The 137,687-nt window shown below is 38.3% G+C and overlaps 4 protein-coding genes across 4 annotated transcripts; 2 read left to right on the top strand and 2 right to left on the bottom strand.

The window, feature by feature from the left end:
* Nucleotides 1-61,797: 61,797 nt before the first annotated feature.
* Nucleotides 61,798-69,907, top strand: LOC311078208 (uncharacterized protein). The gene is made up of 14 exons (XM_084106924.1): nucleotides 61,798-62,748; nucleotides 63,028-63,120; nucleotides 63,280-63,657; nucleotides 64,219-64,320; nucleotides 64,828-65,060; nucleotides 65,694-65,872; nucleotides 65,955-66,048; nucleotides 66,152-66,496; nucleotides 66,580-66,697; nucleotides 66,811-66,902; nucleotides 67,012-67,126; nucleotides 67,921-68,193; nucleotides 68,313-68,489; nucleotides 68,583-69,907. The coding sequence occupies exons 1-14, from the start codon at nucleotides 62,481-62,483 to the stop codon at nucleotides 68,777-68,779; spliced, it is 2,664 nt and encodes an 887-aa protein (XP_083963050.1). The 5' UTR covers nucleotides 61,798-62,480; the 3' UTR covers nucleotides 68,780-69,907.
* Nucleotides 69,908-74,472: 4,565 nt separating this feature from the next.
* Nucleotides 74,473-84,599, bottom strand: LOC311082230 (uncharacterized protein). The gene is made up of 7 exons (XM_084112963.1): nucleotides 84,558-84,599; nucleotides 82,739-82,797; nucleotides 82,154-82,303; nucleotides 79,935-80,106; nucleotides 77,429-77,496; nucleotides 76,439-76,482; nucleotides 74,473-74,679 (listed from the first exon to the last, which is right to left on the bottom strand). The coding sequence occupies exons 2-7, from the start codon at nucleotides 82,787-82,789 to the stop codon at nucleotides 74,607-74,609; spliced, it is 558 nt and encodes a 185-aa protein (XP_083969089.1). The 5' UTR covers nucleotides 82,790-82,797; nucleotides 84,558-84,599; the 3' UTR covers nucleotides 74,473-74,606.
* Nucleotides 84,600-94,537: 9,938 nt separating this feature from the next.
* LOC311080725 (uncharacterized protein) lies at nucleotides 94,538-116,851 on the bottom strand. Its single transcript, XM_084110837.1, has 4 exons — nucleotides 116,798-116,851; nucleotides 116,592-116,656; nucleotides 97,608-98,682; nucleotides 94,538-95,399 (listed from the first exon to the last, which is right to left on the bottom strand). The coding sequence occupies exons 3-4, from the start codon at nucleotides 98,675-98,677 to the stop codon at nucleotides 95,333-95,335; spliced, it is 1,137 nt and encodes a 378-aa protein (XP_083966963.1). The 5' UTR covers nucleotides 98,678-98,682; nucleotides 116,592-116,656; nucleotides 116,798-116,851; the 3' UTR covers nucleotides 94,538-95,332.
* An 8,508-nt stretch (nucleotides 116,852-125,359) lies between these two features.
* On the top strand, nucleotides 125,360-136,307 carry LOC311074366 (interferon-induced very large GTPase 1-like). The gene is made up of 5 exons (XM_084100918.1): nucleotides 125,360-125,444; nucleotides 126,242-126,344; nucleotides 126,465-127,094; nucleotides 127,567-127,631; nucleotides 130,608-136,307. Exons 2-5 carry the CDS (start codon nucleotides 126,296-126,298, stop codon nucleotides 135,375-135,377), a joined length of 5,514 nt encoding a protein of 1,837 aa, XP_083957044.1. The 5' UTR covers nucleotides 125,360-125,444; nucleotides 126,242-126,295; the 3' UTR covers nucleotides 135,378-136,307.
* The last annotated feature ends 1,380 nt before the right edge of the window (nucleotides 136,308-137,687 follow it).

Genomic DNA, 137,687 nt, shown 5'->3' with positions numbered 1-137,687 from the left:
GAATGACATGTTTAACCGGCAAGGTTTTAAAGCACATGCAAATGATGAACTTTTGTGAACTGCAGTGTCCCGTTCCTCTGCGTTAACATTTGATGTGAATATACGTCGTGCTGCAGTGTAGCCTTTAGATGAAGGCGCCACAACTGATAAAATGCGCAGTTGTTTGGTGTGATTTTACGATTCCAAATTTAGGGGGGCCAGAGGGGGGGCCAAGCTTGGTGACACGGGGGCACTGGCCCCCCCGGCCCCCCCGGCCCCCCCCTAGAACCGCCACTGAGTGTGGGAGGAGCTGATCTGCCCAAAATCAAAAATATATAAATTACTGAGTTTGTTTTTATAATAAACTTCTAAGCATTTATGCCTGTCTATCTATTCATTGTATCACTGAAACCGCATGACAATTCATTAATTATTTGTAATGCTAATCCTAACATTATTTTGCTTCTTCATTGAAATACAGGTATAAAGAAAATAATATAAATAATTTAAATTCTTCCAAATATAATGGTAAGAAAAACAGTTAAAAGCATAAAGACAGAAATAAACGTACATAGTAGCCAACAATTACTCTCAGTCTGTTAACGCCAATGAAATGAGCTTTAAGTGTCAATTTACAGGAGATCTGAAGACATCAGCATAATAAATTAGGTGAAAACAGGAACTATTGTCATGAAATAAAGAGTGTTTTCAGCAGATCTGTTAATATTGATGAGCGTCAGACTATCAACACTCATTCAACAAGCCATTCAGGATCATCAGCAGATCATCTCAATTTATTCTGAGTGTTTGCTGTTAGAAACACATTATTTGAGTCAGGATACATGATAAAAGCCTATAAAACTGAGTTTTATTTTTTGATAACTACATTCATTACAATAAAGTAATTAGATCATTAAAATGTGCAGAAGCTGAAAACGACCATAAAACGTACTTATACAACTTGTTTTGTTCAAGAAACAACAAATATAGATAAGAGGAATAGCTGGTACTTTATTCCATGTGAAACACAAAGCATATCTCCATTACAACAACTCTTCCTCTTCTTCTTCTTTCTTTTAATGGCGGTTGGCAAACAACTTTTAAGTGTGCATTACCGCCACCTTCTGATATGGAGTGTGGATCACAATAGCCTTTCCTGTCACTACCCTTTAATAAATAAATAAATAAATAAATACATACATACATACATACATACATAAACCAATAAATAACTTCATAAATATCTAATAATATTATTAATTTTCATACATTATCATTATTATTAAATATAACTTTCTAAGACAACTAAACTCATATCCTTCTACTAAGCCCTGTTTTATTCAAAAACACAAATATCGCTCTATACCCTACATGCCCTGAATACATTTGTAATATTTCCTTCATTTCAAATCTATTTTTTTCTTTTCTAAACCAGTCTTTCAGCCTCATCCTTTCCTCCTTATACCTATGACAATTAATAATTACATGTTCTACATTTTCGTTAATATTACAGACCTCACACATCCCAGTCTCATGTTTCCCTATTATTTTAAGCGTACTATTTAATCCAGTATGCCCAAATCTCATTCTTGAAATTATGTCCCCTTCCTTTTTATTCCTATTATTTTCTCTCATACTCCTACCCTCTTCTGGATACTGTAGTACATTCTCGCTTTTGTTTCTATATTCCACTCCTCTTGCCACTTCTTTCTCATTTCTGCTTTGATTATGCTTTTAACTTCCGCCTTACTATAACTTATTACCATATCTATCTCTGGTTTTTTTTGTAGCATTTTTGGCATATTTATCAGCCAATTCATTTCCTTCTACTCCTATATGGGCTGGAATCCAGATGAATTTTACTACTACTCAGGGTGGGAATTATACCGCGGCCACGCGGCCATGGCCGCCGTTGCCCTACACTTTGGCCTTCATGCCCCGTGAAAAAAAAATCATCGTACGGCCACAGTGGCCTGTGTGCCCTGGCCCTGTCCAAGTTCCACCCAAGTAGTCTCTGAACTTCAATTAGTTTGTGGATTCGCGCAGGTGCAGTGTCATAATCACATCGATGATCTCACGCATCAAAACAGCAGTGCAAGAAGCATGTAACGTCAGCACCAACAGAAGAACGACACTCTGTTGTCGACACTGGTGCATAGATATATACACTAGATTTCGCCTTGGCTACGGCATTCGTTCATGAACTGCCGTAGCCAAGGCGAAATCTATATGTCTATCTTCTCATCTATGCACCAGTCTGCGCACACGTCACACAGCAGGAAGCGCGGGCGCCCTCAGATCACTTGGACGTCGCTGTGTTATAAGAGGTAAAAACGATATAAATACTGTTCGTTTTCTCACACAAACCGCTCGTTTCGTGTCTTAGGCCATCAATGTGTACTTACGATGGGGAATTGTTTTAATTTGGACTCTGTGGATGGCTGCTCTTTGAGACCGTGACCATAGACCTGCATTATATGACTGACAGACAAGAACGGTTTGACCTAAAAATATCAAAATCTATTTGCTAGTAACTTAGATAAGTGCCCTTTTCAGAAAAGGGCCCTATGCAAGGTTCCAGAGGTAACGGCGTCGGCGCACTGAAGCGTTTTTTTTTTAATAGTTCAAAGTTACTATAAGATTTAATGTTATTACCTTGACAAACTATAACTTACATCATTAAAAAGATATAAGACTCACGTTTCAGTATTTGACCACTATTGTATTCTGAGAAATTTATATTGACAGTTATGTCTTAATTTGTGTCAGGAGTTATGAAATGCAAAAATGAGTCGATACCTTTAATATGAATTATGAGCGTCAGATGCTCCCATTCATAAAAAACTCCTGTGCTGTCGTCATGAAAGCGATTCACAAAACAACGTCCCTCACGGCTTTTAGCTCAAAAGTGTGCAGATTTGGAGAAATATTGATATATTCTCAGTTTACATCAGATTTCTATTGACAGGAATAATATTTTATTGAATTTATAGCCAAATGCGTCGATGTAATCATTATGAGCGCTGTATACTGATGTGCTGTTTCAATTCATACCAGCAGCCTGAGGGCGCTCTACTGAACATTATAGTCCATATTTGAAACGCATGAAGAAGAGCGTTCGACAATGCAGGAAATTATGAATTTTTTGGCATTTGTGTTGTTTCTGAATGCTTTTATTGGCATTTGTGTTGTTTCTGAATGCTTTTATTGGCATTTGTGGTGTTTCTGAATGCTTTTATTGGCATTTATGTTGTTTCTATTGTTGTGTGAGGGTGTATACCTTCTGGATGTAATGGCGCGCTCTCTCTCTCTCATTAAAAAATGTTTTTTTTTATTAAAAAAGTCATAATCCATGTCTTATTCCAAATTAGGATGTTATGGTATCAATCTGAATGGGAAAACCATCGAATTGTACGATGGCCTATGTGCCCTGTCATATGGCCTTGGTGCCCCTAAAAAAAAAAAAAAGGTGGAGGCCAAATGGCCTTGCCCCTAAAATTACATAATTCCCACCCTGGTAGTTACCATGGCTGCTAACTCTGTGTTATGGTTTATAAGGTTATGCAGTTGTCACCGCAACCGCAACCGTCGACTCTGTGTTTAACTCTCGTGCTCGAGTGCTTATTTAGTTGTGTCTGCCCTATTCAGTGCAGCCTTCGCATTCATTGCATTAAGATATGCAAATGTTGTTAGGGTAGGAGAAGATGTCTCATTGGTCTAGTTCCGCCCATAGATATCATATAATAAAGGCTAGATGTCTCGTCCGCGCTGTTAGCCAATGGAGTTCGACGTCCGTACACGACGGCTATCTTGCCACAGGGAGCTCGCTCACTCATAACACTGTTTTAATGGTGCATGTACTTTTAAATAACCATAACTTGCTTCATTTTCTACCGATTTTCAAACGGTTTGGTTTGTTATAAACGTCAAATATGTAGTTTTGACACTGCATACATATGAATAATTATGTTCAACATGTTCAAGCATTCAGAATTATAGCCACATTAATAACGTTTGTAAGAAACCAAACCGTTTGTAAATCCATCAAGATTTCAGCGAGATAAGAGGATTTGTGTTCGTGCTGATCACTCACCTTACTTCAGATACCACAGAGCTCGCCAGAAAGCTTCCCTGTGGCAAGATGGCCGCCGGTAATGGCGTTCGAGACTCCGCCTTAAGACATCTAGCCTTATATGGATATCTATGGTTCCGCCTATCAGATGCGAGTACGCTTAGTGACGCAGCTATTGGCTAGTACTGTCTTGCTTATGTGTGGGTGTGATTGACCCCGTTCAGTCTTAACGTCTTAATGTGGACTATGCTTTTACTATCATTAAAAAAATCCCTACCACATGCATCATCTTCTGCCTATTTTTCTGAACTGCTTCAACAGTGCTGCTCTGTCATCAACATGTTAAGCCCACCCTGGGGACTTATTTAGTTTTTTAAGGGGACAATCATTAATCCTAGTCAGGACATGCAGAGCAAATTAAAATTTTCTAGTGGTATGTCTAAATTAGTAGGCTTAGCTACTTTATAACATTTTCCAATATTTCCCAATTTTAAACATTTTGACAATACACTAGAATTTAGTGATGGGGACGAGACCGCCTATGCCGAGTCCAAGTCAAGACCGAGTCTTTGAAGGAACAAGCCCGAGACGGGTTTTGGGTGAACTATCCCCTTTAAAATGCTTTCCTAATGGATGTCCCAGCACTGTGTAGTAATGTTGTTGCGTGATCGAGATCGGCCCACGAGTAAACCGCTGTCTGGTATTGCTCCGAGCTGATAAACTGTTTTTTAACGTGGTTTCGTTTGCCGTGTGATGTTTCTCGTATGGGTGTGATTGACCCAGTTTAGGGCTTATCTTCACTGCTCTCACGGCGGGATTTAATACAGTTCCCATATACGTTATTGCTGACATAATGTTGAGATACCGCCTTGAAAGGGAACGTCTCCGGTTACTATCGTAACCTCGGTTCCCTTAGAGGCAGGAACGAGACATTACGTTAGCCGCCTTGCTCGCTGTTTGATCAGCTTTGCTAGCGTTCAGTCGTGATTCTGACGTGATTTTTGCGCCCATGCATTTTATACTGCCCGCTGACGTGTCAGTATTTGCATGCTTCGCGTCAATTGGCCAGCTGTCCCCAGCTGGCGTTAGCCCATAAGATTTCAGCGAAAGTGGAGAAGGGAGGAGTTCCCATATACGTCATAGCTGACGTAATGTCTCTTTCCCGTCTCTCAGGGAACCGAGGTTATGATAGTAACCGGAGACGTTTTGTCGACTGTGAGCCTAAGGTTTCAGCAGTTCTAACAGGCCTACTGCAACAGTTTCTCGAATCACCAGTACAGAGCCGATAACTGTTTCTTTCGGACACATTCGAAACGGAGAACTGATGAGCGGGAGATACTGCGCATGCGTGATAGCACCGTCTCTGAACCATAGACAGGGAGGTTGCCACTTGCTCTGAACCGAACTTTCTTTCGGCCAACTGCATGCTGTGCTGATACATGAGCACGGGTGAACCCAGGACTAAATGAGGGGCCGAATTCAGCAACATGTAGGCCTACGTTTATTTAATAACAAATAAAATAAAATTGATAAAGGCCAGTTTATCCAGTTTATTCTCCAAATACTGTTGTAACAACAATGCCTCTATTTTAGGGAATTTATTAGCTCAAATGAGAGGTCTTATTTATGAGATATGAATATGCATATGTCGTTTACACAAATTAAATTATGCCAAATAGGGAATAGGTCAAAACCTCAACTTATATCATCAATTACACGATTTCTCGTAGTAATTACTGATATAGGTAGGGAGAATTATATTTTAATTAGGGGAATTTAGATAGGAGTTTAAAGTTCATTTATTGTGCACACCATCCGTCCGGCAGATCGGAGGCACAATGTTTGAACAAAACCCTGTTGTCTTGAACACCGACAAATAACCCTTTCCTGTGGCCACAAAGAATTGATTATTTTCGTGTTTAGACAACTTAGATGTTTTAATAGTAAAATGTTGGTAGAGCTTGGTAGGCAATACACCTTCAGGGATTTCAAGAATGGCACAATATGAGACAGATTCACTTCACACAGATTATAGGTTTTAATCGAACAACTAAGATTACATGTATTATCTCAAATCACGCAGGAGTAAATATGCATAACAAACAAACAATATAGCGATCGCAAATAAAGAATAAAATCAAATAAACAAAACAAACTTATGAGAGAGATATAGAGAGGAGAGAAGGAGAAAAAGGGAAGAGAGAGGGTTTGAGGATAGGTTGCGTGTGTGTGTGTGTTAAAGGATTGAGGGTGCGTGTGGGCTTAGGAGCGCGTGTGTGTGTGTGTGTGTAAGTGTGTGTGTGTAGGTTTGAGAAACGTGTGTGTGTGTGTGTGTTCAGGAACACGTGTGGATGTGTGAGTGTAAGTGTGTGTGTGATAGTCAGGACAAGTAAGAAAGGCAAAACAGTTTAAAACCTTAGTGCTCAACAAGACCCCAACAATTTCTAGTAATTATTTGACCACTTAAAACAGCATTTCGTTGGATTACAAATTCAAGAAATACAGTACTTGCTCAGTGATGCCCTCTTGTGTATGCGTCGTGTAACAAAGGCGCCAGGAACACGTGGTCAGCAGCTTCGTCTTTGTTGCGGTGGTAACTCGGAGCGTTCGTTAAACTTAGCCAAAGATGATTTTAAGCTTAAGTTGGTTTCGTTGGTTGTAAGAAAATTATCAAACTGAGGTAGACTATCAAAAGAAAAACTTGAGACGAAAATAAAAGAAGTAACCGGAGGTTTCTTGGAATAAGGCAGGAAGAAGGTGGGTCTCTCTCTCGTGGCGGAACTGCAATGAAGAGAGGACTGGCGCCGTATTTTGAAGGAGCTAAAACCACGCCTTCTCCGTATCTACTCCAATCGCGGGCTAATGTATGTGGCGTCAAACAGTTCTTTGTTTAACTAGGTACACGCCCTCTGGAGCTGGTACGGGATTTCTAACTTTGGGTATAAAACATTTATAACCTGGTATACATGGAAGAATGCATAATTTTATACATTGAATTAAGAATTCAGCACCTTTGGTTTTTTCTGAACACAATGATACCACGAATCGTGGTTTTGGCAGTTAATAACACAAAGTTAGATGATTTTTCAATATAATGAGCATTTCACCTTTTGATTATACCATAAAACTTAGTTATAACGGTCTTCCATATAAGGACTATGACATATAACACAAATACATTTCAAGAATATATAGGAAAGAGTGATTTTTGATCATAATGTCCAGGGATGAGATTGTCTCAGTGTATGTGCGTGTTTGGGGATCGTCGAAAGTTCACGACGCGGGCTGAACTTTTGCTCTCCATGCCGGGGAGGGGTGATTGCTATGTGTGTGCGCTTGCTTGAATTGATGGGATTATCAGCCAGCGCGTCCGGTCGGACACTGTCCTGTTGTTCTGACGTGTAAATCAGTGTCTAAGAGACCCCTAGGGGATTTGCGAAATTGCAGACATCGCGGCGCCTTGCTGCTCATGACTCCCCGTAGGGCAGTAAAACAAAATGTTTTTTGTTGATTCAGGAATAAGAGTTCTGTGTTTTTAGGTGGCAACCGATGAGTTACTCCAATTGTCGGCGCCGTTTGGTCGGCACGTCCTGCACGGCGGCATTGTGAGAGAATAGAGGCGTTTGTAGATGATGATTTCAGTAAGTCAATTAGATCCCAGACTAAAAGGGGTTTGATCAGGGGTAACTTTAGTAATTTAATCATAGAGAGGGAGCTGGCAATCTGATCATTTTACTTTGCGTTACACTGTTTACGACAAAACATCAACATAATCACACAAAAATAAAAAATATCTTTATTTCAGCTGCTCTCTTTCTGTTGGTTGTGTAAAGTGTGTTGATTCTTAACCCCCCGGAGCCGTGTGGAGAACTTTTTTCATGGATAGATGCACTTTTATGGACTTCAAAACAGAAACTGCAATTCACTCCCATTATAAAGCTTGGAAGAGCAATGCAGATTTGAAAATCAAGCTTTTGTTGAATCATGGAAGCTACACCAGTTACTTTTGCCAAGAGATTTATTATTTAAACATGTGTCATGTCAGACAGAGAGAAACAGGCATTTAATAATAAGGCTACAGGTGAATAGGTCTTCATTCCAGATTTCTCTATTCCCCATTTCTCTATCTTCTCAACCCATCATGCCAGCTGTAAATGGTTCTGGGTTTCTCCTTCCTTACCCCTCATCTCAATGTTTCTCCTTCCTCTCACCCCCTCATGCCTTTATGTTTCTCTGAGGTGGTACAGTAAGATTGAGCTTATATACATCACAGAGAGACTTACAACTTCCTTGTAAGCTAGCAAAACATGTTGCTTTTGTTTAAAGATAGAATGTATACCTAATGCACATGGTACAATCCACAATCCACATTAAGAAACTATTTCTTCAGTCTATACATTAGTGGTGTATACATTTGTAGTATACAAATGGTACATTTGCATCAGTTTAAACATTCATTCTCCTTGCAAAGAGCATGCCAACTGTACGAATTTGAAGTATCGTCATTTTAACATCTCTGCTAAGTGAACATTGCATACCTCTAAGCAAAATATAACTCTACCAGCTCCCTGCTCAGCACACATTAGTGATGGGGACGAGACCGCCTATGCCGAGTCCGAGTCAAGGCCGAGTCTTTGAAGAGTCGAGACCGAGTCCGTTGGTTTTCAAATATAGTCGAGTCCGAGTCAAGACCGAGTCTTTGAGGAAGCAAGTCCGAGTCGAGACCGAGTCTTTAGGAGTCAAGACCAAGACCATAAAAACATGTCAGTTTTTATATTCATGATTTAATATCACCCCAGTTAATAATCAACAGTTAGGCCTACAGACTAAGCTAGATTAGGAATTGTTTAGAGGAGCAGTCTTAACGTCTTAATGGACTATGCTTTTACTATCATTAAAAAAATCCCTACCACATGCATCATCTTCTGCCTATTTTTCTGAACTGCTTCAACAGTGCTGCTCTGTCATCAACATGTTAAGCCCACCCTGGGGACTTATTTAGTTTTTTAAGGGGACAATCATTAATCATAGTTAGGACATGCAGAGCAAATTAAAATTTTCTAGTGGTATGTCTAAATTAGTAGGCTTAGCTACTTTATAACATTTTCCAATATTTCCCAATTTTAAACATTTTGACAATACAATAGAATTTAGTGATGGGGACGAGACCGCCTATGCAGAGTCTTTGAAGGAACAAGCCCGAGACGAGTCCGAGAAAGCAGAAATCGGACTCGAGTACTACATCACTAGCACACATGTACAAACATAGTCTGGCTTCACAAAAAACATTATGAAATTATAAAGAAAATGAATAAAGAAAAATAATACTAAAAAATAACATTAAACAGTAAAGTTTTAGTCTTCAAGGAAGGACATTGTGTAATATAACTGATTGTATTCGTCTGAAAGAAGAAGGTCATATACTCCTAGGATGACTTGAGGGTGAGTAAATCATGGGCTAATTTAAATTTTTGGGTGAACTATCCCCTTTAAAATGCTTTCCTAATGGATGTCCCAGCACTGTGTAGTAATGTTGTTGCGTGATCGAGATCGGCCCACGAGTAAACCGCTGTCTAGTATTGCTCCGAGCTGATAAACTGTTTTTTAACGTGGTTTCGTTTGCCGTGTGATGTTTCTCGTATGCGGCAGAAATGGCAGCTCTCTCGCACCGGCAGAAAAAAAAGTCGCAAAATGTGACCATTTACCTTCAGTTATGAGCGCCACCTGCTGCCAGAGAGCGGATTTGTGTTTTTTTTTTCATTGATCTGAACTGACAAATTAAATATCAATCAATGAGCAAAGTGTCCTGTGCTCACCACACACCGGCTATTGGTGGAGAGGAGAGATTTGGCTATAGGGAGATGTGTGTCTAACTTACACAGAAGAGACTTTGTTGCTCAGCAACTTAGTGTGATCTCAGACTGTGATGATGTGGTTTCTCCACTGCATGGATCTTCATGTGTATCTTCAGGTGAGTTTTAAAAGAGAAACTTGTTCCACACTGATCACACGTGTGCAGCTTTTCTCTGCTGTGGATCCTCTCATGTGTTTTCAGATGTGTTGATCGACTGAATCTCTTGTCACAGTGTGAACACTTGTAAGGTTTTTCTCCAGTGTGAATTCTCTGGTGCCGTTTTAAATTGTTTGCTGTAATAAAAGTCTTTTCACACTCAAAGCACATGTACTCTCTCACACCAGTATGAATTTTCTCATGTCTATGTAAAGTTAGAAGCTGTGAAAAACTCTTTCCACACACAGAACATGAATGTGGCTTCTCCTCCGTATGAACTGCCAGGTGTGTCTTCAGGTCTGATGCCCTGCGAAATGTTTTGCCGCATTGATCACATGTGAACGGCTTCTCTCCGGTGTGGATCATCATGTGTCTCTTAAGACAACGTTTGTCTGTGAAACTGTTTCCACATTGATGGCATACATGCGGCGTCTCTCCAGTGTGGATCCTCATGTGTAGTTTCAGGCCACCTTTAGAAGCAAAACTCTTTCCACACTGATCACACGTGAACGGCTTCTCTCCAGTGTGTATCCTCTCATGTGTTTTCAGATCTGCTGATCGACTGAATGTCTTGTCACAGTGTGAACACTTGTAAGGTTTTTCTCCAGTGTGAATTCTCTGGTGCCGTTTTAAACAGTTTGCTGTAATAAAAGTCTTTTCACACTCAAAGCACATGTACTCTCTCACACCTGTATGTATTTTCTCATGTCTTTGTAAAGCTTGCAGCAGTGAAAAACTCTTTCCACACACAGAACATGAATGTGGCTTCTCCTTCGTATGAACTGTCAGGTGTGCCTTCAGGGCTGATGCCCTACGAAATGATTTGCCGCATTGATCACATGTGAACGGCTTTTCTCCGGTGTGGATCATGATGTGTCTTTCAAGGTGTGATGATCGTGTGAAACACTTCTCACACTGATCACATGTGAACGGCTTCTCTCCAGTGTGAACTCTCATGTGAATCTCAAGACTACATTTGCTTGTGAAACTCTTCCCACACTGAGTGCAAGTGAAAGATTTCTTGGCTCTTCTTTTCTTTGATAATGTCTGTTTAGTCTTTGAGCGACTCAAAGGTTTTTCTCCAGGTTTGACATGATGTTCCTCCTCCACTTCATTCAGTTCTTCACTCTCCTCGCTCTCTTCCATCAGGTCTGACATGAAAGAAAAAATCATTAAATTAAATTTTCAGGACATTGAAATAATTCAAAGTGAGCCCTGATGTAATAATAGAAAGTAGACAACTGTTATAAAATATTTGTCTATATACTTGAAACTTCCAATGAATGAGGTAATTTATCTTCCAGTTATTATTTTTAAAACAATTGTAGGCACACATTTCTTTAGCAAGAACTATTAAATATAGCAATGACACAATTATCTAAAATGATATTAAAATTAGAATATACAATACTGCCATATGTTGACACCAAATTTGAGAATGATATTTATTTTACTAAAACGTTTTAAATATTAATGGCCGTTCACACTAGACTTTTCTTTCATAGACTTCCATTCATGCGCATGTGAAAGTGGGACGCCAGAAACACAAGCTCAAGTGAATAACCCTGTGAGAAATAACACAAACATTTAGCATTCAAGTGGAGTGGCTTGTTTATTATTATTTTTATTATTATTATTATTATTTGTTATATGTTGAAAGTGTAGAGTGGCTGCGGCTTTAACTAGTTTTAAATTAATATTTTTTATTAGCATTATCTGTGTCCTACATGTTTCACTCAAACCTGTTACTCCTGACATGATTTTCCTCCTTTTAAATCAGAGCATTTCTAAAAATTGTGACATCATCTGGGCTCTTTCTACTGCATGATGGGAAGACAAGAAAATAATCTCAATCCATTGTCTCAGTTTTTACACAAACTGTAGCATTGGCTGTATTCATCAACCCTGTTACCAAAGTTACTGTAGGACGAATCTCTATAACTATGAATAACTTGTATGATATTTGACAAATACAATGTTATCAGTAACTCTGTGTTTACTGATTATTCTTAAAAAAAATAATTTTGTAAACTATATATGAAAATGACTAAAATTCTGGTAACATTGTTGCATATTGGGAACCAGATATAAAATAAATGTCAAATAAAACAGTTAAAATAGTATTTAGCTTGATCTGATGTTGACAATCAATATAAAATGTCTCAAACCTCGCTTTACTGACCATTTGTTGAAAAAAACAAGAACATTCTGTACCATTTCATACACAGCAAAAACTCCAGTGTTAAATTAACACTCCTGGGAGTGTATATGAGTCCACACTCAAGAGTGTAAAGTGTTAAAATATGAGTGTTAAATTAACACTCAAGAGTGTTAAAGTTAATGAGCTAATTAAGTGATTAATTTAGTGATGCTTGAGCATTATTGAAGACACCTGATGTTAACAAGCAGAATCACTGAAGGAGACAATCTCAAATTGTAAGTTACCATTACGGTAATGGGTGTTTGCTTTAGTTGGGCTCTTGACCCTTATATATTTACTTTAAGTTTTGCTTGTCTGCTGTTATTGTTATTTATAACAGTCAGATGAACAAAGTAAAAATGTGATCTGATGGTGTTGGTTATGTTTAGACATAATCATGTTGTGATCCAAAAAACGAGACTTATTGAGATAGTTTGGTTCAACTTGTCAATTACAGCAGCTCTGTGATTCTGCAGCATATGATTTTCAGTATTTTTCATATAATCTAAAAATATTTCATTGTTCTGATCAAAAGACTTTCAAATGAATTTATTTAGAAACATAGACATCAATAATCATCCTGTGAATCTCAACAATGGTGACAATAATAAAGCATGTTGCAGTGGCTGCCACCAATCACAACTCATTAATGGCTCCCATCATGCATTGCGGTATGAATAAATTATGATCTGAATTGTCTATGTAATTTACTTTTCCTAATTGAATATTCGGCTCGTCACCATTGTTGAGATGCATAGACTGAATCTTGACGTCTGTGTGTGCCTAAAAGAAAGATTTTTTTTTTTCAAAACAACTTTTAAGGAGTCCTTTGTATTATATCTAAAATTCTGGATATTTATGCAGAATCACGGTTATGCTGTAATCAACAACATAAATCTAAGTCAGAAATAAGAGTTCAGTAATCAAGTTCAAATGATGATTGTCATAATATAACCAACATCATCAGATCACTTTTTCTCTTTGTTCATCTGGCAGTTATAACTCAGATACAGCAGCCAAACAAAATTTAAAGTAAACATATAATGGTCTAGAGCCCAACTAAAGCAACCACTGATCACCATAACGGTAGCTTACAATTTGAGATTTCCTCCTTCAGTGATTCTGCTTGTTAACATCAGGTGTCTTCAATAATGATCAATCCTCACTAAATTAATCACTTAATTATCTCATTAACTTTAACACTCTTGAGTGTTAATTTAACACTCATATTTTAACACTTTACACTCTGGAGTGTGGACTCATATACACTCCCAGGAGTGTTAATTTAACACTGGAGTTTTTGCTGTGTAGTTTAACTGTTTATCTAAAAGTGATAAAGAGCTTGAATGTTTCTAACATGAATGTTCTTCAGCATCATGAATGAATGAAGAATAAACACCAACCTCTTTGTTCTTCAGGATCTTCAGTGTGTTTCATTCTGCAGGGTTCTGGATCACTCATGTTCTCACTGTCCTCTTTAATAAACTCAGTCTTTGCAGATTTCAGCTCTTCCTGATGCTTGTCTTCACTTGTAGTTGATGATGGGAATATACCAGCATTTATTGGGGAATTGCAGTGGGAGGAGTTTCACTGACCACGTGACTACAGTGGGAGGAGCTTCACTGATGATGTGATTGCAGTGTGGGAGGAGCTGATCTGCCCAAAATCAAAAATATATAAATTACTGAGTTTGTTTTTATACTAAGCATTTATGCCTGTCTACTGTATCTATTCATCGTATCACTGAAACTGAATGCCAATTCATTAATTATTTGTAATGCTAATCCTAACATTATTCTGCTTCTTCATTAAAATGCAAGTATCTAGAAATAAAGAAAATAATATAAATAAATAATATAATATAAATTCTTCCAAATATAATGGTAAGAAAAACAGTTAAAAGCATAAAGACAGAAATAAACGTACTGTACATAGTACACAGCAAAATCCCCAGTGTTAAATTAACACTCCTCAGTGTTTATATGTGTCCACACTACAGGGTGTTAAAAATTAACACTGAAGCAGTGTTGAAGTTAATGAGATAATTAAGTTAACACTGAAGCAGTGTTGAAGTTAATGCAATAATTAAGTGATTAATTAAGTGATGATTGGCCATTAGTGGTGACACCTGGTGTTAATAAGCAGAATCACTGATGGAAAGAGAAAAAACAATAACAGAAAAAAGAGAAACACAAGAACTACAACTGACTTCGAGTCATTACACATTGTTGCACTTATTATTACCAGTTTGACTTTATTTCTGTCATACATCGACAAAAGTTCTTGAGAGTCAACAGAAGTTTAGACGGTAATGTTTTATGGGAATTTTCTTTTCAAGTTACCATTTTGGTGGTCAGTGTTTGCTTTAGTTGGGCTCTTGACCCTTTTCATTTTTTAATATTAGTTTTTCTCTGGTTGCTACAACTCTGTGTTTATAAAGCACATTTGTTACTGCAAGAGAAAACATGACCTGCTCACAATATGTTTTGATGATAAAAACATTATCATGTAGTGACCTGATTCACTGATGTGAGAGTCTAAATCTTTGACTATATGCTTGATGTCTTGTTTTAGTATTGGTGGTTGTAGCTCTGAGATTCTACAGTTTGAGATCCAACAGCAATATCAAAAATTTTGAAAATACTTTGAGCAAAGAAGTTATTGTGTTTAAACGCACAGACATCAAGAATCAGCATATGAGTCTCAACAATGGTGACAATAAACAAACTAGTGACGAACAGATCAACTCCGAACATCACAAAACAAGCTACTAAAATCAGAACAAAACAATAGCAAAATAAAAGCCAACAGAAAAAACAATGAAAATTACAGGACAATTCAGCTGCATAATTTATTCATGCTGCAATGCATGATGTCAGCCATTGATGAATTCTGATTGGTGGCTCCCATCATGCATTGCAACATTAAGCATTTGTTTGATTGTCACCATTGTTGAGATTCATATGTAGATTCTTGATGTCAGTGTGTGATTTTAATTGCTTCAGATCTTTAAAACATTGCTGGAAGTAACTACTGTAGTGAAAAATTAATAAAACAATTAGATTATCAGTTTATAATGCTGGGTAACATCATTGAATCAGGTCACTAGTAATTTCATCATTGAAACATAACCAGGGCGGAATTTCCAAAAGCATCTTAAGCCTAACTTGATTGCAGACCAACTGCAACAAATGGTCTATACGATCAAATTAGGCTTGCGATGTTTTCAGGAAACACAACACATATGCTCTATAAGCACAGAGTTGGAGCAGCCAGAGAAATACTAATGTTAAAAAGTAAAGGGTCAAGAGCCCAACTAAAGCAACCACTGGTCACCATAATGGTGACATGAAACGAAACATTCCATAAAACATTACCATCTAAACTTCTGTTAAATCTAAATAAGACCGTGTGTAGATGTATGACAGAAATAAAGTCAAACTGGTAAAATAATAAGTGCAATAATGGTTCAAAGTCAGTAGTTCTTGTGTTTCTCTTTTTTCTGTTCTTGTTTCTCTTTCCTTCAGTGAGTCTGCTTGTTATCATGAGGTGTCACCACTAATGGCCAATCATCACTTAATTAATCACTTAATTATTGCATTAACTTCAACACTGCTTCAGTGTTAACTTAATTAACTCATTAACTTCAACACTGCTTCAGTGTTAATTTTTAACACCCTGTAGTGTGGACACATATAAACACTGAGGAGTGTTAATTTAACACTGGGGATTTTGCTGTGTAGCCAACAAATACCCTCAGTCTGCTGACACCAATGAAATGAGCTTTAAGTGTCAATTCACAGGAGATCTGAAGACATCAGCATAATAAATGAGGTGAAAACAGGAACTATTGTCAATCATAAAATAAAGAGTGTTTTCAGCAGATCTGTTAATATTGATGAGCCTCAGACTATCAACACTCATTCAACAAGCCATTCAGGATCATCAGCAGATCATCTCACTTTATTCTGAGTGTTTGCTGTTGGAAACACATTATTTGAGTCAGGATACATGATAAAAGCCTTTAAAACTGCTCTATTTAAAGACTTGATAGAGTTTGATTTTATGAGAACTACATTCATTACAATAAAGTAATTAGATGAAAACAACCATAAAACGTATGTACAGTTATGTACTTATACAACTTATGTACTTATACAAGTAACCAAAAAATACAATTCTGTCAGTAATTACTCACCCTCGTGTTGTTCCAACCCAGTAAGACTTTCGTTCATCTTCAGAACACAAATTAAGATATTTTTGATTAAATCTGAGGCTCCTCCATAGGCGTGTATTGTAATTGAAACTTATCGGCCCAGAAAGTTAGTAAAGACAATGTTTAAAATAAATAAATTACTTTAAGGACTCAGTTTTATTGATCATTTAAATTTAATTTTTTTATAGAAAAGTTCTTTACAGTCTAAAAACATTTAAATATAAGATTAAATGGCTCTGAAGGAAAGAAATTTCAGATATGTTTTGAAGTAACACCACAGATATAATATTGCATAAAAGGTTTAACAATTAAAAGTTAATTGAGCAAAATAATGAAATTCATAACGAGTAGGATTACAAGAAGTATCTACTCTGATAAAAGAACATTAAGAGAAAAACTGCCTGAGGTGGGAGTAAGTCACACATGTTCAAGTCACAAGTAAGTCTCAAGTCCCATACCATCAAGTCTCAAGCAAGTCTAAGTCGCAGTACACACAACCAAGTCAAGTCAAGTCAAGTCAGTGGTTCACTTCAAGCAAGTCAAGTAGAGTCCTTCTAAGGGTCAAGTCAAGTCGAAGTCAAGTTACAATACCAAACAGAAAGAAAGTAGTTTATATTGGCCTCAAACTTATTTATTTTTCCCTCAAAAATGATTACCAAAATTTGGAATTATTATTATTATTATAATAACAATGATACAAATGTTTTAAAGATAAAACATTTGAAGGTATATTCACAAGTGTGATGCATTAATTATATTGGTTTCAAATGTCATATGTTTAACTTTGCTTATATATTTTTTTTATGGAATATCACTGGCAGACATTAACTTTCCCATTAAGAGCCAATATTTGACACCTTAAATTGATTTCCAGGGGCATTTTGTTTCTATGTTCTAACCATTTATTTTTCTAACCATGCATAAACTGCAATTACAACACCATAAACAATGTTATGAGATTAATGATTTATAATTAATTTAGAAAAAATTAGATGCTAAAAAATAATAAATTATATATTTTTAATTATGAAGTTAAAACTGCCAATAGGTGGCGCCAGATCACCGTCTTAATGTACGAGTCATAGAAGCATTCATTCAACTGATTTGTTCAAAACGGCAGATTCGTTCTGAAACTAAGCAACTAGGTCACTCAATCACAAACAAACGAATTTGTTCAGATACGCATAACTCTTTCTGTGGCTTGTTTGGAACTATTGTCATTGGAGAAATAGAGCAAAAACAGAGAACATTTGGAATATTAAGTCTAAAATGTCACATCACAATATTCACTCTTTGTTTACTGAACTGTTTTATAAAATCATTATCACATTTGTAATCGAAAATATTCTGGAAATATTTTTTTAATATCATATGTTATAATTATAAAAATAACTCATGCTAGGGCAATTTTTTATATTAATTCTGCTAGCATTTTGCCCCCCACCCCTCTGATAACAAATGACCCTGCTTTAAGAGAAACATAAAACACGACAAAATATTAACAGTTTTCTATGATGTTTTCGTCATTGGAAAGAACGACATATTTGGCTTTAAAGCATGATTTGAAATGTTATACAAAACATATGCCATCATTAATTATCATTTGAATATTGACAACATTAAGCTACATTTGAAAACATAATTGTGTATAAAGAGGCATGCTGTTTTGACCAATATTCTCTCTAGATTTAACGATAGTCAAATTAACTATAACAAACAGGTTAAACAAGCCATAGCTTACTTTTAGACATGGTGAATGAAGTTCGATTGTTTGAGGTTGTGATGGTCGTCCGATATCCCTTGCCAGTTATTATGCGTATACAGCAAATCTTCTTGTATGGATAGGGTCAATTTTAGTGTTTATATCCAAAAAGAAACGGGAGATGTTTTTGTATTTAGCGCGCTCACCGCGATGTATGTTTTTTCTGGGCTTGTGCAGCGTCACGCAATCGCGCAGAATCTGATGACTGGCGTCAATGGTTTCGTTGCTTTCATTTTGTTCATCAATTGATGTAGCGATGATTTATATAAAAATGTATATCAAGTCATTCTCGAGTCATACAGTTCAAGTCAAGTCTCGAGTCATTGGATCTCAAGTCAAAGTCAAGTTGAGTCATTTTCTTAATTTAGTCAAGCAAGTCCCAAGTCCTTAAATTTGCGACTCGAGTCTGACTCGAGTCAAGTCATGTGACTCGTCGAGTCCCCCATCTCTGAAAACTGCATTAAAAATATAAATAAACAACCTGTTTCTCACTCTCAACCCGAATTTGTAATGCAAAAACAAGCTCATAGACAAAGGAGAGTGAACCAGCTGCAGTGAAACATACTGAACTGAACTAAAAGTCAAGTCAAGTCATCTTTATTTATACAGTATAGCGCTTTTAACAATGTAGATTGTTTCAAAGCAGCTTTACAGAGATAAAGCAATCGGCCCCTGGAGGAACTGACACTTTAACCCTCTGGGGTCTAAGGTGTTTTTGGGGCCCTTGGGATGTTTTGACATGCCCTGACATTTGTGCTTTTTTCAGTTATTTATAAACATGTTAATGGCAAAGGTGTAAATTCACTCTATATAGCACAAACAGGGCTACCATAATATGTGAGCAACATGTGTGTAGATGTTTGTATTCTTAAGAGAATAATGTTTATGCGTGGTTATTGAAAAAAATAAAAATGAAAGTTGCTGAAATAAGACCACAAATCTCATACTAAATATGTGTCCACAAGACTTTTGACTAATGGATGTTGTCGCTTCGAGTTCTGGCTTCAAAATTATGTCTTATCGTATCCTATTATAGTCTTGCTTTATTGTTCACATAAAACAATACATTGATTTAAATTGTGTAAGACATGTTTTGCTTGGAAAGCCAATATGCGAGGGGGGCGTGAAGGAGGAGTAGTTTACACCAGAGAATACAATGTCCCACCCATTATGCGTAATGACTTGCATAATGAGCCATTCATTCAGGTGTGACACTGATTGAGCCACAAGAATGAATGCAAGGACAAAAGATATATTTAGAAGAAGACTTATATTGACCATTTAAGATTTTGCTTACATCTATCTTGTAAATATGTTTTGCTATTTTATTAAAAAGGTTACAATTACAACAAAAAAATACAATTTCAACAATATTTCAAGTGTACGCTTTCTTTGTAAAAAAATTATTATAGGCCTACATTTTATTAAAAATAGTATTATATATATATTATATACACATACACACACACACACACACATATATATATATATATATATATATATATATATATATATATATATATATATAAATAACATATGAGCAGAAATTGCTAAACAAAAGCTTATTTGATGTGGCAGTATATTCTACAGTAAAAACTGTACACAAATCTAGTCAACAAAATGTTTTCTTTCATATTTCGCCTGACTGTGACGTTGTTTTTATGAAATATTAGGGCATATAAATGTTAATTTGCAGTTTAATACGTTGCTTATACAAATAGCCTACATTTTATTTCAATATATTTCAGTCGATTTTTACTCATCTCAGTATAGCAATACAGTTTGCTAAAACATCATCATTCATTCACACACAGAAACGCGATTCAAATTTAAACTGTTTTTTTTTGCGAGCTGTGGTAAACAGCGCGCATCTCTGCTGTTCATTCATTCACACACAGAAACGCGATTCACTTGAGAATGAAAAAAACTTACTACAGTATTCCTCAGCTTGGATCCGTTGCTCCTCGAAATACCAGCACTTCTGAGGTAAATTTTCCATTATTATTATTAAGATAGTATTATTCCTCACAGCGCTGCGAGACGGTGTAAACAAGTACAATGATCTGATTAAACTTGTGTTTTCTCGAGCTGATATGGGGGTGTTCACAGTTTGCATCGATTGCCTCAGAATTTGTTATATCTATCTGAGTATTAAAGGGGGGGTGAAATGCTATTTCATTCATACTTAGTTTTTTACACTGTTAAAGAGTTGGATTCCCATGCTAAACATGGACAAAGTTTCAAAAGTTAAGTTGTACGTTTGATGGAGTATTTCTGTGCCAAAAATACTCCTTCCAGTTTGTCACAAGTTTCGGAAAGTTTTTTTCGAGTATGGGCATGCGTGACATCAGATGGGGCGGAATTTCCTTATACGGGTCCTATGTTGTGCTGAGAGAAGTGATGAGCACGAGCAGTTGATACTGAGCTTGCGCACACTACCGAACGTACAGGTACAGCGGTTCTCGAGTCACCAGTACAGAACCGAGAACTGTTTATTTCAGACGTGTTCGACATACTGAGAACCGATGAGCTGATCATGAGTGCAATTTTTTCAGATGGACGAAATATGTTTCTAAATTGTTGAACATCAATACGTGTAACACAATAAAACATGTTGGAAACATGTTTATCACATAATTACTGTCTTATCACTGTATTGTTTCAAAGTTTGTAAACACAATGAATGGATTGTAAAACTAAACATAAGTTTATCCCCTTAACGCCTGAATTTATATAGCTGTAGGCTATATAAAAAAAAAAAATTATGTGTGTTTTTGCCTTTAAGTAGATGGTAAATAATGGTAAACCCATCAACCGAGCACTTCACAAACGCGCGTTCAGAATGACAACACTGAAACAGATCTTGGCATAGATACGGCCTGGGGACTGGTTCGCCTCAGTGGATCTAAAAGACGCGTACTTTCATATTCAAATAGCGACACGCCACAGACGCTTCCTGAGATTTGCTTTCGAAGGCATGGCTTATCAGTATTCAGTGCTTTTGTTCGGCCTGCCCCTGGCCCCCCGCACCTTTTCAAATTGTGTGTGGACGCATCGCTTTCTCCCCTCAGATGGAGCGGAATGCGCATCTTGAATTATCTGGACGACTGGCTGATTTTAGCCCACTCAAAAGATGTGCTAACCAGTCACGTGGAATCACGGCTTCGCCATTTGTGTACACTGGGATTGCGTGTGAAATGCAGAAGAGCGTGTTTTTTGACTATAACATATCTGGGGGTATGTTTGGACTCGATGGCGATGCGAGCCCATCTCTCTCAAGAGCGCATAGAGGCAATTTCATCGAATTTCCATTTCAGACCGGGCAGGACTGTTTCACTGAGGGAATTTCAGAGGCTTCTGGGACTGATGGCGGCGGCTTCTTCAGTGTGCCATCTGGGTCTGCTGCATATGCGGCCGCTGCAGTTTTGGCTGAAAACTTCGGGCCACAAGCACATTACGGTCACTCACAGTTGCGTCAGCACTCTGAGACCCTGGAACAGCCCGGATATGTTCAGCCCAGGAGTTCCTTTGGGTATAGTGATGCAGCGCACCGTGGTCTCGACGGACACGTCAGCTTCAGGCTGGGGAGCAGTTTGCCTGGGCGCCTGTGGACGGAGTCACAGAGAAGGTGGCACATAAAGCGTTTGGAATAATGGAAGCGGTGTCCTTAGCCCTACAAGTCTTTCAGTCGAAATTGGAGCGGCAACATGTACTGATTTTGAACCGACAACACGTCTGTGGTCTTGTACATAAATCACCAGGGCGGAGTGCACTCCAGAGCTCTATTCTAACAGGCAGTGAGTCTCCTGTTGTGGGCGGACCGACATTTTCTTTCCATAAGAGTGGCGCACATCCCCGGTTTCCTGAACCGTGGAGCAGACATGCTTTCGAGGACCCAGGATCAGTTGAAATGATTTGGAATCGATTCAGGAGGGCGGAAGTGGATCTGTTTGCCACAAGCGAGAACACGAACTGTCAAACGTTCTTCTCGCTATCTAAATCCTCGCTGCCGGGAGATGCTCTGACATCGCGTTGACCGGAAGCCAGGCTTAACGCGTTCCCTCCGGTGAAGATTCTGCTTATGGTGTTGTGCAAAATCAGGGAGGAGAGAGCGTCAGTGATACTTGTGGCCCCGAACTGGCCGAATCAGCCCTGGTTCGCGGACCTGAGAGAGTCAGTGGTGGCTCCCCTATGGCAAATCCCCCTCAGGAAGGATCTGCTGTCTCAGGCGAACAGCACGATATGGCACCCCGAGCTGTGTAACCTTCATGTGTGGCCGTTGCGGGGACCCTAAATGAGCGGGACGCTCTGCACTCACGAATGCTGAGCACACTTACGGAGGCGCACGCGCCTTCTACCAGGCGCCTCTACGCTCTGAAGTGGGGAGTTTTCACGGAATGGTGCCAGGACATTGGTATTGACCCGGGGACCTGTTCCGTGTCGGATGTTTTGCGCTTTCCACAGCACAGAATGGATTTCGGGAGTTTGCCGTCCACGCTGAAGGTGTACGTGGCCGCTGTTGCTACTTTTTGATCCCCGGTTGATAGGCAATCGATCGGTAAGCACACTCTGGTAATCAGATTTCTCAGCCCTCTGTGCCGCCGTGGGATCTAGCTCTAGTTATGAGGGCTCTATGTCTACCACCGTTCAAGCCCCTAGCTTCGATTGCGGTTAAGGAGCTTTCCCTGCGGACAGCCTTGCTTTGTACTCTCGCCTCGGCGAAGCATACTGGAGACGTTACACGTGTTTTTGGTGAACGATGATTGCATCTGTTTCGGACCTGGCGACTGCAATGTCACTCTCCGGCCAAGACCAGGTTACGTTCCGAAGTCACTCAATACACAATTTAAAGCAACAGGTTGTTTCCCTGACTGGCTTATCTGCTAAAACATCAGCCTCGTGTGACGCTGATGCACAGAGTGCTGTTTGCCCTGTTAAGGCTTTGCGGATGTACAGTGAGGAAAATAAGTATTTGAACACCCTGCTATTTTGCAAGTTCTCCCACTTGGAAATCATGGAGGGGTCTGAAATTGTCATTGTAGGTGCATGTCCACTGTGAGAGACATAATCAAAAAAAAAAAAATCCAGAAATCACAATATATGATTTTTTTAACTATTTATTTGTATGATACAGCTGCAAATAAGTATTTGAACACCTGTCTATCAGCTAGAATTCTGACCCTCAAAGACCTGTTAGTCTGCCTTTAAAATGTCCACCTCCACTCCATTTATTATCCTAAATTAGATGCACCTGTTTGAGGTTGTTAGCTGCATAAAGACATCTGTCCACCCCATACAATCAGTAAGAATCCAACTACTAACATGGCCAAGACCAAAGAGCTGTCCAAAGACACTAGAGACAAAATTGTACACCTCCACAAGGCTGGAAAGGGCTACGGGGAAATTGCCAAGCAGCTTGGTGAAAAAAGGTCCACTGTTGGAGCAATCATTAGAAAATGGAAGAAGCTAAACATGACTGTCAATCTCCCTCGGACTGGGGCTCCATGCAAGATCTCACCTCGTGGGGTCTCAATGATCCTAAGAAAGGTGTTTTTCCTAAGAAAAACTGCATGGGGGTGGTAGCATCATGCTTTGGGGGTGTTTTTCTGCACATGGGACAGGGCGACTGCACTGTATTAAGGAGAGGATGACCGGGGCCATGTATTGCGAGATTTTGGGGAACAACCTCCTTCCCTCAGTTAGAGCACTGAAGATGGGTCGAGGCTGGGTCTTCCAACATGACAATGACCCGAAGCACACAGCCTGGATAACCAAGGAGTGGCTCTGTAAGAAGCATATCAAGGTTCTGGCGTGGCCTAGCCAGTCTCCAGACCTAAACCCAATAGAGAATCTTTGGAGGGAGCTCAAACTCCGTGTTTCTCAGCGACAGCCCAGAAACCTGACTGATCTAGAGAAGATCTGTGTGGAGGAGTGGGCCAAAATCCCTCCTGCAGTGTGTGCAAACCTGGTGAAAAACCACAGGAAACGTTTGACCTCTGTAATTGCAAACAAAGGCTACTGTACCAAATATTAACATTGATTTTCTCAGGTGTTCAAATACTTATTTGTAGCTGTATCATACAAATAAATAGTTAAAAAATCATACATTGTGATTTCTGGATTTTTTTTTTTTTTTTAGATTATGTCTCTCACAGTGGACATGCACCTACGATGACAATTTCAGACCCCTCCATGATTTCTAAGTGGGAGAACTTGCAAAATAGCAGGGTGTTCAAATACTTATTTTCCTCACTGTAAGTTATGTGGATCGCTCGGCCGCCTTTCGTCAGTCGGACCAGCTGTTCGTGTGCTTTGGTGGATGTAATAAGGAACGTGTTGTTTCAAAACAGAGACTTTCTCATAGGATTTTGGATTTGGCTTACGAATGCCAGGGGAAAAACTGTCCCCTCAACATCAGAGCTCATTCTATTAGGGCAATTGCTTCCTCATGGGCTTGGTCTAGAGGTATGTCTATCCAAGATTTATGTCTTGCTGCTGGTTGGTCTTTCCAGAACACATTCGCCAGGTTTTACAAGCTGGAAGTACCCTCTGTAGCATCACATGTACTTCCGGTGAGTTAAGTTTTATTCATGTATTGTGAACTGTCATATCCAGCTATACAGCAGTTACCATGGCTGCTAACTCTGTGTTATGGTTTATAAGGTTATGCAGTTGTCACCGCAACCGCAACCGTCGACTCTGTGTTTAACTCTCGTGCTCGAGTGCTTATTGTGTTGTGTCTGCCCTATTCAGTGCAGCCTTCGCATTCATTGCATAAAGATATGCAAATGTTGTTAGGGTAGGAGCAGATGTCTCATTGGTCTAGTTCCGCCCATAGATTTCATAATAATAAAGGCTAGATGTCTCGTCCGCGCTGTTGGCCAATGGAGGTCGACGTCCGCACACGGCGGCCATCTTGCCACAGGGAGCTCGCTCACTCATAACACTGTTTTAATGGTGCATGTACTTTTAAATAACCATAACTTGCTCCATTTTCTACCGATTTTCAAATGGTTTGGTTTATTATAAACGTCAGATATGTAGTTATGACACTGCATACATATGAATAATTATGTTCATCATTCAGAATTATAGCCACGTTAATAACATTTGTAAGAAACCAAACCGTTTGTAAATCTGTCAAGATTTCAGCGAGATAAGAGGATCTGTGTTCGTGCTGATCACTCACCTTACTTCAGATACCACAGAGCTCGCCAGAAAGCTTTCCTGTGGCAAGATGGCCGCCGGTGATGGCGTTCGAGACTCCGCCTTAAGACATCTAGCCTTATATGGATATCTATGGTTCCGGCTATCAGATGCGAGTCGTACAGAACCGAGAACTGTTTCTTTCGGACACGTTCGAAACGGAGAACTGATGAGCTGGAGATACTGCACATGCGTGATAGCACCGTGTCAGAACCATAGACGGGGAGGTTGACGCTTGCTCTGAACCGAACTTTCTTTCGGCCAACTGCATGCTGTGCTGATACATGAGCACGGGTCAACCAAGGACTAAATGAGGGGCCGAATTCGGCGAAATGTAGGCCTACGTTTATTTAATAACAAATAAAATAAAATTGATAAAGGCCAGTTTATCCAGTTTATTCGCCAAATACTGTTTACGACAAAACATCAACATAATCAAACAAAAATAAAAAAATATCTTTATTTCAGCTGCTCTCTTTCTGTTGGTTGTGTAAAGTGTGTTGTTTCTTAACCCCCCGGAGCCGTGAGGAGAACTTTTATCATGGATAGATGCACTTTTATGGACTTCAAAACAGAAACTGCAATTCACTCCCATTTTAAAGCTTGGAAGAGCAATGCAGATTTGAAAATCATGCTTCCCCCCAGTATTGTTAAATCACGGAAGCTACACCAGTTACTTTTGTTAAGAGATTTATTATTTAAACATGTGTCATGTCAGACAGAGAGAAACAGGCATTTAATAATAAGGCTACAGGTGAATAGGTCTTCATTCCAGATTTCTCTATTCCCCATTTCTCTATCTTCTCAACCCATCATGCCAGCTGTAAATGGTTCTGGGTTTCTCCTTCCTTACCCCTTATCTCAGTGTTTCTCCTTCCTCTCACCCCCTCATGCCTTTATGTTTCTCTGAGGTGGTACAGTAAGATTGAGCTTATATACATCACAGAGAGACTTACAACTTCCTTGTAAGGTAGCAAAACATGTTGTTTTTGTTTAAAGATAGAATGTATACCTAATGCACATGGTACAATCCACATTAAGAAACTATTTCTTCAGTCTATACATTAGTGGTGTATACATTTGTAGTATACAAATGGTACATTTGCATCAGTTTAAACAGTCATTCTCCTTGCAAAGAGCATGCCAACTGTACGAATTTGAAGTATCATCATTGTAACATCTCTGCTAAGTGAACATTGTATACCTCTAAGCAAAACATAACTCTACCAGCTCCCTGCTCAGCACACATTAGTGATGGGGACGAGACCGCCTATGCCGAGTCCGAGTCAAGACCGAGTCTTTGAAGAGTCGAGACCGAGTCCGTTGGTTTTCAAATATAGTCGAGTCCGAGTCAAGACTGAGTCTTTGAGGAAGCAAGTCCGAGTCGAGACAGAGTCCGAGTCGAGACCAAGACCATAAAAACATGTCAGTTTTCATATTCATGATTTAATATCACCCCAGTTAATAATCAACAGTTAGGCCTACAGACTAAGCTAGATTAGGAATTGTTTAGAGGAGCAGTCTTAACGTCTTAATATGGACTATGCTTTTACTATCATTAAAAAAATCCCTACCACATGCATCATCTTCTGCCTATTTTTCTGAACTGCTTCAACAGTGCTGCTCTGTCATCAACATGTTAAGCCCACACTGTAAAAAATTTCTAACCCTCCCAAATCAAAAATTTAAAGTGACCGATAACATCTAAATTTTTCAATTGGCCCAAGTGAAATTCTGTAAATTTCAATTGGCCCAAGTGAAAATCTGTAAATTTAATTTTATAATTTACAGAATTTCACTTGGGCCAATTGAAAAATTTAGATGTTATCGGTCACTTGAAATTTTTGATTTGGGAGGGTTAGAAATTTTTTACAGTGCACCCTGGGGACTTATTTAGTTTTTTAAGGGGACAATCATTAATCCTAGTCAGGACATGCAGAGCAAATTAAAATTTTCTAGTGGTATGTCTAAATTAGTAGGCTTAGCTACTTTATAACATTTTCCAATATTTCCCAATTTTAAACATTTTGATAATACACTAGAATTTAGTGATGGGGACGAGACCGCCTATGCAGAGTCTTTGAAGGAACAAGCCCGAGACGAGTCCGAGAAAGCAGAAATCGTACTCGAGTACTAAATCACTAGCACACATGTACAAACATAGTCTGGCTTCACAAAAAACATCATGAAATTATAAAGAAAATGAATAAAGAAAAATAATACTAAAAAATAACATTAAACAGCAAAGTTTTAGTCTTCAAGGAAGGACATTGTGTAATATAACTCTGATTGTATTCGTCTGAAAGAAGAAGGTCATATACTCCTAGGATGACTTGAGGGTGAGTAAATCATGGGCTAATTTAAATTTTTGGGTGAACTATCCCCTTTAAAATGCTTTCCTAATGGATGTCCCAGCACTGTGTAGTAATGTTGTTGCGTGATCGAGATCGGCCCACGAGTAAACCGCTGTCTAGTATTGCTCCGAGCTGATAAACTGTTTTTTAACGTGGTTTCGTTTGCCGTGTGATGTTTCTCGTATGCGGCAGAAATGGCAGCTCTCGCACCGGCAGGAAGAAAAGTCACAAAATGTGACCATTTACTCTCAGTCATGAGCGCCACCTGCTGCCAGAGAGCGGATTTGTGTTTTTTGTTGTTATTTATTTATTTATTTTTTTGCATTGATCTGAACTGACAAATTAAATATCAATCAATGAACAAAGTGTCCTGTGCTCACCACACACCGGCTATAGGTGGAGAGGAGAGATTTGGCTATAGGGAGATGTGTGGCTAAATTACACAGAAGAGACTTTGTTGCTCAGCAACTTACTGTGATCTCAGACTGTGATGATGTGGTTTCTCCACTGTATGGCTCTTCATGTGTATCTTCAGGTGAGTTTTAAAAGAGAAATCTGTTCCACACTGATCTCACGTGTGCAGCTTCTCTCTGCTGTGGATCATCTCATGTGTTTTCAGATGTGTTGATCGACTGAATCTCTTTTCGCAGTGTGAACACTTGTAAGGTTTTTCTCCAGTGTGAATTCTCTCATGTCTTTTCAGATCTGATGACAGACTGAATCTCTTGTCACAGTGTGAACACATGTAAGGTTTTTCTCCAGTGTGAGTTCTCTGGTGCAGTTTTAAATTGCTCGCTGTAGTAAAAGTCTTCTCACACTCAAAGCACATGTACTCTCTCACATCAGCATGAATTTTCTGATGTGCATGTAAATATTTCAGCAGTGAAAAACTCTTTCCACACACAGAACATGAATGTGGCTTCTCCTCCATATGAACTGTCAGGTGTCTCTTCAGGTTTGATGCCCTACAAAATGATTTGCCGCACTGATCACATGTGAACGACTTCTCTCCAGTGTGTATCATCATGTGACTCTTAAGACATCCTTTGTCTGTGAAACTGTTTCCACATTGATGGCATACATGCGGCTTCTCTCCAGTGTGGATCATCATGTGTAGTTTCAGGTCAGCTTTAAAAACAAAACTCGTTCCACACTGATCACACGTGTGCGGCTTCTCTCCAGTGTGGATCATCTCATGTGCTTTCAGACTTACAGACTGAGTGAATCTCTTGTCACAGTGTGAACACTTGTAAGGTTTTTCTCCAGTGTGGATCCTCTCATGTGTTTTCAGAGTTGCTGATAAACGGAATCTCTTGTCACAGTGTGAACATATGTAAGGTTTTTCTCCAGTGTGAATCCTCTGGTGCCGTTTTAAACATTGCGCTGTAGTAAAAATCTTCTCACACTCAAAGCACATGTACTCTCTCACACCAGTATGAGATTTCTGATGTACATGTAAACTTTGCTGCCATGAAAAACTCTTTCCACACACAGAACATGAATGTGGCTTCTCCTTCGTATGAACTGTCTGGTGTGTCTTCAGGTCTGATGCCGTACGAAATGATTTGCCGCATTGATCACATGTGAACGGCTTCTCTCCGGTGTGGATCATGATGTGTCTTTCAAGGTGTGATGATCGTGTGAAACACTTCTCACACTGATCACATGAGAACGGCTTCTCTCCTGTGTGGATCATCATGTGAATCTCAAGACTTCGTTTGCTTGTTAAACTCTTCCCACACTGAGTGCAAGTGAAAGATTTCTTGGCTCTTCTTTTCTTTAAAAATGTCTGTTTAGTCTTTGAGCGACTCAAAGGTTTTTCTCCAGGTTTGACATGATGTTCCTCCTCCACTTCACTCAGTTCTTCACTCTCCTTTCTCTCTTCCATCAGGTCTGACATGAAAGAAAAAAATCATTAAATTAAATTTTCACTACATTGAAATAATTCAAAGTGAGCCCTAATGTAATAGTAGAAAGAAACTGTTATAAAATATTATGATAATTTGATGCCTTTTTATAAATTGACTATATACTGTATCCTTGAAACTTTCCATGAATGAGGTAATTTATCTTCCAATTATTATTTTTAAAATTCTTTAGCAAAAACTATTAAATATAGCAATGACACAATTATCTAAAATTATATTAACATTAAAATATACAATACTGCCCTATGTTGACACCAAATTTGAGATTGATATTTATTCAAGTCAAGTCAAGTATATTTGTATAGCGCTTTTCACAATACAGATTGTATCAAAGCAGCTTCACAGTATTAAATTAAAATAATACAACAAGGTTTGTTTCTAGTGAAATTTTTTGATTGATAAAATAAAATTTAATATCCCCAAAATATCCCCATTTTACTAAAACGTTTGAATTATTATTGGCCGTGCACACTAGACTTTTCCTTCATAGACTTCCATTCATGCGCATGTGAAAGTGGGACACCAGAAACACAAGCTCAAGTGAATAACCCTGTGAGAAATAACACAAACATTTAGCATTCAAGTGGAGTGGATTGTTTATTTCATTTTTTTTTATTATTATTATTATTTGTTATATGTTGAGAGTGTAGAGTGGCTGTGGCTTTAACTAATTTTAAATTAATATGTTTTATTAGCATTATCTGTGTCCTACATGTTTCACTCAACCCTGTTACTCCTGACATGATTTTCCTCCTTTTACAGTTTTTCTCGATTGCTTAAACACATTTCTTGAAACTATGGCTCATATTCTCAAAACTGTAAACACAAATCCATAACGTCTCACCCAATTAGCCTTTCGCCGAGCCCCACCCCCTTAGTTACTGTTGCTATGTCCGACAAACAAATGGTCAAACACGAACAGCACGACAGATTGCCATGACGGGAAGAGGTATACCCGTGCGCGTTTTTTTGGAGCAATACCTCCGCGATATCCTCCAGATCGAGGTAAAAGGGGTTACAGTATGCAGTGGAGGGATATATTCAAAATACAAAAATACGCAATGAGGGAGACACGACTACTATCGAGGCTAATGCCTACCGGTCTCAAGTGAAATCTGAGAAACCCCATGACCTGTAGCAGCTACCTCAAATGCAACCAGCACAGCCTTGTGGACCAGTCATGCTCTTGCACTGCCGGGTAAGTTCTCTTTCATATGTTATGGTCTATTATTGTCTATTGCGAGTAGCTATTTTGTTAAAATACAAGGGTATGTTAGCTAACTTAGCTAAACCTACATGTGCGTCAAAGCCCTTTAAAGCTAACTAACATTTCTCTGTTGTTTTGAGAATAGCCATTTTGAGAATCTTAATGTTTTATTTCCATTGATGAACAGAATTCACAAATAGTAAATTACTTTGTCTTAAAAGGTGCATAACAGATAATATAATAAAATGAAATAGATCAAACAAAATATAGGCTAAGGCATAAAGATAACCATTTTATTTTATTATATTATCTGTTATGCACCTTTTAAGAAAAAGCGATTTCCTATTTGTGTTCAACAATGGATATAAAACATTCTGATTCTGAAAACAGCTAACGTTAATACTAATAACATAACTAATAACATTTATAACTAATGCTACTTCTGTAATTCTTCTTAAATTTCACGCTGTCAATGCAATGGCCGTGCAAAGGCCGTTTTTGGGGAGGGGCCGGTGAGAGGTCAATTCCCCAAACATCCTATTTTCAGATCAAAATGAAGCTCTACACTCAAAACCATTCACTCTTGCTGAAAAACCAAACTTTGGCCTCAACAAGAACACATAAGCCCTCAAAATCACACACACTACAACATAGTCTAACACACTGGTGCAATAAATTCAAAACAACATTTCCAAAACTAAGATGTGTGTGACCATCATATGACAGTAAAAGAGCACACACAAACCTTATTCTAATATGAAATTGTATTGGAATGGTAAAGAGTGTTGTTACGTGACAGGAGGGCCTCCACTCAAGGAGACAATATGATGAACACGTCTAAGAATGTTCCACATATGGTTGAAATACCATCATTGGCCTAGAAAGATAACATTATGGGAGTCAAGACTATAAAGGAGAAAGGATGCCCTCCCTTCACACTCTGTGTGACTGCACGACTTTTCTTGCTAGAAAATACACCTCATCAAAGACTATTGGAAATGTTTGTCTCTTATTTAGTGATTTTGTTTGCCACCACTCCTTCCTGAAAGTTCTCGAGGCGACGGTAAAGTGACTCAAATTTGGCCTTATCGTAGCCCAGCCTCCCTCATAGTCATACCATTGATAAAGACATGGGCAACTAGAGTGACTTGAATTTCATCTGAGACTGCTTGTCTTCTTGCCCTTGCCCTTCGTCCTCCTCCTCCTCCTTATCCCTCCTTGATCTCTTCCTTCATGTCTTTCTGGAACCATTGTTCCAAAACTCAATAAACTGATTTGGGCCCTTTTATCTATTGAATGAACTGATTGATGTGTGTTAAATTGTGACTCTTAGTGTTTCCACCTGGGTAATTAACCCTTCGCAGGGAGCTTGATTGACAGGCGATCTAACCAATCATAATCCGCCATCCGCCATTTTGACCGACAAAGCAGTCAGGAGAGATAGCAGATTAACATGGGAGGATTTGAACTTGAAAATCAGAGTGTACCGACGCCTTTCCGCAGTTTAAAACAACATTCCTTCATTATGTTCATTCATGTTTATTTGATGCTATAAATTAACTAGAAGGAAGAGATGATCGGTTCACGAGCAGCTTTAACTGATGCTCTACAGCGATCTGTCAGACACATTTAAGAGCCACAAAACTGTATGTATCGTTTAAATTTCTTTTAAAAAATGACCAAATTTGAAAGGTGAGACTTTGTTTAATATGTTTAATATCAAAAGTAACCGAAAAGTAACCTGGTCTGTCCTGCCTGTCAGCGTGTTGTCAGTCTCCTCTCTGCTCCGCGATGTATTTATCACTGCGTGAGAACATGGTGTGGCGTGAGAGCAGCGTAGCTTGTCGGGCATAGCGACAGTAACTAAGGGGGGCGGGTCTTTGCGAAGGGTCAATTGTGTGCTAACTGAGCTGAAGCTGTGCTGACTTGAGTGAACAATATTGAATGCTAGTGCTTTCTAAATGACAACATGGTGTAGGCAATGAGAAATGAAGGGATTTGTGTGTAGAGTTTTGCAGTGACAGTTCAACAAATCTGACTTATGTGTCAAAACAGGGAATAGTGTTTATAGTTTAGGGAAATGGGTGTGCTTTTTCATAAATGGCATTATGGTTTTGAAATTTTAGTTCAAAAGCCTGGTTATAGTGTTTAAGCAATCGAGAAAAACTGTAAATCAGAGCATTTCTAAAAATTGTGACATCATCTGGGCTCTTTCTACTGCATGATAAGACAAGAAAATAATCTCAATCCTTTGTCTCAGTTTTTACACAAACTGTAGCATCGACTGTATTCATCAACCCTGTTACTGTAGGAAGAATCTCTATAACTAAGATTCTCTATAACTCTTTATTACATGGCTTGGCTGAATTCCAATGTAGAATGCGGTCTGTTATTTCTTGATAACAGACCGCTGCGAAGTATAACAGACCGTTGCCATGAAAAACAGCGCGTTGCTATGGACGCGGAACAGACTTTTTTCTTTGGCGGAAGCAATACAATCGTTTTTAAATCAATAAACTCCTTTTTAAATCAATAATTTGTGTCAAATTATTTATTTATTTTGTAGGTAGCCATGTAATAAGTGCGATAATGTATAGAGAGGCGGTCGTTATAGCAAATAACAACCCCTTCAGGCTGATTCAAGACCCCTCCGCTTCGCGTCGGGGTCCTGTTCAGTCTGTCGGGGTTGTTATTCGCTATAACGACCACCTCTCTATACATTATCCCTTACATAACTTATATGATATTTGACAAATACAATGTTATCAGTAACTTGGTGTTTACTGATTATTCCTAAAGAAATAATTTTGTAAATTATGTTGAAAATTACTAAAATTCTGGTAACGCTGTTGCAAATTGGGAACCAGATATAAAATAAATGTCAAATAAAACAGTAAAAAATGTATTTAGCTTGATCAGATGTTGACAATCAATATAAAATGTCTCAAATCTCCCTTTACTGACCATCTGTTGAAAAAAACAAGAACATTCTGTACCATTTCATAGTTTAACTGTTTATCTAAAGTGATCTAAAGTGATCTAAAAGTGATAAAGAGCTTGAATGTTCTTCAGCATCATGAATGAATGAAGAATAAACACCAACCTCTTTGTTCTTCAGGGTCTTCAGTGTGTTTCATTCTGCAGGGTTCTGGATCACTCATGTTCTCACTGTCCTCTTTAATAAACTCAGTCTTTGCAGATTTCAGCTCTTCCTGATGCTTGTCTTCACTTGTAGACTGATAGGAATATTCCAGTATTTATTGGAGAATCACAGTGGGAGGAGCTTCACTGACCATGTGACTACTGTGGGAGGAGCTTTACTGATGATGTGATTGCAGTGTGGGAGGAGCTGATCTGCCCAAAATCAAAAAATATATAAATTACTGAGTTTGTATAATACATTTATAATAAATGACACTTCTAAGCATTTATGCCTGTCTATCTATTCATATCACTGAAACTGAATGCCAATTCATTCATTATTTTTATATTTTTATATGCTAATCCTAACATTGTTCTGCTTCTTCATTTAAAATACAGGTATCTAGAAATAAAGAAAATAATATAAATAATTTAAATTCTTCCAAATATAATGGTAAGCAAAACAGTTAAAGGCATAAAGAAATAAACGTACATTGTAGCCAATAAATCCCCTCAGTCTGCTGACACCAATGAAATGAGCATTAAGTGTCAATTTACAGGAGATCAGAAGACATCAGCATAATAAATGAGGTGAAAACAGGAACTGTTTTCAGCAGATCTGTAAATATTGATGAGCCTCAGACTATCAACACTCATTCAACAAGCCATTCAGGATCATCAGCAGATCATCTCACTTTATTCTGAGTGTTTGCTGTTAGAAACACATTATTTGACTCAGGATACATGATAAAAGCCTATAAAACTGCTCTATTTAAAGACTTGATAGAGTTTGATTTTATGAAAAATACTTTCATTACAATAAAGTAATTAGATCATTCAAATGTGCAGAACAACTTATGTATACAATATTATTTATGTATAGATTTAAAGGGTTAGTTCACCCAAAAATGTAAATTCTGTCAGTAACTACTCACCCTTGTGTTGTTCCAACCCAGTAAGACTTTCGTTCATCTTAAGAACACAAATTAAGATATTTTTTATTAAATCTGAGAGCTGTCTCACTCCTCCATAGGCTTCTATTGAAACTTACCGGCCCAGAAAGTTATTAAACACAATGTTTAAAATAAATAAATTACTTTAAGGACTCAGTTTCATTGATCATTTAAATTATTTTTTTTAAATAAATGTTTAATTGTTCAACATACAACAATTAAAACCAATTTACAGTCTAAAAACATTTAAATATAAGATTAAATGGCTCTGAAGGAAAGAAATTTCAGATACGTTTTGAAGTAACACCACAGATGTAATAATGCAAAATAATGAAATTCATCATGAGTAGGATTACAAGAAGTATCTACTCTGATAAAAGAACATTGAAAGAAAAACTGCATTAAAAATATAATTAAAAAAATAAAGTGAGATGATCTGCTGATGATCCTGAATGGCTTGTTGAATGTGTTGATAGTCTGAGGCTCATCAATATTAACAGATCTGCTGAAAACACTCTTTATTTTGTAAGTCTTGTAGGTTTCGGTGCTTTTGCGGTGCAAAAAAGAACAAAAAGACGTTGAAGGAGAACGAGCAGAATCTATTTATTTATCTGACTCCATTAAAATTATTGCTAATCTTTAACCTCTTACTTACTACTACTAAACTAAAGTTTCTAAAGAACTAAAACATAGAATTTAACCAGAATAATTGAAGTTATAATTACTTTAGCTTTTAACATTATAATTAATAAAAGGGAAGATTCTCAAAAGCCTTTAAAGCAAGCTAAGTTGTTTATTACGGCACGTTTAAATATACTGACAGTATGGGACAACATACTGTATAGAAAAACATTCATTTTCTTCTTATACCCTGAGCAAGGGATTGTTAAACATGATTGCAATATCAACACCAAAACCTAAAGACCATAAACCTGAAGGCAAATGGCTGGTGATCAAGAGAAGGAGAAGTACATTGAAATGTTCTCCTCAATGCATGTTTCAGCAGCAGCACCTAGACTGTACATTACGATACTTTAATATCTCTATTAAGTTCAACACAATTCTGTACAGTTTATAAGATGTCAGATGAGACCAAACATGTTAGGACACACTAGTAGATCAATAGTATGTAGTGGGAAGAAGCTTGTTTGTCCTGTGAAGCAAATGGCACAGATGTGTGTTAGAGGTGTACGAGACAGTCCTCAATCTGCATAATGACGATTCCCTCGCATCTGATTCACAGCATTAGCATACTGTGATGATGAAGGCCATTGTCCCACGTTTAATTCACATGCATACTTTTAAAGTGACAACTGCTGTACTAGGGCAATAAATAGGCTAGTTATACCCATATTTCTCGTCAATAGTTCCTGTTTTCACCTCATTTATTATGCTGATGTCTTCAGATCTCCTGTTAATTGACACTTAAAGCCCATGTTGCAGTTTTTTTTTTTTTTTTTCAAAAAACAGACTCAAACTGAGCTTGACGACGTAGATGTGACGTGAGCAACCCGTCTGTCTTCTAGTAGCTGTGCCAAGAGAAATATGAATCATTCCCTTCCGAAACTTGCAGAGACAGAGAGCATGAGTATGAGGTGTCCATGAGCTAGGAGCAGGAGCAACTTTTGCTAAGTATTCTGATTAATTACTTTGTCATTTTGCCTCCACGTCCCACCGATTGCGCGCGAGCTTCTCCTCCTGTCCATACGGTAATCTCTCTACTGTGCGACAGAGAGTCGCGTGGTTATGATGCAATCGTTAGCCTATTTTTACAAAAACTGCTTCTACGGGGCCATAACGTAAGATACAAGGCAATGGAGCCTTTTATACATTTCCGTGTTTCTTTAGAAATAAATAATAGACAAAATTAATGGACAAAATTTTAAACGCCTCAGATGTAAAGTCTGCTAGCCAATGGCGGCGCCCGGGGAAACTTCAAAATAATATGAAACCCTGCCCCCCTGGCAGGTAAGGGTCTAAATACTAGCTTTGCTATTGCCTGATACATGATGATAATAATCTGTACAGTATTGTGATCTGAGCATAGTGTTATACATATCGTCGGCTGACGTGAATACATCTATAAGCTAACACTGTTCTCTCGCCCTGTTCTCCTCACACCACAACTCACCGTTGTTCTAGTCAAGTCAAGTCAAGTCAAGTTTATTTATAGCGCTTTTCACAACACAGGTTGTATCAAAGCAGCTTCACAGTATTAAATTATATAATACATCAATGTTTGTTTCTAGTGGAAAACGTCCACGTTTGGTAATGCTGATCAATAGTATTGTTGATTGATTAATTAAATTAAATTAAATATCCCCATATATCCCCAACTGAGCAAGCCAAAGGCAACAGTGGCAAGGAACCAAAAAACTCCATCAGGTGACCTAATGGAGAAAAAAAAAAAACCTTGGGAGAAGAAAAAAGCAAAAAAACAGGGTTCTGTCTAACCCTGGCCTGTCCTGCTCACTTGGCTTATATCAGGCTCATAATTATATGATATCAAGTCAAGTCAAGTCAAGTATATTTGTATAGCGCTTTTCACAATACAGATTGTCTCAAAGCAGCTTCACAGTATTAAATTAAAATAATACAACAAAGTTTGTTTCTAGCTGAATTTATTGATTGATAAAATAAAATGAAATATCCCCAAAATATCCCCAACTGAGCAAGCCAAAGGCAACAGTGGCAAGGAACCGAAAAACTCCATCAAGTGACCTAATGGTGTCCTAAAACTCCATCAGGTGGCCTAATGGAGAAATAAAAACCTTGGGAGAACCCAGGCTCAGTCGGGGGCCAGTTCTCCTCTGGCATTTATGAACTAGAGGCCGGATTGTAGTTTGAACTGTAAGATTAAAAACATTATATGAATGCCTGGCCGAAAAGATGCGTCTTTAATCTAGTTTTAAACTGGGAGAGCGAGTCTGAGCAACGAACAGTATCAGGAAGGCTATTCCAGAGTTTTGGAGCTAAATGTGAAAATGATCTCCCTCCTTTGGTTGATCTGGATATCCTAGGTATGACCAAAAGCCTAGAATTTATTGATCTTAAAGAGCGCAATGGATTATAGGGCGATAGAAGATCCCTTAAATAGACTGGAGCTAAGCCGTTTAGGGCTTTATAAGTCAGTAGCAATACCTTGTAATTAATACGGAACTTTATAGGTAACCAATGCAGTGATGATAAAATCGGTGTTATATGATCATATTTTCTTGATCTAGTAAGAACTCTGGTGGCGGCATTTTGGACTAACTGTAGCTTGTTTATTGAGGATGCAGGACAACCGGCTAGTAATGCATTACAGTAATCTAGTCTCGAGGTCATGAATGCATGAACTAGCTTTTCTGCATCAGAAACTGATAGCATATTACGTAGCTTAGCAATGTTTCTAAGGTGGAAAAAAGCTGTTTTTGTAACATATGAAATATGATTTTCAAAAGACAGGTTACAGTCGAGTATAACACCTAGGTATTTTACTGTAGAGGATAAAGGATGTTAAAGTTTTATTGTAAGAGGTTTTGTGGGCGGTTTTTTGAACCGATAAGTATTACCTCTGTCTTGTCTGGATTTAATAAAAAGAAAATTATGCGTCATCCAATCTTTTATATCTTTAATACACTCTGTCAATTTGGATAATTTAGCGTTTTCATCCGGCCGTGATGAAATATAGATGAGTGTCATCAGCATAACAATGGAAACTAATTCCATGTTTCCCTATAATATTTCCAAGTGGCATCATATATATTGAGAATAATAGAGGGCCCTGCGGCACTCCATAGTTTACTGAAGTTATGATCGATTTTTCTCCATTCATTCGTTTGCGGAGGTGCTCAGCCCTGGCCGCTTTTAGGGCCTTTTTATAACGTGACATACTGTCTTTCCACGCGATTCTAAAGAACTCTAAATTAGTTTGTTTCCATTTACGCTCTAAATTACGGGTTTCTCTCTTTAGAACATGTGTAGTATTGTTGTACCATGGTGCTTTAATTTTCTCTCTGACCTTTTTTAATCTAATGGGTGCAACAATATCCAGTGTTCCAGAGAGAATGGTGCTCATAGTGCTAGTTAGTTCTTCTAATTCATCTGTTTGTTTGGGTTCAGGCAGCAGCTGAGACAGATTAGATAAGCAATTTGAGAAATTATCTATGGTGGATGGAAGGATTGTTCTGCCTGGTCGATAACGCGGCGCCGCATGACATATTACAGCAGTACGTAATATGCAAGTTACCATATAATGGTCAGTGACATCATCACTTTGTGGAATGATATCTATATCGGTTGGATCGGTTCCATATGATATAATTAAATCGAGTGTATGATTAAGACGATGAGTTGGTGACGTTTTGCTTGACCCCAAAGGAATTTAATAAATCTGTAAACGCAGCCCCTAACGCATCATTTGGATTATCTACGTGTATGTTAAAATCTCCAACAATTAATGCTTTATCGACATTGACCAATAGATCTGAGAGAAAATCTGCAAACTCTTTTAGAAAATCAGCATAAGGCCCAGGCTGTCTATATACGGTAGCCAAGGCTAAAGATAATAGGGATTTTTTTCTAACATCTAAGAGTGTAACATTTAGTACAAGTACTTCAAACGAAATAAACTTATAACCCGTTTTCTGAGTAACATTGAGAATATCTCTATAGATTGTTGCAACACCGCCGCCACGACCAATCAGACGGGGTTCATGCTTATAGGAGTATCCAGATGGAGTAGACTCATTTAGACCGAAATAATCATTTGGTTTAAGCCAGGTTTCAGTAAGGCAAAGTACATCGAAGCTATTATCTGTGACTATTTCATTTACAATAACTGCCTTAGGTGTGAGTGATCTAATGTTTAGAAGACCTAGCTTTAGGAATTGTTTTTGTTTACTAATAGCAACATTTTCTGTTTTAATAACAATTAGATTTTTCCTAGATCCTGCAGTAGATTTATTATTTGATCTCACTAAACAAGGAATAGACACAGTTTCTATGCAATGTTCTACACTAGTATTTATATCAGTTAAATTGGTGCAGCAGAGACTATGATTTGGACTTTTGGAAACTAATCATCTAACGGTATTTAACATTTTGGAGATGTTATCCGACAGAAGATCCACTCCGAATCTGTTTGGGTGTAAGCCATCAGCACGGTAAAGCTTAGGACTCTCCCAAAACAGATTCCAATTATTTACAAAGAGCAGTTTCTGCTCATTGCACCATGACATTAACCATTCATTTAGCGCGAATAGTCTACTAAACTTTTCATGTCCTAGTCGGTACGTGGGAAGCGGTCCTGACACAATAATCGTTGTTTCGGGCGATGTGCTGTGTACCGTATCGATCAGATTCCTGAAGTCTTTCTTCAGGACCTCCGTCTGGCGCAGCCTGATGTCGTTCACTCCCTCCTGCATGACCACAGTTCCGACGCGCTCGTTACTGTTCAGAATCTCGGGAACGCGAGCGGCGATTTCAGAAACACGAGCACCAGGAAAGCAGTGACTGTGCACCTTACTTTAACCTGACGTAGCGTGTACGTGTCGAACGATGGAATCGCCGATGATCATAACATCGCGTTCTGTTTCGCGAAGAGGGGAGAAGCGGTTTTGTGTGGATAACTCGAAAACCGGGAGGGTCGGAGAGAGTCTTGGTCTAGACCTTACTCGCGTCTTCCGCTGCGGAACCATCCAGGCTTCGTGGTGGTGTGTTGGAGCCGGAGTGAACGAGACCATGGCTGATCGCGACTCAGGAACTCCAGGAAACAAGAAACACGGACAACGAATCAGCACAAGACTACAAACACAAGGAGGCTAAATAGGGGAACAAACAAAGGAGGGTAACGAGACAGACAGGTGGGACATATTAACCAATAATCAGATAACAAGATGGGAGGGGCTAGACAATAGACACGAGCACATGGCCCAAAATAACAAAACACCCATGTGCAGCACAAGACAGGACAGGCATGTGACATTACCCCCTCCCTACGGAGCGGCTACCAGACGCTCCATAAGACCAGGGCGGGACGGGAGGGACAGACCAGGGCGGGATGGGAGAGACAGACCAGGGTGGGACGGGAGGGACAGACCAGGGCGGGACGGGAGGGACAGACCAGGGCGGGACAAAGGGAATGGACAGTTCAGAAGGCCAGGGAGACACACAACGTTCGGGAGTCCAGGGCAGAGCAGACAGTCCATCTGGCGGCCAGGGCGGAGACGACAGTCCATCGGGCGGCCAGAGCGGAGACGGCAGTCCATCTGGCGGCCAGGGCGGCGACGACAGTCCATCGGGCGACCAGGGCAGAGACGACAGTCCATTGGGCGCCCAGGGCGGAGACTCTCTCTCGGGCGGCCAGGGTGGAGACTCTCCCTCGGTTGGCCAGGGCGAAGACTCTCCCTCGGGCGGCCAGGGCGGAGACTCTCCCACGGGCGGCCAGGGCGGAGACTCTCCCTCGGGCGGCCAGGGCGGAGACGACCCCTCGGGCGGCCAAGGAACAGGCACCGGCTCAGGAACAGACACCACCGGCTCAGACACCACCGGCTCAGGAACAGATACCACCGGCTCAGGAACAGACACCACCGGTTCAGACACCACCGGCCCAGGAACAGACACCACCGGCTCAGACACTACCGGCTCGGGAACAGGCACCGGCTCAGGAACAGACACCACCGGCTCAGACACCACCGGCTCGGGAACAGATACCACCGGCTCAGGAACAGACACCACCGGTTCAGACACCACCGGCCCAGGAACAGACACCACCGGCTCAGACACTACCGGCTCGGGAACAGGCACCGGCTCAGGAACAGACACCACCGGCTCAGACACCACCGGCTCGGGAACAGATACCACCGGCTCAGGAACAGACACCACCGGTTCAGACACTGGAACTGGCACCACCGACTCAGGCACTGGAACTGGCACCACCGACTCAGGCACTGGAACTGGCACCACCGACTCAGGCACTGGAACTGGCACCACCGACTCAGGCACTGGAACTGGCACCACCGACTCAGGCACTGGAACTGGCACTACCGACTCAGGCACTGGAACTGGCACCACCGACTCAGGAACAGGAACAGACGCCACCGGCTCAGGCTCAGGAACAGACACCACCGGCTCAGGAACAGACACAGGCTCGACGGCGGCCATCTTGTCAGGGGACACATGCTCGGCAGGCGTGACGTGAACAGGCTCGGCGGCGGCCTTCTTGTCCAAAGACACAGGCTCGGCAGACGTGACGTGAACAGGCTTGGCGGTGGCCATCTTATCCGAAGACACAGGCTCGGCAGGCATGACGTGAACAGGCTCGGCGGCGGCCATCTTGTCTGAAGACACAGGCTCGGCAGGCATGACGTAAACAGGCTCGGACTGGGCAGGCATGACGTAAACAGGCTTTGTCTGGGCAGACGTGACGTGAACAGTCTCTGGCTGGGCAGACGCGACGTGAACAGTCTCTGGCTGGGCAGACGCGACGTGAACAGTCTCTGGCTGGGCAGACGCGACGTGAACAGTCTCTGGCTGGGCAGACGTGACGTGAACAGTCTCTGGCTGGGCAGACGTGACGTGAACAGTCTCGGGCTGGGCAGACGTGACGTGAACAGTCTCTGGCTGGGCAGACGTGACGTGAATAATCTCTGGCTGGGCAGACGTGACCTGAACAGGCTCTGGCTGGGCAGACGTGACGTGGACAGTCTCTGGATCGGCAGATGTGACGTGAACAGTTCTGGGAAACTCTAGGATCTTGTATAGTTTTTCGAAGTAATCCAACAGAGTCTCAGCTGCTCTGTCTATCTCAGACTGCACAGGGACCTCCGAGACTGGGACCACCGGAACTGGGACCACCGGAACTGGGACCACCGGTGCTGGGACCACCGGAACTGGCATGGAGGAAGTCTTCCATCTCCTCCTCCATTTCGGGACCACCGGAACTGGGACCACTGGACTCGGGACCACTGGAACTGGGACCACCAAACTCGGGACCACCGGAACTGGGACCACCGGAACAGGCACGGAGGAAGTCTTCCTACCTCTCCTCCGTTTCGGGACCAGCAACGAAGGCTTTCCCTTCCACTGACTGCCATCTGCTGTGATACTCTCCTCCTCCAAAGTCCTTTGAGCGCATCTGGAAAAGTACTCCAGAAAGGAAATAGAGGCTCCTTCTCCCTCTCCCTGAGGAAAAATTTCACTCCGCTGTATCCACATACTAGGCTGGTTCGTTCTGTCACGGAATGGTAAACTAAGGATGGCTGACGCGAAACAGTCGTTCCGAAGCTTTGCGAGATCCCGAAGCGCAGATGTGTCGAAACACTGATCCGAAGCGTGATTCGAAACACCCATGTCACGTGACTATGGCCAAACGAAGCCTCGAAGTGTTTCACTAAGTGTTTCATCAGGTGTGGTCTGCCGAATCAGCGTTTGATTGACACGGTCGGGGACAGACCACACAATCGCACATCTGTATAAAAGTGAAATCAACGCATAATGACCTCGTGGGTTTTTGTGAGAGGAGTTTGATTTTGAGATAGCGGATTTTTGATGATATAGTGACATAGTGCGATTTGGTTAGTTTTAGGCTATTTAGGCTTACATTTAAATTTACACAACACATTGACTGATAGGCTAGCTAGAGACAGACAGAGTATATATATAGTGACACATTAGATACATAGATATAAATATATATAGACAGCTAGATTAATAGATAGATACATATATAAATACATAGATTATATATAGATACATATATAGATAGATTATATCTAGATACATATCTAGGTACATATTTAGGTAGGCTACATATCTAGATATACATAGATAGATTATAGACCTAGATATACATAGATAGATTATAGACCTAGATACATAGATAGATTCATATCTATAGATACATAGATAGATAGATTTGGATAGATAGATAAAATGGAAGCTCCCCAGAAGAGATGCCATTCATATGTGGTGTGGGAGCATTTCCATTTAGAAACCCCAAATAAAGTGAGATGTGTGTATTGTGATCAGCATCTAGCCTACTGCAACAATACATCATCCATGATGCGCTATTTGAGGAGCACTCATCCTGCCATTTTGCGGGTGCAGAGGATGGCATTCCCCCTGTACCTATGCTTGCTACTGACACTGTTGGGCCATCTCAGCAAGGTATGCGTTTGAAATATAATTATAATTGAAATATAATTACAAACTTTTGGGACACTGTTTAGAAAGTCCATAGCCCTATGCCCTACAACCTAATGTCCCAATCACAACTGCCAATCATGTTAAAAATAGCTTCAATGTGAATATAATATAATATTGTGTGAATATACATTTTATAGGTCTACATATGAGTACCCAATATACTGCCAGTGACAACATCATTTTGGTTTTCCTATTTGTTGTAGTTCTACATTCCATTACATTTTCTCTGCACACTGAGCATAAACTTAAAGCATAAACTGACCCACTAACTTACTGGAAAGAGAGAGCAGTAATCTTTCCTCATTTGTATGTCCTTGCTAAAAAATATCTTTGTATGCCAGCAACAAGTGTCCCTTGTGAGAGGATTTTTTCAAAGGCTGGAGAAATTATCTGTAAAAAAAGAAGTAGGCTAAGTCCTTCCACAGCAGAGAAATTAATATTTTTGAATAAAAATCTCTAAAAAGGTGAGACATTGTGGCTTGATTTCTTTTATTAATATTCATTTTTCATGACCAAAATAACATTATTCACTGTGAGGAGCCTATAGGTTACAAGCTTCACATATTAGAAAATTATAATAATAAAAAAACAACACATTTTTTTAATGGCTCGTCAAGGTTGTTTCAGATCAACACCTGCAAGTGACCACTAGGTGTCACCGTTGAGACGGGTGTCGGATTGATTCGAAGCCTCGAAACAATATGGCACATTTGGTTCAACTGTTTCATTGCTTCACGAGGCCTCGATCTGGCCATCACTATGGTAAACGAGATTCGAGGATACAAATGCAGAGTTAGTTTATTAGTGACATGTAGGTACGGTACGGTACAAACACAAAAACTCAGGAACTCCAGGAAACAAGAAACACAGACAACGAACCAGCACAAGACTACAAACACAAGGAGGCTAAATAGGGGAACAAACAAAGGAGGGTAACGAGACAGACAGGTGGGACAAATTAACCAATAATCAGATAACAAGATGGGAGGGGCTAGACAATAGACACAACATGGCCCAAAATTACAAAACACCCATGTGCAGCACAAGACAGGACAGGCATGTGACAAGTAGACGCACGATAGGCGAAAAAAAAAAAATGTTTGTTTGTAAGTGAGTGTGGAGAAGACGCTTTCAGCCGTGATCCACGGACGTAACCTATAGGAGTATCCAGCGTTGGATCACTAATAGGCTTGAGACGCATCTGCTCAATAGTCCGCGTTGTAACTATGAGGTTTGAGCAGTAGTGCTTCTCAGTGAGGAAAACACACCAGTTACTTTTGCCAAGAGATTTATTATTTAAACATGTGTCATGTCAGACAGAGAGAAACAGGCATTTAATAATAAGGCTATATGTGAGGTGGTCTTCATTCCAGATTTCTCTATTCCCCATTTCTCTATCTTCTCAACCCATCATGCCAGCTGTAAATGGTTCTGGGTTACTCCTTCCTTACCCCTCATCTCAGTGTTTCTCCTTCCTCTCACCCCCTCATGCCTTTATGGTTCTCTGAGGTGGTACAGTAAGATAGCAAAACATGTTGCTTATGTTTAAAGATAGAATGAATACCTAATGCACATGGTACAATTCACTATCCACATTAAGAAACTATTTCTTCAGTGTATACATTAGTATACAAATGGTACATTTGCATCAGTTGAAACATTCATTCTCCTTGCAAAGAGCATGCCAACTGTACGAATTTGAAGTATCATCATTGTAACATCTCTGCTAAGTGAACATTGCATACCTCTAAGCAAAATATAACTCTACCAGCTCCCTGCTCAGCACACATGCACAAAATGAAATGAAATTATGAAATTATAAAGAAAAATAACATTAAACAGTAAAGTCTTAGTCTTCAAGCAAGGACATTTTTTAATATAACTCTGATTGTATTCGTCTGAAAGAAGAATGTCATATACTCCTAGGATGACTTGAGGGTGAGTAAATCATGGGCTAATTTAAATTTTTGGGTAACTATCCCCTTTAAAATGCTTTCTCAATGGATCTCCCAGCGCTGTGTAGTAATGTTGTTGTGTGATCGAGATCGGCCCACGAGTAAACCGCTGTCTAGTATTGCTCCGAGCTGATAAACTGTTTTTTAACGTGGTTTTGTTTGCCATGTGATGTTTCTCGTATCCGGCAGGAAGAAAAGTCGCAAAATGTGACCATTTACTCTCAGTCATGAGCTGCCAGAGAGTGAATTTGTGTTTTGTTTTGTTTTTTTGCATTATGAACTGACAAGTTAAATATCAATCAATGAATAAAGTGTCCTGTGCTCACCACACACTGGCTATAGGTGGAGAGGAGAGATTTGGCTATAGGGAGATGTGTGGCTAAATTACACAGAAGAGACTTTGTTGCTCAGCAACTTACTGTGATTTCAGACTGTGGTGATGTGGTTTCTCCACTGTATGGCTCTTCATGTGTATCTTCAGGTGAGTTTTAAAAGAGAAACTTGTTCCACACTGATCTCACGTGTGCAGCTTCTCTCTGCTGTGGATCCTCTCATGTGCTTTCAGAGTTGCTGACTGAGTGAATCTCTTGTCACAGTGTGAACACTTGAAAGGTTTTCCTCCAGTGTGGATCCTCTCATGTGATTTCAGATGTGATGAATCACTGAATCTCTTGTCACAGTGTGAACACTTGTAAGGTTTTTCTCCAGTGTGAATTCTCTGGTGCCGTTTTAAATTGTTTGCTGTCATAAAAGTCTTCTCACACTCAAAGCACATGTACTCTCTCACACCAGTATGAATTTTCTCATGTCTATGTAAATATAGCAGCAGTGAAAAACTCTTTCCACACACAGAACATGAATGTGGCTTCTCCTTCGTATGAACTGTCAGGTGTGTCTTCAGGGCTGATGCCCTACGAAATGTTTTGCTGCATTGATCACATGTGAACGGCTTCTCTCCGGTGTGGATCCTCATGTGAACATTAAAAGAACCTTTGTTTGTGAAACTGTTTCCACATTGATGGCATACATGCGGCTTCTCTCCAGTGTGAATCCTCATATGTAGTTTCAGGTCACGTTTAAAAACAAAACTCTTTCCACACTGATCACACGTGTGCGGCTTCTCTCCAGTGTGGATCATCTCATGTGCTTTCAGACTTACAGACTGAGTGAATCTCTTGTCACAGTGTGAACACTTGTAAGGTTTTTCTCCAGTGTGGATCCTCTCATGTGTTTTCAGATTTTCTGATCGACTGAATCTCTTGTCACAGTGTGAACACTTGAAAGGTTTTTCTCCAGTGTGGATCCTCTCATGTGATTTCAGATTTGATGACTGACTGAATCTCTTGTCACAGTGTGAACACTTGTAAGGTTTTTCTCCAGTGTGAAATCTCTGGTGCCGTTTTAATTTGTTTGCTGTCATAAAAGTCTTCTCACACTCAAAGCACATGTACTCTCTCACATCAGCATGAATTTTCTGATGTGCATGTAAATATTTCAGCAGTGAAAAACTCTTTCCACACACAGAACATGAATGTGGCTTCTCCTCCGTATGAACTGTCAGGTGTCTCTTCAGGACTGATGCCCTACGAAATGTTTTGCTGCATTGATCACATGTGAACGGCTTCTCTCCGGTGTGGATCATCATGTGTCTCTTAAGACAATGTTTGTTTGTGAAACTGTTTCCACATTGATGGCATACATGCGGCTTCTCTCCAGTGTGGATCCTCATGTGTAGTTTCAGGTCACCTTTAGAAGCAAAACTCTTTCCACACTGATCACACGTGTGCGGCTTCTCTCCAGTGTGAATCATCTCATGTGATTTCAGATGTGATGAATCACTGAATCTCTTGTCACAGTGTGAACACTTGTAAGGTTTTTCTCCAGTGTGAATCCTCTGGTGCAGTTTTAAACAGTTCGCTGTAGTAAAAGTCTTCTCACACTCAAAGCACATGTACTCTCTTACACCAGTGTGTATTTTCTCATGTCTATGTAAATATAGCAGCAGTGAAAAACTCTTTCCACACACAGAACATGAATGTGGCTTCTCCTTCATATGAACTGTATGGTGTGCCTTCAGGTCTGATGCACTAAGAAATGATTTGCCGCATTGATCACATGTGAACGGCTTCTCTCCGGTGTGGATCATCATGTGACGCTCAAGATTTTGTTTGGCTGTGAAACTCTTCTCACACTGATCACATGTGAACGGCTTTTCTCCAGTATGAACTCTAAAGTGACACTCAAGTCTATGTTTGCCTGTTAAACACTTCCCACACTGAGTGCAGGTGGAAGGTTTCTTGGCTCTTCTTTTCTTTAAAAATGTCTGTTTAGTCTTTGAGCGACTCAAAGGTTTTTCTCCAGGTTTGACATGATGTTCCTCCTCATTCAGTTCTTCACTCTCGTCGCTCTCTTCCATCAGGTCTGAAATGATTAGATTAAAATTTCAGTACATTAAAATAATACAAAGTGAACCCTGATGTAATAGTAGAAAGTAGACAACTGTTATAAAATATTATGATAATTTGATGCCTTTTCATAAACTGATTTCCCATATTTCTTTAACAAGAACTATTATATTTGATCAATGACTTATCAATTATCTAAATGATCAATCAGTTATCTAAAATGATATAAACATTAAAATATTAAAATACTATTTTGACACCAACATTGAGATTGATATTTATTTTACTAAAAACGTTTTAATTATTAATGGCCGTGCACACTAGACTTTTCCTTCACAGACTTCCATTCATGCGCATGTGAAATTGGGACACCAGAAACACAAGCTCAAGTGAATAACCCTGTGAGAAATAACACAAACGTTTAGCTATTCAAGTGGAGTGGATTTTATTATTATTTGTTATATGTTGAAAGTGTAGAGTGTCTGCGGCTTTAACTAGTTTTAAATTAATATTTGTTATTAGCATTATCTGTGTCCTACATGTTTCACTCAACCCTGTTACTCCTGACATGATTTTCCTCCTTTTAAATCAGAGCATTTCTAAAAATTGTGACATCATCTGGGCTCTTTCTACTGCATGATGGGAAGACAAGAAAATAATCTCAATCCATTGTCTCAGTTTTTACACAAACTGTAGCATTGACTGTATTCATTAACCCTGTTACCAAAGTTACTGTAGGAAGAATCTCTATAACTATGAATAACTTATATGATATTTGACAAATACAATGTTATCAGTAACTTGGTGTTTACTGATTATTCCTAAAAATATAATTGTGTAAAATATGTTGAAAATGACTAAAATTCTGGTAACGTAATTCTGGTAAAAAAAAAAACGCCTTTTACTGACCATTTGTTGAAAAAAAAAAACAAGAACATTTTGTACCATTTCATAGTTTAGGCCTAACTGTTTATCTAAAAGTGATGAAGTGCTTGAATATTTCTAGCATGAATTATTGATGAATAAACACCAACCTCTTTTTTCTTCAGGATCTTCAGTGTGTTTCATTCTGCAGGGTTCTGGATCACTCATGTTCTCACTGTCCTCTTTAATAAACTCAGGGAAATTCGAGCATTTATTGGAGAATTACAGTGGGAGGAGCTTCACTGACCACGTGACTACAGTGGGAGGAGCTTTACTGATGATGTGATTGCAGTGTGGGAGGAGCTGATCTGCCCAAAATCAAAAATATATAAATTACTGAGTTTGTTTTTTATAATAAATGACACCTCTAAGCATTTATGCCTGTCTATCTATTCATCGTATCACTGAAACTGAATGCCAATTCATTCATTATTTTTATATTTGTATATGCTAATCCTAACATTATTCTGCTTCTTCAATTAAAATACAGGTATCTAGAAATAAAGAAAAGAATATAAATAATTTAAATTCTTCCAAATATAATGGTAAGAAAAACAGTTAAAGGCATAAAGACAGAAATAAATATACATAATAGCCAAAATAATGAAATTCATCACGAGTAGGATTACAAGAAGTATCTACTCTGATGAAAGAACATTTAGAGAAAAACTGCATTAAAAATATAATTAAAACAACCTGTTTATCACTCTCAACCCGGCTTAATAAAGTGAGTTGACGAATAAAGTGAGATGATCTGCTGATGATCCTGAATGGCTTGTTGAATGTGTTGATAGTCTGAGGCTCATCAATATTAACAGATCTGCTGAAAACACTCTTTATTTTGTAAGTCTTGTAGGTTTCGGTGCTTTTGCGGTGCAAAAAAGAACAAAAAGACGTTGAAGGAGAACGAGCAGAATCTATTTATTTATCTGACTCCATTAAAATTATTGCTAATCTTTAACCTCTTACTTACTACTACTAAACTAAAGTTTCTAAAGAACTAAAACATAGGATTTAACCAGAATAATTGAAGTTATAATTACTTTAGCTTTTAACATTATAATTAATAAAAGGGAAGATTCTCAAAAGCCTTTAAAGCAAGCTAAGTTGTTTATTACGGCACGTTTAAATATACTGACAGTATGGGACAACATACTGTATAGAAAAACATTCATTTTCTTCTTATACCCTGAGCAAGGGATTGTTAAACATGATTGCAATATCAACACCAAAACCTAAAGACCATAAACCTGAAGGCAAATGGCTGGTGATCAAGAGAAGGAGAAGTACATTGAAATGTTCTCCTCAATGCATGTTTCAGCAGCAGCACCTAGACTGTACATTACGATACTTTAATATCTCTATTAAGTTCAACACAATTCTGTACAGTTTATAAGATGTCAGATGAGACCAAACATGTTAGGACACACTAGTAGATCAATAGTATGTAGTGGGAAGAAGCTTGTTTGTCCTGTGAAGCAAATGGCACAGATGTGTGTTAGAGGTGTACGAGACAGTCCTCAATCTGCATAATGACGATTCCCTCGCATCTGATTCTCAGCATTAGCATACTGTGATGATGAAGGCCATTGTCCCACGTTTAATTCACATGCATACTTTTAAAGTGACAACTGCTGTACTAGGGCAATAAATAGGCTAGTTATACCCATATTTCTCGTCAAAAGTTCCTGTTTTCACCTCATTTATTATGCTGATGTCTTCAGATCTCCTGTTAATTGACACTTAATGCTTGTTTCATTGGTGTCAACAGGCTGCCTTTATTTATTAAAGGGTTAGTTCACCCAAAAATGGAAATTATATCAGTAATTACTCACCTTAATGTTGTTCCAACCCCATAAGACTTTAGTTCATCCTCGGAGCACAAATTAAGATATTTTTTGATTAAATCTGAGACCTCACTCCTCCATTGGATTCTATTGTAATTGAAACTTGCCGGACCAGAGAGTTAGTAAAGACAATGTTTATAATAGTCCAAGTGACTACAGTGGCTCAACCATAAGTTTATCAAGCGACGAGAATAATTTTTGTGCGAAAAAAAAAAAAAAAACACAGTTGTGTATTAGCATCAGTTACTTTATGGACAAACATAAATAAATGCTTATATGTGATATTAAGTATAAAAACAAACTCAGTAACTGATATATTTTTATTTTATTTTGGGCAGATCAGCTCCTCCCACTAAAATTTACCATAATTAAAGCCCCTCCCACATCAATTACATCATCAGTGAAGCTCCTCCCATTGCAATTCACCCATAAATGCTGGAATATTCCCATCAGCTACAAGTGAAGACGAGCAGCAGATCATCAGGAAGAGCTGAAATCTGCAAAGACTGAGTTTATCAGTCTTTATAGAGGACAGTGAGAACATGAGTGATGCAGAACCCTGCAGAATGAAACACACTGAAGATCCTGAAGAACAAAGAGGTTGGTGTTTATTCTTCATTCATTCATGATGCTGAATAACATTCATATTATAAACATTCAAGCACTTCATCACTTTTAGATAAACAGTTAAACTATGAAATGGGTAAACATGTTTTTGTTAGTTAGTTTTCAACAAATGGTCAGTAATGGGAAGTTTAAACACTTTATGCTGTTTGTCAACATCAGGACAAACTAAATATTCTGGATTCTGGAACAATGTTGCCAATATTTTTGACATTTTTCAATATAATTATCATTATAATTACATTGGCAATTAACAGAGTAAACAACAAACTATATCAAATAAATTAACTTTCCAGAATGGCTGACAGGGTTGTAAGTATAACTTAACCCTTGTGTGGTGTTCAGAACCCTAAAACCCCCGGGATCTTCCCGGTCAAAAATGACCGGACTATAAAAAATAGCTTATAAATCTCTCATTATATTATATTTTCACCCAATATTGGATTCAATCTTTTTGTCAACTTGTTCTCTTTCAATTGGGACTGGTTTTATATTTCTGACAGTAGGGATCTCATTTTTTGAGTAAAAAAAAACATTATTTTTGAATAATTTTGGAAATATTAAATAAAATCTGAAGAAAATTGGCACTGTTTATCACACTAGTCTACTTTAATTTTCACCAGGAAATTTGTTTTGAAAAACTTTTATTTTGTACAAAATGGCACATTGTCACACTTGTGGTCTTCCCGGTCAAAAATGACCGGCCTACAAAAAAATTGCTTATAAATCACTCGTTATACAATATTATTACCCAATTTTGGATTCAATCTTTTTGTCAACTTGTTTTCTTTCAATTAGGACTGGTTTTATATTTCTATTTGCATCTGATTAATCGTAGGCCTCATTTATTTGACAGTAGGTATCTCATTTTTTGAGTTAAAAAAACATTATTTTTGAATAATTTTGGAAATTTTAAATAAAATCTGAAGAAAATTGCCACTGTTTATCACACTAGTCTACTTTACTTTAATTTTTCACCAGGAAATTTGTTTTGAAAAACTTTTATTTTGTACAAAATGGCACAGAGTTACACTTGTGGTGTTCCACTGGGCCATTGAGGGCCATTGTTTCAATGGGCCATTGAAAGTGAATGGGAGAGACTGAAAAGTTTTCAGGGGCATGTTCATTGTTTATGTACACATATGTGCATGTGATGGATTATGGTGAGTTTGGGCTCTTTTTAATCTTAACAATCTCATGTAAATAATGATGTGCCATTTACCACAATTTATGCATGCTTCATTGAGTTATGAGTTAAAACGCGACATAAGTGCTAGGCTACATCTATAGTGAAGGCTCTGTGAGCGCATGTGGGGGTTCGTGTGTTACAACTTCATTAGGAATATCTTTAGATCTGAGTGATGGATTATGTTGAGTTTGGGCTCTCTTTAATTGTGATAGTCTACTGAAAATAATGATGTACATTTTTCTACGATCTGTGCATGCTTCGTGAAGTTATGAGCGAAAACCAAACATGAGAGCTTCATGAGTATATACTTGGCTAGGTGTGTCTGTGGTATTTTTTGTGTTAGAACGCCATGAGGAATATCTTTAGATCTTATTGATGGAATATATTGAGTTTGCGCTCTTTTTAATCGAGAGCTGTAAATAATCGATGTGTCATTTTTCATGATCGATGTAGGTTTCATGAAGATACAAGTAAAAAGGCCAAGTCTAAGCTACCTTGCTTGACTATGTGAGTCTGTGTGTCTGTGGTATTTTTTGTGTTCGAACTCCATGAGGAATATCTTTAGTTCTGAGTGATGGATTATGTTGAGTTTGGACTCATTTTAATTGTAAGCATCTGCTGTAAATAATGACGTGTTATTTTCCACAATCGGAGCATGTTTCATGACGTTACGAGCAGAAATGTGTCTAAAATTCCATCATCCATATATGGTTTAAAAATGGGTCTCTTGAAGGGCTTCTTTTATAAAAACCTCACTCAAGTTTAGTAAAAAGCCTGAAACAATTATGCTTGCTGTATTCTACTCATTGAGACCTTTCAAATGACATATGACACAGGACTATCTGAGCTGTATGATGGATTTGACATATTGCTGAATGTAGTACAAAAAAAGTAGTTTATAAATTATGAATTTGTTTTTTTTTCTATTTATCAGCAAATAACTCAGCACTACTTAGGAGTTTATCAAATTGGCTACATTCATTGTACATTTCAGACTCTAAGATTTCAAATGACACCTATTTTAAGTTGATCAAGGTAATAGTTTTGAAAAAAAATTATGATTATTTATTTCGCAGCTAGGTGGCGCCTGCGGGGGGGTCAAAGTGATTAGATGCATTAAAAAGCTGAGATTCTAAGCTTTAAAATGATACATATTTTGTGTTGTTCCATTCATTGTTTGCATTGGTCTCTCCCTTTCACTTTCAATGGCCCATTGAAACAATGGCCCACAATGGCCCTTAATGGCCCAGTGGAACACCACAAGTGTAACTCTTTGCCATATTGTACAAAATAAAAGTTTTTCAAAACAAAATTCCTGGTGAAAAATTTAAGTACACTAGTATGATCAACAGTACCAATTTTCTTCAGATTTGATTTGATTTTTCCAAAGTTATTCAAAAATAATGTTTTTTTACTCAAAAATTGAGATGCCTACTGTCAAATAAATGAGGCCTACAATTAATCAAATGCAAATAGAAATATAAAACCAGTCCTAATTGAAAGAGAACAAGTGGACAAAAAGATTGAATCCAATATTGGGTGATAATATTGCATAAAGAGTGATTTATAAGCAATTTTTTGTAGGCCGGTCATTTTTGACCGGGAAGACCACAAGTGTGACAATGTGTCATTTTGTTCAAAATAAAAGTTTTTCAAAACAAAATTCCTGGTGAAATATTAAAGTAGACAAGTGTGATCAACAGTGCCAATTTTCTTCAGATTTTATTTAAAATGTCCAAAATTATTAAAAAAAATAATGTTTCTTTTACTCAAAAAATTAGATGCCTACTGTCAAATAAATGAGGCCTACGATTAATCAGATGCAAATAGAAATATAAAACCAGTCCTAATTGAAAGAAAACAAGTTGACAAAAAGATTGAATCCAATATTGCGTGATAATATTGCATAACAAGTGATTTATAAGCAATTTTTTGTAGGCCAGTCATTTTTTACCGGGAAGACCACAAGTGTAACAAGGTGACAAAATCCCCTCTAAAAAAGTAAGAAAATTGTTAAAAAACATTTGAGAAGTAGTTATACTATGTGTGAATAAAGTCACTAAGTTTCAGTCCAAAGCGATAACATCTAGTATTTTTGGGTAAAAGAAAATTCTCTCCGGGTCAAAATGACCCGAACACCACACAAGGGTTAAGCAAAACTTGATTTATAGTTACTGATAAAGTTGTATTTCTTATAAATAATAGAAGTTTCATATTTATTGAGATTATTCTTCGTATAGGCCTAATAAATTTGGTAACAGAGTTGATAAATGTCATCAACACTGTACAGTTTATGTAAAAACAGAGACAATGGATTGAGATTATGTTCTTGTCCTCCCATTAGGGCAGCAGAAAAAGCCCAGATGATGTCACTTCCTGTGTCACAATTTTAAGAAATGCTCTGTTTTAAAATGAGGAAAATCATGTCAGAAGTAACAGGGTTGAGTGAAACATGTAGGACACAGATAATGCTAATAAAAATTGCTAATTTAAAACTAGTTAAAGCTGCGGTCACTCTTGACTTTCAGTATGTGAAATTTCTATGGACACTTTAAACTTAAACTGAAACACAGGGTTATTCACTTGATCTTGTGTTTCTGGTGTCCCACATTCACATGCATATGAATGGAAGTCGGAGGAACAAAAAAAGTCTAGTGTGAACGGTCATCAGTAATTTAAAAGTCTTAAGTAAAATAAATTAATATCTAAAAGTTGGTGTGAAAATGTGGAAGTATTGTATATTTTAATTGTTTCATTGACCAAATGTAATTAATAGTTCTCACTTCAGAAACATGGGATTTGCCTATAATGTTTTAAAAAATAAAAAATTGGAAGATCAGTGTACCTCATTTGTACTGTCATCCAATTGGTATTCTTAACCAAAATTAGACAGCCAAACTTCCGTCATGAAAAACATGAGAGTCAGAATATAGCTTCTTAGCTCCGTTTAATAGAGACTCTTGTTGAGCATGAACAAAGGAGTGAAACTGAAAACAAGCACAAAAAAAAACACTAAGGTGAAATTGTCTCTTGTACAAATACTAACAAAGCTTAATTACAATGACATAATGTCTCAGTAAACAATCAGTTCACAAATTGAAATCAAAGATCTATACTCATATATGATTTTAAATCAACATGAAATCGGCACAAATCTATTATTAGAAATACTGTAAAACAGAAAATATATAAACTACTTACAGGCAGTTCTTGCTAAGGAGAAATCGAAACATAGCAGAGGATTATTTAAGATGGAACAATCTTCACCATGTGCTTTGACTAATAAACTAACTTCCTGATTCAGCCTGCAATACCATACTTGACCGCTAGAGGACCTAATTACTCTAACGAGGACAATACCCAAAGGGCAGAACAACGGCTGTCTGTCCCTTTTTCAGAAAGGGAACAGAGTCCCATTCACATCGCTGGTGCCATCACTCTGCATGTGCGCTCTCCATCACTGGAGGGATTGTTTTTCAGAAACTCTGCGGAGGGCAGTTTATTTAAGAAAGGTGGTGATGACTGATGCGTCACAGGTTGGGGTGCGAGGCCAAACATTCTATGCAGTTCCTAAGGAACCAACATTTTGATCAGATCAGACAACAAAATGGCGGCGTCATCCATAAATCGCCAGGGGGCACACGCTCCCCTCAGCTTTACAGTCTTGCACCATAACTGATTGTATGGGGCATGACTCATTTCCAGTCATTAAAGGGCAACGCATGTCCCGGGAATAATGAATGTGAGGGCTGATCTCCTATCCGGAGCGAATCCTCTATGGAGAATGGACTCTCCACCCTCAGGTAGTGAGCCAGTTGTGGGAGAGGTTCGGCCGAGCTGCTGTAGATCTCTTCACCTTGAATAAAATTGCTCATTGCCCCCTATTCTTCTCTCTGGGGAGAGAAGGTGTGCCTTCAGGGCAGAACATCATTCATGATGGGATTTGTCTATAATGTTTTATAATTTGTCTATAATGTTTTAAAACTTTCAAGATCGGTGTACCTCATTCATGATAATATTATGTAGTTGTCTTACATCATTTTTATGTCCTTTCACTTCATATTTCACTTTTTGAATTAATTGAATTGAATAAAATGTATTTATTTCATGTCAGACCTGATGGAAGAGAGCGAGGAGAGTGAGGAACTGAGTGAAGAGGAGGAGGAACATCATGTCAAACCTGGAGAAAAACCTTTGAGTCGCTCAAAGACTAAACAGACATTTTTAAAGAAAAGAAGAGCCAAGAAATCTTTCACCTGCACTCAGTGTGGAAAGAGTTTCACAGGCAAACATAATCTTGAGTGTCACATGAGAGTTCATACAGGAGAGAAGCCGTTCACATGTGATCAGTGCGGGAAGAGTTTCACACAATCAGCACACCTTGAAAGTCACATGAGGATCCACACCGGAGAAAAGCCATTCATGTGTGATCAGTGTGAAAAGAGATTCTCGCACAAACAAAATCTTAATGTTCACATGATGATCCACACAGGAGAGAAGCCGTTCACATGTGATCAATGCGGCAAAACATTTCTTTGGTCATCAAACCTGAAGACACACCTGACAGTTCATACGAAGGAGAAGCCACATTCATGTTCTGTGTGTGGAAAGAGTTTTTCACGGCTGACATATTTACATGCACATCAGAAAAGACACACTGGTGTGAGAGAGTACATGAGCTTTGAGTGTGAGAAGACTTTTATTACAGCAAACGATTTAAAACGGCACCAGAGAATTCACACTGGAGAAAAACCTTACAAATGTTCACACTGTGACAAGAGATTCAGTGATTCATCACATCTGAAATCACATGAGAGGATCCACTAGCCTGGCTCCGCCCTCCTACGTACTTCCGCACAATTTTCATTTTCCTTCAGTACTCCGTCTGGGTTTGTTATTCTTGGGTTTTCTCCGGCCAAATTTTTTGGCGGTCCTATCAGCGAACAGAGGGAGTGGCTGAGAACGATGACGTTGAGGTCGTATGCTAATTTGAGTTGTTAGCAATTGGTTATGGCAGATACAGAGTGGCTCTGGGCAGATCCAATAGTTTTAAACTTCAACAGAGTACCCGCCTACAAGGAAGTTAACGCTTGTCAATGGAGAGTGGCCAGACTCTCTGTACAAATGAAATGTACGAGAGTCTGGTAGGACCAGGCTAAGGATCCACAGTGGAGAGAAGCCGCACACGTGTGATCAGTGTGGAAAGAGTTTCTTCATTAAAAGTCTCCTGAAGCTACACATGAAGATCCATGCAGTGGAGAAACCACATCACCACAGTCTGAGATCACGGTAAGTAGTTCATCTTTATGTGCTGAGAAAAAAAAGTCTCTTCTGTGTAAGTTAGTTTCTCAACAGCCACGATGATCGAGAGGACATTATCTACTAACTCATGTTCACACCAACACGAAAGTTCAGACTGATTTTCACATGCAATTTGTCTGTTCAGACCAATGCAAAGAATAGCAGTAGAGGCAAATTAACTCTCTCACTGTAGGTGGCGCTCCTGGAAAAGCAGAAATAAAGCACTATCAAAGCGCAGCACAATTTTCTGTTTCTGACACCGACTTCTTATAGAGAAAAATGTCAAATAGTATTTTCATGTTTTCAAACAGCCGTTCAGAATTTTGGTATTTGCTATAGGGATTATTAAAATACACATATGAGAGAGGCTTCCAGATTATTTCTCTATTAATCAAGTATATTTTGGTTTTTATGTGTAGTTGTGTACGCAAGGGTCCACATACAGTGCATGTGATACAAATTTCATCAGTATAGAACGTGCACCACCTGATTTAACGTTGCCACGCAGGTTGCACATTGAATTGCATTGTTTTGCAGTAATCAGTTGTTCCACAAGATGGCAGCCTGGGCTGTTTATTCCCAGTATAAAACCAAGGGGGTAATACAGTATCCGGAAAGCATACCTTCTATGGGGGCATCCATTGACTAACAAGCCATCACCTGCTGTTAGCATCCCATTGACTCCCATTCATTTTGGCGTCACTTTGACAGCGAATAACTTTACATCTGAGGCGTTTAAAGACTCCGTTTGTCCATTGTTTATTTCTAAAGAAACACGACAATGTATAAAAGGCTCCATTACCTTGTATCTTACGTTATGGCCCCGTAGAAGCAGTTTTGTAAAAATAGGCTAACGATTGCGTCATAACCACGCGACTCTCTGTCGCACAGTAAAGAAATTACCGTATAGACAGGAGGAGAAGCTCGCGGGCAATCGGGGGGATGTGGAGGAAAAATGACAAAATAATTACTCAGAAAACTTACCAAAAGTTGATCCTGCTCCTAGCTCATAGACAGCTAATACTCACGCTCTCTGTCTCTGCAAGTTTCAGAAGGGAATGATTCAGATTTCTCTTGGCACAGCTACTAGAAGACAGACGGGTTGCTCACGTCACAAGCTCAGTTTGAGGCTGCGCAGTACGCTCAGGAAGTGAGAGCTTCTAATTGACTTCACTGGTCTCCGTTGATGGGGTCGCTGTGTCCATTTCTTTTACTGTCTATGTATAAAACCAAACTAAAGGGACGGAACAACAAAAACAGACACCTGCATTAACAAGCGAGGGAGTCAAGAGATAGCCATAACTTTAGTTTAAAAGATTACAAAACATGGTTTCACTTTATTTTGATGGTCCCTTTAACACATTCTGTTGACTATAAGTAATGTTGCACCTTCATGTCTTACTAACTCTCATTAGAGTGTTAGTAGAGTATTGGTAGAGTCAGGAGAATGTCTAGAACGTCACTTTAAACTGCATGAGTAAGCCATGATTAGCTGGTTGTTTGCATAAAATAGTCCAGAGAAACTCACTTGATATAATTTGTCTTTTAGACCTGATGGATGTGATCAAGAAAGAAAAAACAGAAGCCAAAAAATCTGTCTCCTGCCCTCAATCAAGGCTGAAGATTCACATGAGGATCCACAGCGGAGCAAAACCTTACATATGTGATCCAATGTAGGAGCTGAAGAAGAGCACTTTTAAGAGAGACATGAATCTAATATTAATTTTTAACTCGTTCTTCATTGTTTTTCTTTTGAACATCTAGTTTCTCTTCCACTTTTACTCTTCCATGCAAACGCAGTATATACTTTCAAGTATCATTTAAACTTGACATTTCTCTGAGATGCTTTGCTCGTCAGCAAAGCATCATGCAAAATGGGAGAGGGACGATTGATGTTAATAAAATTCCCAGTTATTCATTTTATGTCTCAGAATGTGTGTTTCTTGTTTGTAATTTCACCACTGTAAGTTTAACCACCGTGCGCCTCTTCCCTGGATGTGCTGAATCTGTGAAACGCGAGTCTGAGGGGATAGAGAAGGAGAGGTGGAAGCAATGCATAGGCAGAGACTTGTGCCTCAGTCTCACTCCCTACACGTCAAATGTCTGACGCATGGTCCAGGAACCCTGGCGTCATTTTTTAACGCACTGGGTATACCCTTGGCGTCATTTTTCAACGAGCAGGGTAGTCCTATAGATTGAACCGGGGACGTTCAACGTTGAAATTTGACGTCTTGGGTAAGCACACCACAACATGTTGTCTGCCATTACAACAAGACTATACTACAAAAATAAAAATGAATAGGCTACAAAAAAACGATCTATGCCAGGGCGAGTCAAATGGCGGCCCCCAGATAATTTGTATCTGCCTCTCCAACTGGTTTTTGATGTTTTAAAACCCTCGCAATCTGATGTCAAAGGTTTAGCGCGTTCATCAGCGGTGAGTTTAACAACGCACATGGTGTGCAACCGCATTCAGCGGTGAGTTTAACAACACTCAATTTAATGATCGATCTAAATTATGCCAGGACGAGTCAAATGGCGGACCCCCGATCATTTTTATCTGGCTCTCCAACTGGTTTTGATGTTTAAAAACCCTCGCAATCTGATGTCAAAGGTTTAGCGCGTTCATCAGCGGTGAGTTTAACAACGCACATGGTGTGCAACCGCATTCAGCGGTGAGTTTACTCCTTTAACTAAAGCATGCTGGATAACAGATTTTTATCGGATTTTTTTTATTTATTTTAATAAATATAATATGCTACGATTGTGTTCAATTAATCAGTTTATTTATATATTTTTTTGTTTATTATTAAGTCCTTTAAAACAATTACGCTGACGTCACCGGGTTATCCCAAAGTTCATTGCGATTTTCCTCTCGGTAAGTACGGTACATTAATATACATGGATCTATTATTCTTACATTTACACATCTAAAACTGTTGAATCAGGACAATAAGTTGTGTTTAGAAACTTTAGTTTTGTAAGGTGGCCATTTAAGACGATTATGATAGAATAAGACATTAGCTTTCTGCACCAAATGTGCAGTCTAGCAAAGTTAACGTTAGCTAATTAAATTCAAGTTAATTTTTGTCGCATACAATCATTTAACGTTAACTTAAGGTACGACTACGATCATAGGGGAATATAAGATTGCTACAGAAAAACAGCTAATAGCCATTTGCTAGTTATTTAATAATTAATTGTGTTAAATGTGATTAATTAGGTAGGCATAATGAGACATACTGTAACTTAACTTAAGTGTTAGCTGTAATGTATGTCTGCGTTGGGATTCTTGCGGTTGTGTTGCCCTGTTCTGTGCCCATTTATACATATAGTAGTGTAACTTATAACTGTGCTAATGAAAGCATGGACATGAAAATAAAAAAAGCACATTAAAAAATTAAATCTGTGTTAATTAAAGCTAGTTTTCTAAACTACTATGGCTGCTGAGGGAAGTTTTTGATTAAAATAATCACAGGGAAAAGGAAGTGATCCAGTTAAAAAAATGTGTTTCCTTGTACAAAAGTATAATTAATAACATAAACAGATCATAAAATGGTATTGGTTATCAGCCAAAATGGCATTTTGTATGGTTGGTATCAATATCAGCCAGCCTTCAGTGTCAAGATTAGTCTATTCTGGCCTAATATTTACTATAAGCACCCACACCCCATCACATCCCAAAGCATGGGCAAACTAGAGATCAACATTTTCTCAAATTATTAAACCTTTTAGTTATTCAGTATTTATGTAGTAGTATGTAGCCTGATCTTCAAATTTGAATTTATATTCTTCCCCTTCTCAACAGGTCCCCTAGTCCCTTCATCATTTACTTTAACTCCAGCTTCATTACAAAGCAAAAACAAAGGCACTTTTAAGAGCCACATTTGTCTAGTTAATTGTTGTCCGTCTCTCTGTTTCTCTGTTGTTCTTGCTCTTTTGCTCTTCCCCTAGACACCCCTCCCCTTCCTTTTATTGTTGTGTTGTCAGTGTGTTGTCTTGTTTGTCCTTGTTCACCATGAGTGAACCAAATGATTCCGATGTCGATCAGGTCCTTAAGGAGCTTGATGAGCTTGTTGGTCATTCTAAATTAAATTATGAACTCCAGAACTTGGAAGGTTTCATCAATAAGATGCAGGGAGAGCAGGAGGCAACACCATCCACCAGCCATCAACCTGTCCAGAAGGCTCCACCATCTACTAGCCATCAATCTGTCAGGTGGCTGAAGAGAGACAGTGACGGAAATGTTGTCTATGACAAACCAAGATCATCTCGAAATAAAACGGGTCAGTTTTCTTTTTTCAGTCATAATACTTAAATGAGAACTCCTGTGGTTTTCCACATATATCTAAAACGGAGATATAGATTGTTTTACCACTGGGATTGAATACATGAATGTGTCATGTGTCTTGTATGATATTTTATTACATACTCATCCAAAGTGGTATAGACAACGACATTGGGCCAATAAAAATTTGTATCATTCTGTGAAATAAAATGAGCTTGTCAGAATCTATGGAATTGTAATGGTGTAAGGTTGATTTGGGTTTTATTTTCTGCTACAGCTAGTCACCGCTACAGTCGTAAGACAGGTGCTCATACTAGAATGTTGGACAGCAGCGTTGAGATAACTAACTACTGTCCACATAACACTGTTGGTATGTCCTTTATTTTGTCTCTATTAGTTTATTGTTTATAGATTCTAATAATTAAAATGTAAATTACATATTTTTGCAACAGAATAATTGACAGCATACATGTTGCACACTTTGATGGTGTAGAAAATGGATTTTAAATATGATGTACTATTTTAACAGAGACTTTCCTTGAAGAGCTAAACCACTCACAGGATGATGACTTGGATGATCAGGAAACGGCACCAGCACCACCACGAGCTTCCTCAGACTGGTCTACTCGAAAAAGTCTCCTCTCAGACATGTGGGAGAAGGAGAGACCCTGTCTGGTGAATACCATGGTGGCACAACAAAATGCAACAACTCAGATCTGCCAACAATGTGGCAGTCCAGCTGCTGTCCGTTGTCGTGACTGCCGACCACAACCCTTCTTCTGTGCTGATTGTGATGTCAGTATACACCGAAACCACGTGTTCCACAACAGGGATGCAACAATAGCTGGATTCTTTCAGCCATTGCCTCCAACAACCTGTGTCGTGGAGAGGGCTCTTTCCCAGTGTGGTAAGCTGTATTTCTTTTTTTTTTGTGTACCATTTAGCGCTGCACAATTTTTGCAATTGTAATTGCAATATGATCCAACGCAACTGCCTAATGATAATAATCTGCAAATAATCATGCATAGGTACATTTGTGACATTTGACTTTTATATTCACTTCATCCTCCTTGACTGTGCCACTTCTGGTTGGTGGGTGTGTGTAGTGCATGAAGGGTCCAACAATTCTGATTGGTGAACTTCAGTCGGAGATTAAAGAGACATTTGGAATATTGAACTGAATCATTCACATTCAAAAATCATATTGGAAATGGTAATCGCTTTATCTGTCAGAAAAAGCACAGTTATAATACTCAGCCCTAGTCTCATTCTCAGTTTATTTAAATAACTTCACAGTATAATAGGCTTCATAGGAATCTTTTGAGTACTTTCTCTGAAACACAAGTAATGACCTTCTATCTTTTTGCTTTTCAAATCATTGATTTTTTTTTAATGATAATAGAATAATTCCCAGTTAGTACATAGGATGATACATGTCTTTAATCCCTGCATATGATGTGTCTTTCAGTGTGTATTTTGCCATTGGAGATGCCCGAGAAAATATGTAGTTGTGCTACGGGATCGTTGAGTGTCAACACAGGAAAAGTTGTTGCTGTGGTTACAATGAATGGTAAGAATAAAATGAACTTGAGGGAACATTCAGATCAAGTGGCTGTAGCGTCCATATCACATTCTGGGCAAAGTTTATTTAGATATTCACAAACATCTGAAGTAGCCCAGTGGTGACATCTTCTTCTGTCATGCTTTCAATTTCAAGCTTCAACAATAGAACAGCTGGAAAGAATTGAAACCACGTAAACAACACTGTCAGTAGGCTGCTTAAACCCCTTTTTTAATTGCTGCCTAACAGAACAACCAGCTGAACTATAATTACATACTCTACTTTCTCATTTGTATATGTTGTTTTACGCACATTTCATTTGCGGAAGTGCAGTGAATTATCTGTTCCTCCCGCACCAGCAAATACACCTGTCTCATCCCGGCCAGTCCTGCATAGAGCTTTCAAAACCTGTCACGCACTGCAGTCTTTTGTGTCGGGACATGCGGGGGGGACCCTTTTGTTCCCAGTGCATTTGTCAGATTTATGCATAATACAATGTGTTCTTTATTTTTCCAGGAAGATATGATCTCAGTATGCCTGAGATGAAATGCGAGGCATGCAAAGCCACTTGGAGCGCTGGAGTGGATGACTTGGTCCGCAATGACTACTGGCCGGCTACCCTTCACTTTTCCACAGTGTACGCTACAGATGTGTTTTGTTCATATGAAGAGTTGAAGATGGCAGCACCAGGACTGTCCTGCCAAGCGTTTTTAAGAATGCTTGATCAACGAACTGTCCGCTTTGGCCGTGTGAGTATTAGTGGTGGGAATCACTAACAACTAGTACTAGTATTGACGTGTATCGCAGAATGACAATTATGAACACATTGATTATTGTAATTGGAACATGTTGATAATATCAAATCAGTAATTTAGCTATACTCGATACATTGATAGAACATTATCTAAGATCCAAAGTCTTTGTAAAAAGTACCATTCAGTAAAAAATCGAAAACCAAACTTTGGTCATGATGTTTTCTGTCCATGACATACAAAGAGCCAAAAGATTTCCCATGATGCACTGGGCTGAGCGGCTGCCTGTGGAGGCTCGATGCTGGAGGATTTGACATCACCTTTGACCTTATTAACTTTAGTTGATAGATGGATGGTTGTTATGATTTAACAGAGTTAGGACGTTTCTGTAATAAGGCCCCAGGTGTCCCAATGCTTTTAGTCTATATAGTTTATGCATTTGTACAACAGCATGCACTGGACATAATTTTATTTCCCTCACTTTTTTCTTCAATGCAAGTTCACTTTTTTAATATCCACCAGGAGAAGCAATGAAAATAGTAAAAAAAAAATTAAATGTATCAATGTTGAGCATCATGTTTTGATAAAATACTGTGAATTATGTTGACATGTTTTACTCTTCTGAAACAGACTGGGAAGATCACAGCAGACAGCTTCAGAAAAAGCTTTTTGGAGTGGGAGGCTGTTAGATTTGAGGTGGAGAAGATCTGCAGAGAGGATTATTTTGTCTGTCCTGCATGCACCCCAGACATGCTTGCTGTTTCTGTGGATGGAAATCGCAAGCACTACCGCTTTAAGAATGCAGCAAGGTACTTACGAAATTTGTGTAATTTGCAGTGTTGTGTTTGCTGTGTCATATTGAAGTTCAATGTGTACCTTTCTTTCATTTAGATCTGAAGAACAAGCCTTGTTTAAAGACATCTTCATTGCAAAAGATGAAGAAGTAGAGAGATTTGTGGATTACATCCATTCGACCACCAACCATGTAAACTTGTTGTATAATATTTCTAAAAACACCACCAATAACATTTTACAATGGACATTGCTTGGGTGAGTCCTGACTATATCAACCTTTTTCCATGTTGTAGGTCTCTGGAAGAGGTGTCTGTGGAGGGGAGTGGTCAGCTGCCAGGGAAACATCCTCAAGATCCTCAAGTAAAATTGATGAGGAGGGACTTGAGCTTGCGGTCTGTCGTCATGGAGTTTTTCTCGGTGCTCTCAACATGTTTAGGGGGGAAATCTTTGCTTATCCCCTCTATCTGCAGAACAAGCTGGCAAACAAGCCAATAAGCTTTTTTGCCATGGATGTGACCTGCAAATATTGGCCCTACCTCAACAAAGTGGCAAAAAGCTGCCCGGAGCTCCAGCACCTTCTTGGCATGAAACCATTCCTCTCAGTGTTTCATGCCAAAGCCCATGATTTTAAATGTGAGGTAAGAAAACATTACTATGTCATTGACTGTCCCTGAACACCTGCAAAGATATGCTGGCAGCTTTTAAGTATTTTCTTTAATAGGTTAAATGGAGTGGAGCTTACCAGCAAGGGGCCGGATTGACACTTGGGGAGGAGGTTGAGCAGTGTAACGCCTTCCTCTCTAGGATTGCTGTGACCACAAAACACATGTCCAAAGCAGGTAAGGTAACCACACACTGCACTACTTAGATTGAAAGTGCTACAAGAAAATTGTAGCCAGTGAGGGACATGTGGTACAACACAGATTAGTGTATTTTTTTTTCTTTTTTCCAGGACGTACAGACATGCTCACACTGATGGCAATGCGCTGGAATCAGCAAAAGTTTAAGAACTTGGCTTCCTCACTTGCCTGCCGATATCAGAAGGTAGAGATGAATATTGTTATTTTCTTTTATTGTAAATACCTTCTATTGTATATTTTTGTAGGTATAACATTTTTCTTCTTTCGTTTCCTTTTTTTTTGTTTATTTGAAGGCCACAAAACGCCTGGAAAGCCAATGTCTAGACCTGGAAAGCATGAGAACGCAACTGGCAGTGACACAGGTTGAAGTTGAGGGCTGGGTCACTGATATTAAGGAGTGGGCAGAAGGTGAGAGTTTACATGCTTAAATGTCTCAGTTCTGCATAATAATGGGAGACATTCTTCTGCAAGTAATTACTGTTTTAAAATTAAATCATACATACACTAATTTTAGTATGTACACACTGGAAATCATGTCAAAACACAGTGCCCTGAAAATACTTGAATAGTGCACAGTCCATAAGTTGGAACATCGGACATTTCTTGCTGTTAGCGGATCCCATCTTGGCTACGTTGTCATTTTCTTTGGTGTACTCTCTTACATACTTATTACATTTTATTTCGATAGTCCACTTTAGACATTCTACTAACTATAAGTAACTTTTCAACTACATGTCAACTTACTCTCATTAGAGTATTAGTAGACTGTAGTAGACAGTCGGTAGTCTGTAGGTTATGGTTAGGTGTTAGGGTTTGGGTTAGGAGAATAAGTTGACTTGTAGTTGCCAAGTAATTTATAGTCAGTGGAATGTCTGTTAGGGGACCAACGAAACAAAGTGTTAGCAGATATTAAGCAGACACTCTACTAATACTCTAATGACAGTTAGTTGACTTGTAGTTGCAAAGTTACTTATAGTTAGTAGAATATCTAAAGTGGACTATCAAAATAAAGTGTTACCCATACTTCTTATACACGCAAAGACATATGAAATTATTATTGAGACTCACCTGTCCTTCCTCAAGGAGATTTTTTTTTTACAAAGGATAATCGTTATGACATTCAGTGTTACATTGAGACTTAGCTCATTTTAGTTACTGCCATAATAATGTAAGTGAAATGTTTACACTTCTTTTCTTCTCAGCAACAACATCCCAACAGAATGCCGATCTTGATGCGGTGACCAGTCGAATGGAGGTGCTAGTGGCCAGCATTAAAAGAAGGTCCCAGCGCCTTTACAAAGACACCGATGGCAGCAAAGGTCGGGCCCGGATTCGGCGCAAAATTAGAGAGGAGAAGGCCATTCTTAGCTCTGTTGTTGAAAAATACAACAGTATGGTTCCAGATACAGAAAGAATCGTCTTTGACAACATTCTCTCTGACGAGACAGTTTGGCCATGGCAACTTTCACATGGTGGTATGTACAGAAATCTGTTGACAATTTTGTACGATATGCATAGTAGCAAAAAAAATGTATTCCTTTTCCCAAATTGTCTCAGAAACACAATTGACTTATGTTCCACAACTGTATCCCAGACACTGTAGATTTGAAAACCAAGAGGAAGGCATTTGATCTTGTGATGGCAATAAGGAGACTTGAGGAGGAGAAGAAGATTGTCCTTTCTGAGATGGCAAAGCATTGGAAATCTCTTTCCACTCGTGCAGACACACTCAAGGAGATGTCATGCCAGCTTTCCAGTGAGGCACTGAAAAGTACGTATTTAAGTAATGTGTTGTAAACGTGTAATACTATACTGTACATTGCATTTTTTATTTTTTGATAATTTTTTGTTTTACTCCCATAAGGTGAGCTGTGGGCTCTAAATGAAGAAGGGGTTAAGGGTTTCCTCAGCTTAACTTTGAGAAAAAAGCAAGAAGTCACCAGAATGATGAAGCATGCAAGAGACTGTTATGCTCAAGTTTTGACTGGAACAAGTGTGGACTTCCAGAATGATTGGGATGGATACGACAGTGATTCTGAACTGTCAGACGACGGATTTTGAGGAGCTCCTTTGTCTTGATTTCTTATGGCGCTTTTCCACTGCATAGTACGGTACGGTTCAGTTTTCTACGGCGCGCTTTGACGCGTTTCCACTGCAGATAACGGTACGGATCGGTTCAGTACAGGACGCTTGTGGCACATTTTCACTGCATGGAACGGGACAGTACGGCTCGCTTTAAATGGTACCTGGTCTGTTGAGGTTCCAAGCGTGCCAAACTGGTACTAAACATGACGTGAACACACTGCAGATCACTGGTTGGTCAGAAAGAATCGTCACTACCAGAGTCACTGTATTTGCGACACGAGACACCATTAAAATAGCCAGTAACAGCCACCGCTATTTTAAACTACTTACTTTATTTAGCAGTATTTTGTTTTGCTGCCATCCGCCTCATTTGAAACACGTTGTTCCGTCTTGCAGTTATAAACATCCACATGCCGAAATCAAGAATATAATCCCCTCGATAGGCTTCAATGATCCTGTGTTGTGCGTTTGTAATGTGTCGCGTTTACGATGACATCATCGGTAGAGGCGGCGCGGTCCTTAAAGAGGTACTAGTGCAGTGGAAAAGCAACTGAGCTAAACTGAACTCGAAACGCGCCGTGTCGATCACAGTCGTACTACGCAGTGGAAAAGCAAAGCGAGCCGAACTGTACCGGGCCGAATCGAACCAAAACGTACCGTACTAGCAGTGGAAAAGTGCCATTATATTTGTCAGTGTTTCCTTTTTCGTTTTTTGACAACGCAAGTTATAGGTTCTCAAGGACGTACACACACAATCTCAACTGGCTTATCATCCAGCGTCTCTTTTTTTCCTCCTGTGCCCGCTCGCGGTGTGAAGCATGTGTCAGCGCTATTCTCCGATATGCACTCTAACAATGCAGCCCTATTTCTGAGGAGCAGAAATGTTGCCGTGGGGAGCCACCACGGTCAAATAAACATGGAGGAAATACTGTTTGTAAGTTAGATATGCTTGAATAATGGTCATTATATCTACATGTGACATTACAACAATAATATTGAATGTAGTTATAGAAACTGAAATTAATTTAACTAACTGTTTTTCCAATAGTCCTCTTCTGTTTATGGTAGAACAAAACACTGCAGAAAATTTTGCAGGAAGGTGGAACGTGGAACAGCGCGGGGGGGGAGTGGCCCCCGGGGACCAAACGAAAAAAAACTTTGACAATCCCTATATGACCGCTTTCGCTAGCTACGCTAGCGGCGGTCATATAGGGATTGTCAAAGTTTTTTTTTCTTTTTTTTTTTTTCGTCAATCTACTGAATTTTTCGTCAACGATACCAGGGACAGCGAAACACCGGGGAACATGACATTTTGGTGGGCATGTAGCCCCACTAGACTTTTACAGAAAAATTTTGTTTGGTCCCCGGGGGCCACTCCCCCCCCGCGCTGGGCCCCCCCAAACCCAAAAAATGCAGTTTTTCCTAAATAACTACTTGAACCGTGGAACCGAGGATGAAGAAATTTTTATGGTATGTTGGTCTTAAGGGCCCACATCAACCTAGCCCATAATCACTCATTTGTGATTTGCGCCCCTCCCATAAAAAATGAAAATGCAATATTATTCTGCTTTAATCGCCCCTATCTTCAGTGGAGATGTTCAGAACTGCACCATATTTCATGTGTATGATTAACTTGACATCCTCTGGGGGTATGCTAAGTTTCGTAGAATTTCATCCATGGGGGGGTATAAAATAAATTCATTTATGTGCACATTTAGTGACTGTACACTCATCGACCTGTAGATGGTGCTGTTGAGCGAAGGGTTGCTGGTTTAGGATGATACTGTCACACACACACATGCAGGAATACAAACAAACGCAAGCATGCACACACACTGACATCCACACGCACAGACACACACCCATACACACACATACAAATCCACATGCACAGACACAAACACACGCGCACACACATGTACGCACGCATACATACACGCACAGACACACACACGCACAGACACACACACAGACACACACATACACAAACACACACACATACACACACACACAGACAGACATGCACATACTACTACTTTTTTTAGGTATATACATAAACACGCAATACAGCCAAATTACTCCACGTCATTTATTTTTGTGGAAAGCCAGTGCAGGCCTGAGCGGCGGTCATATTTTGTACCGCCATGCGGTACATCTAGTTCATGTTAAATTTCCATATGTTCACGTGTAAATATGTGTATTGTAATAATAATAATAAACATAATTCCACTGATGTCATCTGCTGTGGCTAATCTGAGTTTTCAGACAGTTTTACATGGACACACAAACCCATTTTTTTTCTGAATTTGGACTATTGCATCAGCTCCTGCTACAGATGGTCTCTTAAAGCATCCTTGACAGGACTTGTTCAGCTACTTCTCATGTGCAGTGAAACTACATAGAGGTTCAACAAATGCAAAAACTGAAACAAAATTTGAAAATGTGACTTAATTATGGACCCTATAGTGGTTATTATAGACACATAAATCATTTTTTTCTGATTTTGTTTGTTTCAGTTTGGATGTTTAATAGGAAAATGTTGTTGAATTACTTAAAGATTTGCTTTAATAACTACATTTCCTGACCAAAGCACTTTGATTTGGGTTATAAATACTATACAAAACCTACAATTGAGTGTTTAGAAATACAGCCTAATGGCTTGTTTGACTAATTTGCATTTGTTTTTACTTGTACTGTTGTGAAAAACAAACAAAACAACTATTTTGAGATTTATTTTATATGTAAATTGGGTAATGTGATTTGCTGTTCATGTGTGTTGCAATGTTTACGTTATGATTACGTATAGACTCTATGGAGAATTGGCGCGCTGACATGCGCAGTTAGTGTGTAAAAAAAAGGGACGTGCGCAGAAAAAGTGTGTGTGCAGATGAAGAGAGCATGACTGTCATGTGTTACACGAGATGACCTCAGATAATAAAAGAAGTCAAGTCCCATATGTCCGTTTATGCCTGCATTACTACGTTGAACCCATTTACAAGAGAGCTTCCTCTTATGTTCCACAGCCCCTCTTACATTTCATATATATATATATATATATATATATATATATATATATTTTTTTTTTTCATGCATTCCAAAAAGCCCATTTTCAAATTTTGTAGTTGATGAATGTTTATAGCAGAAACTAAAGAAAAAAAGAAAACTTTTTTTCACACATTTATGTTTCCACACATGTGGGACTTAGTTTGATTTAAAATCACACTGCATTATTAGTTGTTTTAAATTAATTACTTTTTTTAAATAGTATCAATTTAGGGGTTAGTGTACATACAACATGTGTTTTGGCATTTTTAGCACACTTCTTCCTCAGCCTACTGCACACAGACACAACTCATATCTCATTCAACCAAAAACCAGCTGATGAAGGAGTCATGACATGGGTCAGATATCAGAGGTCATAAACGATGAACCAATCCATCAGCTCTGCTCCTATTGGCACTTTGGTGTGTATATGGACAATACCTTTGACTGGAAGGCCTGTGTTGAAATTAGGTGTTATCATTTAGAGCAAACACTCACAGTAAATCAAAAAACCTTGGCAATGATGGTGCTGTTAGGGTTATGGTTAGAATTAGGGTTAAAGAAAAAAACCTTGGAAATGATGGAACATAGTGCTGTTAGGGTTATGGTTAGGATTAGGGTTAGGGTTAAAGAAAAAAACCTTGGAAATGATGGAGCATAGTGCTGTTAGGGTTATGGTTAGGATTAGGGTTAGGGTTAAAGAAAAAAACCTTGGAAATGATGGAACATAGGGCTGTTAGGGTCAGGTTAGGGTTGTGGTTAGAATTAGGGTTAGGGTTAAAGAAAAAAACCTTGGAAATGATGGAACATAGGGCTGTTAAGGTTAGGTTAGGATTAAGGTTAAAGAAAAAAAACCTTGGAAATGATAGAACATAGGAACATAACTGTGGGAATAAAGGGCTGTGGGAATATAGGGCTCTGGCAACACAGGGCTGTAGGAACAGGCACGCTCCCCTGCAAACCATGATATGTAATAATTAAAAAGTTGTCAGAGGACTAACACATTGTTGGAAAGGTCTCAACCAGGAGAGTAACATGTCTAAAGAGGATACATTACTCCTGCTTTAAATACTAAACCTTGATCTTTAAAGGCTTGTCATTTAGCAACAGAAGGTGATAAAAACAGAAGACCAGCAGTTATAAAAAGCTCTGGACCTATGCTGTCATGTAGGTATGGTCACCAAATTTTACCCACTGTAAGAACTGTCAAATATGGTAAAACAAAAACAAAAAAGAAGCTATTTTCACCTATTTAACGATTCAATTTTTAAAATCTGAGGAAACCAGTGTGTTTCCCATCCCAATAAACCTCAGGCAGGGTGTATCCAAAATTTTACACTTATAACTTATAAGTATGAGAAATATACCAATATACTTAAAAACTACAACTCCCAATAGAGACGCGTCACAGAAGCTGTTACAAAGTGTGTGCACTTGTAGTTTTCCGGGCTGGGTGGGTGGACATGTTCGACTCCTGTGTTTCTGCTGTCTGCCGCCGCCGGCCAACCGAGCACGTGTGTACAATACATACAAATACATGAAACTGTATTTTATTATTATCTTTATTGTTTGAATCCACAAATACAACGTTAGACAAAAACATAATATTACGAACATTGTGTATTTTTTATCTTCTTATCCGCCGAACGGTACATACAACGTCACTTCCGGAGTCTTCAGCTGATTAAAAAAAACAAAAAAAAAAAAAAAAAAAAACACACAAAAAAAAAAACGGTGCATAACTTACTGGAGCAGCAAAGCTGAGCAACGTTGTTGTTGGTGACAAAAACAATGATTATATCAGCTGATCGCTGTCCGATTTTGTGAATGAATTCCCGCATTGCATTGTGGGATATGGCCTTTGAATGCGTCTAGCTCGTATCATATCGTAATGTTCTGTATTACAGCATACTGTAATATTTCACCGATAATAAAACCGAAACAATATTAAAATAAATAAATTAATACCATGATAACATTTAAATAAATGTTGAAAAGATAGCGTTATAGTTTTAAACATAAATAAACAACAAAGAAACCCAACTTCCCTGGTCCCTATAGACTGAAATAATAACATTAAAAGTAAAAGTATATATATATAAATATATATATATATATATTTATATTTATATATATATATATATATATATATATATATACATACACACACACACAAAACACATATAATTGTCTTCTGCTTTTTCTCATCCGGGGGACAGTGAAGACTTACACACACACATTCAGTGCATTAAAGTCAATGGTAGACAACAGTGCAGCAGCATGTTTCATGTGACTTGCCTTTTAAAAAAGCCTTCAGAAACCCTCCTGAATTAGAATCCATGCTTTCACATTTTTAGAAGCTTCTGGAACCTCTTGACCTCTGTCCTCGTAAGCCTGTTCGTTTTTCCACCCGTGCCTACCTCAGCTACCCTTTATTCAAAAATGTATGGTTTAGCTGGTGGAATCAACTGTCTCTTAATGGGTGTCAATTAATATGAGTAAAAACATATCCCACCTTCCTTGAGTGCATCATATTGCAATATATCATTTGACACGTTGAAGAAGATTTCAGGTGATTGGCTAACCCACAAAATGAATGGAAAGACATAAACATAAATATAGGTATACTTTGCTTTTTATTTGAACAAAAATCATTTGATAAAGAAAACACTTAATTTATTAACTTTGTATACATAAATCGTAACATCCAAAACCAGGATGGCCCGTAAAGGCGAACTCGACAATTACTGTCTGAGTGAAGTCACACATCGGCAGTCTTGGGACATGGTGAAAACTTGAAGGCCGGCTCCCATGTCTCCTCCCAGATTTTTCCACTGTAAGTATCAGTAACACAAAATCAGTGAAAAACAGAGGAGCCATTTTAACATAATAGTTTCACAGCATAAATATTGTACGCTCTTGTATTTCATTGTTTTTATACAAACATATACATATATATAGTGCTTGATGCAATGTAACATAAACATCAGCCACTCTCATCGATAAAGTCATTGAAAGTAAACAAGCCAATAGCCGATAACAGTCAACATGGATGATCTTGGTCGATACTGATGTTCTGCCAATAAATTGGTGAATGTCTACTTCCTACATAGAATCACACAGGGGCAATTATTCATGGCATCAGGTATGGTACTGAAAAGAGCAAGTGGCTAAATCCTGTAGACAATATTTGACACTGTATTTAATCCATCCTATACCAACAGTGTAACCAATAGTCTAATTAAAATACAGGTGGGTCTCCAAAATGACAGTATTGTGCAATATTTCAAGCCATTTTTTATATGATTAAAGCTTACAGCTCATGAAAACCAAAAATCATCATCTCAAAATATAAGAATAAAGAGGAATACAGATATGTTGACCTTTTGAAAATAAACGAACGAATCTGACTCTATACTTGGTCTGGCTGCTTTTGCACAAATTACTGCATCAGTGTGGTGTGGCATGGAGGCCATCAGTGTATGGCATTGCTGAGGTGTTATGGAAGGCCAGGTTGCTTTGATAGTGACTTTGAGATTGTCTGTAATGTTGGGTTTGGTATCTATCATTGTTCTCTCTATGGTGTTAAGGTGAGATGAGTTAAGCACAGCAATACCATGCTAAGCAAACCAGTAACAAGCAGTTTTGGCACTGTAGCAAGAGCAGAGTCCTGGTGGAAAAGGTAATCAACATGTACATAAAGCTTGTCAGCAGATGCAACCATCCTCTAAAATCTCCTGGTAGAAGGCTGCATTGACTCTGGACTTAAAGGGTTAGTTCACCCAAAAATCAAAATGATCTCAGTATTTACTTACCCGCGTGTTGTTCTAACCCTGTAAGACCTCCATTTATCATCGCATCACAAAATATTATATTTATGATGGAATCTGAGCGCTGGATAAGTCTTCCATTGACTTCCAAGGGGCTTAAACTTGCTCGATTCAACTAAGCTGTTTACGTCGTCTATCTGCACAAGCTTCTGGGTTCTACTGGGTTCCTGCGTTGGCCAATAGTGAGCCTGCGTGGTGACGTAGAACGTCAAAGCTCTGCGCAGTTAGACTACGTAAACAGCTTTGAAGCAGAACACGAGTAAATGGATATTGGAATAAATTCGTAATTTTTGTTTGTTTTTGGCGAGGAAAAGTATTCTCGTCGCTTGATAAATGGATGGTTGAGCGACTGGAGTCATTTGGACTATTTTAAACGATGTCTTAATATGTTTTCTGATCGAGCAAAGTTAAGCCCCTTGGAAGTCAATGGGGAACTTATCCAGCGCTCAGATTCCATCATAAATATAATATTTTGTGATGCGATGATAAATGGAAGTCTTACGGGGTAAGAACAACACGCGGGTGAGTAAAAACTGAGATCATTTTGATTTTTGGGTGAACTAACCCTTTAAAACCTAGTGGACATGACAATTCTCTCAACGCTGCTTGTTGGTTGCAAAACTTTGAGACCGCCTGTACATTCAAACTTTTGTGTGCTACAATATACATTCCAACCTTTATCCACCACCTATGAGAAGGTTAAAAGTGGAAACAGAAAGGAGATGTATAAAGGCAATTTTAACCAATATAAAGCAGTACTTACCATGCAGAGCAAGGTAACCATTTGACCTTAACTTCTTCTTTTCCCTACAGAAAGACACATACATATAATAATCAGGTTTATAATGTCATAACTTTTGTGACAAGGCCACTTTGCCTTCAGTAGGGCTGTCATTAAATTCCAACCCTGCATAAAATAGAAGGATAAGGAATATGAATTTATTTACCTCATGGGATTCGCAATAGCCTATCATTTCTCAGGATCATCACATTGTGTTGAATGTATATACTGTATGTTTGAAAGTATTCTGAATTCATATGCTAATTATAAAAAAAAAAAAAAAGGTTTAATTCAGTATTAATAATATTGGAGCTTTAGACGGCTAATAATTATGTCATAAAAATATTGTCCGGTGTGGCTCTGTTTTGTTACATTAGCTTTGCCTTGTTGTTAATGACCAATTGACCCAAACAGCGCTTGATTGACAGGCGATCTGACCAATCATATTTCGCCATCCGCCATTTTGCCTGACAGCACCGTCAGGAGAGATAGTAGATTAACATGCCAGGATTTGAACTTGAGAAACGGAGTGTACTGATGCTTTTCTGCGGTTAAAACAACATTCCTTCTTATGTTCATTCATGTTTAATTGATGCTATAACTGAACTAGAAGGAAGAGATGATCGGTTCACAAGAAGCTTTAACTGATGCTCTACAGACACATTAAAGAACCACAAAACGTTATTTACTGTTTACATTTGACCAAATTTGAAAGGCGAGACTTTGTTTAATATCAAAAGTAACTGAAAAGTAAGCTGGTCTGTCCTGTCTGTCAGCGTGTTGTCAGTCTCCTCTCTGCTCCACAATGTATTTTTCACTGAGTAGGAACATAGCTTGTCGGGCATAGCAACAATAACTAATGGAGGCGGGGCTTCAATGGTCAGTATTTTGTGATATGTGAAATGCCAGATAAGCCACATACAATGGAGAGATGATCAGACAGCCTAGTGAAAAATATATTTCTAAACTTACCTTATGTATCCTTCTTCCTGTTATGGATTCATATCGGAAAACTTGTTGTCTACTACATTTCCGGCAACCTTAAATGACAAATAATAATAATAATAATAATAATAATTAACCATAAATGACAAAAAAAACTTAAAATGAAACAAACAAATTCTTAACTAAGTTTCACAAAACCTGGGGAACAACAGTAACCATTGTCCTTGAACTTTGAAAACGTCAGAAAAAACAGCTAAATAACTAAAGAATACATATATTAAAGGCCATTCACACCAAGAACGATAACTTTAAGAAATATATAGTTCTCGTTAATATGATAAACTATAACGATAATGACATGGAGAACAATATTGTTGGGAATCACTTTTAAAGCGATTTTGAGAACGATAAAAAGCTAACAGCCAATAAGAACCCATCAAATTTTAGCCATATTTATTAACACAAGGTGAGACTTTGCATATCCTTGGTCAGTCTGGAGGCTTTTATCGTTATGGTTATACGTATATAGTTATTGTTCCTGGAATGAACGGCCCTTTAGCCATCAAATTCAGTGACTTCATAGCCGAAATGTAACCTAATTATCCTACTGCCTAGTCGAAAGGTTATTGAAGCAGACTTGTGAACAGTGGTACGTGGGGAATAAGCTATCTGGGCTGCCCACTGATGTGTGTGATATGTGTGTGTGTATTTGTATTCATCTCTACTTATGTGTGTATTGCTCATTATTCTACTCCTAGAGTGTGTGTTCAGTACTGAAAGGTATGTATGCAAGGACAAATTCCTTTGTGTATCAGGCTGGCCACTAAAAATTACTCACTATTAACTAATCGATTGGACTTAAATTCACCTGAAGATTTCTGTATTTCATGAATCATGATTACAAAAAGGGGAAATTCATACATAGTGTGCTAAGACCAAAGTTCACTTACACTTTCTTCTTTTTTTTGGTGGGGGGCGTTGTTCCTTCACAGGGAGAGAGACAGGGTATAAATCTAAAAGATAAAATGTCTCCTTTTCCTGGGCCTGATGCTGGGTTTTGGGCTGGGCCTGATGCTGGAGCTGGGCCTGATGCTGGGGTTCTGGCTGGGCCTGATGCTGGGGTTCTGGCTGGGCCTGATGCTGGGGTTCTGGCTGGGCCTGATGCTGGGGTTCTGGCTGGGCCTGATGCTGGGTTTTGGGCTGGGCCTGATGCTGGAGCTGGGCCTGATGCTGGGGCTCTGGCTGGGCCTGATGCTGGGGTTCTGGCTGGGCCTGATGCTGGGGTTCTGGCTGGGCCTGATGCTGGGGTTCTGGCTGGGCCTGATGCTGGGGTTCTGGCTGGGCCTGATGCTGGGGCTCTGGCTGGGCCTGATGCTGGGGTTCTGGCTGGGCCTGATGCTGGGGCTCTGGCTGGGCCTGATGCTGGGGCTCGGGCTGGGCCTGATGCTGGGGTTCTGGCTGGGCCTGATGCTGGGGCTCTGGCTGGGCCTGATGCTGGGGCTCGGGCTGGGCCTGATGCTGGGGTTCTGGCTGGGCCTGATGCTGGGGCTCTGGCTGGGCCTGATGCTGGGGTTCTGGCTGGGCCTGATGCTGGGGTTCTGGCTGGGCCTGATGCTGGGGTTCTGGCTGGGCCTGATGCTGGGTTTTGGGCTGGGCCTGATGCTGGAGCTGGGCCTGATGCTGGGGCTCTGGCTGGGCCTGATGCTGGGGTTCTGGCTGGGCCTGATGCTGGGGTTCTGGCTGGGCCTGATGCTGGGGTTCTGGCTGGGCCTGATGCTGGGGCTCTGGCTGGGCCTGATGCTGGGGTTCTGGCTGGGCCTGATGCTGGGGCTCGAGCTGGTCCTGATGCTGGGGCTCGAGCTGGTCCTGATGCTGGGGCTCTGGCTGGGCCTGATGCTGGGGCTCTGGCTGGGCCTGATGCTGGGGTTCTGGCTGGGCCTGATGCTGGGGCTCTGGCTGGGCCTGATGCTGGGGTTCTGGCTGGGCCTGATGCTGGGGTTCTGGCTGGGCCTGATGCTGGGGCTCTGGCTGGGCCTGATGCTGGGGCTCTGGCTGGGCCTGATGCTGGGGTTCTGGCTGGGCCTGATGCTGGGGCTCTGGCTGGGCCTGATGCTGGGGCTCGGGCTGGGCCTGATGCTGGGGTTCTGGCTGGGCCTGATGCTGGGGCTCTGGCTGGGCCTGATGCTGGGGCTCGGGCTGGGCCTGATGCTGGGGTTCTGGCTGGGCCTGATGCTGGGGCTCGGGCTGGGCCTGATGCTGGGGTTCTGGCTGGGCCTGATGCTGGGGCTCTGGCTGGGCCTGATGCTGGGGCTCGGGCTGGGCCTGATGCTGGGGCTCGGGCTGGGCCTGATGCTGGGGTTCTGGCTGGGCCTGATGCTGGGGCTCGGGCTGGGCCTGATGCTGGGCCTGAGGCTCTGGCAATGTTGTTGTGGAGTTCCCTACAATATTGTATGTGTATGTTAATTTTCAATATTTCCCCATCATGAAAAAACCCAGTTTAAAACTGTCATGACTTAAATTACACAAATCCTACCTTCTTTGATCAATATAAAATTGTAGGCCTTTCTCATGGAGGCCACAATTTTTAGGTTTTCTTCAGTGGGTGGCAGATCGGTCACCACATCGGCCGCCCACTTTCCAGAGGCCTTATCCTTTTTGGCAAAAAATAGAATTGGGACATAGCCCACTGCACTTAGTTTTTTCACCTGTAAAAATGCAGACAGCAAACATTAGTTATTCCCAGTCCACTGCATTATTTTCCACCCTATTGAAAAAAAGGCATTAAATACATTAGTGCTACTGTTTCTAATATACACAATACGCTGATTTCACGCAGCCGCCATTTTGAAATCGAAAGTGAGGCTCCGGTGGGAAAAACCCCGGAAGTAAAGATAAACAACAATGCCTTTGGATTACCAACCTGAAGCTGCTGCCGCGATTTACACTTTTGGATGTTAATATCCAATATAGGATATGTGTATAGTTCATTCCTGCTTCTTTTTTTACTTTCTGAATTATATAAAAAAAATATTTTATTTATAAATGAATTTCACTGTATATAGTATAAAGTATAAAAGAAATGTATGTACAGTTTTAGAATTGACACAACATCATTAAACACAACAATACGCCATTGCATTCACGACTCTCCTGTGATTAAAGGCGACACTTCCGGTTTTCTTCCCAACGGAGCCTCGCTTTCGATTTCAAAATAACGGCTGCGTGAAATCAGCGTATTACCATAATCAAACTTAACAGCTTTTCCCCTTAGAAACAAAAACATTACATATGTGATCTATCCCAGTGGTTCTCAAAGTGGATTTGCTTTGAATGAGAAAGTTGTGCTTCATCATTAAGAAATGCCTATCAATGACAATGTAATGATCTAGAATCTACATACAATCTTGATTGTAAATGCACTAATAAATTAAAACATTAACATTTAACTTTTTTTGTGATTATGACTAATCAAGTTAATCTGTTGTAAATCACTTCACTCAGGTCATGATGAACCATTCTTCCTGCTGCTTAGCTTGGCTTATTTGCTATTAAGATAGCTGATGAACATGGATGAATGTTTGAGTCAGTCCACATCATTAAGGGATTCAAATTCCAAAGTTGACTAAAGACCCAGTTACACACCAGCTAGAAAACACGGAATAGTGAACCTGGACACAATTTCAAGAAAATAGAAATGGCATCAAAGTATACAAATGGTAGCAAGCATATGCTTAATTGTTTTAATTATGAGGGGGTCCTTGGAAATTGTTCTCCCACACAAATGGTCCTTGGCTCTAACCGTTTGAGAACCCCTGCTTTTGACACACACAAAACAAAATATGATAATACATATATGAAAAATACATTTTGACTGGACTCCCTCTTTATGGCCAAATATCAACCTGATCCAAACACTCTCCTCCCCCCTTAGATAGTCTACCTGTCTCTCCCCACGGAAAATGTAGGTTATGGGACAAACAGAAACATTCATTTGGGAAGGCCACCAATGAACATAAAGTTAAAAATCATAAAATAGCCAGCTGCTCTACAGAATCTGGACTTGGTCCTACTCCAGTAGGTATGGCTGAATCCTTTCTCTTTTAATGTGACATTAGCCTACTATCTCCCCTGTAGTAATTCAAATGCTTTTTAAGTTGTGGCTTTGAAAAAGGACATCTGGAATATGGCCTTGCTTTTACCAACACATATTTTGCACACAGAATGGGTTTCATGCATGTCCTCAGTTATTTTGTCACGTCATCATGCACTTTCTCTAAAATTACAGCAGCGCAAAGCACTATAAGCGTGAAATGCAATATTCACATGCTTGTAGTGGTAGTGTAAGGGAGCATGTTATCTACAGTACTTAGCCTACATAATCATGCAAGACTGTCTTTAATAGTGACTCTGGGTCTGAATTCTGTGATCTGCCTTTAGCAGAGACAGAAACTTCAGTAACATGCATTGTCTGTGTGGTACTAAAGCAAGGTTATGTTTACAATGTAGCCGGTTGTATATGTAAACAAATGTACATGAGCACCTGGTCAAAAAGAAAGTCTATTCCATGCATGTCAAGCAAATGACAAATAAATTAAAATAATATTACACCAATGCCATCTATGACTACCTCAAATTCATTCACTGACAGATTAAACTTATTTTTGTAAAATGACGCCCTTGCCCTATCACACAATATTAATAAAAAGTGAAACAAATCATATTGCTTAATGACATATGAGCATTTATACTTACTGCAATATTGGCAGAGTCCACCACTCTTGACGCATTTTTATTTTTTCGGACCCTTTCCCCCCAATTCTTGTCCAGGGACAATTTTTTGGCCGTCACTTTGGCTTTTTGGGAGATGGCTGTGAAACAAGAGCTGCAGGTTTTGCGGCTCACCTGTGTTGGTAAAAGTATACCAAAGTGAGACATCAGATCCACAGTCACAGAGAAGAAGTACAATCAAGATACAGTTTAATTTGGCTGTATACAGGAAAGATAGGAACACACAAAGCACAATGCAATTCAGAATAGGTCTCTAAATTTACACAGGATTATTATTATTATTATAATCATACAGTAAAAGTGGCAGATGTAGGAGACACCCAGGCTACTCTAATAAATGTTGCCTATGGCGTTTGGTGCAAAATAAGTAATACATATTGTTATTAACCCAGACGCCTTACATTATTACTGTTTTGTAACACAGTACAGATATCATACAGGGTCATTTAGTAGGAGCATACTTTAGTACCCAATTGACCTACTAAATGTAGGACATTAAAACCACATATTTGAATATTGCACATAATGCTCTATTCCACTTTCCCTCACCTGATTAGGTGCTTGGCAGGAGGGGCAAGGCTTGAACTTCTTTCGAGGCATTTTGAAATCTACACACACACACACATTTTTTTCTTCTATAATAACATACTTTTTTAGACATTGTCAACAAACAGTACACAACTTATTGGCATAACTGCTTTCTACCAAAACAATGAAAACAATTAAAGCAGGTTAACTTTTAGCTAATTTAGCGTCACTGCAACAACAACCATGCACTTATATCAGTCTCTATCCCATGCATTTTCTACAGTGCACTTTAGACAGCGTCAACAAACACAAATTTTCTAATTCACCCATTTTAATTTTGGAAGCTATATATATATATATATATATATATATATATATATATATATATATATATTAGGGCTGGGAATCGATTAGCGGGTCTTTTCCGCTCCGTGTGCGCCGCCGCACTCTCCGTTCCGTGTGTCTCTCTGTGTGTGTGTGTGTGTGTGTGTGTGTTAAAAAAAAAAAAAAGTGCTGCGTTAAATGCGTTTTTTTTTTTTTTACGCATTAAACATCTCAAATTAATCACAAAGATTAACGCGATAATTCCCCCAGCCCTAATATATATATATATATATATATATATATATATATATATATATATAGGCTAGCATATGTGTGTGTGTGAATCAGTCAATAGTTTATGACAGCATTATTACATTACTTGCATATTGTTTTATTTCATGTTGAAAAGTTGTGATGAGCCACAATGTAGTAGTTATGAATTTGTAGTATTGTTAAAAATGGATGATTTATTTCGGTGTTTTATTATATAATTTTGCGTAATTTATCATTAACGTCAGACTGTAAAACAGACCAATCTGCCAACCGTTCTTCATTCTGAACATTTACAATGTTGGATAATTTTTGTGGGCTAATTTAATACTGAAAATCTTATATTCCCCTATGATCGTACCTTAAGTTGCATGATTGTATGCGACAAAAATTAACTTGAATTTAATTAGCTAACGTTAATTTTGCTAGCCTGCACATTTGGTGCAGAAAGCTGTATGTTTATAATGTCTTATTCTATCATAATCGTCCTAAGAAATGGCCACCTTACAAAACTAAAGTTTCTAAACACAACTTATTGTCCTGATTCAACAGTTTTAGATGTGTAAATGTAAGAATAATAGATCCATGTATATTAATGTACCGTACTTACCGAGAGGAAAATGCAATGAACTTTGGGATAACCCGGTGACGTCAGCGTAATTGTTTTAAAGGACTTAATAATAAACAATATATAAATAAACTGATTAATTGAACACAATCGTAGCATATTATATTTATTAAAATAAATAAAAAAATCCGATAAAAATCTGTTATCCAGCATGCTTTAGTTAAAGGAGTAAACTCACCGCTGAATGCGGTTGCACACCATGTGCGTTGTTAAACTCACCGCTGATGAACGCGCTAAACCTTTGACATCAGATTGCGAGGGTTTTTAAACATCAAAACCAGTTGGAGAGCCAGATAAAAATGATCGGGGGTCCGCCATTTGACTCGTCCTGGCATAATTTAGATCGATCATTAAATTGAGTGTTGTTAAACTCACCGCTGAATGCGGTTGCACACCATGTGCGTTGTTAAACTCACCGCTGATGAACGCGCTAAACCTTTGACATCAGATTGCGAGGGTTTTAAAACATCAAAAACCAGTTGGAGAGGCAGATACAAATTATCTGGGGGCCGCCATTTGACTCGCCCTGGCATAGATCGTTTTTTTGTAGCCTATTCATTTTTATTTTTGTAGTATAGTCTTGTTGTAATGGCAGACAACATGTTGTGGTGTGCTTACCCAAGACGTCAAATTTCAACGTTGAACGTCCCCGGTTCAATCTATAGGACTACCCTGCTCGTTGAAAAATGACGCCAAGGGTATACCCAGTGCGTTAAAAAATGACGCCAGGGTTCCTGGACCATGCTTCAGACATTTGACGTGTAGGGAGTGAGACTGTGTTGCAATTTGCAGTGGCGTAGACAGGGGAGGGGCCATGGGGGCACTGGCCCCTTCTGAAAACTGATTGGCCCCCCAATGTGCCCCACCCTACTACAGGTCTGTCACTCAAAAATTCTAATGATATCTTTCGGCTTGCATTTGAAGAATTAACGGTTCAGCGATGCTTCTCAACAACCGGACCAAGCTTCTGTTTTCCAACTTAAAAAAAAAGCACATGGTAAGTTGAGCTAATTTAAATTCCTTTTTTTTATTTTTTATTAGTGAGCGCTATATTTTGGTACCGTCTTCCAGTGTTAGGACAGACCAGGTTCGATGTCATTACAATGCTCTGTGGCTGAATGAATGTAATAACACAATCAGAGTTTTCCTGTTTCTTCGGCCGATACGCAAGTGATATTGCAAGCGAGATGCCGAAGCAAATCATATGTTTATCTCATGTTCCACACTTTAAAAGCTGTAAATATCAGAGGTGGAGGACTTGAGTTAGCCTACGTGACTGCACGCAAATTTAAAGATGTCTAATAAATGAAGAAAATTACTTGACTTTGACTTGAGAACGAATAGGCTACTCTAAATTAAATCAGTGTCGTACCGCATGACTCGATAGTGACTTGTAAAGAATTGTAATTAAACTTATCAAAATCAATAAAAAATTATTGCGACATTAGCTAATATACAGACTGCAAGCCACGGAACCAGCGGCGCCGGCGAGCACAAAACAATACAGGAATAGAGGAGAAACCACAACAGGTGACTTTAATGTCCTCATGGATGAAAAGAATGAAAGGAGATGTTGGAGTTGGTGGATTCAGTAAATTAGCTCAGGTCAGGATAATCATATTTTCTGTCTACACCTGTTGATGTTAGCCTTACGTTGACTGAGCTAACGTTAACATACACTGCTGCTTGGTAACTTCAGACTGTTAGCTAAATATTTAATGTAGAACATTCTGTGTAGCCTCCTGAAGAAAAACATTTTGTAGGCCTACCATGAAAACGAGTCCACTTAAAACCGCAACATTTTCTGTCAGCAATGTATGACAAGTAGTGTGTAACAGTCATGTTCTTTTAGTTTTGTTCTCATGGACTTTTAGTTTGTATTCTTTAGTTCCCGTTTACCTATGTCTGAGTTTCCCACCATCATCAGTTACCATGGACACCCATCTCACCAGCTGTCATTCATCATGTTCGTTAGCTCTGTGAATTTAGTTCCTCATTGTTCTCTGTTTGCTAAGTTTGGTTATGTATGTGTTCTGCTTTTAAAGCCTGTTTATTCTTATTTCATCTTCATCGTGTTCCTGTTGAAGCCACGCTGAGCCATAGTGCTGTCAACATTGATTAATTGAGTGATGATTGAGCATTATTGAAGACACGTGATGTTAACAAGCAGAATCACCAAAGGAGAAAAGCACAATTTTAAGTGTATAATTTAGGGTGACCCCGTGGCCTCCGCTGGCACTGCTGGCCTCCTCTCAGCCAGTTATGGCCCATGTGTGGCCCTTGTCTTTAATCCAGATCTAGGCCACTCCAGGACAGTCATTATTTGCGGCATGAGGACAGAGGGAAAAGGGGCTTTGTGGATCGGAGCTGGGCCAGACAAACATTGATATGTGATATGTGGGAATGTGTGATAATAATAATTCATTACATTTATATAGCGCTTTTCTCGGCACTCAAAGCGCTGTACATAGAAGGGGGAATCTCCTCAACCACCACCCATGTGGGAAGGTGTGATGAAGTTATGAAACTCCCATGAGGTTTTGTGAACAGAGTTTGCTTCTGATACAGTAAATATTCTCACTGTACCATTAGACTGAATCTATACTGTAGTTGATCTTTACAGATGAAGGGTGAGTTACAGTATGAGTTATGTCTCTACCATGGTAATCTCTTTACAGTATCACATGGCATACATACTGTAATGTAAAATGCTGTATTTGATGCCATCGGTCTGTCTTCGACTGATGCATCTCTGATCAATCTGATGTTATACAGTCATTTACTGTTTACTCTGTCCTGGTATATGTTCACAAATCACATCTCTCTCTCTCTCTCTCTCTCTCTCTCTCTCTCTCTCTCTCTCTCTCTCTCTTGAAAACTGAATCTATACTGTCGCTGAAGGAGAAATTCAATCTTTTTAAGACATGATTATGATGATCAGTGTTTGCTTTAGTTGGGCTCTTGACCCTTAAATCATTAACTTTAGATTTTGCTTGGCTGTTGTATCTGAGTAAATGTTTGAAAAAAGTGCACTTTTGATGATCTGTTGTGATATTAGAATTAAAAGTGTAAACGTACAAAATGTTAAAAATGTTCACCTTACTTGTGAAAATAGTACCAAAGTGAATTTAAAAAATAAATAAATTTGTATGTAAACTGAACAAGCAACACAATGTGTTAGTGATGTGATGCAAAAAGATTGTGTAAATGAAAAAAAAAAAAATAGGCATAAAAATTACTCTGAGAACACTGTATTAGGTCACTTAAAAATAACTATATTTCATTATGTTGAAATTGTTTTCTCTGACAAATAATCAGTAGCTACAATAGCTGGGTTTCCATCCAAACGTAAAGCGAAGGCGTTATATGCAAATGTATCTTGTAGTGTCGTAGAGCCGTAAAGCTGTAGGATTCAAAACACAAACGACTCGTAATGGCGGTTCAGAGACAATTCTTTCTTTTGGGAGACAATAACTTTATTTATTGTGCACTTTCAAATTTAAAACTTTGCAGAAAGGTTACATTCACAAACAGCAATATTACACTGCGTGAAAGGGAATATTCGAAAAACCATAACTGGGGAACTTTAACTCTTTAACTCGCAGAAGTCAGAAACCATGTCAAGCAAGCGTGAAAACTTTTTTGCAAATTAAGGGATTTAATCAGAGATTAGACTCTAAATGTTACCAAAACATAACCAACACCACCTGATCAACTTTTCTCTTTGTTCATCTGAGAGTTATAACTCAGATACAACAGCCAAGCAAAATCTAAAGTTAATGATTTAAGGGTCAAGAGCCCAACTAAAGCAAACACTGATCATCATAATGGTGTCTTAAAAAGATTGATTTTCTCCTTCAGTGATTCTGCTTGTTAACATCAGGTGTCTTCAATAATGGTCAATCATCACCCAATGAATCACTTAATCAGCTCATTAACTTTAACACACTATATTTTAACACTTTAACACTCTTGAGTCTGGAGCCAAATAAACTCCCAGGAGAGTTCAATTAACACTGGAGCTGCTGGATTATTTGTTTTGGTTGAATGTAAAAATATTAATTTTAGGATAATTGAACTTAATTAAAGTCCCTATAAAGTCAAAATTAAGTATGTGTTCTGAGTTTGTCACACCACAGAAAAATGTGTTATTAGCCACCCAGCCAAATTTGAATGATAAAAAAAGCCGGCAAGTACATAAAATAAGCTATCAAAATCTTGAAAAAATGAGCAGTAGTCTCTGCTCTCAAACGCTGGGGGCGTGTCCGCTGGCTGCGCTGAAACCACGCCCACTCGCGGGAAAGCAACCGTCGCCACACTCAACTGTCACCGCTACAGACGACGGAATGGATGCTCCTAGCAGCTAAATTGGTTTTACAAAGCCATACATGTTCGAGCCTGGACTACCTACTATAATTATAACATAAGCACACAAGGCAACTTACACTCATTGGTGGGCATGCACTGCCGATGATGGCACCAGTTGTCGGCGCGACGGGAGGATGAAGGCCGAGGCGGGAGATAGTCAGTTCGGCCCCATTTACCAGTAACAGCGGATTATCAGTGAATCCCAGTTTTCTCCGACGAAAGTTTATAAAATTATCCTGTGTAAAATGATCACTACAGAGGCGGGTTTTGGCGGTGATCCTCAGCTGTCCATCAAGGTGGCTCTTCACAAAATGAATCCACCTCTTCTTGATGTGATTGTTTTTCGGAAATTTAAATAAGGACACCGATCTGTTTTGTACGTGATCGCATTCAGGTAGTAACGTTACGCATTTCCGTGACGAAGGCATAGCTAGCTAGCAAACTGTAGGCTGTAGTAACTAATAGTACTGACAGTAACTCACAAACGGCAAACTGCTATATTTGTTATGGGTGGGGCCAGCCTCAGTGGCTCCAGTGCGTCATCAAGTAGGGGCGTGTCCAGGAGCTCAAGGGCTCCAGTGCGTCATCGAGCCCGCGTTTTAGCCCCGGCCAAAAAATCCGGAACACAGCAATGGTGAAAAACTGTTTAACGGTCTAACTCCACAATTCAGTACTTCACAGTTCACAGTCTTTGTAATATGTTTTAGTAATACATTTATAACATTTATAATGTGTTTAGATTTTTTTTTTAGAATTGCCTTTACAGGGACTTTAACTTAATTGTTTTGGACAAAGTTAAGTCTGTTAACCTTATTCAACTAAACGGCATTGGATTAACCTTATGTAATTAACTTAAGTTAATTGAAATAAATCCAACGTAACCTAGTTATGTGGGACCTGTTGACATAAAAAGGATAATTAAATGTGGGGTATGTGATTTGCAAAACGGCCGGCAGATTTTGAAAATACACAACTCAAATGGTCCTACCTTCTTTCCTTTGACTCCACCCATTCGAAGAACATGGACATGGAGGGGGGAGGGGGGGATGGTACGACCGTTTGATGTGGCTCAGTGGCTGTAAGTGGGTTAGGAATAGGATTTTAAGTGATTTTGAAAAAATGACCAAAAAAGAGAATTACATACCCCACCTTTAAAGCCAACTGTTAAAGGGCGTTTCTTCAACTAGGGGCACTTTTAGGCTTGTGAAGTTGAATAAAAAAAACTTGTTCAAAAGTCACGTAACACAGTCTCATAAGTTTAAATAATTTGTCTAGTTTTAAGGTCTGTAAGAAGACAAACTTGGATTACAAGAGAAATTGTTAATATTTTACATTTTTTCCGACCTGCAATGAACAAATGTCATTTCCACCACATCTCTATATACAGCTGTTATTTAAAAACAGAATAACTTATGTCACTCAAGAATTGTCTAAGATCATTTTTGTAACTAGTTTTATTAGTTTTCCCACAATGTACAATAATTTTACATTTGTCAATGAGATAAATTAACTGCCCTAAGGACCAAATGGTGAACTGTACACCTGTCACACTCTGAAATTTAATATTGGTTTGGGCAAGAGCTTATTAGAAAATAAATAACTTGAATTTTTATATTAAGTAGAGCATGATCTCTTAAATTGTGGATACATTTTTAATGTGTTTAAAAAATGTGTGTGGTGATGGAAATGACAGGGTGGTGGTGGAAATGACAATGAATTAATGTGAATGTAGAGAAACAGTAATATTTAGAGAAATATTTATTTGAAAAACTCTTAAACTCATCACACTCAGTAAACTCAATTCACAAAGTCAATCTACTCTTGCAATCCATATCAATTGTAATTTGTAATCATAAATGTCATTTCCACCACATGCTGTCATTTCCACCACAGAGGGCAGTGTGGTGGAAATGACATTTATGTAGTTTTGTGAAAAAATGGAAGATAGCTTCACTGATCAGCTTTGAATTAATACTCAGCATTTCATGCATGCAAAATACTCTTATTTAACTTATTTTTTTTTTTACTTTTTAAAAACACCCTTGAAGGTACAGCATGTTTCCACTACATGCTGTCATTTCCACCACAGAGGGCAGTGTGGTGGAAATGACTGTGGTGGAAATGACATTTCTGTAGTTTTTTGTGAAAAAATGGAAGATAGCTTCACTGATTAGCTTTGAATTAATACTTAGCATTTCATGTATGCAAAATACTCTTATTTAACTTAAAATTTTTAACTTTTTAAAAACACCCTTGAAGGTACAGCATGTTTGGAAATGACGTAGAATAAATATATTAACTGATCAAGCAATATTTACCTTGATTTTTCTTATTTGTTCTTGATGAAAATTTAAAATTGCCTCCATGTCCAACATGTGCTCTGATGTCTCTGAACATTTCCATAGAAACCACCTAAACAATCTTTCACACAAACTTTTTAAAGGGACATTACAGTGTTGTGGTGGAAATGACACCAATACTGTGCGACAGCTATATTTTGTATAAAAAGTAATATTTATGGTGGTCTCACATTAAATACTATAATGTATTTTAATTATTTTACTAGTGCTTAATTTAGCTATATTAATAGTTACCAGATAAGTCATACTTTTAAACTGTATTTTCATTGTTGAAGTTAAAAAGTCTGGGTGTGCGACAAGGATAAAACAGTGATTTTGACACATATAAGGAGGTTGAAAAGTATGAAAAAATCATAATAGAAAGGTAGTAAAAAGTTTTTAAGGAGGTTTTATTGTTAGTTTGAAAAAGAAAGAGGATTTTGTCCAAAATTATATGTATTTTTAAAAATATGACCAAAGTACATAAAAGTGCCCATAGTCTAAGAATCACCCTAAAATAAAAAAGTTAATTAAAGCCAACATAGCATTTTTTAGAGTGCATATCAAAAACTTAACGGACCATTGAACGGTTTTGCATGTTCAAATATTTAGATTTTGAGGATGCGAGTTAATTTAATTTATTCTTCCCTCTTTCTGAGAACATCTCTGTGACTGACATTGACTGAGTCAGCCTTGTTAGTGGACAGTGGAAATATGCACTGATCCCAGATGATGTCCCAGTGGCAGAAGTCTCTATTGTCCAGGACCTCCTGCTCAGCTGAATAAAAGTCTACAGAAAAATGTTTTCTTGAAAATCTGTTTTATGTACTGTTAATTCATTTTAAATCAACTTATCTTGTAAGGAGTCTAAATAATTCTGCAAGTAGAAATGTATTGTTTCATTTACAAAATTAATTAACATGACAAAAAATAAATGTACAGGATAATTAATTTATTTCATTTACAAATAACTTGCATAGAAAAAATAATGTATAAAAATATTTCTTTGTTTCATTTTAAAATGTTTACTTGCATTTCAAAAAGAAACAATGCACATACTTTTTTTTTTTTTTCATTAACAAATTATAAGTTGAATAGCAAAATAAATACTGTTTAATGTTATAGAAATAATGTTTCATTTACAAATTTAAATTTTCATAACCAAAAATTTGATTTATCTACCAATCTCTCAAGAAGAGAAAACAGTCTCCCTGCTCTCCTGTGATCTCCTCTCCTCTCTCTGAAATCAGCTCGATCTGCTCATCCTCTTGGTCTCGTTTTCTCTTGGCTGGTGCTGGTTCTGGCTCCTCCTCATCATGAACTCAGCTCTGGTGTTTAATAAATTCAGCTGTCTGCTACTTGCTCCCGAAAACAAAATGAAATAATAGAACAAGTTTAGCCTCAGACCACCTAACAAATGATGACAAATGACTAATTCATGTCTTTAAGAAAGAAAGACCAGTGGCTTTAACACTTGTTTTACTAGCTATTTGAGTCAATTAAACACAATACTTACAAGTTTGCAGCCAAAGAAAAACTATCACCCTGCATTTTCTTAAAGGGGTCATGACATGAGAAACCAAATTTGCCTTGATCTTTTGGTATATAAGAGGTCTTTGTACCATTAAAACGTCCTGCAAGTTTCATAGCTTAAGACGTCCTCCCCATTATAAACGAAGCATTTATTTAATCAAGCTCTAAATACAGCTCGTTCTGGATCCATGGTATGAAGTGACGTCACGGTACGAAGTGACGTAGCAGTAGTTTGCATATGACCGCTTCCAGCGTAGACAAGTAACGCTTCAAGTGCAAGATAACTACCTCATTTCATCATCGCATCTGTCACGCGCTTCACATGTGTTCAGTCGACGTGCAGCGAGTGGGTCTATTTACAAGAAGATTGCGATGTCACGACACGCAGATGTGCTGTTCCTGGCTGTGGACAAACAACATGTTTGAATAATATACGCTACTGAAAGATCCAGACGTCAGGGGAAGATGGATGCAGTTTATTTTTTGTGGACGTCCCAGTCACGGCCGTGTTAATTTAAGCGTGTGTTCTCCACATTTCAAGGATGAGTGACAGTTGAGAACAATCGCAGTTTGATGCTGGCTTTGCCAGAAAACTTTTGTACAAGATAAGGCCGTGTGGACTATTCTGGGCTACACAACAACGACGCAAACTGTAAGTAATGTAGGCTATTTAAAACTTAAAACTTTTTTTAAAACGTTAATTGCAGTTTAATTCATTATGAATAATCACCGTGTTTTTTAGCCTACTTATTGTTTTATGACCGTCATGTTCATGCCCCGTAGGCTATTAAAAGATGTGGCTGTTAAACTGACAAAATAGTTTCACACTTTTTATGTGGACGGGCTGATGCATTCTTAGTTGTGTTGATGGTTCATTTCCTCTGATTCCGACTCAAACATCATTGCAATCGCCAACGCCTCGCACGCATCACCCGTTACTATGGTAACGGTAAACACAGCTCCGCAAAATCTGTACGTTTTGACAAGGGGGCGTTAACAATTGATGCATAGGCACTGACGTTATCCAATCATAACAGTGGGTGTTAACACTGAACTCTTAAAGGGGAAACACCCCCAAAACAGACTGTTTGAATCAGAGCATGAGAAACAGGGTGGGAAAAGGTCATAAATCACTAAATTTTAAATGTTTTTTGTCCAAAAAACTATAGCAATACTATAATTGCACCTAAGGGAACACAATAAAAGAAAAGAAAAAACCATGTCATGACCCCTTTAAAATAAAAAATAAATCCTGCCGTAGCCGACGCGGGATAGGCTAGGCTGTGAAATGTTTCTAGAGCATTTTACTAAACATATGCACTGTATTTATTACACAGTAGCCTACGTATTTTTTAACCTGTTAGTGATGTCTTCATGATTTAACGCAGGCTATATTTGAATAAATCTGTCAGTTAGCCATGTATCGTTTAATATTCAGAAGCATTTAGAAACAGACATTATTTTTTATACTGGAGTAAAAGTTTTTTATTTTTATTTATTTATTTATTTTTAACTTTTGCTTTATGTGAAATTCAAATGCTTGTACACCTCAGTTTTTTGAGTGCTGATTAATACATATTATTGATTAGTTGATTATAAACTTATTTCCATGTAATAATTAAAAAGTATTAGCTCAACACAATGATAGTGTTATATTAATACAATTTTATGAATAAAGTCATGTTCATTTTCGGCCAAGTTCATCTTATTTTCTTTACTGGCACAGTATCCGGTAAGAGTTGGTATTAATAATTTGTTGCAGTAGGTGCACGACAAATTTTCATTTATGACATCACTGCTGGTGGGAGGGGCCCGACTCGTGCTTTGCGGCTCATAGATGTCCATCAGCGATAGATCATCAAATTCAAATTCAAATGCTGTTCACAACGACAAAACATCTATAAACTTCTACATAATCACACACAAAGAACTACAAGGATTACAAACCGCTTTAATATTCCAGTTGCGCTCGTTCGGCTGGTTGTATAAAGCTGTGGTGAGATGGAGACAGTAATCATTTAAAAACGGTTGTTTAAAGTTCATAGTATTGTTCTGACTTCATGAAGCCTCATGGTGTGAATGAAACATCAAACTGACTAGATCAAACTCTTTGAAATGTATATATGATACTGGATATCAAGGGTGAAACTGTTAATAATGTAGACAGACAGCAATCTCATTCAATGTCAGTAATGTGTGGGTGAAATATAATTTTTTAGACATTTAAAATCTCTAAAGAGAAATTAACAACATGGAGAGATCAAAAAGCAAACAATATTTCACGGCTTTCAGAACTAAAATTATTCCTGATTCAAGAAGAATGAGCATAAAATAAAAAATGTGGACAATAACAATGAGTTGTTGATAAAGAGTTTAATCAATCATTATATGAAGCACATACAAACATTAAGTAAAAGTGAAGGAGAATGAGACAGATCTCTCTCTTTACTGACTTATAAGAGCCAAAGCATCTTAAGAGAAGAAGAGAAGAAAAGAGTCCAGTTTCAAAGATACATGAAAGTCTTGCATTTGCATGGAAGAGTAGAAGTGGAAGATAAACTAGATGTTCTGATAAAAAACAATGAAGAACGAGTTCAAAATTAATATCAGATTAATTTCTCTTAAAAGTGTAATGGCCTCTTCTTCAGCTCCTGAACTTCAAAGGTTTTTTTCCAGTGTGAATTTTCTGGTGGTCTTTCAGTTTATCTTCTGTAGTAAAGGCCTTCCTGCACTGAAACACACACCGCTGTGTCTTTTCTGCTGTAATATGACGAATGAATCTTCTCCTTTGTGTGAATCTTCAAGTGTTTCTTCAGGACTGAAGCCCAATGAAACTGTTTACCGCACTGATCACAGTTAAATGGTCTTTCTTCAGAATGAGAGTAGATGTGATTTCAGAGCGAAAGCCTGGAGATGGTCCTCACTGCAGAACACGAAATCCGGGGGGAGGAGTCGGATCCAGATCTCCATCTCCACCCCCTGATTCCTAAACCCAACCCTAAACCTACCAATCTCCACCCCTTATATAAGATCCAACTCCGCCCCCTGGATCTTGTGTACTGCACTGAGGTGCTACTAAAAGCCTGTGCCGCTTCTTCCCAGTGTGAACTCTCATGTGAATCTTCAGACTTGATTTTCATGTGAAGCGTTTTTTTACACTGAGGGCAGGAGACAGATTTTTTGGCTTCTGTTTTTCCTTTCTTGTTCACGTCCATCACGTCTAAAAGAAACATTAAATCATGTGAGATTTCAAATGAGAGACAAATGTGAAATGAAAAGTGAAGCTCAAAGTCAAGATCACTGATGAGTTCAATAGTCATTTTAATCCCATCATATCTGGTCAACAACTGCTGTGCACAATTATGATCTATTGTAATGTCATTAAGATGATTTGTGTTACAAGTCACTAGTTTGGTCATGAAACTCTAGATGACCCAGGCTTGACATGTGATCTGTTTCCTACACAACACAAGCTGATTGGCCTCTAAGCTATGCAAAAATGTGAGAATTTGTTGACAGACCATCTTTTCACACCAACTTTTAAACAAATATGTGTTGGACTGAAGGAAAAATAATTTCATGCTTGTACAATAGGGCATACATTTTAATATCTCACATGGCAAAAGTTACTTTCAGTGGACTATTTTACACAATTATCTTGCTAATCATGACTTAAGTAATTCAAAGTGTTCATGAAATGCTAATGTTTTATTTTAAGTAATTCCGTAATTTTCCGTAAGTAATTTTAATGCTGATTCACTAGTGCCACCAAATGCTCTCAAATGTGTGTCTGCAGCAGCTCTGGGCATGTGACAAAGTTTATATCTTACTGGTCAACACATTTCTTTGAAGGGCAAAGAAACTAGTTGAAATATTCTCCAACCTAAACACCAACCTTTGTTCTTCAGTATAATGATGTTTATTTATTTTTAAATAGTATTTGATGATAAAAACAAACAAACTAACTAGGGCTGAAACAACTAATTGTACGTACATCGTACAACTAATCGTACATTGATAAATGTGGCGGCTGAAAACAATCTTCATTTAAATATCATGCCCCAACTTTTAGAAGCCTTACCCTATAGTTTACGACACATAGAGAAAGGAAACCCGGTCATGAAGAGGAAGTAATCTTACGAAAAGAAATTCGTCTTACTCCAAAAACACCCCTCAATCTCGTAATTGCAAATAATTAAATTAATTTATATGAATATGAAATAACCTGTATATATGAATATGAGTGAAGTACAAAGCTTTTTTAACAACCAAATGTTACATCAGGGATATGGAAACGTTTGGATCCTTACCGTTGTTTATAATGAATAGCCTAATTTGCGTTTTAATTAAAAATTTAATATAAATTTTATAGCTACTAATTTTTCATTCTTGCCCTGTTCCAAATAGCATTAAATTGAAAGGATTTGCTGTGGAGTGAGGAGGGCAACTGAAATAGCCAGGTTTATAGTGATATTGTAAATGTTTTGTTTTTATTTACCTTAAAAAAACATAATCCTTCACATTCGCAAAATTGTGTGTAGTTGAAGGGCGCTGGGTGCGCTGACTGGCAAAGATTGTGCAGCAAACCATTTAGATTGAGCAGTGTAACTTTAATTGTTGGTTGCCTGTATTTTAGTTTGGCTAAATATGTCTGAAATGTCAATTTAGCAATGCTAGAACCGATGTGTGTGTGTGTGTGTGTGTGTGTGTTTGCACAAGGCGCCCGTGCAATCAGTTAGATTTAATAAAATAAAGATAGGCTATAAAATAACAAATACAATGCGTGAGGGTAGCCAATACTAGCCCTATTTTTTATTTTGTTTTCTTAAAATGTTAATTAAATTAAATATTTTGTATAGGGCTATTTATTTTATTCATTTTATATTATTCTGTTTTTCTCCGTTCACACAAGCAATGCAGGTGCGTGATGTGTGAATCCTAATGTTCTGTTGATGTTGCTATTTGTGCATGCAAAGCCAAACAAAAAAAAAAATATTGTGGTATTTTCTCATCTATTATAATTTAATTTTAATTTTACATTTTAACCATGTGGTTATTGAGCACTTGTCGGTCAGGAGAATAAATCTACAGTAAATGTTCCCATAACAATTCCTCACCAGATTGCGTTCACAATAACTGATACCTGACGTGAGATTTAAACATGACCACACAAATCCATATTGATAAATGCCAATTTTTTTGCATGGAAAAAAACGTGCACCCAATTTTCTGTTGTACGCTCGTTTTGTAAACGAGTAAACACTGTGTGAAAACATCTACCAATCGTGTCAATTTACAGCAGTAAATAAAATTTCTCTGGAATAAATGCAAATGAAAAATAAAGGTGACATGGCACACAAGCACACAAGCCAAATTAACTTCAAGATTCCAGATTTTGTTTCTCAGCACATAAAGATGAACTACTTACCGTGATCTCAGACTGTGCTGATGTGGTTTCTCCACTGCATGGATCTTCAAGTGTGACTTCAGGTGAGTTTTAATAGAGAAACTCTTTCCGCACTCATCACACGTGTGCAGCTTCTCTCTGCTGTGGATCCTCTCATGTCTTTTCAGATGTTCTGACCGATTGAATCTCTTGTCACAGTGTGAACACATGTAAGGTTTTTCTCCAGTGTGAATTATCTGGTGCCGTTTTAAAATGCTTACTGAAATAAAAGTCTTTTCACACTCAAAGCACATGTGAGCTCTTACACCATTTACACCATTTACACCATGTATTTTCTGATGTATATTTAAAGATTGCAGCCGTGAAAAACTCTTTCCACACACAGAACATGAATGCGGCTTCTTCTTCGTATGAACAGCCAGGTGTGCCTTCAGGGTTGATGCCACACGAAATGATTTGCCGCATTTATCACATGTGAACGGCTTCTCTCCTGTGTGGATTTTCAGGTGTTCTTTAAGGTGTTCTGGTCGCCTGAAACTCTTCCCACATTGATCACATTCGAACGGCTTCTCTCCAGTGTGAATTCTCATGTGAAACTCACAACTTGCTTTACGTGTGAAACTATTTCCACATTGATCACAAGTGAACGGCTTCTCCCCGGTGTGGATGCTCATGTGTCTCTTAAAGTTTGCTGATCTCGCGAATCTCTTCCCACACTGATCACATGTAAACAGCTTCTCTCCAGTGTGGATCCTCATGTGAAGCTTAAGACTTGGTTTGTATGTAAAACTCTTTCCACACTGAGTGCAGTTGAATGGTTTCTTTCTAGTGTGAATTTTCATGTGAATCTCACAACTTGCTTTACGTGTGAAACTCTTTCCACATTGATCACATGTAAACGGCTTCTCTCCAGTGTGGATCCTCATGTGACGCTCAAGACTTTGTTTGTATGAGAAACTCTTTCCACACTGAGTGCAGGTTGTAGATTTCTTGGCTCTTCTTTTCTTTAAAAATTTATTTTTAGTCTTTGAGCGACAAAGGTTTTTCTCCTCCACTTCACTCAGTTCTTCACTCTCCTCGCTCTCTTCCATCAGGTCTGAAATCAATGACAAAAAGTTATTTCATTTTCAGTATATCAAAACAATTCCAAGAGATATGAAGGTGAAGGACATAACAGTGAACCATGATGCAACAAAGTAAACAACAGCTATAAATATTACAATAATTTTTATGCCTTTTTAAAAATGATACGTTCCTGAAAATGTTCTTGAATAAGGTACATTGATCTTCAATTATTATTTTTAAAACATTATATACAAATACCGTATTTCAGTAGTGAGAAATATAAAACATATTTGATCAATGACAATTATCTAATGTAATATTAATACATTCATATTACATTAATTAATACAATAGTGACATAATTTTGACACCAACATTTGGATTGATATTTAATTTATTTAACTAAAAACGTAATTATTAAGGGCCGCTCACACTAAACTTCTCCTTTATTGATTACTTCTTGTTTTTCTTCCTCATGCTCCTGCCTTTTGGATGGACTGCCTCGTCTTCGTCCTTGTCTGGTCTTGCGCCTTTTCGCCTTAGTATTCTGTTGTCTTTTTTTGGGTCTGGTGCCTAAAAAATCCACAGGAGGAAGGCTTTCACTTGCAGAGTGGTCATCATCACTACTTGGCAGTTGAAACGATACAGTTCTATTCCTTTCTATCTGTGCATTTCGATTGCGTCCTTGCCTCCACGTGTAGACTTTCTCTCCTTTATAGTCTGATTGGTCTCTCTTGAATTTTGCTAGTTTCTTTTGTTTGAAAAGGCGCAAGACCAGACGAGGACGAAGACGAGGCAGTCCATCCAAAAGGAGCATGAGGAAGAAAAACAAGAAGTAACCAATATCTCTGGTATATCACTTTCAAACAGCCAGATTTCAGTTCTATCAAAAGGTCTTTCCTTTGCACCTACAAACCCAACTAAGGAGTTCCAAACAAAAGTTGACTTATTTAAATTTTATCGCAACCTTCAGCTAAAAGTGTACCAACTATAGCGGAACAGCTGCTTATTACCAAGAGACACACTTTAGGCCCAAGTCAACTTTTATGCCTTACATAATTCGACTCTGAACACTTTCTCTACAAAAGTTACATATGAAGTGAATAAACTCTTCGCACCTGATAAAAAAACTCAAAAGAATCACAACCTGTCAAAGGATGAAAAAGAAGCATTAAAGTGTCTTTCAACTAACAACGAAATCATCATCAAAAGAGCAGATAAAGGAGGAGCAGTGGTAGTGTGGGGGCAGAGACTAGTATATCACCGAGGCCATGTGTCCACTGGATAACCGTGAGTACTATCAGCCTTTACCATCTAATCCAATAGAACAAATTAAGAGTGAACTAGAGGAGATGCTTAAACATGTAAAAAGTGAAGACTGGATTTCTAAAAAAGAACATGATTTCCTACAATGTAAATGCCCAAGAATTGCTTCTTTTTACATGCTTCTGAAAATACACAAGAACTTGGAGAATCCACCAGGAAGGCCAATCATAGGTAGCAATGGGTCAGTGACTGAACCGGCATCCAAGTTTGTTGATTTTCATATTAAGCAATTTGTAATAGACTTGCCCTCATTTATCCAAGACAGCACATGTGTGTTAAATAAGCAAAAAAACATTGGTACTGCCTTTCTAGTTACAATGGACTATCTAGTCACTATATACAAACATTGATCACAAAGAAGGATTAAAGGGATACTCAACTTTTTTTGGAAATAGGCTCATTTTACAACTCCCCCAGAGTTAAACAGTTGAGTTTTACCGTTTTCGAATCCATTCAGCCGATCTCCGGGTCTGGGGGTCTTAGCTTAGCTTAGCATAATGAATTGAACCGGACAAGACTATTAGCATCTCTCTCAAAAAAATTAACAAAAAGTTTCGATATTTTTCCTATTTAAAACTTGACATTGTGTACTAAAACCGACGGAAAATGAAAAGTTGCGATTTTCTAGGCTGATATGGCTAGGAACTACACAGCAAAAAGTCCAGTGTTAAATTAACTCTCCTGGGAGTTTATATGGCTCCAGAGTCAGTGTTAAAATATGAGTGTTAAAGTCCGCGTGAACCGGAAGTTGCAAACGACTTTTCTCCAGTGTTGTGACGTATTTCCCAGTGAAAAGGAATATTGAACAGAGGGCAGGGTTTTACTCTAGCGCTCCTCCTCTCCATCTCTCGCTCATTACAGACTAACGGTTTGAGGGGAGTGGTTAAGCGTTTCCCAACCCAAGTCCTCAAACCTACGTCATCAGGGAAGGTCCTCCAATGCAGAGGGGAGGGGCATTTTCAGATTTTGATTAAAGATTACGAAGCCAAAAAAATTTTTTGTGTGGATTGACTTGCATGGATGAATTGTTCACCACAAAACGATCAATTTAGGCCAACAAAGTAAATATGGTCAATTTTGATTTCATGTGGACTTTAAATTAACACTCAAGAGTGTTAAAGTTAATGAGCTCATTAAGTGATTCATTGAGTGATGATTGAGCATTATTGAAGACACCTGATGTTAGCAAGCAGAATCACCAAAGGAGAAAATCAAATTTTTTAAGACACCGTTATGGAGATCAGTGTTTGCTTTAGTTGGGCTCTTGACCCATAAACTGTAAACATTAGATTATCTTTGGCTGTTGTATCTGAGTTATAACTGCCAGATGAACAAAGATAACGTTGATCAGGTTTTGTTGGTGAATTTCACCTGAATCACTGATCTCATTTAGAGTCTAATCTCTGACTTAAATGTATATTGTTGATTACAGCATCACTGTGATTCTACAGCATAAGATCTTTTTTTCTAACTAGTCTAAAGGATTTCTTAAAAGTTTTTCTGATAAAACAAAATCTTTCTTTTAGGCACACACAGACATCAAGAATCAGTGTATGAATCTCAACTATGGTGACAAACAGAATATTCAATTAGGAAAAGGAAATTAGTAAGACAATTCAGATCATAATTTATTCATACCGCAATGCATGATGGGAGCCATGAATGAGTTTTGATTGGTGGCACCCAGAACATGCTTTATTGATTGCTTTTTTGATTGGTGGCACTGCAACATGCTTTATTATTGTCACCATTGTTGAGATTCACAGGCTGATTATTGATGTCAGTGTGTCTAAATAAAGTCATTTTCTAAGTATTTTTATCAGAACAATTTTTAAGAAATATTTTGGATTATATTGATAATGATAAAAATCATTTGCTGTAGAATCACAGGCTGCTGTAATCAACAAGGTAAATCTGACTCTCTAAATGAGAGTTGATATTCAGGTCAAATTATGATTATCAAATCATAACCAACACCACCTGATCACCATTTCTCTTTGTTCATCTGAGAGTTATAACTCAGATACAACAGCCAAACAAAATGTAAAGTTGATGCTTTATGGGTCAAGAGCCCAACTAAAACAAACACTGATCACCATAACGGTGTCTTAAAAATGAGTTTTTCTCCTTTGGTGATTCTGCTTGCTAACATCAGGTGTCTTCAATATAGGTCAATTATCACTCAATGAATCACTTAATTATCTCATTAACTTTAACACTCTTGAGTGTTAATTTAACACTCATATTTTAACACTGACTCTGGAGCCATATAAACTCCCAGGAGAGTTAATTTAACACTGGACTTTTTGCTGTGTATACTCTCATTCCTGCGTAATAATCAAGAAACTGTGCTGCCGTACCATGAGTACAGCAGGCGTAATGATATGACGCAGCGCATACCGCCTGATAATAGGCTACCGAGCTGGGGACTATTATCAGGCACTGCGTCATATCATTACGCCTGCTGCACTCATGGTACGGCAGCAACGTTTCTTGATTATTACGTAGGAATGAGAGTATAGTTCCTAGCCATATCAGCCTAGAAAATCACAACTTTACATTTTCCGTCGGTCTTAGTACATGATGTAACTACAAAAGAGTCAAGTTTTAAATAGGAAAAATATCAAAACTCTTTGTTAATTTTTTTGAGAGAGATGCTAATGGTCTTGTCCGGTTCAATTCATTATGCTAAGCTATGCTAAAAGTGGGACCCCCACACCCGGAGATCGGCTGAATGGATTCCAAAATGATAAAACTCAACTGTTTAATTCAGGGGGAGTTGTAAAATGAGCCTATTTCCAAAAAAAGTGGAGTATCCCTTTAAAGGCCTTGTCACATTACTTGGAGACGAGACCACCAGAACAGATGCCCCTTGCAGAGTTTATCTTAAAAATAACAGAATGGACACTAACTAACAATGTTTTCTTATTCCAAAATACATTTTTTTTAAGCAGATAAAAGGTACAGCAATGGGAGCTTGCTTTGCACCAAATTATTCAAATTTATTCATGGGTCTCTGGGAGAAAACATTTGTCTATTCGAGTCTAAATGAATATGTCGGTAAGATTGTATGGTGGGGTAGGTATATTGACAACGTTCTTCTTATATGGTCTGGGTCACAGCAAGAGCTGTTACAGTTTCATGCATATCTTAACAACACTAATCCCAATTTGAAGCTGAGTCTAGAGTTCTCATTAACAAATATCCATTTCCTAGATCTGGAGATATCAAAAGATGACAAAGGTGAATTGCACACGTCCATGTTTAGAAAACCCACTGATCGGAATACCATACTGAGGGCAAAAAGCTACCACCCACCTTGGTTAATAGAGAATATCCCTTTTGGCGAATTTCAAAGGATTAAACGCATATGTGACTCTGAAGACGTTTTTGATAAAAATGCTCCAGACATGATTCAAAGGTTTAAGAAAACAGGGTATAAACAGACCTTAGATACAGCCGACAATAGAGTTAAAGAAATTAGCAGAGAACACCTGTTGGTTCAGAAACAGAGGCGACAACAAGAGCCAAACCAAGTCTATTTAGTTACACAGTACAGTAGTCAAGCCAATAAGATAAAGCAAATATTCAAGAAGAATTGGGACATAATAAAAAGTGATACCGTCTTGAGAGATGCACTGCCGGAGGTACCTACTATCACCTTTAAACGAGCCCCTACTCTAAAAGATAGTCTTGTGAAAAGCTATATGCCTCCTGTACAGAACAAAACCTGGCTAGGCACAAAAAGAGGTAATTATAAGTGTGGAAACTGTAATCACTGTAACAATATGGTCAAGACCAATATTTTTACAGATGTGACATCAAATCCTGAATACAGTATACACTCATTTATTAATTGCAATACCTCATTCGTTGTCTATAGACTTGAATGTCCTTGTGGCTGTTTTTATATAGGAAGAACCAAGCGTAAGCTTAAAGAAAGATTAGCAGAGCACAAATATGCTATAAGAACACGCAACCACCAATACTCTTTGGCTCTAACCATGGAAGTAGCTATACTCTAAAAATCTTTGAGATAGAACATGTTAAAATATCACCAAGAGGGGGGATAGACTAAAAAAACTTTTGCAAAGAGAATCCTTTTGGATTTATACTTTAAAAGCTAATCAATACCCTGGTCTAATCCTAGAATTGGATTTTTCTCCTTTTTTGTAACTGACTATATGCACATGTCAATGTTTTGTTATATGTATCTATTGATATTTCAAAGTGTATCCTGATGTGGAAAGTGGTAAAATATAGAAAGTGTCAAATTATTTAACATCTGAGACTGCACATATTTATTAGATCATGAAATGAAATTAGATCTTTTTTCATAATGTAACCTGTTTCTGTAACTTGTCTTATATAAAGTAACCTGTTGCTATATATATATATTTTTCTTGATGTGGGAATTGGTATAATATTGAAAATGTGACTTGTCTTATCTAAAGTAAATTGTTGTAATTGCTCTCTGTCAGGTGATACCTGTACAGATGCGCACCTGTGTTTCTAGGTCATGTGACCACATGCAGATATACAGCATGCAGTCTACAGACTGCCATTTTGAATTTACCCTGAAGAAGGCCACAGAGGCCGAAACATGTTGGCATGTTTTTTAATGGATAGCCAAGTTTAAAATAAAGGCTTTTTAACTTATTTTCCTTGTGAGTGCCTCAGAACTATTGTTTATTTGGGAAACATTTTCGATCTCCAAGCTGAAGAGCACCAGAGGAATACACCTCTCAACACCCAAGTAGCACTCCTAGTAACTCGTTTGTCTTCCTGCTATACCTTCCATAGCCATGAGAGGTCAGTTTACCTCATAAAACTGGCAGGGCCAGGACACTCCTCGTCTGGCATCTTTAAGATACCACACTCTAATAAGGATTTAGCTTGGGGACATTAAAAAGATCAATTCTGAGGTAGGTCTGTAGTAAATCTTTGTCAGACCTTGTTTGACGATTTTCACTTCAGCTTTCCGTATCATCCCATCTTTGCTAGGAAGAGCTTTCATTATTACACCCATTGGCCATTCGTTTCTTCTGACTTGTTTTTTTTTTAGAAGGACGACATCCCCCTCTTTGATATTGGGTTCTTTACGTGGCCATTTCTGGCGACATTGCAGAGTACACAAATACTCCTTACACCATCGATACCAGAATTCATCAGCTAGCAACTGTACACGTTTCCACTGATTTTTCAGTATATCTCCTCCACTATCTCCTCCTTGTTTTGTTTTGTTTTGTTTTGTAAATCTTTGTTTGCTACGTTTCCTCTAATAACACTGTGTTGCTTGCCTCTGGGCGACACTGCTGGAACGGAGAATCTGGACTTTTTCTGTTTGTTACGTTTCATCCTCAACATCGTGCTGTTTGCTTCTGGGCAGCACTGCTGAACGGAGAATCTGGATGTTTTCTTTTCTCGGGACACGAAATCTGGCTATATAATCGGGATAAACCTGCTGTTTGGCTTCTGGATGTGCTTTCTTGGGACATAAAATCTTAATGGAACAGTGTTGGATGTTTGAGTTAAGCATCTGTTGCATGGATGTTACATTTTCTGAAGTCCCTGACATTCCCTGGACAATTTGGACAATCTCTGCTAACTTCTGTTCAGCGTCTCACTTTGTGAAATCCCTGCGAGCCCTCTGCCCACTGTTTCGGCTTTACCACTCTGCACTCTCGGTGGGTATGTCTCCCCTTATTCATTGCATAGTGTTTTATTGTGGTTCTGCCCTCTTTGGTCTGGCTAACGTGGCGGCCTCGCATTACTCTCCCCGCGAGCCCTCTACCGCTGCATATCTGTGAGTCCCATAACATCTGATGCAGCAGGTAGGCAAGTTTTAACTTGTTTAGCGAGCTGTTTAGCTTAGTTTTGTGGATTACACTTAAAATCAGCTGGGTTTGGCTAACGTGGTGTTGTAGTAAAGTGAGTGGCCATTCGGCTTTCTGTGAGTGCTGTCTTAAACTGCAAAGAGATGTACTTTGCCATTAATAACTGCCATTTGCCATTTTTAGGACACCATTAGGTCACTTGATGGAGTTTTTCGGTTCCTTGCCACTGTTGCCTTTAGCTTGCTCAGTTGGGGATATTTTGGGGATATTTAATTTTATTCTATCAATCAATAAATTCCACTAGAAACAAACTTTGTTGTATTATTTTATTTTAATACTGTGAAGCTGCTTTGATACAATCTGTTTTGTAAAAAGCGCTATACAAATATACTTGATTTGATTTGATTTGAATAACTCTCCGGCATTGAGACTGCTGGCCCTGGGCTTTGCTGGCCTTGTTCTGCTTCTCATTCACGGTATGGATTTAAACTATACTTCATTGCAACTGCACAACCTAAATCGTCTACTCCGTCTGGAATCATCCACGTTTAATTTGTGTACTACTCTCGGAATTGCACGTCGCACACGTTATATCCATCGGTCTGCTAAACGTAGATGGTTTTATAACTACGACTCCTGTCTCTCAATACCTGTGATCCTGTCGCCGAGATCGGAGCGTTACCATAGTAACGATGTGACTCTCCCCCGCGCCAGGACTCTCATACCCCTAACCAAAGATGTGACCTACTCGTCGCATGTTCCCCATCGACACAACTGCGCACTCTTGAACACCCGTTCCCTGACTGGCAAGGGTACACTACTGAATGAAGTTACAACTGAGAGAGACCTGGATTTACTCTTTCTGACTGAAACCTGGCAAACACCTGACGATTTCATTGAGCTGAACCTATTAACCCCTGCTGGATATAGTTATCTGACAAAACCTCGACTTAGTGGTAGAGGTGGTGGTCTGGCAGTGATCTTTAAGAACAATTACAAAGTGACTAAATATGACATTCTGGATGTTCCAAGTTTTGAATGTCTTTCACTTCAACTTGCTGGCCCTGCTCCGCTTCTGATTCTATTGATTTATAGACCCCCTAGAAACAACCCAAACTTCTGCTCTGATCTGACTGAACTTCTCACTCTCACTTTTGCCCGGCATGATAGAATAATGATGCTTGGTGACTTTAATATACATGTTGATTCTGATTGTACTGCTGCAAAAGACTTTTTGTCTGTTCTGGATTATTTTGAAATATCTCAGCATATCGATTTCCCAACACATTCTCACTCTCATACTCTTGATCTGCTCTGTACTGTTGGTATTGACAATGTGCATGTTCAGGGTCATAATATTGGCATCTCTGATCATAAACAAATTTTCTTTGATTTCTCACTTCCCATTGTAAAACCTATAACTAACACCATTATATCCTACCGAAATCTGAAAACTATAACTGTTGAAAATTTCTCCGCTGCCATTGCTGTTTCTGCTCTTCCTTCTTCACTCAATCTGCTATGTCCTGATGAGATAGTTTCTACCTATGATAAATCGATTGGTGATGTATTGGATAAGCTTGCTCCTTTAATAACTAGAACTGTTCCGTCTACTCATTCCTCTTCTTGGTTTACCCCTGAGCTCAGAGTTCTGAAAACTCAATGTAGGCATCTTGAAAGACTCCACAACAAATCCTCCCTTCTTGTCCATGCCATAGCTTTTTCTGATTCAGTAGTCAAATACAAAGAAGCACTAAACATCGCACGCTTTAACTATCTCTCTACTGTTATTAACAAAGCTAAATGCAAACCTAAAGCTCTTTTCACAGAAATAAATAAACTGGTCAAACCATCCACCGTAGCTCTTACTGGTTCTGCTGATCTTTGTGAAAGTTTTCAGTCTTTTTTCCTTCAAAAAATTGACAACATTTATCAGTCGTTTTCTTCTACTGCCACTACTCCTTCAACTCCATATTTGATTGGTTGTCCGCTAGACACTTTTTCACTCACTACTACATCTGTGGTTGAAAAAATTATTAACAAATCAAATTCGACCTCCTGTACACTTGATCCTATTCCAACATACCTTCTAAAAACTCATTTGTCTTTACTCATTCAACCTATTACCCACCTTATTAACAGGTCTCTTGCCACTGCCACTGTTCCGCTTAATCTGAAAGTAGCGGCCATTACTCCCATCCTCGACAACCACACTCATAACAACTATAGACCAATATCAAACCTCGCTTTCGTTGGCAAGCTACTTGAGAAGGTAGTTGTGGCACAACTGCAATCACACTTAGAGAGACATAATCTCTTTGAACCCCTTCAATCTGGTTTTCGTACATATCACAGCACAGAAACAGCTCTTCTAAAAGTACTAAATGATCTCCTTCTGGCTTCTGATTCTGGTGCACATAGTATTCTGGTTCTCCTTGACCTCAGTGCAGCATTCGACACTGTGTGCCACTCTACACTTATCTCACGATTGTCTGCAATAGGCATCACGGGTGCGGCACTTCAGTGGTTGACCTCGTATCTATGTGATAGACAACAATTTGTTAAGATAGGTAAGAATCGCTCACGCTCTGTGTCTGTTTCTCACGGTGTGCCCCAAGGCTCTGTTCTTGGTCCGCTTCTATTTCTGATCTACTTGCTACCATTAGGCCAGATCATCAGACAGCATGGCCTCAACTTTCATAGCTACGCTGATGATATTCAAATCTACTTCACGATCAATCCCAACTCATCTTTTCCACCCTCTTCAGTTATCTCCTGCCTCCACGACCTTAAAACATGGATGTCCTCTAACTTTTTACAGCTTAATGCTGGTAAAACGGAAATCCTGTTGATTAACCCTAGATCACAGAGTTCACCCGGACATGACATTTTTATTGATATAGATGGTATTGAGATTAGGCCTTCAAAAACTGTACGGAATCTGGGAGTTCTGTTCGACCCCACGCTCAGCTTTCACTCACACATTAGTCAGACTGTCAAATCATGCTTCTTTCACCTGCGGAATATTGTTCGTATTCGCCCCTCTCTTACCTTTATAGATGCGGAAACTGTCATTCACGCTTTCATCACTTCCAGACTGGACTTCTGTAATTCATTATACAGCGGACTACCCTCCAAAGCAATACACCGCCTACAAATGGTACAAAACTCTGCTGCACGAGCCCTCACATATAATAAAAAATCTGCCCATATCACTCCTATCCTTCACCAACTGCACTGGCTTCCTGTCATAAACCGCATCCAATTCAAACTGTTAGTCCTAGTGTATAAAGCCTTACATGGCCCGGCACCCAAATACCTTGTTGATTTGGTACAGCCATATGTTCCAACTCGGGCCCTTAGGTCCAGCACTGAAAACCTACTTGTGGTACCCCGGGTCAGACTCTCTACGGTGGGCGGTAGGGCTTTTAGTGTTGTTGGCCCTAAGCTTTGGAATAAGCTGCCCCAGAATCTTCGTGCGACCGACAACATCCGGTCTTTCAAAAAACAACTTAAAACTCATATCTTCAAGCTTGCCCAATAAATAAGTATCCTCGACACTGTTTCCTCTGTTCTCCACTTTCTCAGCCCTATTTGCTACTTACTTTGTCATAATTGTATGCTTTGATAAATAGTACAATATGTTTTTCTTTGATTCATGTCAATTGTTTGTCTGTTATAAGCAGATGGCCTTTGTCTCTGTTTGCTTGCTGTTTGCTTGTTATTTGTATTGCATTGTGAAGCGACCTTGGGTTCTTGAAAGGCGCTATAGAAAATAAACATATTATTATTATTATTATTATTACTAATGTCAATGTCAAGAGAAGAATTTGCCACTTTTCTGGGTTAACAGCATAGAGTGTGTTAGAATATGAGGATTCTCAGGAACAGACGAGACAAGAATCAAAGGGCGTGCATTCATTATGGCCGTGACCTCCTCAGCCAACAGTGTAGTTAACACTTCATGAGTAAGACAACATCCCATTCAAAATACGACATGCTACCCCAATCATACACTCCCATACTCCTCCTATATGTGAGGAGTGGGTAGGATTACAGATCCAAGTGCATCTCTGGTCTTGTAAGAACTTTTGCACACCATCCTCCTCAGGAGAACTTATCCCCGTTTCTTTACATAGGCCAATGAAATAAGTGTCGCAATCTGAACGTAGTTGCTTGGCTGTACCACGCAATGAAAAGAAGCTTCTCAATGCATTAATGAAGATTGAAGAACTCATTTCCTCTACCACTTCTATATGGACTGCCCTTATACATAAGCAAGTAAACAATACTGCCCATCTCTTATTGTTTACATGCTCTCCTTGTGTACGCCTTTCTGACGCTTCCCATGGACCAAACATGTCCAGTCCAACATAAGAGAAAGGAGGGTCTACTTGGAGTCTTTCTGCTGGCAGATCATACATTTTTTGCTCCCTTACTTTTCCTATGAGCTTCCTACAGGTAACACATTGGTTTAGTACCTTACTAATAAGCCTTTTTCCTCCAACTAACCACAAGCCACCTGCTCTTATGGCTCCTTCTGTAAAATGCCTTCCCTGATGTTGAACATTTTCATGGTAATATCTAAAACAGCAGAGTTGCTATATGATTATGTGGCGAGCAGGACAAGGTTGAGGGCCGTAGGAGGACAGTGTGAGTGAGGCAGGTAGCGTGATTGATAATGAGCGACACCTGTGCGACGCACCAGTCTCGTATCTCTCACGGAGGAGTGGAAGCATAAAAGGAGGAGCAACAACAGTGAAGGACGAGAGAGGCCAGGCCTGGATTTATGTTGTGTTTTGTTATATGTGACGTCCGTGAGGGCCAGTTGTCTTTATTTTGGATTTGTTTATTTTATTATTAAAGTCTTTAAATGTTCGCTGGTTCCCGCCTCCTTCCCATAACAATGAACTGTGTTACAGATTCCTTCCAGGAATAATGACACGGGTTGACTCTTTCAGCTCAAGACCTGCATGGCGAATCCGTCCTCCAACTCGGAGTAGACCATCACTATCAACGATTGGATTCATCTTAACAAGTGGGCTTTGTTTGAAAAGGTTATGGTTTGATCGGATGCACTTCCTTTGAATAAACTTTCTGCTGCACATTTCTTATAATTTCCTTCTCTGCTCTTTCCAGTGAGTCCACAGAGATCACCTTCTTGCAGTTGTGCCAACAAGCCCAATCTCCATCTTCTGTTGAATGAGTGTAACAGTAAGCAATATGTGTAAGGTGAGCTACAGCCTTGACTAAAGACTACCATCTGGAAAAACGCTCCCATCAATTTGAGCTCAGGCAATTCTCAGACACACAGGTGGACAGTATTTTCACCTTAGGATGAATTTCTGTGTCATCATCTGGATAAATTATCTTAAATCTGATTTTCTCTTTTGATGGCAGAGTTATACTGCCATGATGAAAAGGGGGTCCCTTAAGCCATGTAGTAGTGAGAAGTTTGGGAGCATAAACAGAGCATGATCCGTGATCATCAGGATTTTCTTGCTCTCTTGGTCTCGGCCCCCCATTGCTATCAGATGGGTCTGACCCAACAAAAATCCAGTTTGGCTCTGTTTGACAGTGCGCGCGCACTTCAGTACACGCTCAGAAGAAGTGCATCATGTCAGAACAGAACACCAATGAAATGTTTACCCGGCAAAGCTTTAAATCACGAGCAAATAATTAACTTTTGTGATTGCGAATAAGTGCAGTGTCCTGTGAGTGAACTCCACCGCTGCATTAACATTAACATGTGATATGAATGTACGTTGTGTTTTACAGTATTGGGATTGAGGCGCCAGAACTGCAGCTGATAGAATGTGTGCTGTAGCGCGATACTACCATATTTTAGTTTCCATTCTTATTGTGTTACCACAACAATGTTAGTGAGTAAATCTACTGAAATTGCCACCATAACAGTGGAGTGTGATGTGTAAGATGTAGGGCTACCACATTTTTAAATTACTAGTATTATTTGAAGTTAACATAATAAAATACGTAGACCTACACCAAAAAACTAGTTGAGGATAAATTCTTTAAAATTGGGCAATTCCAGCATTATGGATGTGACATTTGCATTCAAAACTTGAAATATAAATTCTCAGAAAATGCATTTAATACTGAAACGTCTGTTTATATATCCATACTCCCTTAATAAATGAATTCCAGACATTAGAAAAATATCAGTCTACACATGTGTTTTATATTTAATATGAGGGAAATACACATGTGACGTGACACAAAAAATCTTTAACTTTTAGGTAGCAAAATATTTTTTAGTAATTCTATGAATTACACTGCACAAAACAAAAGTAATATACCCACCGGATGAAGAAGGGTCGGCCTCCACAGAACATAAAATATTCTTTTTATTTTATTTTTCGTGTTCGCATTTATGAGGAAAAAAATCAACGTTACGGACATGAAAGTTCTCCGTTACGGACATGACCGCTCTGAAAGCGACTTTAAAACTTTCACAGAGACCTCAAACAGAAAGCACAAAGCCTTTCTTTAAAGTGAATTTCGTTTTTTATTAACGGTATCTTAATTTTAATCAATGTTTCATCAACCAATTGCCTGGATTTAATAAATATGAAGTAGAAAATATAGTAGAAAATAGATCATCATGACACTGAGGCGCATGAACTGGACTCTCGTCTCATAAATGAACCGAAACTCATCGTATATGGTACTTGTCTCACAGACCTGAGAAATATATAGAAAGCTTGCAATGTCTACTGTTAATCAGAACAATTCAAAACGAAAGAAAACAGACTTCTCTCTACTTATGTAATCCGTATGAAATGTGCATTTCCCTCTGGCGCGTTCACTACTGCGAAGATCACGAGTCATCATCGTCAACTTCATCTTTGCAGCCGACACTGACACAGAAAACACTTGTTTATTAATAAACAATTAAAATTTCTCCTTGTTATATTTGACATATTCATAATCATTACTTTTGCCGGTTCTTTGTGGCAGCTTTTAGATACTTTATTGGCAGCGCCACCCTTACATGTTACATTAATGCGTCACCACCGCATCAGCACCGAAAACATGATATTTTTCAAATCTAAAATCAAAAATCGTGATACGAACCGAATTGTAGGTTTGGTCTATCGTTAGAGCCCTGGTAAGATGAGAAAGCAGGAGTTTAGTCAATGGCTATCATCTTTGCCAAGTGCAAACCAGTACAGAAGTAATCAATAAATTATCGGGGAGGGTCATGCCTTTTTTCACAATCATTTTGGAGGGTCATAGAAAAATGTATTGCTGGCGAAGGGAGGGTCAAGTCTTTTTTGACTATAGATTTCAAAACAATTTAAGTTTGAAGGGAGTAAAGCCTGTGTTTATAGGCTAAGGAAATGTAATTTTGCTTTTATTTTAAATATTAATTTAAAAGCAGCCTTCTTCAGTGTGATATGTCACCATATCATCATGTTTAACACTGAGAATTTGAATAATTGTAATGTGATGATCGGATATCTAAATCAGAGAATATCATAGGTTTGAGCGATTGGCGGGTGGATGATTTATTTTTAACCGTGGATTCAGGTGAAGTTAGAGCTGATCTGCACATCTCTAGCGCATGAGCTCTGGAGCCCCCTTTAAAGTTCAGGTACAAGTCAGTGCATAGACTATTTCTTTGTTTAATTTGTACACTGAACATGGGCTGGAGCTCTTCATTTTGAACTCTCAAAAAAACACCAGATTAATAAATGTATCGTTAAAATGTACAAAACTTTCTTCCGAGGCAGCACGCAAGTGAATATGACTTTCTTCTTTCAGATGAACACAATCAGAGTTATATTAAATAATATCCTGGCTCTTCTGAACTTTGTAATGGGAGTGAATAGAGGACATGATTTTAAAGCCCAAAAGGTCATCCATCCATAATAAAAAAAATATCCACACGGCTCCTTGGGTTTAATAAAGGCCTTCTGAAGTGAAGCGATGCGTTCGTGTAAGAAAAATATCCATATTTAAAATGTTATATATTATCCTGTGGATAACACTGTATACCGCAGCAAAATAAGTCTATAATAATAATTTGCAGCGAGCATTTGTGTGAAGCTTTGATGCTGTAAGGACCATCCATTGGCCCAACGACGGAATCCAACGGCCTGGCAAAGGTTTAATACGTGTATGTCTTTTCAGCGCTCCAGTGAAGTTCACTTAATTTATTGGAATTTAGTTGTAGTATTACTTTAGCTCTATGCGTAATCTGACTCCAATTTCAAATGATAATCAAATTTAGATCGTATTTCTGATTAGAAAATAATCATAAATATTGATTATGAATTAATTTAGATCTTTGATTATTCTGAGTATCCCATACTTTCAGTTATTAATTCATTATGGACCCAGTGCCGCACAGAGATCACGTCGGCCAGTTCGTGTTTCTCACGGACACAAACTTGTTAATTCTGATTTTAGTCAGAGGATGTAGGGTTTGCTAATACCTCTAAAGTCGGTTGCCTACTGCTCACTCGAACAAGAGAGTGTAGTTTAATTTAGCCATTTCCATACAACTTGCTAAATCAGTGATAGACAGAAATCAAAAGGTCTTCAGATGACGTGCCTACTGCTCCGTTCATACATGCGCCTTTAGTTTGACCTACCTTAACTAAGATTTGCGGTAGCACCAGCCTCCTTAATATATTAAAATAATGATTTCAGAATACTTCAGAATAAATCAAGATGTAACATTTATTTGTCAGGTAAAAATGTATCATGCCAATTACAGAAGTAAATTATTAAAAGCCAATTCAGAAAATACATGACATCATTTACTCAAAGATGACTCTAAAAGTAAGTAATGTTTTCCTGACAAAGACACAGTAATGTGTCAGGGCTTTCCAACCGGAAAGCACTGAAACATCACTATGGGGGATGATCCTGGTAAAGAGTCCCAAAGTATGCTCTGTCCCCTTGCCTTAAATACCAGGCCAGAACAAAAGGGGGTTATACAAATGTTGTTTAGAGTTGTTTGGGCCAATCCGTGTACCCCAGGGGGGTAGCACCTGGTTTCTTGAGATATCGTAAAGAGATATCAGCCAGAGAGGAGATACAGGATTCTCCTAAGTTCTCAATCTTTTTCATTAAACCAATGACTGCAATGAAATTAAGACCATTTTACCAATCGCACTGTGCCCCTTAAAATGACACCAAACATGAAAAGGAAAAACAACATATTCACAAGATACACCATATGTGTTAAATAGACATTCTTAATGAACTTTCAGTGCCTTGAGGAAGGAGAGGGGGGGATGAGTTGAAGTCAAACAAGGGGACAAGGAGATAAGTTTGGGCAGGACAAGGTTCTGTGCTCTGTCTTTGCTATCTGCTGTCCATGGTGCATTTTATGGCTTTATTGCAGGGTGCGTTTTGTTTTAGCAGGAAAATCAGTTCTTACAATGCTTTTAATGAGAGCGAAATGAAACGGTCTGAATCAGAAGCTGTTGCTGTGTTGTCAGTCTCTCCTCTTCCTCCAGCTTAACCACCTCCACTTCTGTAGCCTTTTTCAAAACTGTGGTGAGAACTGACTGCTGCGGAAACAGGGTTTCATGACCCTTTAAAGAACGCTTCATCTGTGTAAACATCTGCCAAGCATATTCTCAAGCAGTTTTGCATACATTCATAAACATCTTTAAAGGTGTTTTCTGTATGTCTAGGCTAACCTGCACATCAAATAGACTAGTTTGCATCCGCGAAATGTGCTAATATTAACACAAAATTATGATGTGTTATTTTACATGTGTTTTATTTTACCCACACATTTTACGATGAACAAAACAGATAACGCAGACTCATCCGGGTTACTAAATTCAGCAGCGCTGAACGGTTTTTCTTTGTGGAAGTTTTGCGTTTGGTGAGCTAATAAAGTATTAAAAACTCAGTCGAATCAATTTTGCGTACAGTTATGTAATTATGCCATCCATCGTGTACTCGCTCTCTCTTGTTTCATACAAACGCTGCTGCTGCCATTGTGGCTATTGTTTTTTAACACTGTTGGATTATGAGACACAAACAGGTACGATTTTAAAACTGTTTAATCTAAAAATCAATATATCTTATCCCCATAATTATTTGGCAAAATGCTGTGTAATAAGTGGTATGACTGTAAACCGTATCTTTTAAATGTCCTTCTAGTTTGAACTTGCCGCGCTAGCAACTGCTCTCTCCACGGAAGCTTTGCATTTAAAGACCAAATAAAATATTTCAACTCAGATCAATAATTCATGTCTAATTATTTACTTATGTGGCAAGTAGCCGTGTAATAAGCGGGACATTGTACATCTCCGCTTCGCGTCTGGTCCTCATCACCCTGTCGGGGGTTATTTTGAGAGAACAACTGGCTGGATGAAGCCTACATGATCCCTTACTTAAAGAGGAGTAGTAGGCTATGAGGCAAAATTAGCAAAAACACACCGGAAGCGTGAATTGCTCAAAGGCATGAATGTATGTAATTGCACATACATGTAGGCAACAAAATATTTAGTTTCACAAAATGTAACTATGTAATAACAGTTACAGCAAATAAAAAATACTAAACATACTTGCAACACTCCATCATGAAAACACATCAAGAAATTTGTGTAAATATTGTGTGATATAAAGTATTTTTGGTACAATCTTGCCATGTCATTGAATAAGATTGAACCATATGATAACTGACGATGTTAGTCAAACAAGTATTATATCTTAGACTGCTATTCAATCACATGGAAACATAAAAAAAAAAAAAAAAAAAAAAAAAACATTAAGTGTGCAAACATACCTTTAAAGAAGAGTAGTAAGAGGCAAAATGAGCAACAACACACTGGAAGTCCTAGTCTCTCACTCCTGCATGGAAAAACACACGTACGAATGAAGCAATTATAGACAGATCACGATTAAAAGCACCATGTTTTAACTCAATATACACTGTGATAAAGTTACAAAGAGACCGTAAACAGGACATATGTATTAGAGAGTGAACTATACTGTGCTTCCCGTCTGCTTTCAGTGAGACTAAGCGCGAATGCTTAGGGGAAAGAGAAACCACTTCCTAACGGCCGTTTCACAACGCAAGCTTGAGCTTCGCGTCAGCCTTACTACAGCGTCACTGCAGCTGCGCGAGGGTATTCAAACTGGAAGCGTATCAGCGTATCAGCGTCACAGCAGCGGCTCCAAGGCTACATATAAGCGAGCATTTCTTTACAAAGACACCTATAAATTAGTTTTTAGAATTGATCATTTATAAACTTGATTGTCTTGAAAGTTTGTTAAGATGGGGAGGTGTACAACATTTGCACAACCAAGAAAAAAGCTCTGATCTTGTCGTTTCACCCAAAAATAAATGGGAATATGCTGCAAGATATAATATGCAATATTTATTACATAATACATTTATGTACTGCAATATATGCATTGATCATGTATGGCTATATTAATGAATATAAAATATTTATAAATCTCTCACTTTAGCTGATGCTGAAACCTTAATTCATGCATTAATCACATCACGTCTGGATTATTGCAATGTTCTATTTCTTAATCTGCCCAAAAAATGTATTGCAACAAGAGTTGTCTCCTCCACCAGGTGTTCTGCTCACATTTGCTCCTCTGCTTCATGACCTTCACTGGCTACCCGTGGCATCACGTATTCACTTTAAGGTATACTTCTAACGTTTAAGGCATTAAATGGTCTTGCACCTCCGTATCTGTCTGATCTACTGTACTCTTACCGCCCTGCCCGGTCCCTTAGTTCAGCTTAACTTTGTTTATTGTCCATCCCTCATTTCCAGTTGGCTACTGTAGGTGGAAGGTCATTTAGTGTTAATGCGATAATTAGTGATAATTATGGAATTCACTACCCCTTACACTTCATAATATTTAATCTGTGGCTACATTCAAGACTTAGCTAAAAACATATCTATATAACATGTATTTTGGATAATGTGACTAAATGTGTCCTTATGTGATTGTAATGCGTGTGCAGGTGTGTAAATGTATTGTAATGTACAACACTGTTAGCCCTTGCTGTAAAAAAAGGCCAAATTCTGACAATATAATACCATATTCCATTAAAACAGTAATATACCGTAGAAAACAAAACTAGCCTACAGGAATATACTGTGAATTAACAGCGCTCAAAGTCGACAATAAGAGGTTGTTTTCCCAATCACACCCTATACCCTCATTCACTATTCCCTACATTAGTTCACTAATATAGTCCACTTGAATGAAAAGAAGTGAGTGAATTGAGACACTGATGAACACCTGATAAGCAGAATTACTGAAGGACAGAGAAACAAGAACAAAAAAAAAGAGAAACACAAAAACTACAACTGACTTCCAGCAACACTGAGTGTGAAACCAGTTTACAAACCAGTTTACGATTATTTCTTTCATACATGTACAAAAGTTCTTGTTGAAAATTAACAGAGATTTAGTTAATAATAAAATTTGTTGTCACCATGATGGAGATCAGTATTTGCTTTAGTTGGTCTCTTGTCCCTGGACTTCTTAACTTTCATCTCTCTCTGACTGCTTTAACTGTGTTTATAAAGCACATTTGATATGGCAAGAAAAAGTCAAGAAGTAGCTGATCAGGTGTTTTTATTCTTCTGTGATGATGTCACAATCATCTTGGACTATCTGATTTTCAGATTTTTACTGTATATATTCATTGAAATTATGAGTATTTCATATTTAGCATAAATCTGTGTATCTACGAAATTAAATCAATATTTCTGTAATCAGCTCTTCTGAAAAATATCATAATCATATAGTGCATTCAATTTTATTTTACTCCTGCTTGACTCAGACACACACAGATATCAACAATCAGCATATGAATCTCAACAATGGTGAACAGTTTTATGTCGCAATGCATGCTGGGTTCCAGGATAATATAAAACTCCCAGCATGCACTGCTGCATGAATAATTAAAAAAAAGAAATATTGCCACCATTGTTGAGATTAATGTGCTAAATTGTGATATCTCTGTGTTTCAAAAACATAGTGTAGCTCTGTTTTTTTTTTTTTTTTTTTGGTTTATGCATGATGTGTTAAAAAAAATTAGTCATAGTAATTTATTGCTGTAGTTTCACAGGAGTGCTAATGTAACACTTTTGATTGAGGATAAAACTCTGAATTAATAAGAATTAATTCCTAAGTGAATGAACAGGCAATATGATGATTTTGTCATCATAAGCATTACAACCGCAATCATTCATAAACTGTGTGTGTGCACAAGTGTGACTTGCAAAAACACAGCTCAAGCAGCAACGGAAAAACTAATAGTTTAGCATCAGCATCCCAACTAAAGCAAGCACTGATCTCTATAATGGTAACTTCAAACAAACATTTTTAATAACAACTTCTGTATGACAGAAATAAAGTCATACTGGTTAATAAAAAGTGTAATAATGTGTAATGGCTGGAAGTCAGTTGTAGTTATTGTGTTCCTCTATTTTCTGTTCTTGTGTTTCTCTTTTCTTCAGTGATTCTGCTTATTAACAGCAGGTGTTCATCACTAATGCTCAACTATCACTTACATATTCACTTTATTATCTCACTGCAACACTGTCTCAATGTTACTTTTTACTCGTTGTAGTGTCGATTTCCCTGTGGGGTTGAAAGGGTTAACAGTGTAAGATAAAAAGTCACACCCACAAAATGTATTTTAACAGTAATAAACTGTAAGTTATAAAACAGGTTTATACTGGCAACACTGTTGCCAGTAGTTTACTGTAAAATTTATTTTTTGGGTCACCGTTGTGGTGAAGAGTAGAGCCTGTGCTTCAGTCCAGGAGAAGATCTACAAACATTGATGATATGCTGCATGTTGCTTTATTTAACAGGCAGTGACTGTGTAGTTGCTGGTCCAGTGGAAATCTCTTTATGTGCAATAGTTTTTTAGTGGTCTCAAATGAAAGAAGTTCACAGTAATACTTTGCTCACATTATTAAATTTTAGTTAATACATTTAAATGACAGTTGGTCAATTTAAGGCAGTCAGTTTCTGCAAGTGTAATTAGTTCATTTGAATTAGAATTTAGTGCATTTTTACAGAAACAAACTAGAATACAGTAAAGAACTGTACAATTAACAGTATTTTACTGGCAACAGTGTTGCCAGTATTTTACTGTAAAAAAACCCGGTAAGGTCTAACAGTGAATGTAAAGTGACCTTGAGCTACAGAAAGGGCCTTGAGCTTCTTCTTCTATTGATAACTAGCTTGAAAATATGAAATGTAGAATGTAAATAATAAAAAAATTATATTACATATATATATATATATATATATATATATATATATATATATATATATAAATGAGTGTTTATGTTGCATGAGTGAATATATCGGCAATATATTACATGTGAAGTATCATATCTGATCACATATATGTCTATATATTATAAATATTATAAAGTATATTACTGAATATAAAATTACATACATTATGATATATTAGTAAATATATTGTCACATATTTTTCAATATATGAAAAGCAGCTATTACCCCTGTAATCTCGTTAACAAAGCAGTTCTCACTTCAGAAACGTGATTTGTGCCTATAATGTCTTGAAAATAATAATTGAAATATCTATGTACCTCATTCATGCAATTAATTTATGAAATGAACATCAGAATTATCATAATGTTTTGCATACATTTAGCATCTATACTTGAAGATAGACACGTTGTTAACTCACGTAGCCGTTTATAACGCATGTAGTTTAAAGCTTCAATTATTTCACCATGTTTTGATTTCTTTTGACGTTTGCCAATTGTGTCCCACCATTGGAGCATTTCCTTATCTGGACATTTAATTCCAATGTACTCTTTCTTGAGTTTACACAAGGTAGGCTCAACTTTTTTCCTCCATAAAGCAAACAATACATCATTGTTATCAGATTTTTTCCCTTCCATCCCCGAGGAGATCTGAATATTCACAATATTTACAAATTATACAGTAATTGGACTATTAAAGCTATTCAAAACCTTCTAAATTCTGTTTCATTCAATTCATGCAAATGGAGACTTTTCCTATCATACCATTAAACAATGAAGACAGACTTACCCAGTCCATGGTCAGAAGGTCAGCTTTAATCCATTCACAAAATCAACTGTGAAAAAATGTCCTCATTCTGATCAAAGTGAATTTCAGAAAACACACTGCAAGGGATCCTGGGTTTCGGCACCATCTATAAGGGTGGAATTCCTGCAGTGGTTCAAGCTGCAAGAACTGCCGAATGGCTAAAGAAACGTTATTGGCAAGATGGTAGAAAACTGCACATTTCTTGTCTATACCACCCACTGCCACTTAAACCAACGACGGAAATAAGTGCAGTTACAATAGCTTAATATTTGTGGGAGAGCGTTGCTATAGATAGTGACGATATTGTATTGCAATATGTAGCACTTCAAAGTGTTGGAAACTCAGAATCGAAGACCAGGAGACGTTTGGGATCACGTTGAAGAAGTTATATGAGGACTTCGCGTTGACGTGGCTGCAGTTCTTCCAAAGTCTGTAGTTTTCTTCCAAGTCTAACTAAGGGACCCAGAGAAGAAGAGAGCCAGAGCATCAAAGAGACAGAGCAACAGTTTCAACCTTCTTTTATCCTTTCCTTGACCATGTGACTAAAAACAAACTGTGAGACATTCAAACTGACCAATCAGATAATTACACTTCCCCCACTGTACTAAAGGTGTGACAATTCATCGACCCCCAAAGTACAAACATTTGGCCTGCATGCCTAGATCACTATCAGCCCCTCTATGTCACAGTGTCTGGTTTGAGTTCCCTGGGTCCCCACTAGATGTCCTCCTTCCCCCACGGTGTCTGTCACATTAGGAACTGCATTCCCCACAATCCTTGTCTGCTCTCATCACTGTTCATTGGACCCAGCTGTTCCCCATCATGATCGTTAGTTTCTGTGTTTAAATACCCTGCCTGTTTAGTGTCTGTCACGGAGTCCTTGTTATATGTCACCACACTTTATGTCTGTGTTTACCCAGTTCTTGTTTGCGTCTTGTACCTCGGATTGCCTTGTTGGATTTTTGACCTTTGCCTGGACTGTTGTGAGTACGGATTAACCTAATAAATTACTGCACTTAGATCTGTCTTCCCCTGTGTGCGTATTGTGAAACTCTGTGCCTTAGGAACTCCAAATGGTCATTGTCTCTGAAAGAGGGGGTAGAAAAACAGTCAAGCAAATATCTTTGTTCATTTAAAATATCTTGGATTACTTTTAATTCTACACCATTATTAAAACTGCTTGACTGAGGAAGTGGGAAAAGCTGTTGGCTGTTGTGCCAAGTAATTTCACCTACATTACACAACGTATAACGTGACGCTTCCATAACACGTTGTTCCCATAACAGAGATGTAAAGCGCTGTTTCTTTGGTATTTTCAAAAGCTCATAAAAATGTCATCACTTGAAAACACTTGATTGTACTCTGGAATAAATAAAAAAAATACACTGCTTGATTGTATACAGTAGGAAGTTGTCTGTCAGCTCTTAAAGGGACAGTTCAGATTTCCTCACCCTCAAGTCATCCTAGATGTATATGACATTGTTCTTGTTCAGATGAATATGCTTCAGAAGGCCTTTATTAACCCCCAGAGCGGTGTGGAGGTCTTTTATAATGGAGATGCACAATTGCAACAGCAATTCACTGCCATTATAAAGCTTGGAAGAGCCAGGACTTGTTTCATATATAACTCTGATTGCATTCGTCTGATAGAAGAATGTCATATACACCTAGGATGACTGGAGGGTGAGTAAATCATGGGCTAATTTAAATTTTTGGGTGAACTATCCCTTTAAAGCCATCATAACTTACTGAACTTACTGAACTTATTCGCTGACTTTGGCTAGCTTCTTTGCAATGAAAAACAACATAGTGACAAAACACGTTTGTCCGTTCAGGGATCCTGTAGAAAAGGGACCCACGGTATATGTAGCTATAAATGTCTCTTTCTAAGGTAACACAAACATAAATATTCATTAAGTAAGGTCTTTATACAACACTGAAAACATAGTATATGATAATGCATTTTTGTCAACAGATCCTCCTAAATACTACACAATGCACCTTTAATTATCTCATTAACTTCAACACTGCTTTAGTGTTACTTTTCACACTCTGAGTGTGCACTCATATAAACACTAAGCAGTGTTAATTAACACCAGGGATTTTCAGGCCAAATCTGTTGCAGATATATATAAAAAGGGATAGTTCACACAAAAATTAAAATTAGCCCATGATTTACACACCCTCAAGTCATCCAAGGTGTATATGACATTCTTCTATAAGATGAATACGCTTCAGAAGGCCTTTATTACAGCAGTGTTCTTGTGCGCTTACAGGTGAGGAGTAAAGAAATAATTAATGTTATGTTTACAAATGTTAACTAATAGAACAGTGATCCTGTTCAATCTCTAATCATATCACACAAGTTAGATGTTATTAATTTATTAGACATCTGCTTAACTGTTGCGTTAACTTATGTGTAAGAAATGTCTTAAAACAAATATTGATATAATATGTAATATATATTTTACCCATGAAGAGATAATCATTTACTGTTAATTTATAAGTTCATATCAACTGTTGTTGATTTATGGTTTATAATTCAGAGTTCAGCTCTGGGTTCTGTAAAAACCCATTAAATAAAAATGGACATCTTATTGTACATAATAGGGTTATTGTTATGCTGGAACAGAAAAGGAGCCTCTATAGATTGATGCAACAAGGATTCAGGACATCTAGGAATGTCATTGCATGTGTGCAAATGTGCCACATAATTTACCAAAACATATTGATCGCCCCCTGGTGGCTGGATGCAGTATAGGTCATAAACCCCACCATCTGTGCTAAAACTAAACTACACTTCAAATAATTTCTTTCCAAAGATGGTGTGATATAAATATTTTATATAATGGGTATTTTCAACATTAAATGTGCAGAGAAACGCAGACTAAGGATGCTCAGGTCAAAGGCCATACTTAACCAAAAAGTGCTTAACACAGTAGAACTAACAGTCATATGACTAGCTCAGATCATTACAAACCAATCACAAGAACAAATCACAGTGAAGAAGACTTGAGTGACATTGATTTTTACTCAACTGTATGATATAAATGTACATGTATCTTTCTATTCAGGAGACTCACTTGGTTGTTGTGGCCAGTGATCTCCCGGCCGTGAATAAAACTTCATTTCTATAAAAGAGCAACTTGGGAGTCGTGTCAGGTATTTGCTGCGCAGCTGAGAAACAGATTCTACGCTCAAAAGAAAACAGCAGAACATCTATGTGTGATTGGGTAGTAATAGAAGAACTAAAGATTCTATGCTCAAAAGACCACCGCAGAGACAGTGATAGTGTTGGAAGACTATAGAGCCGCCCTCGGGGTGAGGCTGTAATACTCTGAGTTAGTATTAATGATCCTGTGTCGGACCAGCGTATACCTGAGAAGGACGGTGAGAGTGTATAGAATACCTGTGTGCTCATGTGTGACTGAGGTAGTAATAGTAGCTTCTTGACGGGACTCCGTCACCTTACTTCAGGGAAGTATTGTATTGTATTGTAGATACTGTAGTTATTATTTTCAACAACTGCAAGTTGTTTAAAAATTGTCCGTGGTGAAGAAGTCAGATTAAGTAGGTTGTATTCGTATTAAGAATTTCCACGACAATGGTTTCTTTCATTTTTGGTAGCTCATATAATGCTGATGTGTGTTCAAGTGTATGCATTTCTAATAAGTTTGGATTTTGTTAGCTATTTGATGCTATAAAAAATGTGGTGTAATGTCCAGGGTTTGGTATCTTAATTTTAGCTTTTCCAATTCTGCTTATTGATCTCAATTATTATCGATTCACAGTTTTAATTCCAACAAGTAAAAAAGGAGTCAAACATTTAGATATCAAACCTATTCTTTCTTTTTGCAAAACATTAATTTGCAGCTGAATTCCATATACAAACATCAGCAGCATAAAGAACATTTCTAAAATACCACAGGAAAAAACAACTAGACTAATACGTATTTCAAACATTATTAAAGACAAGTAAACAGTCAGTAATGAAATATGAACAAATACACAAATTAGCAATAGCACAAATAAATACAACTGAACAAAAATTCAGATACAAAAATGTAAATCAAAAGTAAAATAAAACGGCATACTTTTCTTTTTATAAATAAATTAGATTAATCAAAAAATAGATTAAAGTTATAAACATTATTGGAATTGTTGCATGGTAACAATAACAGACCTATCTTGAGAACAAAATATGTTTGCTTTGTGTGTCTCTAAAGAGAATAAGAGAATAAACACTTGATGCCATTTAGCTTTTGGAAAAATCTGTACTGTGAAGGAATGATCTTTAAAAAAATTGAAAAGTAAAACTGTTATAATTTTAGTAATTTTTTGATTCATCAATGCAGAATTCCAAGGTTCTGTATAGAAAGGAGTTTTAGCAGAACGGAACACTTTTAGTTTTACTTTCTGTTATGTCATGTGACTTCAAGGAATTGTTTTCTTGCGTCTATATAAAGGTCTGCAGAGAACTTTCACTTCCTATCTGGAAATCAAAAAGGAGGACAGACACACACAGGGAGGCATCAACACTCAGGTTTGACTTAAAATGCTTAATTTGATAGATTTTTCACAATAAACCACTTTTTAAATCATTTATAATGAAGATTGCCAAAGCCGGCTGATAAAACGAATCATTGTCCTGTCATGGACTACTTTGTACATTGGCGTGACACAGATTGTCTGCAGCTAAATGTAAAAACAGGGCATGCTCATTGATTTTTGTTTTGCAAAATTTCATGTTGATAAAAGCTTTATGATACTCTGACAAATTCTACACTGAGTGTGTATTAATGTTTTCTGAAAAATTGTTATGGTAATATCAGTGGCAAGGTAAAAAATGCGCATTTTAAAATAATTATGGTCAGTGGTAAGATTTTAGTTATCCAGCCAAGTAATCTTACTGACCTTAATAATAACCAGGTGGTACGGAAAGCTAACTCCATGTTATCAGTTAGCGCCCACCACCCCCTCTACTCTGAGCTCAAGATTTGTTGGTGTGTGTTTTAGATTCTCTGCTGCAAAGAGTAATACTGTAGATACAGATATTCATTCCCACTACAATATCCGTTGTGCCTCTGTGCGTAAGATGCATTTTAATGTTAATGCCGCCTATCAAGGGTGAGCTCCATTAATACTAACACTTTATTTTCTATTCTATATCTATTTTTAAAAAATGTATGCGTTAGACTAAACTGGGAATGATCACAGCACTTGCATCTTGTTGTCCTATTGTTAGTTTAATTGCTTCTATTGCTCTCCTCATTTGTAAGTCGCTTTGGATAAAAACGTCTGTAAATATAAATGATTAATGAGTGAATGTTGACATTATAGGATACTGAACAATCAGCAGAAGTGAAGACATCCAAACCTGCTAACCATGCAGAAATGATCAAGGCACCCGAACCATTTGACTCATCGCACAGTGACATCATGGGTAGGAACAACACAATATTCACTGCATCCAAGCATTAAACAAAAAATAATCAATAATGATCGTATAAGTACTGATATTCTGATGAATTTGAGAGATTTTTTTTCTGTGTGTTTATTCTAGATCACGCGCTTACCAATGTGACAGCTGTGTTTTTTGGAAATTATTCATCAGTCCAGTTTGGACATGAAAACATTCTTCTTGGAGAAAAACAGACTAATGTGGAAAATGCAGAAATGTCCAGAATTGTTCCTTTACAGAGAAAGATATCAGAACGCCACGTCTCTGTGATCAACATGACCGGTTTACATGAGGCTGAACTTTACCTGGACCGTGTGGATCATCTCATTGATCAACTAGTGAATGAACATGAAATCCATGCCTTCATCTTTGTTGTGCGACTGGGCCAGTTAACCAATGATGATCAGATGGGTCTTGAATGGCTTCAGAAAGTGTTTGGTGACAAAGTTCTTCAGTTTGTGATGATTCTGTTCACCTACGAGAGAAAAGAAGAGTGTGACGCCATAAAAGATGATCTGAAGAAAAACCCTGTTCTGGAGCAACTGCTGGAGAAATGTGGAGGAAGATATCACTCCTGCAACAAGATGATGAATAACCAAACAGAGATTAGAGAACTGATGAACAAGATTGAGCTTCTGTATAATGAGAATAAACAGCAGTGTTACACACTAGAGATAAACAATACAGCATTAAGACAGATTGAAGAGCTGAAAAAGAGTGAATGTGAAAGTGGTGAGACAAAATATTCTTCGTTGATATTCCCCATGTTTAGTCCAGACTGTGAACTAGCATTCTGATTTTAACTGATTTTAACTAAACGTCATATAGACATTTGTGGATAGAGACAGGGCTTCATGATATATCAGTAAGAAATGTTAATTGTTTGGAAAAAAAGGTGCTCCATCAACCAAGGATTGTCATTTTGAAAAGGTCATATTAAAAAAGTAATAGTAATTTAAATTTATTTCAACTTATTGAAGCAGTAGTTACAAATACAGATAGTAGAGTGAACAGAGTCAAAACAAATCCCAACCACCTTATATCACATCTATGGTATGATCTTCTATGATAAATCTATGGCATACCTAGTTAAGTGGAATTAGGCGTCTACCCGGATCTAATGAAAGTATGACAGGAAAACTGATATAATATAGAACAAAATCTAAAACATTCATGTAATTTTTATTTATTTTTATTTCATAAGATAACCCTTCAATCAATAAAGAAACAAAGGAGCACACAGCAACAGAGACAAGAGACCCACACAAGGTAAGAGCTGGTTTACAGTATGTGCACAATTATTAGCTGACTTGTATTTGCTGCTTGATAGTTGCATCATCCAATTTAAACTTCAGTTGTTTTAATGATAAAACAAGGCTGTCCCCGATTAAAGATGTTCCTAGTCAACTGTTAGCCGTTCATTTAAGCTATTAGTCGATTGGAAATACTAAACCATAATAAAATATAAATTAGGCCCTCCAACGAGCACATAAAGCGTCCTGCAGCGACACTCAACTTTTATGAGATCAGAATGTAAAATAAATAACCTATAATATAAATAACCTTACATAGATACACACACACACACACATACATACATATACATATATATACATACATATATATATATATATATATATATATATATATATATATATATATATATATATATATATATATACACACACACACACTGTTAACCCTTGCTGTAAAAAAAGGCCAAATTCTGACAATATCATACCATTTTCTATTAAAACAGTAATATACCGTAGAAAATAAAACTAGCCTACAGGAATATACTGTGAATTAACAGCGCTCAAAGTCGACACTCAGAGGCTGTTTTCACAATCGTACCCTATACCCTCATTCACTATTCCCTACATTAGTTCACTAATATAGTCCAGTTGAATGAAAAGAAGTGAGTGAATTGAGAACCTGATGAACATCTGATAAGCAGAATCATTGAAGGACAGAGAAACAAGAACAGAAAAATTAGAAACACAAGAACTACAACTGACTTCCAGCCACTGAGTGTGAAACCAGTTTACAAACCAGTTTACGATTATTTATTTCATACATGTACAAAAGTTATTGTCGAGAATTAACAGATATTTAGTTGTTGATGTTTTATTGAAAATAATAAAGTTTGTTGTCACCATGATGGAGATCAGTATTTGTTTTAGTTGGTCTCTTGACCCTTGACTTTATAATATTAGTTTTTCTCTGGCTGCTGTAACTGTGTGCCTATAAAATATTAGTTATGGCAAGAAAAAGCTAAGAGGAAGATGATCAGGTGTGTTAGGCCAGTGGTTCCCAATTCCAGTCCTCGTGACCCACTGCTCTGCACATTTTGTATGTCTCTCTTATCTGACACACTCAGTTCAGTTCATGGAGTCTCTCCTAATGAGCTGATGATCTGATTCAGGTGTGTTAAATAAGGGAGACATACAAAATGTGCAGAGCAGTGGGTCACGAGGACTGGAATTGGGAACCACTGTGTTAGGCTATTGAAATGATGCCACAGTCATCCTAGACATGTCTGAATCTCTTATCACATATAAGCTCTGAATTTATGTGCATTTAATAGTTATCATACATCTGTTAATCCACAACATGAGCTACAGCTATATATCTGTATCCAATTATTCTGAAGAATATTGAAATCATATAGTGCATTAAAACATTTTGAACTCCTGCTTGTCTTAGACACAGACAGACATCAACAATCAGCATATGAATCTCAACAATGGTGACAATTAAAAGTTTCATGTCACAATGCATGCTGGGTTCCAGGATAGTATAAAACTCCCAGCATGCACATCTGCATGAATAAAAAAAATAAAATAAAAAATAATAATAATAATGCCACCATTGTTGAGATTCACGTAATTGTTGATATCTCTGTGTTTCTACAATACAGTGTAGCTCTGTTTTTTTGGTTGTGCATGATCTGTTAAAAAAAAAAAAGTCATCATTGTAACTCATTGTTGTAGTTTCACAGTGGTGATAATATAACACTTTTCTTACAGGATTAAACTCTGAATGTGGTTAGTGACTGAACAGGCTAAATGATGATTTTGGCATCATAATCAATATAACTGCACTCATTTACAAACCATGTGTATATGCACAAGTATGATCTGTAAAAAAGACAGTTCAAGCAGCAAGAGAGAAACTAATGTTAAAAAGACTAGAACCCAACTAAAGCAAACACTGATCTCTATAGTGGTAACTTCAAAACAAACATTTTCAATTAAACATCTCAATAACAACTTCTATAGATGTATGACAGAAATAAAGTCATACTGGGTAATAATAAGTGTAATGATGTGTAATGGCTGGAAGTCAGTTGTAGTTCTTGTGTTTCTCTATTTTCTGTTTGTGTGTTCCTCTTTCCTTCAGTGATTCTGCCTTAGGGCTGGGCGATATATCGCATCACATTATTATGTGCATCTCGTCAGTAAAGCCGGTTCCTTGATTAGTAGTAAATCGCCTTCACCTGCTTTCAGATTGCATTTCCCATACCTTACTGTAAAAAATACAGTAGCAATTTTTATGTTTTACGGCATTGAATTTAAATTTACAGTAAAAAAATGGCAGCTGTGGTTGCCAGTACTTTACCGTAAAAAATACAATTTTACGGCCTTGAACTAAAGTTTACGTAAAAAAAACTGGCAGCTGTGGTTGCCAGTAATATACCGTAAAAGGTACGGTGGTAATATTTTAGATTTTACGGCATGGAACGTCAATTTATGGTAACTCTCACGGTATCCTGAGACCCCGGCCTGGATATGTGCCCAAGGTTCCTACCTCTCCCTTAAAATGGGACCAGGTGGTGAGCCTGCAAGTGCTGCCCTGGAGGAGGCAGACCCAGCCCTGGCTTTTCCGCTGTGTGCGGGTGCAAAATAGGAATGATATATGCATCCCAATTAGTCGACACATCAACTACATCTCCGTTCCCTCCGAGGGTTACATACCTAACCGAGACGTCATATCTATAATATATTTTTATATATGACTTTTTTTTTTTTTTTTTTTCAGAAATGTTTAGTAGTGGAAAAACAACAACCATGCAACCTAACAATCTCAAAATTTGCTACAAATCAATCCTGCATGAAAAGTTTAAGTGTTCACAATATGAATTAACTGTTACACTTGTTCTAATTAAGGAATAATAATAATAAAAGTAACAAAATGTATAAAGAAATAAAAATAATAAAGTAACAACAGTATTTTCTTTCACAGGGAACTACAGAAGAGCTTAGAAAACACAGAGAGAAACCAGATCAACCAGAAAAAGAAATGCTTGACAGATTGAATCTTAAAGGCAGGAATGATCATAGACTGAGAGCTGCAGACGTTCTTCAGTTAACGGAACATTCATTACAGTCCCATGAATCTTGTGCTGAAGAGGAGCTGATTCAGACTTTTATACAAAAACTACTGATGATGGACTACAGAGCAAGATATATTCATGTTAATGAGGCCAATGAATGGGGTCAAATACAACAAAGAGATAATGACTCAGCTAAATATGAGTGTGACATTTTCGAAGAAATGTTTTTATCTAATGAAGGATCAAATCATTCTGAGCGAATTCACCCGATGGATGTTCAGATGGCTGTGTTTCATTGTGCTGATGGTTTCCTGAAGCAGCTGATGGTCACTAAACTGTCCCAGTGTCAGTACGCTCTGCCTCTGCTTGTTCCTGATCCATTCACACAACAGATTGAGTTTCCTCTCTGGACATTCAGACAAATCAACAAGAGCTGGAAGATGAGAAACACCAACAATGAGATCATCAGTCAAACCCATCCGATCTACAAGGCACAAACTCCAATGGTGTCTTTCTTCAGGATTGGCTCTGTGTCTTCATCCAAGTCTCATCTGATGAACAGTCTGATCAATGATAAACACAACACGTTCTTCCACAGGAACTGCCCAGGCAGCAGCAGAACCAGAGTCCTGATGGATGGAGTGGTGGAGATCGCCTGGTTCTGCCCCTCTGGGAAAAACACAGATAAATTCACAGACTGTGTTGCGTTCTGTAATCTACACGGTGATGCAGGAGACCATGAGAAACAGCTGCAGATCCTCACTGAAATGGCCTCAGTCAATGTTGTTCTTCTACCACAACTTCAGAGGAATGACACAAGCTTAATAAAAGTTCAAAAACTCTACAAGGACTCAAAGCCACTTATTTGTCTTTTTACTGAAGATGTTTCAACTCTCATTGAGACACGGAAAGGAAAATACAAGATTGGTCTGAAAGACAGAAATCAATCGGATGTATCCGAAGAACTCAGAAGAGCTATAAATATTTGTCTCTCATCTTCAGAATCATCTTCTACTTTCATACTTGAAGATTTGTCCAAACACTCAGACATCAGAGTAGATGAGGAAGATGATGAAGACTGCAGGAGAGGAAGAGAAGCAGCACAGCAGATGATGAGTTTACTGGAGAAGAAAGATCTGACAGAAATCAAAGACTCATTTCTGCCGTGTCAGGGGAAACTGTGGCATCAGTGGAGTCAGAAGAACAAAGAACTACATCGACCTAAAGCAGATGAGATTGAAAAGGAAATAAGTAAAAAACAGACAGAAATGAAGCAAATTCGCCAACAACAGCATAAGTATGACATCAGCAAGTTTATGAAGTGTTTTATTGGAGAAATGAACTCAGATGCTGCAAATAAGAACATGTTTTTTCTCAAATGGCTCAGAATCCTCCTTGAGGAATATACATCAGCTGACCTTTCTGATCTACATCACAAGTATGATGAAACATGGTCAAAAGTCTTAAAACTGAAAGAGAACAATGATAATTCTGAACAACTTAAAGATGAACAAACTGAACTGGAGAGAATATCTGAGGAACTTCAAGCAGCAACATTTGGTTTGGAGCACATCATGAGGGAGATCGGTCAGATCTATGAATCATGTTCATCCGAGGAGAAGAACAAGAAAGATATGCAGTTTCACTTCTCTTCTCTCCCGAGTCTTGCAGCAGAGATGATGATCTCTGGATTTCCACTGGAGCTGATGGATGGAGATGCTGCTCATGTTCCTGTGATCTGGATCACTGCTGTTCTAGATAAACTCCTCCAGAAACTGGGAGACCAGAGAGTCTTTGTGCTGTCAGTTTTAGGGATTCAGAGCTCTGGGAAATCCACCATGCTGAATGCCATGTTTGGACTCCAGTTTGCCGTCAGTGCTGGCAGGTGCACCAGAGGAGCTTTCATGCAGCTGGTCAGAGTCTCAGACGAGATGAAGACACAGATTAACTTTGACTATATGCTGGTTGTTGATACTGAGGGTCTTCGTGCTCTAGAACTGGCTGGACGATCAATACAGCATCATGACAATGAATTGGCGACATTTGTTGTTGGTCTTGGAAATCTGACCTTGATCAATATCTTTGGAGAAAACCCATCTGAGATGCAGGACATTCTTCAGATTGTTGTTCAGGCCTTCCTGAGGATGAAGAAGGTCAGACTGAATCCCAGCTGTATGTTTGTGCATCAGAATGTTTCAGACGTCACAGCTGGAGAGAAAAACATGGAGGGAAGGAGACGACTGCAGGAGAAACTGGATGAGATGGCAAAACTTGCTGCAGAAGAGGAAGTCTGTGATGCAGAAAGTTTCAGTGATGTCATTGAATTTGATATACGGAATGATGTGAAGTATTTTGCTCAGCTCTGGGAGGGCAGCCCACCGATGGCGCCACCAAACCCAAACTACTGTGAGAATATTCAAGAACTAAAGAAATCTATCCTTTCTCATGCTTCAAGATCAGATGGAATGATGCTGAAAGACTTCAAAAATCGTATTCATGATCTCTGGGAAGCTTTACTGAATGAACGTTTTGTCTTCAGCTTTAGAAATTCTCTGGAAATTTCAGCCTACAGGAAATTGGAGATAAAATACAGCAAGTGGTCCTGGAGTCTTCGTAGTGCCATGATGGAAACTGAGAACAAACTACAAAACAAAATAGAAAACGAAGCAATTAATGAGATTGAGGTAACTTATCTTCAAAGAGAACTGAATGAGACAAGTGAAGAGGTGAAAAAATCAATGTCAGAATTCTTTGAGAAAGACACAGATGCTAATATACTCATTCAGTGGAAAACATCATTTGAAGTCAAAATCAAAGATATTGAGGAAAACATTGTGAGAGAAACAAAGAGAAAATTAAATGATATACTCCAGCAGCGAGACCTGAAGAAAAAGATTGATGATAATAGGACACATCATGAAAACACTCTCTTTGAGAAGAGCAAGGAACTTGCATTAAAACTCAAAGACAAAGCAAATGATGAAGAAACACTGAAGACAGAATTTAATTTGTTTTGGAAACAGTGTGTAAAGAAGATCATCACAGACACTCCTCTAATAAGAGACATTGAAATACTCGCAGATGTGAGAGAGATCCTCAGTGACGTCTATGAAAGTGCTCCAGTAGACCACAGAAAAGAGGGAAGTGAATACAACAATATTTTTACTGTATCAAGTTATTCTGAATATGTTATTTTCAAAAGGTCCACAAAAGGTGGGATTAAAGGGGCTGTAACGGATGCTTGCAGAACAGTTATAGAAACATTAGGAATTTCTCAAACTTTGTCTCCAACTGATAAAGCCCAGATAAGATCATTAGTCTCCGATGTTGCCCTGCAGACAGACACAAAGATTCAGTCATTTAACATTTCAAAGATGGGATACAATATCAGCTGCATTCAACAGCTCATAGATTACATCAAAGCAAGAGTAATTGAACATCAGGAAGGACCAGTAAAATATGTGTTCAAGAATGAATTCTTCATGGATTTGGTTTTTTCCATCTGTAACAGAACAAACAAATTGATAACTGACCAACACAAAATGTTCAGGGAAGCCAATGATCCTGAAATGTATGTTGAGAATAAGAGAGAAGAGTACTATAGTATTTTCCAGAAATACTGTCATGGAGCAACATCAGCTGCTATTTTTGGAGAGATCATCTGTCAAAAACTTAAAGAGCCCATTGAGCAGAGTGTCTACAAGAAGACTGCCAGAGATCTGGCTGGTGAAATGAAAACAAACTGTGAATCACTAAATGGAAACAGATCAAATCTGGAGAAACACATCCTGAAGACACTGGCAGAGAAAGAGGATTTTGTCAAATACATGGATTACATTAAAAATCCCAGAGATCACTTCAAGAGTTTCATCAGAGATGAAGTCAGTCAGTACATCACTGATAAGTTCAGTGTCAGTGTTTTACCCAAGATGAAGGAGAACATTGAACTCCTTCAGCAGAAGATCATAAAAGCAGCTCATGAATCTACTGAACATGTTCAAGTGAACAGTGGAGATGTTGGTTTGTGGTTGAAGAGTTTCACACAGCAGCTCTCAGATGTGCTGATCTTCTCTGAAAAAGACCTCAGTGGAGTTAAACATGATAATGTTGATGATTTCAAACTCCTAGAAGATGTGATAAGAAAAGAACTTACTGCTATAATGTCTGCTATCAGCAGTAACTTCAGCAAAAAGACATTTCCAGTAAAGCTGGACTATAAGTTCAAGCCAGATGAGCTTCTGATTGATCACTTATGTCAGTGCTGTTGGGTTCAGTGTCCGTTCTGTAAAGCCATCTGCACCAACACCATAGAAAACCATGATGGAGATCACAGTGTTTCATTTCATCGTGTTACTGGTATAAAAGGGTTTGCGTACAGGAATACAACAAACTTGTCTGTTAGCATCTGCACATCAGCAGTAGCAAGCAATCGATCTTTTTATCCCAGTTCATCACATGATAAAGTCCTCTGGAGAGAATACAGAAGAGCAGGAGAAGTTTATGCTAACTGGAGCATCACCCCTGATCTCTCTGAGCTGCCCTACTGGAAGTGGTTTGTGTGCAGATTCCAGAAAGATCTGGAAACGCACTACAATAAAACATTTGAGGAGAGTGGTGAGATCCCAGATGAATGGAGAAAATACTCAAAACATGAAGCTTTGGAAAGTTTGGATAAATAAATTTAATTGAACAAAATTCAACAAGTTTCTTTGATTCACAGGACATAATATGAAATTACTTTCTGTTCCTCACATCAGTGACTCTGAAATCGCCAAATCATCAGTTCACAATATACATCAAAGAGAAGAGTTTAAGCATGTAAAATGATCTATTCCAGTAAAGGTAGAAGTGGCACAACTTTAACCACTCACAATGTGCATGGAAATAAACAATCCAGCAGCACTTGCAGAGAGAACTTTTAATCATATGCCAAAAAATATAAGCATTTTGGCTTGAGAGCCTTCCTCAAGTGTTCTGTTTAAAAAGCTTGTATGTTTACCAGTAGCAATTAACTTTTGACCACATGATCTCAATCATCTTCTGCTCAGAGATGCTGCTCCGCTTCATTTCCTCCTTGCAACTGGAGATAATCTTAGTAAAAGAAACGTCCAGAGCCATCTGCTCCTGCAGCTCTTTCTGAAGCTCCTTGCGAGCTCCTATCGACTGCTGGTTACGGGAAAAATCAGAGAGCTCCTTCAGCCCAGCGTCAGAGAAGTACTTGGAGAAATACTCATAGCTGCGCTTGTTCACCAAATTAACTTTTTTTTTGTTTAACTTTTAACTTTACTTTAAAACAATAGAAGGTGAAACAGATTACCTAATTTTTGAGAAAACGATAAATTCTGCAATCAAGCATGATTACTTTTAAATTATATTTTGAGTGTTTGTTGCAAACTGGTTTAGTAGAGAGTTTAGTATTCATTTTATTGGCATCTATCATTCTGACAATACTTATTTTAAAGTGCCCCATTATGCTTTTTCATGTAGTATACCTTTCATGTAGTGTATAATATAGCTGTTTGTGAATGTAAAATGTCTGCAAAGTTTTAAAGATCAAAGTGCATGATAAATAAAGTTATTGTCTCCCAAAAGAAAGAAGCAATTCTGAACTGCTGAAACGTGTCATCAGTAATTCCAGTCTCACTTCCGCAACGTTCCTACGTAACAATGAAACGAATTTGTATAATTCTCAAATACACAGTAAAACTTTCTAATGTTCTGGTGTTGAATTTCAAGGGATTAACACGGCTAGTGTAAACAGCACCCTCTGGCTGGTGAAAAAAATAGAGTTAAAGCTCAATAACACTAAGGGCCCTATCTTGCACCCAGCGCAATTGACTTTGTACACTGACGCATGTATCATTCCTATTTTGCACCCGCGCAGAGCGCGCTTTTCCCTCCACAGAAGCACGTCGCTAAACTAGGGAATGAACTTGCGCTCCCTGGGCGGTTCAGCGCAAAAAAGGAGGCGTGTTCCGGCGCAAACGTTCCTTCATGCTATTTTGCAGGTTTAGAAAACAATTGCGCCACTAACCAGGAAAAAATAGTTTAAAGTCAGTGGCGCGTTGCGCATGTTATTCATATGCTATTTTAAGGGCGCATGCTTGGCCATAATCAATGTAGCGTGTGCACAACGCGCATACACTTTGATTCTCTCATCTACACAGAAGCAGCAGTTTTCATTTTTGCAAGTCATACATTATTATGATAGATAGATAGATAGATAGATAGATAGATAGATAGATAGACAATTTATTATAAAAGCATACATCTAGCTTACACATTTACCCAAATTATCATACTCCTTTTTAACCGAAGTTAATTTGGGTGGGTTTCTCCATCCCCAACGTCCCTGACGAGAGCGTTGCTCTCCTTGGCTGTGAACCGCTGGCGCGCGTCTGGCAAATCCGCCGTTATAATAGGAATCCGCTTTAGAACAAAGCGCGTCTGCTCTTAAAGGGAATGTGAGATGACGCTCTGATTGGTTTATTTCACGTTACGCCCAAACCACACCTATGAATAATGAAGCTACTTCAGACCAACCCATTTTAGATTTGCGCCTGGTGCAAGAGTCATTTATCCCGCTGGGAAAATAGCAACAGCGCCAAGACCCGCCCACAAAGTTACTTGCGCTTTGAGCTTTGACACTTGCGTTTCAGATCGTTAAAATAGGGCCCTAAGAGTATAATTAGTTCCCTATCTATCAGTCAGTCATGTTAGATGTTACGTCGGAACTGAACTGATGAATTAGGATCTCACCTGAGAGTCCAATCACTTTCGTGTGGTAACAGAACTAGCCAATGCACATTGGCGAGTGAGATTTGCATCACAAGATGCTCCCCCACTTCCAGGTATATAAGGCAGTATGCGAATACTCCCATTAAGTTTCGCTTCAGAGCCGAGTGAACATTTGTCTTCACTCTGCTCTCAAACATTGTTCAGTGTGTCTACAGAACAAGAGGGAAGCAGTTTGTGTGTTGGTGCATTCC

Source organism: Abramis brama, assembly GCF_963993115.1.
Source record: "Abramis brama genome assembly, chromosome: 1".
NCBI lineage: Eukaryota > Metazoa > Chordata > Actinopteri > Cypriniformes > Leuciscidae > Abramis > Abramis brama.
The sequence above is the reverse complement of the archived record's forward strand: the minus strand, read 5'-3'. Positions and strand labels throughout refer to the sequence as shown.

What these genes read in the sequence shown, in the direction of transcription:
- LOC311080725 (XM_084110837.1), bottom strand. Translation starts at nt 98,677, where the DNA reads ATGGAAGAGAGCGAGGAGAGTGAAGAACTGAGTGAAGTGGAGGAGAAA. An exon ending in CAGCACAGTCTGAGATCACG is followed by an intron (nt 95,400 to 97,607) that starts GTAAGTAGTTCA and finishes TGTTTCTTTTAG; the next exon opens with ACGTGATGGACGTGAACAAG.
- LOC311082230 (XM_084112963.1), bottom strand. Translation starts at nt 82,789, where the DNA reads ATGCCTCGAAAGAAGTTCAAGCCTTGCCCCTCCTGCCAAGCACCTAAT. An exon ending in TGGACTCTGCCAATATTGCA is followed by an intron (nt 80,107 to 82,153) that starts GTAAGTATAAAT and finishes GCATTTTTACAG; the next exon opens with GTGAAAAAACTAAGTGCAGT. An exon ending in TTTTATATTGATCAAAGAAG is followed by an intron (nt 77,497 to 79,934) that starts GTAGGATTTGTG and finishes TTGTCATTTAAG; the next exon opens with GTTGCCGGAAATGTAGTAGA.
- LOC311078208 (XM_084106924.1), top strand. Translation starts at nt 62,481, where the DNA reads ATGAGTGAACCAAATGATTCCGATGTCGATCAGGTCCTTAAGGAGCTT. An exon ending in GAGGGCTCTTTCCCAGTGTG is followed by an intron (nt 63,658 to 64,218) that starts GTAAGCTGTATT and finishes TGTGTCTTTCAG; the next exon opens with TGTGTATTTTGCCATTGGAG. An exon ending in CCCATGATTTTAAATGTGAG is followed by an intron (nt 66,497 to 66,579) that starts GTAAGAAAACAT and finishes TTTCTTTAATAG; the next exon opens with GTTAAATGGAGTGGAGCTTA.
- LOC311074366 (XM_084100918.1), top strand. Translation starts at nt 126,296, where the DNA reads ATGATCAAGGCACCCGAACCATTTGACTCATCGCACAGTGACATCATG. An exon ending in ATCGCACAGTGACATCATGG is followed by an intron (nt 126,345 to 126,464) that starts GTAGGAACAACA and finishes TGTTTATTCTAG; the next exon opens with ATCACGCGCTTACCAATGTG. An exon ending in AGACAAGAGACCCACACAAG is followed by an intron (nt 127,632 to 130,607) that starts GTAAGAGCTGGT and finishes TTTCTTTCACAG; the next exon opens with GGAACTACAGAAGAGCTTAG.